The 113,816-nt window shown below is 48.4% G+C and overlaps 5 protein-coding genes across 11 annotated transcripts; 2 read left to right on the forward strand and 3 right to left on the reverse strand.

Moving 5' to 3' along the window:
• Positions 1-3,708: 3,708 nt before the first annotated feature.
• Positions 3,709-35,744, reverse strand: MXRA7 (matrix remodeling associated 7). The gene is made up of 4 exons (XM_069483173.1): positions 35,430-35,744; positions 17,479-17,542; positions 13,759-13,852; positions 3,709-7,099 (listed from the first exon to the last, which is right to left on the reverse strand). The coding sequence occupies exons 1-4, from the start codon at positions 35,742-35,744 to the stop codon at positions 6,985-6,987; spliced, it is 588 nt and encodes a 195-aa protein (XP_069339274.1). The 3' UTR covers positions 3,709-6,984.
• A 3,679-nt stretch (positions 35,745-39,423) lies between these two features.
• JMJD6 (jumonji domain containing 6, arginine demethylase and lysine hydroxylase) lies at positions 39,424-47,322 on the reverse strand. Of its 3 annotated transcripts, XM_069482892.1 has the most exons (7): positions 47,050-47,322; positions 46,141-46,529; positions 45,365-45,651; positions 44,402-44,537; positions 42,929-43,067; positions 41,558-41,685; positions 39,424-40,274 (listed from the first exon to the last, which is right to left on the reverse strand). In XM_069482892.1, the coding sequence occupies exons 1-7, from the start codon at positions 47,176-47,178 to the stop codon at positions 40,238-40,240; spliced, it is 1,245 nt and encodes a 414-aa protein (XP_069338993.1). In that variant the 5' UTR covers positions 47,179-47,322; the 3' UTR covers positions 39,424-40,237. The 3 variants fall into 3 exon arrangements, with proteins under 3 accessions (XP_069338993.1, XP_069338995.1, XP_069338996.1); XM_069482894.1 differs by lacking the exon at positions 39,424-40,274 and having other exon boundaries at positions 40,479-41,685; XM_069482895.1 differs by lacking the exons at positions 39,424-40,274; positions 41,558-41,685 and adding an exon at positions 43,862-43,955 and having other exon boundaries at positions 42,980-43,067.
• On the forward strand, positions 46,626-52,978 carry METTL23 (methyltransferase 23, arginine). Of its 3 annotated transcripts, none has more exons than XM_069482898.1 (5): positions 46,626-46,939; positions 49,992-50,096; positions 52,263-52,500; positions 52,580-52,664; positions 52,813-52,978. In XM_069482898.1, the coding sequence occupies exons 2-5, from the start codon at positions 50,013-50,015 to the stop codon at positions 52,976-52,978; spliced, it is 573 nt and encodes a 190-aa protein (XP_069338999.1). In that variant the 5' UTR covers positions 46,626-46,939; positions 49,992-50,012. The 3 variants fall into 3 exon arrangements, with proteins under 3 accessions (XP_069338999.1, XP_069339000.1, XP_069338998.1); XM_069482897.1 differs by lacking the exon at positions 46,626-46,939 and adding an exon at positions 47,815-47,866; XM_069482899.1 differs by lacking the exons at positions 46,626-46,939; positions 49,992-50,096 and adding an exon at positions 47,673-47,866.
• Positions 52,979-54,428: 1,450 nt separating this feature from the next.
• Positions 54,429-56,722, reverse strand: SRSF2 (serine and arginine rich splicing factor 2). Of its 2 annotated transcripts, XR_011234907.1 has the most exons (4): positions 56,178-56,722; positions 55,542-55,852; positions 55,157-55,260; positions 54,429-54,492 (listed from the first exon to the last, which is right to left on the reverse strand). XR_011234907.1 is itself a non-coding variant. In XM_069482896.1 (3 exons), exons 1-2 carry the CDS (start codon positions 56,537-56,539, stop codon positions 55,549-55,551), a joined length of 666 nt encoding a protein of 221 aa, XP_069338997.1. In that variant the 5' UTR covers positions 56,540-56,722; the 3' UTR covers positions 54,430-54,492; positions 55,542-55,548. The 2 variants fall into 2 exon arrangements, 1 of the variants encoding a protein (XP_069338997.1); XM_069482896.1 differs by lacking the exon at positions 55,157-55,260 and having other exon boundaries at positions 54,430-54,492.
• Positions 56,723-56,974: 252 nt separating this feature from the next.
• Positions 56,975-86,114, forward strand: MFSD11 (major facilitator superfamily domain containing 11). Of its 2 annotated transcripts, XM_069481742.1 has the most exons (13): positions 56,977-57,828; positions 58,349-58,404; positions 60,050-60,157; positions 60,732-60,811; positions 60,940-61,036; positions 62,161-62,219; positions 62,924-63,068; positions 71,298-71,338; positions 77,492-77,557; positions 79,406-79,531; positions 83,444-83,618; positions 84,550-84,685; positions 85,234-86,113. In XM_069481742.1, exons 1-13 carry the CDS (start codon positions 57,733-57,735, stop codon positions 85,396-85,398), a joined length of 1,350 nt encoding a protein of 449 aa, XP_069337843.1. In that variant the 5' UTR covers positions 56,977-57,732; the 3' UTR covers positions 85,399-86,113. The 2 variants fall into 2 exon arrangements, with proteins under 2 accessions (XP_069337844.1, XP_069337843.1); XM_069481743.1 differs by lacking the exons at positions 60,940-61,036; positions 62,161-62,219 and having other exon boundaries at positions 56,975-57,828; positions 85,234-86,114.
• The last annotated feature ends 27,702 nt before the right edge of the window (positions 86,115-113,816 follow it).

Here is a 113,816-nt window from a genome sequence, read left to right on the forward strand (position 1 = left end):
AGGCGCTAAATGTCTGACAGCCTGTCAGTGTACCCTGTCTGCTTCTGGAGAATTCCATGGAAAGCAATTAAAGTACTTAAAGGAGTGAGAAAAAGATTTTCAAAAACCCTGATTGCAGACTGAGTTATTTAACACAGTTCAGTAACCCTGGTCTGAGAGCTTCACTAGTAGAGGACCCAGGCCACCATTAGGCCCAAAGATTCCAGGTTGGTGGGGTCCCCAGGGGTGGGGAGCTTCCCGGAGGCCAGATCTGGGTGGGGAAACGCAAACAATAGAATCACAAAGGCCAAGTGAGGAGTCCAACTTGATTTCACACTTACTCAGAGGTGCTGTGGCAAACCCCACCCAGCTGGAGTGCCTGGGGCATAAAGTGAAAGGGCAAACACAGGTAAGGGAAGGTGTGACGCCTCCTGTTCTGCTTTGCACCTTCTCCAAGGTCAGCCCAACACCAAAGACTCCAGGGTGAGAAAATGAGTGTGTGCGGGATCTGCTACACTTTACCTTAGGACTGGGAATGTGAAACACAAGTGGGGTGTGTGTGTGTTTCGGATTCAGCTGCTGGACAGTGGTCTTAGACCCCAGGCCACCCTGAGTCCGCTCTAAGGCAGGCCTGGGGGGCGTTAGGGGGAGGAAGGTGGGGACAGCCAGTGGTGTCCTGGAGGGCAGGGCTCTAATTCGTCTTTGCATGCCGGGGCCCAGTACGGCGCTCTGTGGAGCTCGCGAGATGCTCCCCCAGACCCTCCCTGTGAAAGCGGGCCCCCGGGGCCGTGTCCCGGACCGACATCAGGAGCCGGCCTCGTACAAGGACAGCGCGTCCGGCCACATCCGACACGGCCGGGAATCGCTAAGGAGGCGAATCTCTCGGCTTGAGCCGAGGAGAGGCGGCCGGGGCCCGTCCATTAGGGCTCGGCTTGGCTCGGCTCAGGACCCGACGCAGCCCCGAGAGCGCGCCCCTGGCCGTAACCCGGTAACAGCCCGACCCAACGCCGGCGGCTTCTGCCGCAGCTTGGCCACAAACACCCAGCAACCTTTGCGGCGAGGCGGACGGCGTACAACTGGAGCGTGCGCGCCGGAACGGACCGCGCTCCTTATTGGATAACGGCCAATGTCAGTCACCGAGGAAAGGAGCCCTTGGGCGTGACCAGACATCCGGGGTTTTCCACCCTAGGAGCGAGGCGGGCTCAGGCGGTGATGGAAGGACAAAATACCCAATGGCAATCGAGGTCTTTGCCTTCGCAGCAGATTGGCAGGCACGCGAACCACTGATGCGCTGCGGAGGGACGGGCGCCTTGACGGTGATTGGCCCAATTAGCTGGTGTGTTTTTTTGTTTGTTTTTGTTTTTTTTCCCCTGTGCATGATACCTCATGGTGTATGAAATGGGCAGTGGATTGAAGTGTACCTGACCTGTGCTGTCGGTGAGGTCTTGGGAATTTTTTTAAGTTAGTATTTTGGCTTTCATTAAAGGTCTTGATTTTAGTAGGATTTTCCTGGAATTACCCAGGTTCTCTGGACCCCTTAATTACGGCACCTTCGGCCCCTGCACGATGAGGTTGGAGAACGACGGACGCTGACACCAAATTACCTCCAGGGTCATCGGAAATGTGCGCTGCTTGGTGAGCTAAGGTTAAATGGATGGTAGTCCATAGAAAACGGGACAAGACATGAACGGACAGGTTACAAGGAAAAAAAAATTCAGGGGTCTTCCAAACATTTAAATGGGTGCTCTCACCCTTTTTCATAAGAAGAATGCAAATAAAAGCGTCACCTAGATGGCATTTCCGATTGATCCGTCAGATTGACAAAAATCCAAAAGTTTGACGGTGCTGTGAGGACTGCGCAGGAACTGGCTCTGTCAGACATTATTGGGGGATTTACCTTTGGCCCGCAATCCACTTCTAGAAATCTACCCTGAAAGTAAACTTCCACCAGTAAGAAACAACATGTGCACAAAGTTTTGTTCATAGCCGTATTATTTGAATTTACAAGATTGGAAACATTGCAGGTATCCATTAGATGGGGAATAGCTGAATAAAATGGGACATCCAAGCACTACAGCCCAGGGGACTCTGTGGCATTAAAATGAATGAGGAAGATGACAGTATTTTCTATGGCGTGATATATCTCCAGAGACATTGTATATAGTGCTACCTTTAACAAAAAGAATTCCATAAACAATAAAACCAAAACTGATACAAATGGTTACTCATAAGGGGTAGAGGTGATGATGGCGGAGAATCTGATGGAAGCCTTAGAGGAAATACAGAATAAAAATAAAGTGACAGTAAAAATAGTAGTAAAAAAAAAAAAAAAAAAATCTGTGGCAATGGGAATTTGCCAGGCTTGCTGTTGTTCTGCTGGGACCCAGCACTAGACCTGGAAAGGTAGGCTTGGCTGAGTAGGCCCAGGTTATTTATAACTGGGGATTGGGCTAAAGGTTTCTGGTGTACTCTGTCCTCTCCCTCCAGGCTGTGAGGAGGGGAGAAAAGAAACAACTTTTATCTGCTTTAATTAAACCTCCCCATTCATCACCTCTGCAGGGAGAAGTGGAGACTAGATGTGGAGCCCACATAGGATAATAGGGACAAAGGGATGATTGTGGGTCTCTGCCATGCCCAGACAACCCTGCAGAGGTGACTCAGACAGAGGCAGAGCCTCTCATTGATGTTCCTCGGCAGAGCCTGACTCCAGGTAAATGATGCTGTTGCCTTCAGAGGGCAGGAGGCCTGGCCATGTCTACAGTTGAAGTCTGATCGTGTGCTCTTCTTTTAGGCCCAGAGAACTGCCCAGAAGATAAACTTGGGCTCTGTCAAACTGTAAGTACAGGGAGGTCCTTCGGACAAATGGATTTTCTTATTATCAAACTGGAAAGAACAAAACAATCTCAAAGTGATCTGGTCTTAGGAAAATTCTGTTACATTTACAGATTTAAAAAAATTGAAAACCAGTAACAAATCATCCAATGACAGTTCACAGAAAATCTCCCCTCAGTTTTAGGTTATTCCTAAAGCAGCTTAGAGTGTGTGTTTTCTTCAACGTGGCCGCTGGCAAATGGGATTACTTTCAACACAGAAAGTGAGAAGCCAGCTAATTCTGTCCAGATGGTAGAGTTATGACACTCTGAGGGAAGGAGCCCTGAAAAGTTTCTGGCAAGCAGGGTTTGGTAAATAGAAACGAACTGTCTGTGGACGGGGTTTTTAGCTCAACTGCAAGTGTATGATGAGTGCCAAGCCACTGTTATTTGTGTCACATAGGCAGGCCAGCCTGGGCCAGGCTTCCTGTTGCTGGGCAGAGGCCCTGAGCACCTAAACATTCTCTCAAGCCTTTTGGATTGGTTTCTTTTTTATTTATTTATTTATTTATTTATTTTGAGACAGAGTCTCACTCTGTTGCCCGGGCTAGAGTGAGTGCCGTGGCGTCAGCCTAGCTCACAGCAACCTCAAACTCCTGAGCTCAAGCGATCTTCCTGTCTCAGCCTCCCGAGTAGCTGGGACTACAGGCATGCACCACCATGCCCGGCTAATTTTTTGTATATATATATTTTAGTTGTCCATATAATTTCTTTCTATTTTTAGTAGAGACGGGGTCTCACTCTTGCTCAGGCTGGTCTCAAACTCCTGACCTCGAGCGATCCACCCGCCTCGGCCTCCCAGAGTGCTAGGATTATAGGCGTGAGCCACCGCGCCCGGCCTGGATTGGTTTCTGTAGGCCCCTGTGGCTCTGGCCCCTGGGGGCAGTGAAAAATGTGATGTCCTGCCATGGCTACCGTGCAGATGTCCCTCAGCATTTGCAGTCTCCCACCATGCTGTTTCTTTCTGCCCTAATTCATGCTTTTTAGTGGCCCTAATGGTATTGATTTTTCTTCTTCCTGACATGAGACAAATAGGGGTTTTCTTCTTGGTTTCAGCTTGCAGGGTAGAATGTTTATCATACAGTTTTGTGTTAAGTTCTTGCCATTGACTCAAAGAACCTTTTAAGAATTGGTTCTGAATCTACAGGAACATTTTTTAGAAGGAACTCTGATTTTCCTGACCCATAGTAATACTGAGATCTGGGGGACATACGCATGTCAGTTTGAAATAGGTTAAGTTTTTTGTTGGTTGGTTTGTTTGTTTTTGAGGCAGGGTCTTGGTCTGTTGCCTGGGCTAGAGTGCAGTGGTATGATTATAGCTCACTGCAACCTGAAATTCCTGGGCTCAAGCTATATCCTCCTGCCTCAGCCTCCCGAGTAGCTGGAATTACAGGCGCATACCACCACGCCTAGGTAATTTTTACATTTTTTGTAGAGACAGGCCTAACTGTGTTGCCCAGGCTGGTCTTGAACTCCTGGCCTGAGGAGATCCTCCCACCTCAGCCTCCTGAAGTGCTGGGATTATAGACATGAGCCACCGCACCCAGCTGGTTTAGTTTTAAGAGGACTCTTCGAGCCACAGGTGGAGTGAGGCATTTGCTTAGAGGGGAAGAGCATCATTCACTGAACCGAATCTCAGTATCACAGGTGAGCTGATGAGAGCAATCTCAGGTGAGGTGGCAGAAGTGGTATAAACAGATGCCAGCACTTACTAGGAAGAGATAAGAGGCACCCAGTAGTCACAGCGAGCCAGCAGTGTTTCCATGGAGCATTCAAGGCCTGGAGTGGGGCCTGGGCACAGACCTCCATCATGGAGGAGGATGCTCGGTATTTCAGTCACTGGTTTCTGAGTGCCCACCTGGCCCCCTCCTGGAGCTCACAGTACACTCATAGGCGGTGCAGGTGTCTCCCAAAACCCATCCCTCCCCCCTCTGTCACAGAGCCCTGATGAGGCTCAGTGACCCCTCCTCCCAATGGCTGTGTGTTCAGGGGATGCTAGACCCAGCCCCATGCCCCAAGGGTCTAGGCCAATCACAGTGGGCCCATCTCCTTGCCCGTGATTGGTTGAAGCATGGCATGGGTACATGACATATTCTGGCCAATTGGGACCTGAAGGGAGGTGGGATGGGGACATCTGGACCAGTTCCTTCATGCCTAGAGACACAAACAAGAGATGGCCCTTTTCCTGCTTCTGGGCATGAGCTCTGCAGCTACCTTGCCATCATGAGGACAGCAGGTCTACAACAAAAGCCCACAACTCAAGGGAGACTGAGCTCAAAGAACGGCAGCTTGAGCGCGGACCCTTCTGGGCCTGGAGCCATCCTACCTTTGGACTTCTTAGGTGAGACAGCCTCCTCCTGTCTAAGCCAGCTAAGTTGGAGTTTTCTGATCTTTGCAATGGAACATCTTAGCTTATACAAGTATACAAAGTTCTTTCAGCTTACTTCCCTCACAGCCATGAGGATTTTGAGTCAAGTACGTGAACTGTTCTGGTTTCATCTAGTCAGAAGGAGCCCGGGAACGGGACGGGGAAAGGGAGGTAAAGCTGGCAGCAGAGCGCACGTGTTGCGGCCCAGCCTGGGAGGGATGAGGAAACCCAAGTGCCTGCTGACATGCATTTAGAGGCCAGGGAGATAAGACGGAGTAAGGGGTCCCTGTGACCTGAGCAAGGGAACAAACAATTCTTAAATCATAACATTTTGAAATGCTTTTGACAAAACAGATGAAAATAATTTTTGAAAAGGAAAAAAGCATTGACAGCAAAAATAAAGATAATTGGAAAAAGAAAAAGCACTGGCATTTGGGTAAGACAACAGACGCAGAGAGAAATTGTCAGCAAAGAAGCCAAAGGGATTACATAACAAATGGGAGGGGTTCCTGAAGAATTTCTAGCAAACAAGAGATGACAGGAAGTTAACTGTACTCCCCACCGTTACCAATGTGAGGGGGAAATGCCACTGCTTTTTAAATTCAGTGTTTAAGTTTTATTTCAGCAAATAAAAAATATCTCTAAGAATTTTCAAAGGTTTTCTCTTTAGCATGCCCTCCCTAACCTAGTTTGCTTGAGAACTGTGTATTTTCCTGCCAACAGGGTGAGCAGAAACTGGCCTTGTGTGCTTGAAGGACAACTTATAACTTACTCCCATCACCGTGCGTTCACGTGCTCACAAAACAGATGGATCCCTCTGGTGTCCCAGACACTATCCTAGACACCATCTTAGAGCACTTGGGAATTGTATTGACTGCTTTCTGGTGAGGGTCTCCTTCCCTGCACATGGGCTTTTCTTTTCTAAAAGTCTTTGGCCTCCTGAAAGGCAGGACTAGGTCACTTATTTGATTTCTTCTATCTATAGTGTCTAGCAGACTTATTAGGTACATTGTAAGTACTCAAGTAAGTCTTGTTTAATTATATTTAAAGTAAGTCTCCTGCTTAAATGAGAGAAACCCTTGGAAGATCTTACCTCTTATACCATCATTTTGTGCCCGGATGGAAGGGGAGTCTTTGTTAGGCCTTTTTTTTTTTTTTTGAGACAGGGTCTCACTCTGTTGTGCAGGCTGGAATGCAGTGGTATCATCACAGCTCACTGCAATCTCAAACGCCTGTGCTCAAGCTCTATCTTCCTGCTTCAGCCTCCCGAGTAGCTGGGGCTACAGGTGCACGCTGCCACTCCCAGCTAATTTTTGTGTTTTTTGTAGAGTCAGGGTCTTGCTATGTTGCTCAGCCTGGTCTAGAACTCCAGGCCTCAAGTGATCCTCCCATCTCAGCCTCCCAAAGTGCTAGGATTATAGGTGTGAGCCACCACACCCAGCCAAGTGAGACTCCTGGACTGCTGCCTGCCCTGGGTCCGCGCAGAAGGTTGACTTTGGATCAGAGGCCTCAGAGGCTCACCTATACAGCAGTTGGAACCTCACCCACGAGCAGAAGCCAAAGAGGTGAGGGACCTTCTCCTGTGAAGAAAACAATCTTGATGCCTGTCAAATGATATATAAATTGCAAGAACTGAGCAAATCTGTATAGAATGTGTGCCTACGTCTATGATAAAATTAAGCCGACAAGAGTTTGGAAATAAGTGCATGGGTCAAGGGTCAGGACAGAGTCGAGGCACGGCCGCTGAGGGTCTTGCAGGTGACGGGCCTACATGTCGTAGAGCCGGAGCTGCTCCTGCATGTCGCCGTCGGACATCTCGCCGAACGTCTCCTTGTTGTCTTTCATGAGCTTGAAGATGGCAGCCAGCTGCTCCTTCTGAACTCTGTCGGGAAGAAAGGACAAAGAGGAAAAAGGTTCTCCTAACCCAAGGAGGAGAGAGAGAGAGACCCCACGCGAAGCTGGCGGACTTAGGACTCTGCTCTCTCGTTTGTTATCACTTCTGCTCTTCGGAATAAGGACACAAAAATAAAACTCACAACGCAAGAGCTGTTTGGTCTAACACACTCAAGTTGAGGGTTCTAAAAACCAGGAGCCTAGGTTTCAGGTTTACCATGGAGGGTTGGGGACCCCAAGTATTACTTAGGTTCTCTGTGCCTCAGTTTCCCCTTGGGTCTCATTTCAGTGTTGATTGCACATCCCACAGTGAAGCAATGAGGAAGAAGAAAGTTCCATTGAGTGGCTTGAGAGCCCATGAAGAACTAAGTTAGAAACAGCCTTGGTTTAGAGGGATGAGGCAAAGGTGGGGAAGAAAAAACATCACTGGTGGGGAGACGGGCGTGTACAGATGTGGGCACATACAGGTGTGAGCAAGAGGGTGCCTGGCAGAGGGGCAGGGAGGGCAGGCTGAAATCCAGCCCGTGGGGTTACACTGCCCAGAGGAAGGGGTGCCTTTTCTAATTTGCACAAAGACACCCTATGGCAGGGGGCGGCCCTGCCCCTTTCCAGGAAATGGGTGTGGCTGGAGATTGGCCTTGATGTCCGTTGCACATCTGTTTTGTGGCTGGGCACGATGTCCTGTTATCTTTATGAGGCTGGGCCACACCATCTGGCCAGCCCCCAGGACAACTCCCACAGCAAAAACATGAAAGGGCAGGGCCAAACGGCAGCGAAACCCAGCAACTGTATGTTTTTGTTTGTTCCACTCTGGTGCCCTGTGCTGCTCGGCTGGGCTGGGCACTGCATTCCGGCTGTATCTCACTATTCCAGTTTCTTGCTTCTGCGGCCCCTGCCCTCCACGCCACACCACTGGCGTGGCACCTTCAGAGGCTGTCAACCACACTGCAGAGTGGGACCCCTTTTGGCAGCTGGCTCTGCTGTGGGCACATTCCAGGTCCACCATAACACGGGACTTTAGCATAGCTTCCAGGCCACCAGCATCCCCAACACTGCCTGGAGGGGTGGTCTCAACGTCTGGTCTTATACGTTTCCTGCCATATTCTTCCTGCTACAGTGCACCCTCCTCAGCCCTGTATCATCCATCTAGGAAACAGTTCTGTCTAGAGCAGCATCTAGAAGTTGAAATGCTGAAGTCCCAATTCCCAGCCTCCTTTGTCCCCCCAGGGAAGTGATGTCTACAGCCAGTTTCCCTGCCTGGAGAAGGAGGCTATGATTCGTACTTTGTGCCCTGCGGTACGAAGTAAGGGCTACCATGAACAGAACAGGGGCACTGTGTGTTGAGCTCCTTGGACGGAATCGCAATCCGGATGTGTGTGGGGACATCTCCCTGAGTGAACACAAATCATTTTATGTGGTTTCGATGGCTGTGGCGGGTGTATATTTTTAACAGGGTGGACACAGGACTTCCTACTCTGCTGGAGACGGAGAGGCATGAAAAGGAAGGAGGGCTCCCATTTTCATGGGTTCAAGAGAGATTATTTTTAAAAACAAAGCAAACTGAAGAAACACACAGTAATCAAGATCATCTACTCAAAGTTTATTGGACTGAACAAGGCTGATTACAGAGCTCTAAGCCGTCAGGAGTACAGGAGGCTTGGTGCGCACAAGCCACGATCAGGAAGTTCCCAGACGGGCCTAGGTAACTACACTTGGAGGGAGCCACTACCTGACAGGGCATCCCTGTTGCTGTCTGGGGACACAGAGTACATCTCGTCCTCGTCACGTGGCTCTGTGTCACAGGCATTGACTGTGTGGCTGCTGCTTTGCTGCCTGTTCTGCCCTAAGCCCTGAACCTAAGGCATCAGGCCCAGAAGAGACGGCCACCGGGGACGCGTGCCCAGGAGTTGACACCGGACACTTCCCGGCCTTCCATTTTAAATGAAAAAAATTTCTATAAACTTACTCCTTTAAAAAAATGTTTTAACCAATACATCTAAGCAAATTAATTTGATATAGTACAAATATTGTCAAATATAAAATTCCAAGAAGCTAATCTGCGACTGATCTGATTATCTGGTGAAGTTCTAAATAATCTATGAAACCTTCTAGGAAAAAGCGTAGTGAAAAAAATCTATTTTAAGCTACCATCATTATTATTGCTTCCGCCAAAGCAAAGGTGGAGATTTGGCCGAGCTGGTAAGAACATCAGTGAAAAGGCCTCTTAGCAGTAAGAGGGCTGGATCCGAGGACAACGACCCAGTCAACACCTGGCACCGGTTCCTTGCTGCCCAGCAATCGACGCCGCGTCTCACCCCGACAGCCGGGCCAGCTGGGGAGAAAGAGGGACGCGGGGCCCCGAGAGAAAGGGCATGTCCACCATCCCTGACGGAGCTGGTGGGCACAGGTGAGCTCATTTGTCTGTCAGACCTCAAAGTCTGTTGCGGTTTGGCTTCAGTGAGGGGAACAGGAGGGCTGCAATGAAACTACTCTGGTTTTGAAATGTAGAAGCCGCTGAAGTTGGTGGGATCTAAGGGTTGAAGGGTGTGTGAGAGCGAGTCTAAGTGGTAAGAAAAATCAGAGTCTGGGGGCTGAGCTCAAACCCTTAAAACCCTCCAGCGTAAGGAATCGCCCACATAAGCTGGGGTGAGTGACTCCAGACGGGGGAGTCAAGGCCCTTTCAGGACGCTGCTGGCCCAGGGCCACGTCCTGACTGCGGGTCTGTTGCTCAGCAGGTCCACGTAGGCAGGACGCGCCCGGGAGCCTGCCTGGGCTGCTCTCTGGGGGTCTCCATTTTATCTCAAGCTTTTAAGATGCCAAAAGGAAAAGGCTTTTGGGAGGAGGCTAAGGACAACTTCGTTATTCTTCAGTTCTGTAAAGAGAAATAGGGAGAAAAAGATAATTTACTTTACTCGTCGTACCTTACACGTACGGAGGGAGAGGAAAGGGGAAACCGGGATGAGGAAGGAGATGTTTGGAATTGCAGAAGCCGCACTGGGCCCTGGTTTCTCAAACGCCTGGCACTTTGCGTCTCTTCACTTGCAGCAAGATAGTGTGTGCCGCAAAGCCGCCGGGTCCACAGAGCCTGGCAGCTGGGATGGGCACTCGGCCTCTGCGAGGTATCTTAGGGACGCGGGCAGGTGAGTTATGGGGCCTTTCTGATCCTGGCTGTGTGGCTGCAGCGGTGACGGTGGCGATGTTCCTATCGCCCTAGGTCCTTTCACATTCCCACTGGCTGGGTTTTGTCCCCTCTGGGGATGCTGGAGTGCTGACAGCGCTGCCTGCCTGATTCTGTCCCTGCGGTGCCCTCTCGTGGCCGTCGGGGCCAACGTGCGCCTCCAGCCAGAGCACGGGATCCAACGGGCTGGTTTCACAGATGCATCAAGTTTAAGAACCAGAGATCTGTCCCACAGCTGTGCTGCCTCCGCCTCCTCCTCCCCTTCCCGACGCCATGCAAGACACCCTCCTCCAGAGTCGCGTCCATTTCTAGAAGGGTCAGGACGGTCCTGCAGACCTTCACAGGGAGGGGTGTGGGGCCAGGGCCTGACCTGTCAGAGCCAGCCTAGGTTACAACCTGGGGTCTGTGTCCCCTCCGGGACCAGAAGGTGGGAGAACTGATGGAGCGGAACTGACAACTGTGCTTTTCCTTCTTCCTGCCAAGCTGCAAACCAGCCAAGCCCTTGCCAGCGGCACTAGCCTCTTGCCCAGGGAGCTGTCACCAGCCTGCAAGCCGACCACACCTTTAAGCTGGAGGCGGCAGCTCCCAGAGAAGCCGAGGTGGGAACCCAGGGACTCCCCCAGAGGCAGTGCCAATGCTGGTGAAGAGTGTGAACCTCGGGCTGAGGGGAGACCCAGGGAAGCGGTGACGGTGACAGGCAGGGTCTTAAGCGGCAGCTGCCTCTGGATTTACAGACCCGACCACTTTCTGCCCGGCCCCTGCCCCGCAGAAGGAATCTGACTGTGAGCAGTTCCGAGGATGGGGACGCCCCACCAAGCGTGTGGAGGTCTGATGTGGGGCCTCCCGCCTCCAGTCCCACTTCCTCACTGTCACCACGTCCTGAAAGCCTGTGACCGAGGTTTCTGGGGATGCTGGAACAGGCAACCACTGGAGATGCAGGCTCTGGACAGAGATGCTGGTGAGCTAATACACGTAAAGTGAGGGGACACGCAGCGTTTAACTGGGAACTAGCTGGCAGCGTGACTGGGGACCCTGGGTGCCAGGGAAGGGATCGGAGAGCAGCAGGAGTTTGGCAGGGAGGAATCCGACAGGCAGAGAAGAGAGCGCCCTGCCTGCTGGCCTGTGGTTTTAGTGGTTTGACAAGAACATGCATGTTACTGTTCACACTGATCACTCTGGGCGGCTCCCTGGACTCGGCTGGGACCAGAAGGGTCTCCCAGCCGTCGGCTCTCCCAGCCCCCGTGGGACTATCGTGCTGAAGATGAAAAGACGAAGCCAAACTTACCAGCCTCTGCAACCCCAAGCATCCCCATGTGAGGAACAGAAGTGACGCGGTGCCTCGTGGGGGCTGACTACATGCGGGGAAGGGCAGGAGGGAGCACGCAGGTGTCACGGGCATGCCGGAAAGCCACGGGAGCATGCAGGCCAGGGCAGTGATGGGAATGAACATGAACTCCAGCCCCGCCTCATGAAGTCCCCCAGCCCCTCCTTCTCAACTCAGGGCACAAAGTGACAGCTGCAGCGTGCAGAATGAGTCGGGGACTCCCCTCACCCCAGGAGCAGCACCTCGGGCACAGTCTCCATCCCACAGAATAGCCAAGTGTGAACTGGTGGTCCAGAAACCCCCGGAGATCCAGGGGGAGAGGCCCTTTTGGGCAATGGAGAGTCTGCTCTCTGAAAATAACAGAGAAAGCGTTTTCCCCTCCCCATTTCCAAGGTCCCAGCTCTGAACACAGGGCGGCAGTGGCAGTGCCCAGCCTGAGGTCTTTCCGATGCTAATAGTCCCTCCAGACCCACGATTTCCATCATCCTGGGCGGGCAGAGACAGGCCGAGGTCCCCAGGGGCCTCTGAGGGCTGGCAGGTGCGTCAGGCCCTCTCTAGCCGGGGGCTGCAAACTCTGTCTGTAAAGGGCCAGGTAATACTTTAGGATTTGTGGGCTGTGTGGCCCCTGTTGCAGTGACTCACCTCTGCCACTGTAGCACAGACCACAGGAAAATGCATGGGCACAGCTGTGTCCCAGTCACGCTGGACTGACATGGACAGGCAGTGGGCCAGGTGTGGCCCCTGCTGAAGCCTGGCACCCTTGCCCTGATCCTAAAATCCTGCCTGTCCCACAGCTGGGAAGCACAGACTGCTCTCAGGGTGTCTGCTGTGCACTGTCCAATCAATAGCCTCACCTGCGGGGACCTAACAAAGCTACAAGGTGACAGCATCCACATTCTTACAGGCCCTGGGGTCCCAGGGACGACAGCGCCCTCAGCCTCACAAGGGGCACTGGCCCCCAGCCAGCTGGCCCATTGGGCCACCAGGGACCTAACTCAGCCTCCAAGAACCTCTGTCCCGGAAAGGGGCCCTCTCTGCCAGCGAGTCCTCGTGCTCGAGAAGGAGAAGGGCGGGGTGGGAAACGTATTAATCAGTTATGAAGGCGATGGAGGAGGGAGGTCCAGACCACGTCAGTGGTTTTGGGGACACGTTAGCAGACAGTGTGAGGGAAGCACCACTAGTCTAAGAAGTCAATGTCCTTACCAAGAGAATTTGCAAGAATATTTGTGGCTCAGGACCTAAGGAACTTGCTACAGGGAAGTGAGGTCAGAGGTCAGCTCAATCCTGAAATATAAAGGCAGCAAACCCGGTCATGCCAAGAGGCACCAGCCTCAGTGCCGAGGAGTCGGGGGCTCCCACTGGGGTCTTCCTGGTGGCTGTGCTTACAGGGCCCCCCACCCCCGCCCAGGGAAAGAGCCTTCCTGCTGAGGTTTGGAGATGGGGGGCTCTCGTGGGCAGAGCGGCCCCGGTGTCGGAGGGCTGACGGGCGGCCTGGTGGGCAGCCTCGAAGTGGCGGTGGAGTTCTGCGTTCTGAAGTAATGAACCCTAGGCCGCGAGCCTCCGCTCAGCAGTAGGGGGTGAGCCCCACGGGCCCGTCTGGGTTGCCAGGCTCGGAAGATGGCACAGCTGCCATTTAGACTCCACTTTCACCAGTGGACCCCCAGAGCCTCCTCCTTCCCCGGCTGTCCCCGCTGCTCCCAGGGCCCTCCTTCCACCCTGGAGCTGAGAGAAAATGGGGGTGTCCAGATGTGCGGGGAGCCCAGTTCTGAGCAGGAAAAGCCGCAGCTGCACTGCCCGAGAGCCCCCTGGAGCCGGGCAGATAAAAGGCGGCTGCAGGTGGGGCTGGGCGGGGCGGGAGCCAGGCAAGGGATAAGCACTGAGAGGCCCAGGAGCCCTGTCCCAAGTGATGAATTGGTTTTGTCGTGGACTCCACGCATAAGTGAACATCTGGGTCTGCTCCTGGCTCTTTCCTGGCGTCTCACTGTTTTTAGGTGTGGGGCGGGGAGGGGAGAACCGGGCCCTGTGCCCGTCACCCATCACCAGCGGCCCCCTCCCAACCAGTGCCCCAGGGGACCGTCTGCAGGGCGCGAGAGCCTGCCCGGCTAGTGCCAGGGCTGGAGGAGGCCCACCACGGGGCTGCACCTACCTCTGCTCCTCCTCCAGCTCTTCTTTGGTCATCATCTTCTTATACTGGTTTCCCCTTAGCTTCCCAGGGCTGTATTTAAAGGAGAAGGCCTCTCCTGCAGAGAGGGGACAAGGCCAGGCGGTCAGGCCAGGCGGGCCCCACACCAGCCTCTTCCCTTTGTTACCTTTTAAAGGACACCTGGGTGACAGCAGCCCCAGGCTGTCCTCCCAGGCTGCACCTCACCTCACCCCACAGCTTCCCAGGAACTCCTCCCCGAGAGAACACCCCTGCAGCCCATGGCTCTGTCCCCAGTGCCCCCCGCCCCACAGCCGCTGTCTGCGAGGCGCTCTCCCTCACCTTGCGGGGCCCCCAACTGCTGCTGGACACTCGCTGGGCCCGGGCCCCCACCTCCTTCTCCCGGGCTTGGGAGGCAGGCCCTGCAGCCCCGGCGTGTCCTGCCATCCTGCCCTGCCCCCACAGTTATTAGAAATCTGAAAACGATGCAGCAGCCCGCGCTGGGCCGTGCCAGTGATGCGGGAATTGTCACAGCAGTTGGCAGCACAGCGCCACTGCTGACTGGGCCTGGCAGGACTTGCCAGTCCCTGAGGGCAGACCCCACGGCCGCCTGCAGACCAGCCAAAGGCAGCTCTCCAGGCCTGGGGAGGGTGCCCCGGGCTGGGCAGAGGAAAGGTGGGACCTGGGGCCTGGCGTGAACATGGCGCCAGGCGCACAGGCCGGGGCAGGTGAGGGCTGAAGGCAGAACAGAAAAGCCGAGCATCTGCAGGGAGAAGCTGGTCCCCACATCCAGCGGTGTCAGCTGGAGTCCCCGCCAGCCCTGGGGACGGAGGCTGCCTGGCCTGTCTTATCTAACCCCCATGGACTCCAAGGACTGAGCAAGGAAGACTCGGAGATCAGGAAATGTCTCCTTTTTCAGTTGCTATTCTAGAAGCAGCTGTCCCTCCAATGCCACCCCACCTCCTCCAGCTGGCAGCTGTCGCTATGGGACAGGCTGAGGCGGCTCCAGGGGAGGAAAAGGCCTCTCAGATCAGGTTCTTGGGGGGGCAGGGGGGGGGGGAGAAAGAAGGCTCCGGATGTAAACTCAGAGCCCAAACAGTACGTGGCCAGTGTTGTGTTTTCCTCTCATCACAACCTTGCTTAGAAGGAGAAAGCTGGCTGTTCCTGCCCGCTGCCTCACCCCAGCCAACTGCCCAGGGGCTAACACTTTTCGTTAGGGAGCAGCTACGACATCTGCTTGTCATTGAATCCGCAAATATTTAGTGAGCACAATTCTAGGTGCTGAGCTTGTAACCGTGAATAAAACATGCAGGGAGCAAATGGAAGTAATTAACAAATGCAGTCTCAGTTGGTCCTGAGCTCTGCACACAGGGACAGCTGAGGGGGGTAGGGCTGCCGGGAAGGTGACATCAGGTGGCTGGGGAGCGATTTAAGGCTGGTGGCGTCATGGGAAGCTGAGAGGGTGCCTAGGAGGACAGCCCCACCAAGGGCCTGGCCGAGCCTGCCTGGGGGGTCCAAGGAGTGCAAGGTGGCAGTGAGCCAGGGGGCAACATGGTGGGAGGGGACCCCAGGGTCCTGGGGCAGAGAGAGGGGCCATCCTTCCGCCCTCCTCACTGGAACCCCAGCTGCCCCAGGCCGGCTTTCTCCTCCAGCTCAGCTCTGCCCGGGCTGAAGTGCAGCGCCCAGGAAAGTCCCGTTTCCTCTGGGCCTGGGAATCGGGGGCTCTTAGGGCTGCTGGGACCTGGGGCTGCTGTCTGAGCTGCTGCGTTCGTCCTGAAGGAGCTTGGGCCTGGGCCGTGGGTTATCATGGAAGCTCTGAGTATACAGCGCACCCAGACAGCAGCTGAACCACGCCTGGCCCGCAACCAATGCCACCTTTGGAGCTGAGAGAGGCGACTGACAAAGAAAACCGACAGGGCTGCTTGAGACAGTGGGGGCATAGCAAAAAAGTAAAAAGGAAGAAAAGAAAGAAAGAAAAAAAAAACTGACTAACCCCAACATGAGGGTCACTGTGTTGCTATGTTTTAGAAAATTAAACCACAAACAAATCCTGCCAGCTGGGTGGGGACTAGGTTTCAATTTACGGGGAGGTCTGATTAGCTTTACGTTTTCTGAGCCGGATAGAACAAATGACTTTGACTTAATCACATGCGGGTACCAAGTGATACGGACGCATCCAATTTTGCTAGACCAGGAGGGCTCCATCTGAGAGCCCCCTGGGGAGCAGGGAGGCTTCCTCTTCCAGTCTCATGTCACTTAGGGAAGTCATTTTAGCGACACTAATCAATTAGCCTCGGAAGCCGAGCTGCTCACTGCAGAGGGGCTGGGGGTCACGCATGCTTTCTTCTGCCAGCTGAAGCCAGAAGCCTTTCCTCCCTCTGCCTCGTTAGGGATGGCAGGAGGCGGCTGGGGGCTGGGATGTCCAGGGCAGTGGTGCAGATAAGGAGGGGGGGCTGAGGGGGGCCCCAGTGATGGGCACTGTGTTGGGTGGGGCTGTGCCCTCGGGCTGTGCATCGGTGTGACAGGCATGTCTGGGAGAGTGGCCTGCTGAGGCTCTCTCGTCCCTGCCCAGGGGCCCCCAGCCTCGGCTCTGGCCTCCTTTCTGCGTCCCCAAGCCACTAATAGGATCCCCGCATCTCAGCAGCCATCTTGGGCCATGTGGCAGGGACAGATCCCAGGGCCACGGTTGCTATGAGTCCCTACCTCGAAGATGACCCGGGAGAACCAACAGCAGAGAGCGAGGGTCCTCCCTGTCGACGGGCTGACGTCCCCCTGCCTGCTGTCACCTGCTGCCTGGGCCTTGGCCGAGAGTCCAGCCCCTCCCCCGCTCAGAGGCCATCAGGAGGGACCCACCCACGGCCTGTTCCTGCATTCCTGAAACCCTCTCTTTCCACGCTCCTGCCACAGCCGACTTAAAGTCACAGCAACAGTCTTGCATTTTAGAAATTATGAACTATTTCAAACATACACAAAAACACAGAAAGTACTAAGTCCTCCCGTGCTTGCTGTCCAGACGTAACCAATGCTGACATTTTGCTATAATGTCAAACCTCAGCTTTTTTTTAAAGCAAGAAACCATGACAGACCAGCAGGAGCCCCACTCTGTGTTTTGTTCTGTCTCTGTCTGCCGGGGGCAGGCGCCCGCCGTCCTCGCCAGGTGGGAACCCGGCAGTCTCTTCCCGGCCCTCAGTCCCTCCCTTTCTCGTGTCCCAGCCTCTGGCAGTCTGGGGGCCCCGAGGCCTGGCCGTTGGCGGGAGCTGCTCAGAAACCAGGCAGGTCCTCCCTGGGGCCTTCACTCCGAGGCAGGCACGGGTAGCGGCCTTGTGAGCAGCTTCTGACTCAATAAAATAGGTCAGAGATGCTTGGAGAGAAACGTGAAATGCATGACGTGGTCCCAAGCGTTGAGTTGAGAGGCACCGCAGGACAGACGTCAGGGTGCCTAGTGTACTCACGAGACGGGGCCCCTGTGTCTGGAGATGACTCACAGTTGACAGATGGAAAAGCCAACACCAAAAGTGCAAGTGGTGTGGGCGGGGAGGTGAGCAGGGCACTGGCTGGACATCCCGGGGCCAGACTGAACCTCTCAGCCCCCCCCTCAGGCCACTGCCCCGCCCAGCCCATTCCCCTTGTCTTGCACTCAAACCCCAGCTCCGGGGACCCCCAGGTGCGCATGGGCCACCCCAGACACAGTCAAACCCCGTCAGTGAGTGCAGCGTTTCCACTCACCATCCTCTTCCTCAGGCCCTGCTTGGGGTGGGCCCTTCTCTCCATCGGAGTCCTGCTCCTCCTCCTGCAAGACAAGGACAGGGTCAGCGCCCTCTGCAGAGAGTAGGTGACGGCTAACTCTTGGGCACTTTCATTCCGGCATTTCAAGGTTCAGTAGGACCAAAATGACCCCTGGGCCCCCTCTTGGGAGAGATGTGAGCCCAAAGGTGGGGGCTGGGGTGGGAGATGGGGAAGTGGTGGGTGGGCAGAGGGTAGGGGAGAGAGGGGAGGGCCTCGGGGGTCCAGCTGCTCTTCCCTGGAGCAGTGCCTGGCCTGAAGCCTCGGCCAAGCAGCCGGTGGGGGCTGTGATGGCGGCTCAAACACCGCTGGGCCAAGGTGGGAGACTCTGGGCCAAGGAACCACGTTCCTTCACCTGTGCACTGAGAGCCCGTGACCTGGACCTTTCCCAGGTGGGGAAGCATTTGGATGCCATGTTGCTAAGTGAGCCTGGGACTCCCGGCCTCTCACTGCAGAGAGTGGACAAAGGGCCCAGGAGAAAAGCTGGCAGGGCTATCTGCGACGGGGCTGGGCGGCCGGCCATCGCAGGCTCCTTCTCCGCTTCCTCCCACGTCGTTTTCCACCCCTAACGATCTCAGTGTCCACTTTCCCAAAACTGGAGCTCTAGCGCTGCCGCCCAGTTCTCTCCCACGCACAGACACAATAAACAGATGGCCGTGGTGGAAGGAAGGAGTGACTTCAGCTTGCAGGAATGTCAGGGATGACAGGGTGTGCTGATGGGTTCTAGCTCTGTGGGACAGAAGGGCGTCAGGAGGGGACGTGGGACCCCAGGAACTGCGACCTGGAAGCCCTGCCAGCCAACGCAGACACCACTGCAAAAGCACAAATACAAATGAGCTGCCCAGCGTGGAGCAGGCGGCACAGGGACAGGCCGACCCCAGGGTCCAGGCAGTGCTGGCAGCTCGGGCGGAGGCTCCTGAACGAGGAGGCAGGGAGCTGAGCTGGGAGGTGGCCTGGAGCTCCTCAGTGTGACTTTCTCGCCTGCCCGAAATGCTGCCTGAAAGGAGGTGGGCGGGAGACGGCGGCCCCCCACCCGGGCCCCCCACTCGGCAGTTCACACTCAGTGCTGTCTACAAAGTAGACACCCTCAGGTCGGGACGTGGGGCTTGGGTGTCCCACAGCGGAGTATCTTTGTGGCTGAGGGGGTAGCAGCCCCTTCAGGGGGCAGGAAAAGGAGAACCCTCCCCACGCAGCAACCCCCCAGCGAGGGATCTGCTCGACACAGAAAAACGTCTACTGGGATTTTTAAACAATGACTCTGACCGTGTGCAGCAGAAAACAAGACAGAACTGCAAACAACTAAATGTTTATCTGTGGAGTTAAATATGTTATATTAATAGCTAAATATATCTGGTTAACACACGTACCTAAATATTAACCAGTTAAATACACCACAGAGCATGTACCTAAATATTAACCAGTTAAATACACCACAGAGCATGTACCTACATATTAACCAGTTAAATACACCACAGAGCATGTACCTAAATACTGACCAGTTAAATATACCACAGAGCATGTACCTAAATATTAACCAGTTAAATACACCACAGAGCATGTACCTAAATACTGACCAGTTAAATACACCACAGAGCATGTACCTAAATACTGACCAGTTAAATACACCACAGAGCATGTACCTAAATATTAACCAGTTAAATACACCACAGAGCATGTACACCACGCGATGCTGCATTTGAAAGGAGGCATTGATGCCTACTGATATGCAAAGTGCACGATAAATCATCAAGGGGGAAAAGCAGGAGGCAACCCAGTGTGAGGGTCCAATCTTGGTGTAAATGTCAGAATGGAAGTACACAGACATGCTCATATATGCAGAGAAAAAGTTTTCTGGAAGGACCCACCAGAAACTGTTAACAGCTTCTCTTTGGGGAGAAGAGCTTGTTGGGGGGCTTTCCTTTTCATGTTATACATTTCAGGGTTTTTTTGTTTGTTTGTTTTTGAGATAGGGCCTCGCTCTGTTTCTGCGGCTGGAATGCAGTGCTGTCATGATAGCTCACTGCAACCTCACACTCCTGGGCTCAAGCCATCCTCCTGCCTCAGCCTCCCTGGATTTTCTAAGAATATGCATGAATATATATATATATATATATTTTTTTTTGAGACAGAGTCTCACTCTGTTGCCCAGGCTAGAGTGAGTGCCGTGGCGTCAGCCTAGCTCACAGCAACCTCAAACTCCTGAGCTCAAGCGATCCTCCTGTCTCAGCCTCCCGAGTAGCTGGGACTACAGGCATGCGCCACCATGCCCGGCTAATTTTTTCTATATATATTTTTAGCTGTCCATATAATTTCTTTCTATTTTTAGTAGAGGTGGGGTCTCGCTCTTGCTCAGGCTGGTCACGAACTCCTGAGCTCAAACGATCCGCCCACCTCGGCCTCCCAGAGTGCTAGGATTACAGGCGTGAGCCACCGCGCCCGGCCGAATATATTTTTAAAATGCTAACAGGGGTCTTTGGACATTGAGAGTGGGGCTTTTTCAAAATTTTCTTCTATACTCCAAAAAAGAGAGAGGAAAAAGAATGACTGTAACATGATAAACATATATATATTTGGCCTCTGCCCTCGTTCCTGACACAGAGCTTCTAAATCCCTCGGAATTTCCTAAGTGACAGGGGTGGTAGGAGCATCTTTTGTTCTAATATTTGGTCTTTGATCCCAAGTCCCTGGCACAAAGCTCCTAAATCCCTTGGAATTTCCTGGGTGACAGGAGCATTGTTTGTTCTAATGAGGCAACTCTTGGTGGGCCCCTGGCAGGGGCCAGAAGCTTGGAACTTTCAGCTCCATCCCCTGTCCTCCAGGGAGGACAGAGAAGCTGGAGACTCAGTTAATAATGGATCATGCCTACGTGATGAAGCCTCCATAAATGTCCCTACGAAGGGGGTTCTGGGAGCTTCTAGGCTGGCGAACGCCTTCACGTGCGCAGAGTGGCGCAGCCCAGCTCCACGGGGACAGAAGCTCCCCCACTCAGGACCCTTCTGGGCCTCAGCCCGTGTACGTGCCTCCATCTGGCTGTTCACCTGTTCTCATGTCGTTTATAGCCCGTAGAGAGAAGTGTTTCCCCAAACTCTGTTCACTATAATAACAAATTACTGAACTTGAGGAGGGGGTTGTAGAGGCCCCGATTTGTAGCCAAGTAGGACAGAAGTGTGGGTGACCCGCTGACTGTGGTTGGCATCTGAAATGGGGGGTCTTGTGGGACTGAGCCCCTAACCTGTGGGGTCTGCACTGCCTCCGGGTAGTTCGTGTCGGAAGTGGATTGGAGGACGCCCAGTTGGTGTCTGGGCAGTTGGAGAACTGGTTGGTGGGGGGTAAAAACCACATATTTGGTATCAGAAGTGAAGCGTTCATTGTGTGAATGTACAGAAAAACAGTTGGTTTTCCCTTTAATGACAAACAGCCACTGACCTACTCAGGGCTCCGCCGCAGAAATAAGCCCCATATTGAGAATAGAGAGGGAGCTGATTCCCCCATTATGTGCAAGGGACACAGAGATCAAAAAACAACAGCAACCAAAATGAGCACAGTCCCTGCCTTAAGCAGCTCGTGGTCCAGCAGAACAGACACACACGCAAATAACAGCAACCCAGGGAGAGAAATTCAGGAGCCGGGTCAGACCTATTATTCCAAAGGACACGGTGTCAGCTGACCCACCAACGCCCTCCTGAGCAGAGGCTGGTAAACACTGAGATTTTGCACTTGACTTTTGAAGTGTGGCGTTATTTTTAAACTGTGGTCATGACCCACTGACGGGTCTTGAGAGCAATTGAGAGGTTGCTACTAGTATTTTAAGGCAGTGGTCCCCAACCTTTTTGGCACCAGGGACCGGTTTCATGGAAGACAATTTTTCCACGGACTGGTGGGAGGGGGCGCAGGGGATGGTTTCGGGATGCTTCAAGTGCATTGCATTTATTGTGCACTTTATTTCTATTATTATCACATTGTAATATATAATGAAATAATTATACAACTGACCATAACGCAGAATCAGTGGGAGCCCCAGGCTGAGCAGGTGGTGATGCGAGAGATGGGGAGCGGCTGCAAATACACAGGAAGCTTCAGTCGCTCCTGCTCACCTCCTGCTGTGCGGCCCGTTCCTAACAGGCCATGCACCGGTACCAGGGGTTGGGGACCGCCGTTTTAAAGAATAGGTAATCAAAGTCTTGGTACAGTTTAATGCTTTAATAACCTCAGAAGTATAAATGCTATAAACATACCAAAAAATGACATTTGAAAGGTTAGTTGTTTACAATTTAAATATATTGTTGTTTCTTACTCAAATTCATATAATATCACCATCTAGTGCTATACATGGCTCTAGCTGATTTTCAACCTTTGAAAAACCTTTCATTGACTGACGGCCAGCGACTGCACTTGCCAGTCCAGCCTTACCATCTTCCACAGAACTGGATTTGGTTCACAGGTGACTGCGAGGGAGGTCGATCAGGCCACCGAGGCATCCGTGGCAAAGGACTGCTCTGTCCACCCATCAGCCGAGACCCTGGCGCGTGCAGAGAATTAAAATGCAAAATCTAACACTTGGATGTCAAGAAATTAGGTGTAAAAGAAATTTAAATAAGTAAATATTCAACTGATGTGTTCTGTATGTTTGTACATTTATACCTCTGAAGTTATCAAAACTACACTGACAAAGACTCTGGGGACACGCCTGCACCCCAGAATGAAATCGAAGGTAAACAGTGTTTTGTGCATGGTAGAGGTAGATATTGTTTTATAAAACTTCTGGTGCAGTTGTGTGACTACAAGATGTGATTTTATTTTATTTTATTTTTCTTTCTTTTTTTTTTTTTGAGACAGTCTTGCTCTTTTGCCCTGAATAGAGTGCTGTGGCGTCAGCCTAGCTCACAGCAACCTCAAACTTCTGGGCTCAAGCGATCCTCCTGCCTCAGCATCCTGAGTAGCTGGGACTACAGGTGTGCACCACCACGCCCAGCTAATTTTTCTATTTTTTGTAGAGACAGGGTCTTGCTTTTCCTTAGACTGGTCTCCAACTCCTGACCTCAAGCGATCCTCCGACCTCAGCCTCCCAAAGTGCTAGGATTGCAGGCGTGAGCCACTGTGCCAGGCCAGAAGTTGCCCCGTGGATGCTGTGGTTCCAGCCAGATCCCCCAGTTGCGACAGTCAGACCCTCCCCCAGCCCTCCACCTCACCTCAGTGGGCTGAGGCATGGGGACATGATCCACAGGCCTAACTTCTGCTAGGGAGACAAGGGCCCTCTCATCCTGGAGCTGGGAGCTTGGGACCTGGGAGCTGCCTAGGGTGGGCCCTGGGGTGGAGAGTCTGGTTGGAGAGTCCCTGAGGCCATTCCACCCCCGCCTCTCCCCGTATGTGAGCCGCTCAGGTGCCATTCCTGCACGAGCCACCAGAGCTGTGTTTCTGTCACCAGCAACCAGAGCCCTGACCACTGTGTCCACTGTCCACTGACACCCCACCTGCCCACCATGCACCACATTCACCTTCCAAGCCAAGAACCTCTTGAGTTGTACGGGGTGCGGAGGGGGTGAGGGTTGTATAAAAACGGAGAGTTTTTGGAGCGGTTATCAAACTGTGCTCCAAGGAGGCGCCCCAGGGCCTCTCCAGGAGGGCCAGGATCTGGGCTTCTAGCAGAAAGAAGGGCTTTTAGAAGACATCATAATAATAATAGGAAGGATTACATTTTTTAAAAAGTAAAACACCACTGTTGACTGCATTTTGCCCTGATTTTATGAAAATGTATACACAACAGGAAAGTGAGAGTGCTGATGGCCTAAGAAGCGCCAGTTTCAGAAACAGTGCCCTTGAGACAAGGAGGGAAGTCCCCCTGCAAGCGGTGGCCCCTGAGCCTCGGCCCAAGGCTCTCCGGCGTTCCGTTGGTTAGTGGTGCCGCGACGTGAGGAGAGGGCTACAGTGAAGCCTTGTGCGAGGCTCAAGCACGGCGTCGTCTAAGGCTATGTCCAGAAGAGAGCTGGCACTAAGGGTTCACCTGCGGACCTTCCTGACGGCACCTCTCGCTTCTCCTCCTGCCTTGGCACGCTCAGTGTGGCGGCTCTGTTCGCAGGAGGGTGCACAGTGCGGCCTGCAGGACGGGGAGCGCCTCTGAGTCTGAGGGGAGCAGGGAAGGCCCTAGAGGGGACGATAATGCCACGCCGGGTCTGAGACGGGCTTGCCAGGCAGACATGGAGGGACGGGCTCTCGGGGCAGAGAGCACGGCCCTGGTAAAGGCACGTGGCACAGAGCACCACGGCTTTGGCAGTGGCTCCGCGGAGCGGGGTGTGATTGCAGGGAGAGTGTGCAGCGTGAAATGGTCAGAAATGGGGACGGCCACACCGAGCTCAGCCAGGACCGTTCCTGGAGGCGGCACAAACCCAACAGAGCACCCGGCTGTTCTGCAGGTTCACTGTGGGAGTCTTAAAGGAAAGAACAGCGCAGCTGACTGCAAACGTCACACAGGGCCTTCACTGTGGATTTCCTGTCTGTGCCCTTGGCCCAAGAGTGTTGCACGGTACCCATGTGTTAGGAGCCGAACTGTGCACCCCCCCACCCCATTCATATGTTGACGTCCTAACCCCAAGTGCTGACTATTTGGAGACAGGCCCTTTGAAGAGGTGATGAAGTTAAACTGAGGCTATTAGGGTGGGACCTAGTCCAAGGACTGCTGTCCTTACAAGAAGAAATCCGGACACACAGAGACATCAGGTGCATGAGTGCACAGAGGAAAGACCACGTGAGGACACAAGGAGAAGGTGGCCACCCACAAGCCAAGGAGAGAGGCCTTAGGAGAAACCAACCCTGCCAACACCTTGAGTCTGAACTTCTAACCTCTGGATCTATGAGAAATAGATGTCTGCTATTTAAGCCACCCAGTCTGTGGTATTCTGTTACAGCAGCTCTGGCAAACTAATATATCATGCTTCTAATGAAAGGAAATCAATTTCATGGAAATTGTGAATTGGTGATGCCCTGGGAGACAGACGGCTGACGTCATCCTGGCTGGTCCCCAGGGCAGGCCCTGGCTGGGCCAAACCCCAGCCGCCTCGCTGACCAGAGTCTCAGCAATTCATGACTGAACGGAGACCAAGTTTTAATCTCACAAGTTCTGGGATAATTTTCTTTTTTTTTTTTCTTAAATAATTAAAAGAATCTGTAACTGGTTGTGATCAATTAGTTGTAAACACCACTGCACTCGGACCAACCAACCGTGGGATAATTTTCTAACTCAGCTTTTTCCTCCAATGGAGGGAGTGGAGGCGGGAGGGGTAAGGTGACGGGGAAGTGCTTCCCGACAGCCTCCCAGGTGTCAGGAGCCCGTGGCCAGGGTCCCCAAAGGCCAGAGCGGAGGGAGGGGCAGAGGGGACAGCCAGGCTACTGCAGGCTCAGGGAGACTCACAGGGAGGCCTGGTTCATACCCTGCAGGTGGCACACTGCCATTTAGCACGGCAAAATGCTGAAGTAGAGAGAGACAGAGGGAGACAGATTATCTTCCTGCCTGTCTGCTGCCCGAGGAGATGGTTCTGCTGTGGGGTCCTGTACGCAGGACCTGTTGGGGCCCTGCGGCCACCAGAGCTGCCTCCTCCTGTGACTGCACCAAACCCACTGACTGATCCGCAGTGACATCAGAGGACGGCAGCTCCACCGGGCAGGTGATAACAGAGATAGCAGGAAGGCGACAGGGGCCTGCCTGATTTCCCATCCACTTCTCCGCAGCAGCTTGGGTTTCCGAGATGGACACCCCTGAGCATGGGCCAGACCCAGGGGCTGCCTCCTGGGCGCCACCTGACAGTGCTGTCTCCCCTTCCAGAAGGATCCATTAGCCAATCAGTTCGTCTTCTGCAATGACAGGAGCAGCACAGTGAGCAGCAAAGCCGAGCTGGCGCCAGCTCCCAGGGTGCAGTGCCAGGCAGGGAGGGCAGGCTGGGGCAGAGGTCACCAACATTCTCCCCTTCTCTAAATCCGTATTTGCAACCAGATAAGGCATGTCCCACGTGACAGGGAACTTCCGTCCAGAACCTAATAACCTGTCTTGTCTCAAACTGGCCCCTCTCACGCATCCAGAATTCTTGGCGGCCACAGCACCTTTGACACTTCATCATGGCCTAGGAATGCTGATTCCAACCCGACTGTTCCTTCCCGTTCTGACTTCTAAACACCCCCTGCCCCCTCCCTTGCTGTGACAGGTCTCTGGAAGTCACTGCTTTATTCTCCATGCTCCTGCTACAACTTGGCGGCTCCTGTGGCACTGTGTCCCCTTCCTCCACTTCATCCTGCTTTGAGAACATCTTAAAATGCCAACTTAATGATGCTTTTCCTGCTCAAAAACCCATGCCCCCTGCCTATACGGCCTACCGTGTTCAATTCTAATAATCCCTGACCTTCCAAGTTCTCCCACTCCCAGATTCTCCTGCTGTCGGCTTCCGCGAGGTCTCCGCAGTGCTTGCTAAGAACTGCTCTCATCTCCCAGCCACTGGAGGCGCCACTGGGCTGGGCGGTGGGCTGGGACGCAGGGTGCTCCTTGGACCTGGCTGGGGCAAGTGATCCCTCCTTCACCATTCGCCACAACGCACTGCTGGGCCCCTCCTTCTGCCGGGGTAGGGGGTCCCTCAAGGTCCTTTAGCTCAGAGTTTTTATTCTGCCCCAGGTTTGCAGGGACCGCTACAGGGAGGAGGGGCAGAGAAGAGGGCCAGGACCTCCACCCAGAGCGGCTTTGGTTTTGCTCTGTGGACTGGGCTTTCAGATAAGACTGAACAGGCAAAAAGGTACCCGGCACTTTAGAAACTGTTAGCAAACCACTGATCTAGCGTGGCTTCCACCCAAGGCCAGACACTTACCGATAGAACCCTGGATGCACTGCTGGTATCCAGTCTCTGAACACGTCTAGCACTGGGGGCTCACTACCTCGCAGGGCAGTCCACCTCTCTGGGGCACAACACACAGCTCCAGAGCAAGAACTGCAGGCAGGCGCCGTGCAAGGCGCTGGGCTAGCGGCTGGGGCAGGGAGGAAAATAAGATGCCTTCCTGCCATCCAGGGCAGAGATGAGGAGACAGGACCCGTCCTTGGGCAGAAGCTGACAGCGATGTTTCCCTTCTTTTTGTGGCCACTGCAGCTTATTCATTCCACCAGTGCTTCCTGGTGCCTACTCTGTGCTGGGCCTATTGCAGGAGCCGTGGATGTGTCAGCGAACGTGCCGCGCAAGGCCCTGCTCTCAAGAGCACACATTCCACTGCGGCAGACAATGCACACTAAAATAAAAGATGACCTCACGCTGGATTAAGCGCTATGAAGAAAGCCAAACAGGACGATGCGCTGCAGAGAGAGGAAGGAGAGGAAGGAGGGGTGACTTTATATCTGCTCCCGTGGGCAAGGACACGGAGTGTGAGGGCTAAGAGGAGCAGTGTGTGATACCCAGGCCAGGCGGGGTGTACCAGGCAGAGCGACCAGACACCCCAGGGTCCAGATGCGGGTGCAGCAGGCCTGGGGGGTCTGAGCACTGGAAAGGCGGCTGCAGGGGGGAGCAGAGGGGGCAGAGCTGGGAGAGGAAGCCAAGTCGGCCTTAGGGCCCCAGTCAGTGTCTAGAATTTGCTCTGCATGAAGTGGAGGGCTGCAGGCCACGGGATGTGCTTTCTGTCTAGGAGGGTCACGCCGGGGGCTGGGGGAGCCCGTGTGTGGTGGGGGAAGCAGGGAGACGAGCTGCAGCCAGAAAGAATCGAGCAGCGCTGTGCCCGGGATGCACTCTGGATAGAGGGGACTGGACCTGCAGAGGGGACTGCGGGGGAGGGAGGAAGAGAACACAGGGACGCCTGGGCCTCTGGTCTGAGCCGCAGAGGGAGGGATGGTGGAACCCGGAATGAGATGAGGAGTGCTGAGTGGGAAGGGAGCAGAGATCAGAACTCTGATGAGACGTGTTGGCTGGAGGTGCTCATTAGACAACCCAGGGAGAACGTGGAGCAGGCGGCTGGCCAGAGGCAACGGAGCTCAGGGCATGACGGTGGGCGCCACTGGCCATTGATCCCGAGGGGGCTGGCGGCCGTGCGTTCTGGAAGGCAGCCCTGGCGGTTGATATTACAGACATGAGCTTTGCCAGCAGGGACAGGAGCGCTGGGGAAGCCGCTGGCGCACAGAGGCGGGAAGGCGAGGAGGAACTGGCTCACTGCTCTTGCTGCGAGCAGCACAGCCCGGCCCCGCCCAGGGCAGACGGCCGCGTTCAACCGTCCAGCCCAAAAGCACCATCCGGGGTTCCGACCTCACATCCCGATCAAGGGCACATTCGTAAGCCCTGAACAAACTCCCTCTCGCTCAGATGACCCGAGCATGCCAGATTCAATCCTATCAGATTAACAGTTTTTGGCAATGTTCCTACAAAGAGGACTTAGAGGACATCAAAAGCTTCATAAAAAAGAAATAGAAAATGAACAAACAAACCAAAAAACCCTGGGGCAGAAATCCCCAACTCCTACCAGTGATAGAGGTTGAATTCTAGTCTCTACATCTGGGGACACAGAAGCTGGAGGACAGGGAAGAAAACTAAGGGATGGACAAAATCAGATGGAAGAGGATCGGAAAAAACAGCAAAATTCTTTTGGGGGAAATGAGGCTGAACAAGGACCATGAGCAACTTTAAGTATAATAATAGATGCGTGGCCACTTTTTAACATGTCTTGAGGCGGCCTCCCCATGGGAAGAGCATCCAGTTTCGGATGCGGGACTGGGGCGTGGCTGGCTGGACCGCAGAGTGGGTTTACTGCTGATCAGCAGTGCAAGACCCCCGGGGCTGGAGGTATTGTCTTGAGATTTATCTCAGCCTCTGGGTCCTCAGCAAGTCAGAATCTGGCCAGAAGAAAAATGATTAATACTAAGGTCACAGAATTAGGCCCTTGCTGAGAACATGCCCCGGTTCTCTCTACCAGAGGTCAGGTTGGCCAGAGGGTTGTAAACGTGTACACGGAGTTTTCACTTGGAAATGCTGAACGCACACGCACACAGGACACAGAACTGGAGCGGCCGCCTGGAAAGGGGGCGGTCACGGCATGTGAGAACTCTAAGGGTCAGTGACTTCCTCGAGTCCCATGGCTGTTCAGAAGCACAGTTTTCAGATAAACAAGTTCCATGAATTCCTGTAATGAGCTTTCTTAATCTCATGTATTTAGCGACTGCAGCCCTGTGGCCAGAAAACGGCCGAGGTCTCTAACCCTCTGCAGAGGGTGAGGAATGACCGCTGCAGCACCTGGCATGACCCGCTGTGCCACAAAGCTGCAAAGCAGGCCAGGTGGCGGCAGCGCACACCTGTAATCCTAACACTCTGGGAGGCCGAGGTGGGAGGATGGCTAGAGACCAGCCTGGGCCAGAGTGAGGCCCTGTCTCAAAAACCAAAAAAGAAAAAAAGAAAGCTTCTTTTTCTGTTTTTTTTTTTTTTTTTTTTTTTTGAGACAGGGTCTCACTCTGTCACCCTGGCTGAAGTGCAGTGGCATCATCACAGCTCACTGCAACCTCAAACTTCTGGGCTCAAGCCATCTTCCTGCCTCAGCCTCTCGAGTAGCTGGGACTATAGGCCCACACCACCATGCCCAGCTACTTTTCCTGTTTTTAGTAGAGATGGGGTCTTGCTCTTGCTCAGTTGTCTCGAACTCCTGGTCTCATACAATCCTCCCGCGTGGGCCTCCCAGAGTGCTAGGATTACAGGTGTGCGCCACCGCGCCCCGCCCTCTTCAGCTCTCTGATGCAGCGGTGAGCAACGAGTGTGCCAGCAGACAGCTCTGCATCAGCCCCTCACAGGAGGCAGCTTCGGAACCTGATCTATACGTCCTGTTCCATATATCTGTCCTTAACAGTGGCAAACCCAGGGTGGCCAGATGGAGGTTGTGCAAGAGATGCTCTGGCCACCAGGGATCTGACATTTCTCAGGAAGAACGTCCACCAAAGGCCTAAGTTGGCCTCACTCCTCCCACACTGTGGTTTGGGCTGTTTGGGAAAGAGCAGAGCCATAAAAAAGAAACTGTCTAAAACTGAACATGCTCAACATTTTATTTTATTTCTTTTTAGACACAGAGTGTTGCTCTGCCGCCCAGGCTGGAGTGCAGAGGCACCATGATAGCTCACTGTAACCTCCAACTCCTGGGCTCAGGAAATCTTCCCACCTCCCGAGTAGCTGGCACTACAGGAGAACGCTGCCGTGCCCAGCCCCTCATCGCTTTACATCTAACTCTCCAAAGCTGGGTGGCTTTTTTCCCCAAGGCATGTTCTTTAAAGATTTACTATTTTTCACTATGTAAAAAATTCTAACTGATGACTAAATTTTTGGTGTGTAACCAAGACTGTTTCTCTCTGAAAGAAAAACAAAGTTTAGCTATTTGAAAAGCCCCAGGACTTCTTTCTTATATGAAAAAAAAGAGTTCAATTATGAGCTTAAATAACTGTACAAAAAAGTACTCTCTCGAACCTCTGAACGTGAAAGTCCACTTCCGGCCCTCCGAGGCGTCTGCGGCTCGGCTGGCGCGCACGGCGGTCATCACTGTGAACACTGTCACTGTTTCATGTTCTGCTCTCCTCCTTCTCATTTCGTACCAATTTACTAATTAATCCAGTGTCCTAACTAATGAACATTCGGGTTATTCATAGTTTTTCTCCCAGTAAGTCACTAGACCTGTTACGAACTACCTGCTTGTGTCCCCCTCAAATCTGTATGCTGAAGCCCTAACCCCTGGTGTGACAGTATTTGGAGGTGGGGGCCTTTGGGACATGATTAGGTTTGGGGGAGGTCACGAGGATGGCGTCCGCATGATGGGATTATGGCCCTTGCAAGAAGAGGAAGAGACACCCCTCTCTGCCATGCGAGGCTACAGCTAGAAGGTGGCCGTGTGCAGGCCAGAAAGTCCTCATCAAAAATCGAACTTGCCGGGCCGGGCGCGGTGGCTCACGCCTGTAATCCTAGCACTCTGGGAGGCCGAGGCGGGTGGATCGCTCAAGGTCAGGAGTTCGAGACCAGCCTGAGCAAGAGCGAGACCCCGTCTCTACTAAAAATAGAAAGAAATTATATGGACAACTAAAAATATATATATATAGAAAAATTAGCCGGGCATAGTGGCGCATGCCTGTAGTCCCAGCTACTCGGGAGGCTGAGGCAGAAGGATCGCTTGAGCCCAGGAGTTTGAGGTTGCTGTGAGCTAGGCTGATGCCACGGCACTCACTCTAGCCTGGGCAACAGAGTGAGACTCTGTCTCAAAAAAAAAAAAAAAAAAAAAAAAAAAAAGAAAAAATCGAACTTGCCAACACCTTGATTTTTGGATGTCCCAGCCTCCAGGACTCTAAGAAATAAATCTGTTGTTTAAGCCATCCCCTCTATGTTGTTGTATGAGCTCAAGCTGGATAAAGACAAGACCCCCAAGGTGACATGAACAACTGCCAGATGTTTCTATTTAGCCCTCTGCTACCTGGCTTCTGTGCTTTTGGTAAGAACACGGAACCACGCTGGCATCGCCAAGGCCAGGGCAGGTGATGGGGAAGGGGTTCACCTGCTCCTCAACCACTCTGGAAAGGCTAAGGTCTCTGTGGCTTCCAGAGGGCACACCTACGGTGGCAAGGCTGGTGAGGGCAGGGGACACAAGGTGGACCGACAGCAGGATAACTTTAGGCGAACCAGGGTAGAGTTGCACAGCAAGGACAGGCAGATGGAGGTTGTGCTGCCCACTCTGACCAATAGCACCAGAGTGTCTGAAAAACCAAGCCCTTTCCTGAGAAATTTCCTACTGGGTTTCTTTTTTGCAACATTATATTTTGAAAAACTCCAAACCTACAGAAAAGTCAAAAGAATAATACAACAAATACCCATACACCCTTCACCTAGGTTCACCGACGGTTAACATTTCGCCATCTTTGCATTCTCTCTCTTGCCGTACACACCCACGCTGCATGTGCAGGCGCATGTAACTATGGGAATCATGACATGTCATCGCTAAATGTGTCAGCATGCATCTTCCTAAGGACAGGGACAGTTTTACATAGCCATAATGCCAGTATCACACCCAAGAAATTCAGCATTGATTCAACAAAATTAACACACCTACTATTCATTTTTTAAAAGCCCCAATTATGTCCAAAATGCCCTTTATGGTTCCCCACCTCCACCCCTGGTCAAGAATCCACTCAAGGATCAAGATTGTATTTGCTTGTCATATTGCTTTAGTTCCCCAACTCTCAGTTAATCCAGAAGAGTCTCCCAGCTTGCTGTGTTTCAGTGACAGCAGCCAGCTACCCTGGAGAAAGTCCCTACTGTTTCTGAGCAGAGACAGGCCCTAAGCACTGAGATGTCTGATCCCGGCACACACACAGCAACTGAACTCTAGTGCTAGTCAAATGACCCTTGACCTTTTGCCCATGACGTGTGTTTGGAAATCCTACAATACAGATACAGCCTTGCTGGAATCCACATCTGTATTAGGTAAGAGGTCTGGCAATCCTAAAACCCCAACTTACAGATAAGCCCTGAGAAAGCACTGCTTCCTACTTTTATTTTATTTTTTTTTGAGATAGTCCCTTGCTCTGTCGCCCCAGCTAGAGTGCAATGTCATCATTATCGCAACCTCAAACTCCTGGCTCAACCGATCCTCCTGCCTCAGCCTCCCCAGTAGCTGGGACTACAGGTGAGCCACTACCACACCCGGCTGATTTTTTAAATTTTTTGTAGAGATTGGGTGATCCTCCTGCCTCGGCCTCCCAGAGTGCTAGGATTGCAAGCGTGAGCCATTGTGCCAAGCCTGCTTTCTGGTTTTAAAAAGAGCTAGCTCTTGTTCCTGACCCTGTCCCACTGTCCACTCATAATTCTTTGTAAGAGTGCGACGTGCCTGTCATGCTTCCTCCATGGCCCTCCCCCCCATCAATCCCTAGGAGAGCAGGGAAGAGGTCCTAACAATCTAATTCTGCCTCTCCTCGCAGGGACTCCCTGCCACTGGCCTGGGGCTGTGTTGATCTCTCCCCATTTCCTCTGTCTGCTCTCCCAATGTCTGTCCATAAACGGCCCCTCCTCGCCACTTTGTCCTTGGCCACAGAGGGTGCCTAGCACCTCCGTGACACTTCCGCAATGATCCCCAGCAGCAGCTGAAGCCTGCTTCCTGGGCTCGGATCCTCCTCAATAATCAGCTTTGTGAGTCGGAGGCAGCAGCTGCCCTGGCTGGCCCAGGCCTTGCAGGGAGAGAAGAGGATTGGATTAGGAGGGAAGCGGTTAATGGAAAACAAAGAGGGACGGGAGAGGTGAGTGAAGCGCAGCCCAGCTCAGTTCTGGGGCAGTGACTCCCACTAACAGCAGGTGGGGTTGTCCTCCCTCCCAGGGAGAATGAAGGAGGCTGGCAGAGGGCATCACCCCAGCCTCCCAACCCCAACGTGAGTTATTTTCCCCAGGAGGCTTTCTTGCTGTCTGTCCTCCAAGCTCGGGCAGTGTGATCATCAGAAGAAGGCACTGAAAGCTCTTGTAAATGTCGAGGTCTATTTCAAGACAATTTTGAATCACCTTCTTTGGTTAATTCCATCACTGGTGGTGGGGGGATGACAACGGTACCCGTGTTCCCCCACAGCACCTGACTGACATTTGCATGCAGGAGCTGAGGGAGGGCCACCAGCTGGGAAAGGCTGCGGACCTAAGCGCCAAAGGAAGAGACTGATTGAAACTGAATTCTCCCGTTGGGCGCATTCTCCCAGGACAGGCTGCCGTAGGGGAGAAGACACAAGTCTCCAGTCATCCTCCCTGGCAGCGTCATCAGGGCTCCCTGGCACGTGAACTCCCCATAGTGTGCCTTGTCCTTTAAAGCACCCGTTCACCCTCAGAGGATGTGCGTTCACCCAGACGGACGCAAACTACGTGAGGATTCACCACCACTGAACTCATCGTTTTAGATATCATATGTGCTGAGAGCCCAAAAGCCCTGTAGAAAGTTCTTTTAAGTGCTGCACCCCGGAGGATCAAGATATGACTGATCACCACTAAAGGACATTTTGAACTTCAGTCTAGAACCTGCTGCTGGGTGATAAAGGGCCTACGTGCAAACTGATTAAGAGCAAGAGGCGGCCTGAGAGTAGTCCCTGTGCCTGTTCCCATGAGGCCGTGGGGGAGGCAGGAATCCCAAATATGGGAGCAAACATAGCACATCAGCACATGTCCAAACCCCACCTGCCATCGACCCGGGTGAAGTCAGCAAGCCTCCCCGGGCAAGGACAGCAGGCCCCTGGCTCCCCCGGAGCCAAGCCCAGCTTCCCACTAAAAGGGAGTCGTCCTCCCCGGGATAGCGCAGCTGCCCTCTGCAGTGCTGGTTAGAATCCACTCTAATGACACAATTAGTCACCCACTTGTCAAGCAAAGCGCCTGCTCAGAGGGGGTCTGGCACACTTACTCAGCGGAGAGAAATGCCTTCGGCCCCACCCCCCACGGGGCTTAGCTCCAGTGTGAACCACTGTGTGCAGCACAGGACAGAGGGGGCGTCCACAGACACGCTGACCACACGCCACAGCAGCGTGCCCGCGGTTTCTCCCGCCCTGGCTCTCGTCCCTTCCAAGAGGAGCTCAGAAGGGAGAACAAGGCATTACCACCTGACTTGAGCCCCGAGGTGGTGGCCTGGACTAGCCCAGTGGCGAAGTGCTGGGGACACAGGCAAGCAGGCGTCCAGTCTAAAGAGATTCCCAGAAAGAGTGTACGGGGGTGGCGGGATGAGGGGTCACAGACATCCACCTCCTCTCTGGATACCCTGAATCCAGACGGTGTGGTCAGGGTGGTGTGGTCAGGGTGGAGCGGATGGACAGCATGGGTGGCCTGGGGCAGAGGCCAGGAGGGAGGGCAGGTTTGGGGGTGCTCAGCTGGCTCCAAGAGGGCTTTATCCAGCCTCCAAACAGGCCCGGCTTATCTGCAACCCAGGAGCGGGGTGGGTGGCTGGAGATGTGCCAAAGCCATGTGCAGCTTGAAAACGACAATAAAAGTGATCGCCATGATCCGGAGCCTTTTCTTTCTGTCCCATCCTGTGGCTTCACAAAATGCCACAACATTGACTCTGGAATCTGGATTTCAAACTGACTTAACCTAGCACTCTGGGAGGCCGAGGCGGGTGGATTGCTCAAGGTCAGGAGTTCGAGACCAGCCTGAGCGAGACCCCGTCTCTACTAAAAATAGAAAGACATTATATGGACAACTAAAAATCTATATAGAAAAAATTAGCCGGGCATAGTGGCGCATGCCTGTAGTCCCAGCTACTCGGGAGGCTGAGGCAGTAGGATCGCTTAAGCCGAGGAGTCTGAGGTTGCTGTGAGCTAAGCTGACGCCACGGCACTCACTCTAGCCTGGGCAACAAAGTGAGACTCTGTCTCAACAACAACAAAAAAACAAAACAAAAACAAAAAAACAAACAAACAAACAAAAAAAACAAACTGACTTAAAAATAAAAGGCAGCTTTGCTTCCTCCTCCCCTCCAGCCCCCAAAGTGCCTTTTTTTCAATATCAAGGCAACTCTCAATGCAGGCCTTAAAACAAGCCACATGCATGTGGATTTGGGAACCAGTGGGAGGGGTCAGGGGCGAGCGCGGAGCAAAATTCCAAGCCCTGGTCATGAGGCCTGGGAGCCACGCAGCTGTGGAGCATCGCCCGGGGGCCAGGAAGCAGAATAACACCGAACTCCAACAGGCCCGTCTCCGGAGACACTTTCTGGGGGAGGATGGCGAGTTTGCCTGGCTGCGACTTCACACGCCGGGACCTTCATTTCCTGCCGGCCGCGGGCTCTGCCCCTCCCGGGGGCAGCCTGGCCTGGAGGCTCGCGGCCGCGTTCCCGGGCTCCGCGGGGACGACGGGGGCCGGCGCCACCCAGGGAGCCGGAGCGGGATGGGGAGGGCGCGGGAGGGCCCCGGTGCGTACCTGCCTCGCCTCCGTCGGCTGCTCCTCCGCCTCCGCCGGCGCCGCCGCAGGCTCCCCCGGCCCCTCGGGCTCCCCCGGCCCCGCGGGCTCCTCGGGCTCCCCGGGTCCTGCGGGCGCGGCCGCCGACTCCGGAGCGCAGGGGCTGGGCGGCGCTGGGGCCCCGCCGGCCTCGGCCGGGGGCGCGGGCTCCGGGGGCGCGCTGGCGGGGCCCGGGCTCGCGGCCGCCGCTCGCCGCACCAGCAGCCAGGCGAACAGCAGCGCCAGCGCGGTGGCCAGCGCGGGCAGCGCGGCCAGCAGCTCGGCCGGCGCCTCCATCCCGCCGCGGCCGCCGAGTGCCTGCCAGCCCGGACCCCGAGGGAGCCCGCCGCGCCCGCCACCGCGCCCCGCCCCGGGGCGGAGTCCCCGCTGAGCCCCGCCTCGGTGGGGGAGTGACGGGCGGGGCGGCGGGTGGGGACAAGAGCCCTGACCCCTTGGGACGCGCAGGAGGCCGACCCCTGCCTGGCCCGGGCAGGCCTGACGCTTTGGGGCACAATTTATCTGAGCTGAGACTCGGTTTGAAAACCAGTTTGAAACACTAATCACTCAGGCGCCCTTAGGTTGTCATCTCTCCGCATCATTTTAGCCCAGCACTGAAATTCATCTTAGCGCTGTTTGGAAACCATTAGCTGGGGATGCTGAGACAAGTACACCCGAAGGTTCACGGAAACTGCAGCACAGATCGCCTTGCAAGGCAACGAAAACAATTCATAAAGCCCGATTACGTTCGGCCATTGCCATTTCTATAAACAGGTCAATAGCTTTTATTCCTTCCGGTTGCCTTAATGCTTTTTCACAGAGGACATCTCCAGATCCCGCGGGAGGGGGGCGGTGGTGAATGCCCGCTCGGCCTCACTTTATCTGGCTGCCCCCACCCCCAAGACCCAAGTCTGTAATTCAGCTCCAGGCCCTTTGGGTCAACACTATTTCCCCAACTGGCTTTTCTTCTTTGCACAATTATGGAATGCATGCAGGGTGGGAGGGTGGAATATGGGAAAGGCAGGCTACTGTTTCTGTTTCTCCAGATCCTTCCAAGGCTCTGTTGCTGAACTGTGTATGTTTGAGAGAAATACATTGTAACCAAAAGCATATTCCCTAAAACTCCCCACCCGCCTATTCAGTTATTTTAAATAAATACAGGGTGGGCAAAGTTTGTCAGGCACGATGCCAAGCATAGGCCTAAGGCTAAGAAAAACAGGGTTCCAGTTTTTGCTTAGGATGCACTTAATATTTTTTGAGGAAAATTACAGTGCCTGAGCCCATCTCTGATGTCATGCTAGACGGGAGTGCTTCTTTTTAATAACAGGGAGATACACGCAGGCTCTCCTGCTTCCTCATGAGCTCCTTGTGACAATTAGGATTCCCAGCAACAGGAAAAGCTTTAATAACCCTGTTGCATCACATAATAAGTGGGGGTGGGGTCGGGGGGCAACACCTGTCTTTCTGGTGGTGGTTGATGAAAAACGGCCTCAAACTATAAAATGTGGAATAGGGTTTATCTATAGGGTACTGGCTGTTGACCAGCGTGTGACGTTCTGCCAGCATTTGGGCCTTATTTTTGTTCTCATCCCCATTGTTTTAAAAGTACATTTTTAAAAGGTCTTGTTCTGCTGACAAAATACATTCTATTGACTTTCAAATGAACAAGAATGAAAAGAAACAAAGACAAAACCATGCAAAAAACACAACTCCAAATCAAGTTTGCTTTATTTAAAATGAACAAATTTCATCCAAGTGAAAGTTAAAAATACCAATCCAATGGCAGACCCACCCCACAGCTAGACACAGGCAGAATGGACCCAGAACTAGGAGACTGCTCTGAGTTCTATTTGACAACCACAGGAGGCACAAGTGCTCAGAAGACAGTCCCAGTTCCGTCCTGTCCAGTCACCGTGCAGACAGCAGGCTGGGGCCAGTTCTCCTCCAGGGAGATTGAGCGGAGGCTAGATAAGTCAAGTTTTCAACTAACAATGAGACAAAGTTGAGAGCCACCACCTAGGGACACACATTCACCTAGTTTTACCGTAGACAATGTAACATCAACGTCACATCTTGACAAAAGCAAGGGGTGGAGGAGTACAGAACAAACCAGACTCTACCTTGAGCCCATGGGCATTATCAGCACATGTATCAAAACAGCTTATTTGTGGAAATACTACACACAATCTAAAGGAACTAGCTGCAGAGTCCTTACATGCTGCCTCCTAGACAGCACTTTCTACACTTATGCAAAACTCCTGTTCTATCTCATACTGTGTCTAAAGTCCTAAATCTAAGGCTGAGACTCTAGTAAGTTTGTAAAGCACCTGCACCAGCAACTTCCCACTGCTTCTTAAATACCCAAGTCATGTACTAATTTACATACACAGCTAAGTTAATTATGTTCCTTCGTGAAGCTCTAATAAACCTGCAGTTAGTCAGGTCTGTACTTCCCTTTCTGGTTGTGGAAACGCATGTCCCTGGTCACAGTGGCTCTCCCCTCAAGGCGTCACCCCAAACATCCCAGCACTGCAACTGCAGAGGCACCTCGTGCAGCACTCACTCTGCAGGCTGATGGAGGGGCCTCACTGCCAAAGACCCAGGACCCTCCTGATGTCTTGGGTCCCCCACTCACGTCTCTCCCACCCTTCTCCTATCTGAAGTTTCTGGTCTAAGATCCCTTCTCCCAGGACCCAGCTCTTTGGTTTTAGGATTTGCTGTCCTCTTGGAGAATACTACCTGAAGAGTCTGATGCTGTAACCTTCACTTTACCACTTCACCATTGTTGACACCACTCAAAGGAGCAGCTCATGCCAGGCAGGAGGAAGGGTTACCTGCTGGACAGGTGGACCTACCCTCTCCGTTCACCAGGCCACCATCCGCTCCTTCCACTCTTACGGCTTCCCCACCTCCTTCCTGTTTGCTTCCACACGCAGTGCCTGGCTGGCACAGTGACAGCAAGTGTGTGCAGGGGGAGCAGCCAGAACAGATAAGGCATGTTCCACCGTTATTTATGGGGTGGCAGGAGCCAAACAGTAGCGCATTATCTGTCCTGTCCAGACGCTTTGAGGAGAGATGGCTCTGGCCTGTCAGATGGGCTAGATCCCTTACTTCTGGGTACTGTTTATCAAACAGGAATCACGTTTTGCATCTAGAGAAGGAAGAGTGGGTGCCCAACCTTCAAAACTCCAATTTCTCCTCCACTGTTCGGGCCACCGGCAATGTATCCCACCACGCCCCCTGGTGGCAACGAGCCTCTCTGGGCTATTCTCTGTTTTAAACTGAAGTTTAGAGAGGAGCAGCTGGTAGGCAATTAAGAGGAAGGTAAAGGAAAGAGGTCAATGGTAACCGCCCGGTAGCAGTACTGGGAAAAAGGAAACAGCTTTTTGAAGATGGCAAGGAAAGTCTTTTAAAAACAGAAGGAGGAACACCATTCAGGTATTACTAGCAAGAGATTATACAGTACTCACACCAGAATACATACTGGGCCCACCACGGAACCAGAGGGAGCCTGAGGGAGGGAGGAGGGACAGCAGCACCCCCAGGCAGGCAGAGCAAGGGGCGCTGCCCTGAGGAGGCTGCAGAAGTTCTCCCACCAGCCCAGCCACACATTTGGGGTGGCATTTGGGTTGGATGCAGAAAATTGAACTAAGACAAAATAGAGAACCAGCCTCCTAGAGTAAAGCCATACAACCCAGCGCCAGGAAACGATGACCAGTCCGTGTTACTGACACTCCAACCCAGACAGTGCTTTGGACTGGGCGTGGCTGTTGACAATCTCCCCCTTATTTCTTATTTAAATTTAGTTGAATTTAGGGACAGATTAAGGCAAGCAGGTGAATCAAGAAGAGACAGGACCTGCTGGTCAATCCCCAAATATTCATACCAGAATTATTTAGAAGTATCATCAGAGTCTGAAGACTTAAGTGCCATCTCTGAATTTACTCCCTGCGTGTGACACAAGCCCCCCACTTAGCGTCTGCAGGTCAGGCAGGTCAGACAAGCGGGGAATGCCAATCACAAGGTACCTTACGAAGTGAGCGCTGCTTACGGATTGTGCGGTGGGAAGAATGGAGCCAGTCTGCTAGAGCTTGGCCCCGTTCACAATTTAAATTCTGTGGTAGGAACACATTAAACACCTTTCCCGCTCTGTAGGTAAACAAAAAACCTCCAGGATCTCCTCCACCCCCAAATAAACCTCACAAAAATAACCCTGACATTTCGTAGCCTCCTGGATTGTGGGGAGAAGATAAATAACCCCAAGACAGGACTGAGCAGTGGGTGACAGTGCTGGCTCACTGCCACAGAATGCGTTTTTGGACTAAGGGTGACACACAGGAAGGTGGCACTTACAGTGCTTCTGACGCGCCACGGGTTCACACACAGATCAAAGTCCTCTCACCACTCTGCGTCTCCGCTTGTCGCCGGCTCTGTGGGCAGCGGGAGCTCCTTACCAACATCAGCGAGGTAACAGACACAAGATGCTGAAAGGGTCAGACCCTCCAGCCTCGTGGTCCACCAATGGCTTTTAGTGAGACAGCGCGGAACCTTCTTACCCAACATCGCGTTAGCGCCCGTGTTTCACTGAGCTGGCCGGGCTTTCCAACTTCTTGATAATCTATTCTTAGTAAGCAGAAAAACAGCATTTGACCGAAGATAGGAGCTCGGAGCGGGGAAGGAATATCCAAATTCAAGGAAGACAGAGAAGGTGGGAGCAGAAGACGTGAGAACTGAGTTGGGCGGCTGCCACCAGCTTACGCTGAAGCCACCTCAGGGAGAGTCTCTTTATTTGCTCAGGGGTGAGCCCGGCCTCCACAAGTGTCCCTAATCCTGCCAAGGAAAGTACAACTGCCTGTAACGAACATGTCGACAGCATAGCCGGGTGCAAAGCTAGAAGGCAATGTTAAAACAGGACCCCCAGGACCCCCACGCTGAAGTAACGGCAGGGCTTTCTCTAAAAAATTTTTCTTATAAATTACACAGTGACACATCAAGCATAGATACAGGTCTGTAATAATATAAACAACTGAAAAAGGCAAGAAGAGAATTCTACGGATGGCTGTGAAGAGGACAACCAAGGTTTAGAAATGTATATTCTAGTCTGATAAATTCACTTGAATAACACACCTAATTTCCCCATGGAATTCCAGATAGACCACAGAGGACAGAGAAAAGAGGACAGAAAGGAACGTGGGTCCTGGGCTTTCATAACGCATTGAAGAAAACACTCAGCTACTCAGAGATAGAAGAACAGAATAGGAACATCACCTGCAGTAGTTAAGCACTTCAGACACTTACAATCCTATGACTTCAGTATTTCGCTATTTTCCTCCAGCCTCTCCTCTTAACACTTCAACTAGCACATCCGATAAAGACATCTGGGATTCAAAGACCCGAGATGCATGCGCAGAGTAAACAAACTTCATCATGAGCCTGTTACATGCCCAGGATGAGGGCAGGTGCTTGCAAAGAGATCATCTTACTGATTTTTAAGTTTTAACTTCTTTAGATCCAATCTTGCTTCAAAAAGCAAAAACAAAGCAAAACATGGAGACATGATTGAGATTTTACAAAAACGTGTCGATCTTCGCTGTCTGATTTGGCCTGAGCACTCAGAGCAGCAATGGCAAACTGAGAGAAAGAGCAACAGGCCACGCCTCAGCTTCTTCAGAAGATGCCGGGGACTTTCCTAACAGTTTCCCCCCCGTGCTGTTCTACTTCACTGAGGTGCATACACACTGCTGGAGTCACTGCTTCCCCCCAGGCTACCATGGGGAGCAGAGCAGTAAGGGAGGTTCTGGTATTCTCAAAGGAAGAAAATTTCAAAGATAAAATGGATTCAATTTTTATTAAATACCATAAAGGGTTTTCTTGGCACCATTCACATACTCTTGCCTTTATGCATAAAACAAGCCAGGTTTGTCTGCATCGGCAGCAGAGACAGCTACTGGAGCAAACGCTAAGTGAATGGATTCAGGTTCCAAGGGCGTCCTCATTCTCTGGCTTCTGTCAGCCCTCCCCTTGTCTGCAGGAGCCACCGGGCTGCCCTCCCTGGGTCCTGCCCCTGGCTGCAAGCATGTCCTCCTACACAGACAACAGCTGTGCTTGGTCACCTGGAGGAGCTGCGCTCTTTGCTCACACAGTCGTCCTGGGAGGTGGTGTCCCCATTGCCCACCATGCTGCACGTCCTCCTCTTCTTCCTGCGGTGCATTGTCCCGTCACCTTCAGACCCAGACTCACACTGGACACAGGGGAGACAAAGCAAGAATTCAGCCAGGATGCAACCCATTTCCTCGTTAAACAAACCTCTGACCTCATGAGACAGCACAAACATTGTTCACTTTCTCCCAGAAGCAAAGCAGTCATTTATGCCAGTTCCACAATATAGTCTTTTTTTTTTTTTTTTTTTTTGAGACAGAGTCTCACTCTGTTGCCCAGGCTAGCGTGAGTGCCGTGGCGTCAGCTTAGCTCACAGCAACCTCAAACTCCTGGGCTCAAGCAATCCTCCTGCCTCAGCCTCCCGAGTAGCTGGGACTACAGGCATGTGCCACCATGCCCGGCTAATTTTTTCTATATATATATTTAGCTGTCTGTATAATTTCTTTCTATTTTTAGTAGAGATGGGGTCTCGCTCTTGCTCAGGCTGGTCTCGAACTCCTGAGCTCAAACGATCCGCCCACCTCGGCCTCCCAGAGTGCTAGGATTACAGGCGTGAGCCACTGCGCCCGGCCCACAATATAGTCTTAATAGCCACTTCCTTGGATATTTCTGGTTCCCTAAGAATTTCAACTCCCCTCACGTGCCAAGTGTCCCTCCATTATTCTCTAATGGAAAGGTTGTTTGTTTGAAATCAAGACACCCACTGTAAAAATATTTTATAGTTAGCATCCTAAAATTGCATTATGAAATTTCACTCTACCCACACAGAGACTGAAGCATGAAAGTAAATAGGTCCAGCACCGAACATTCATAGAACCCCTCTCCCACTTGAGAAAAGACTAAATCAGTACATCATATGAAGTTAAGAGACAGAAATTTCATCTGCTAAAGGTGCAGGGCCCTCTTCTTGCCAGTGTTAATGCCAGCTTTAAGCAGGTCACTGGATTTACTGAGTTTCCAGGCCTATCATTTACCATCCACAGAGAAAATTCTTCATACGGCTTTGGCTTTGAGGTCAGAGGATGCGAGTCTGAATCCTGACACTGCGGTTGGCTAGCTGTGTGATCTAGGGCTGTTACTTAACTAAATCCTCAAATACCCCTGGATACCGCTCAAGGTTAACAACTCACATACACGTGTGAAGCTATAAAATGGGCAAAATTCGCCACTCAGCAGGAACGGTGGCAACTGTGGTCCTTAGCAGAAAGTGAGAAAATGTTCACATCCCCCTCCTTCCTGGATGGAGAGGAAGAGCCATGGCGGTTCTGACTGGATGACGGGAGCCTGGAGGACCCGTGGGCAAGGAAGAGCAAGCAGGGCCTCACCTCTGAGTCTGAGTCTGACGAGCTGGAGCTGGAGGAGCTGGAGGAGTCGCTGGAGCTGTCGGAGGCGATCCCCGTGGACTCCTGAAGGTCAACCGAGTCTGCCAGGACTGCCAGCTCAGGGTGCTCTTGCTTCAAGATCCTGGGAGGCAAAAAATGTTGTTCTTAGTGAGGTGACAGGCAGCAAGACCCATACATGATGAATAACACACACAAGTGTTTCTAAAAGACCTGTATCTCTTAGAAACACCTAGAATACCAGATGTATCAATTCAGAATGGGTACTGTATAATGGTGAGGACACATAAACCCCAAGCCTGGGCACAAAATCCCTACTATGCTGCCCATATTTTTTTGCAAAGAACACTCTACACTAGCTCCACGCAATGACTACCACCTGCACAGATGAGCCAGCCGACTGCCAACATGTCAGGTAACGGTTCCTCGAGTCAGTCTTAGTCGTTTTCCCCTTGGGAGAAAAGTTTTTCCTTTTCCTTTTCCTAGTTTTGCTCCCCCTGAACCTTTTCTAGCTGATTTAAAAACAAACAAACAAAACCTTTCCTTTCCATAGCACGGCACTAATAATCAGAGTTGGATTTGGTTAGATTCTAACTGTAAGAGTAGAAACGATTAGGTAAGAAATACAAGGTATCAAATAACAGAGACAGTCCCCCTTCATTTGGAACATACAACTGACCTGGACCTTAAGAGCAGCCCTCCCCTTCAGGAACCTAACCTGGCATCCACTGGAACCACTGACAAAAGACCTGCTGAATGGTCATGTCTTGGAGTGACCAAATTAGCACGCAGTGGCCTACAGGGCGGGGTAAGTGGGCCTCAGATGCCCGAGAGTCCAGGGAGAACAGAAGCCACCACCCTTGCTGGCCCTCTCAGCAGGGAGGCTGAGCACTGAACAAGCCAGAATCCCTCTCTTACCCCGAGAGGTGGTCCCTCCAGGTCAGGGTTGGGACACAGTGGCACGGGGTGGCTGAGGGTGGCTTGCACTGCCGCTGCCCGTGCTGTATCTGTTCTGTGGATAAACAGAGGAGCTAAGTCTCCAGGGCAGTCACCTCACTCACAAGAACTGAAGGTAGTAAGTTCAAATGGGAATAATACTTCTGGATAAGAAAAATAACCAAAATAAAACTCAAGAAAATAGCTTCTTTTGCTAGTGCTAGCTTTGAAAAAGAAACAAAAAACAAAACAAAATGAGCAACAATCCCAATTATGACCATATTTTGACTGAGTGGCTTTGATCAAACATGCAGTCTTACCCTGCCACCTCGAGGCTGGCAAACATCCTGAGATCTAGCCCTGACCTTGGACCATCGCTCCTCTACCCATCAGGTTTGGCAGCCCCAGGTTTTCCCAGACCTCTCTAAAATCAGCACAGGGTATTACAGTAGTGGACTCTTTCAATTTTATCTCCGGGGTAGGAACTGAAACAAAGTAAAAGAAAAATAAAAAGGCTCTCACCTATACCATTTCCTTGATAACTTTGGTCTCCCTCTTACCGTCTTGTGCCATACAACAGGGAAGTTGGTGCTACTGGCAAAATTCTGGGTGATGGCAATAGTAGTGTCAAGATTGAGGACAACGTGCCACCAGCCTCCTGAAATGCAACAAATAAACAGTTAAACAAGGTTTGGTCCTATATACAATCAGCGTGTAGCATAAATTCTAGCAATTGGGGATGTCTATCCCTAAGGGTGAGCCTCAGAAAGACATGAATACAGAGCAGTAAAACTTCCTCCTGATCCAGGGGTCGCCAATGACTTGACTGTGTAAGTTTTACTGGAGCACAGCCACGCCCATCCATTTATGTACAGCACAGGGCTGCCTTCCTGCTACAAGGGCAGAGTGAAGTAGTTGTGACAGAGACTGTCTGGATCATGGTGCCTAGGATATTTACTCTGTGGCCTTTTACAGAAAAAGTTCATTGATCCTTGTTAATCCAAAGCTGTGACCAAAATTTAAAGGCAGAAAGCTGTTTAGCTTCTAGGAGGAGGTTTTTATTTACCTACTTTAAATATCCTCACATCCCTATGTTTAACCTACCAGAGCGTGACTGTCTGGTGTTAGGACTGCCTGCCTCCTGGCTCTAAATCAATATTTCCCCATTCAACCCAGCCAGTGCTACGCTGTATCAGAAACCCAATTTATAGAAACATGCAAAGACACTGAGGAATTAGTAGGAATAAAGATAAGTGGGATCTTTACATAAAGTTTATCAATAGTTCTAGTTACATGAGATGTGGACAACAGCTCCCCCAGCACTTGAGGGTACAGCTGCAAACTGCTGTCAGAGGTGGGGACCAGTTAGTTAAATTTACCAGGCAGCATGCAATGGGATTTTTTTGACTCACTCTCTATATAGTTCTGCTCCAAATGACAAAATACTGAAACCAAAGAATGTACTTTCTTCCAGTTCATCTATACCTGGCACAAAGACAGTCTCTCCTGGTTTTTGTAAGATTTCCAGGGGTTTGAATTCAGGTGGCCAGGTTGGAAGCTGTGTCCGGGGATAAATCACGTTAAACCAGGTAATAGCTTCATCCTGCTGGTTCCCTCCTTCGTCCCGTGTCACCTTGATGAGCTCCCTGGGAGTGCTTGTTGGGAACAGGCACCAGCGCTTGTGGCCCTGAACTAAGGCATTCCAGGCACTGGTTCCCAGAGGGTCGATGTGAATCCCAGTTCCAGAGCGTGGTGGCCCCATTACAAACCACCTACAGGATGGAAACATCCAAGATGTGAAGTGCAATCTGGTTATACATACAGATACAACACAAAATAGGAAGTTTTTAATTTTATGTATCATATCATATTTATTCCAGAGACTACACAAATTCTGGTATACAGAAACCCTGAATTATGTATGGACTGATGACTAACAGAAAAAAAAGGTTGCTGATGTGGTTTATTGCCAGACTTTACCTACTGAAACTTCCCTCATAGATCGGTGGTTCAATTTTAGTTGCACAATCAAATTGCCCGGAGAACTTTCAGAAATTCTGACACCCAGGGGGCACCCCAAATCGGTTAAATCAGAGTCTTTCCCATTAGGACCCAGGCAGACATCAGAAGTCCCCTGAGTGAGTTCAATGTGCAGCCAAGGAAGAACCACTCACTGTTTTGAAAAAAGACCAGCTCCCTGAACTCTGTTCACAAATGCCTTGTAGGTAAGATTTTTACTACTTAGCTGCAGGATACTTTACCTGTAAGGGGGTCTGCGTTTCTCCCCTGCATACTGGAAAAGGTCATCAGTAAAAAACTTGGGCACCTTGTAGTCTTCCAAAAGTTTTCTTCTTTTGGGGTGTTCCCCATAGCTGCTGTCAAAGATGTAAAGGGGGCTGTCATCTCGAGTGCTCTCCATGTACTCGATGTAGTATTTCATCTTCATCTTCACTGAGTAGCCATCGTTATCCTCACCACACTTGAACTTCTGGTTCCGGTATTTCCTTTTTAGGCGCTCCAGAGTCCATTTCTCCTGCGCAGACCAGCCCTCCTGGGCATTCAGCAAAACCACGGGCTTGTAAGGCCTTTCATATCGCTCCACAAATTCTTCCACAGACAGCTGTAAAGCATCTGCCCTTTCCACGTTATCCTGAGAAAATCAGAAAAGACCTGACCAGTTAAAAAAAAAAAAAAAAAACGGTGGCAGATAAGGGTGTCCCCCTGGGCCAATTAGCAATGACATACTTAAGGAGCCAGATTCTTGTTCTGGCTCCTCCCGGAGAGGAGGAGCGGGAGGGAAAGCCCTGCGTGGCCGTGGGCACGTCGCACCCTGAGCCACCCTATTAGGGGAGAGAACTTCGCATCTCCCACTCCCGAGCCTTGAGAGTCAGGTCCCCTAGGGCCCCGCCGCCCAAAGGGCTCAGGGGCGATCAGCTTTCTAGTTGAGGGCACCAAAGGCGTGGACTCTAGTCACCCCGGCAGGTGGCGGCTGCAGCAAGGAAAGAAGGGGGCCCGCCCTGGAATCCGCGCCTCGGGGACCCGGAGCTCCGCGCGGTGCAGGTGAGCCTCGCTCGGCGCCGGGATCGGGGACGAAGGCAGCCCCGGGCAAGGTGCGCAGCTGCTGGAGGTGCCGACGCCCGACCCCGCGACCCCCGCCCGGCTCCGCTCACCGCCACGGCCGCCGGGCTCAGCGAGAAGCTCTCGTAGTAGTTGTGCCGCGTCCAGTCCAGAGAGTCCTTGAGCTCCGGCCGCGCACTCCGCTTGGCCTCGCGGATCCGCTTCTTACTCTTGTGGTTCATCCTGCAGGGTCACCAGCTGGTTCCGCGGCGACCTCAGTACAGCTCGCTTCCTGCCACTAACGCGCCCCCTCCCAGGTCCCCTTTGGCGGCTGCGACACCAAAACGCCCTTCGCTCGGGCCTGGCGCCTTTAAAGTCGCCTTCCAGAAAATTCATTCCCCAGCCACCTCCCGAGCCTCGGGTTGGGCATGCGGCGGCTGTCTTCCCCGCCCCCGCGCCTCTCGCGGTCCACCATTGGCCTGAGCGCCTCCGGGGCCCGCCCTCACACTCGCCAGGCCGCCGCCATGTTGGGAAGGTCACGCCTGCCGCCGCGCCGGCCCGGCCCGCCCCGCGCTGCCGGCGTGCTCGCTACTTCCGGCCGCGTGCTGCGTCCGCCGCAGAGCCTGTGTTCAGTGTGTGGCTTTTTCGCTGCTTGGGACTTTCTCTGCTTGTTGCGCTGCCGGCGGAGCAGCGCTTTCTCCTTTTTGCCGTCGGGCGGCGGCGGCGGCTCCCAGCCGGCCCGGGAGTTCCCGCGCGAGCAGTCTGGCAGCTCGGAGCCCTCCACGGCCCCCTGCCCGCCCGGGGCCCACCGACGCCCCTGCGGGCGAGCGTGGCTTCCGAGGGCATGCGGCCGGGGCCCAGCGCTTTCGGTTCTGGGAGGAGCCGGGCCCGGGAGTCCAGGGGGCCGTGCTGGAGGTCCACGTCCCGCAGGTGCGTGCAGCTGCACCCGCCGGGACGCGCCCTTCTGGCCCCCCGGTGCGGAGGCGCCTGAGGGCAGGAGCCCGCCTGGCTGGTGTGGGGATGGCGGGGAGGGACACTCAGCTGCGCCGCTTCCCCCTCTCCCTCCGCTTTAGGGAGGCCCTCGGAGCAAAAAAGTTTGGTATGAAGCCCTTGGGCAGATTAAATGTCTTACAGTAAGAAATTTGGGGACCCTGCCAGATGGGGGGCATCTCCACATCGTCTGTTTCCTGCCAGGAAAGTGGCACCCTGACACCCAATATTTCCTTTGATCCTATTGAAGGGCTTCCTAATTCATCTTTCTCTCCCTTTTGTGTAACTTCTGGGACTAAAGACAGCCACCTCAGTGCCCAAATAACGTTTCTTGGCTTGGCACTTGCTTCTTTCTTTGAACTCCAACAGCTCCCACAAAACTCTCAATAATTGTACCTTACACGGGTTCGGTTTTTCAAGGCACTTTCGTGTTGCAGTGTTTCATTTGATTTTAACAGCAGCCTGTGAGGTAGGTATTAATAATCCCATGCTAAAGATGAAGAAATAGTTTGAGAGAAGTTTAAAGGCTAGAATGGAACCCACGGCTTCATGTTAAAATACCCTGTTGGATTTTTGCCTAAATTTAGGGGGTGAAGATATTCCCTATGAGAATAGAGACCTCTTTACACCCAATTGCACTACTGCATCTTCTGATCAGAAATCCTTCATTGGCTCCCTGTTGTACTGTTGCATAAAATCCAGCAGGGTGGGGTGTTTTGGGCTCTTCTTGCTGTGTCCTTAAAGAACAATGCCTCGCATATTTTAGGCAGTAATAGTTCTGAGTGGATTGAATAAGTTTGGATCTCAAGTTCCTTTATCTTTTTTTTTTTTTTTTTTTTTTTGTTGAGACAGAGTCTCACTTTGTTGCCCAGGCTAGAGTGAGTGCCGTGGCGTCAGCTTAGCTCACAGCAACCTCAGACTCCTCGGCTTAAGCGATCCTACTGCCTCAGCCTCCCGAGTAGCTGGGACTACAGGCATGCGCCACTATGCCCGGCTAATTTTTTCTATATAGATTTTTAGTTGTCCATATAATGTCTTTCTATTTTTAGTAGAGACGGGGTCTCGCTCAGGCTGGTCTCGAACTCCTGACCTCGAGCGATCCACCCGCCTCGGCCTCCCAGAGTGCTAGGATTACAGGCGTGAGCCACCGCGCCCGGCCTCCTTTATCTTTTATACTTTGACCTCTTCAGCCTCCTTTTCTACTACCTCACCCTTTCTACCTACCTGGCACACTCTGCTCCAGAGGACAGAAAGAATTGTACTTTGGCAGTTTAATTGTTAACTTGGGTGCTTTGTGTCTGGCACTACTAAATTGCTTGCATTGAATTTTCCCAATCACCTACTGAGACAGTATTTCACAGTTGAGGAAACCGAAGCACTGTCAAGTAACTTTTGTAAGGTTGCACAGCTAGTAGGTCTAGAAGTTTGAACCCCTGCAGGCTCATTCCAGAGGCATGAGTTATACTACCTTGACCTCCCTAAATACCATGCTTTCATGATTCCAGTCCTTTCCAAAAGCTTTGTATGCTGCCTGCCTTCCTAATTCAGGATTCAGCTGCACTCATACCTCTAGGATGTCTTCCTGGGACCACACTACTTCCCATTAACATATCAAGTCATACTTGTGCTTAAACCCTCCAATATCTTACTAGAGTAAAATCCAAACTTTGTTGTCTGCCTTATCTCTGATGTCTACTTGCACGGCACAAGGATGCCTATGCCTCCAGCTCCCATGCCTGCTTCCCGTCAACCCCCTCCCTGCTCCATGCTCTGGTCCAGCATTTGCTTATTTGTTGCCTCTCTACACGCAGGGTATATGCTCCATGAGAGCTACATCCTCAGTCTAAGAATGGTCCCTGATACTCAGGTATTGGACAATGCTTACTGAATGACTGAATGCTGTGAAGAGTGGTTATCACATGGCTTTGCAGTTTTATATCCCCACAGGTTGTAAACTGGAGAGCAGGACTCTCATTGGCAGTGCCTGACACTCGGTAGTTATATAAACAAATTTTCCAATTTCCAGCAGATACATGACTTATGGCATAGAAAAAATTCTTTTCAGGTCCTGCATCTCCAATATGGAATGTATGTTTGGCCGTGCGCTGTGGTCCTGGCCCAGTACCTGTGGTTCCACAGAAGATCTCTGCCGGGCAAGGCTGTCTTAGAGGTACAAGTGCCCCTGAAGTTTCCAAATTCCTAGGTTTTCAGCTGTTAAGTCTACATGCTTGTCAGCTTTTGTTAAATATTTTTGAATTGGATTGATATGTAAGTTCTGTGAGTTCAAAATGTTTTTTATACTCTTAAACTGGGTTAAAAAAAAAAAAAGTAATCCTAGCATTCTGGGAGGCCCAGGCAGGAGGATTGCTTGAGGCCAGGAATTCGAGACCAACCTGAGCAAGAACGAGACCCCATCTCTACAAAAAAATAGAAAAAATGAGCCGAGCATAGTAGTGCGTGGCTGTAGTCCCAGCTACTCTGGCGGCTGAGGCAGGAGAATTGCTTAAGTTTGAGATTGCAGTGAGCTATGATGACGCCACTGCCCTCTAGCCTGCGTGACAGATCCAGACTCTTGTCTCAAAAAAAAAGTGACAGACCAAAGGTGACCCACAAAGCCTAAAATATTTACTCTCTGGCCCTTTACAATTCACTGACCCCTAGAAATGAGTCCCTTGGACTTTCATAGCCCTGGCAGCAGTCTTTTCTTTTAGAGATAAGAGGTTCTCGCTGTCCCTCAGGCTGGAGTGTAGTGGAGCAATCATAGCTCACCGCAGCCTCAAATTCCTGGGCTCAAGCGATTCTTCTGCCCCAGCCTCTGGAGTATTTGAAAGTACAGATGTGTATCACCACAACCAGCTAATTTTTCCTTATTTTTTGTAGAGGTGAGGTCTCTCTACATTGCCCAGGCTGGTCTTTAACTCTTGGACTCAAGCGATTCTCCCACTTCCTCCTCCCTCCTTCCGAAGTGTTAGGATTGCAGGTGTGAGCCACCACACCCAACCTCCAGGGCCTTTTTGTGAGAGCACTAATCCCATTCATGATGGCTCTGCCCCGTTGATCCAATTGCTTTCCAAAGGCCCTCCCATCATATTGGTGACTGTTGACGTACCCCTACCATATAGCATAGCCTTCTGTTTTGGGAAATGTTATTGACTCAAGACTAAAGGCTTGGAAAAGTAAATTTGGCCACGTTTGCAGAAATGCTCTCGCTATGCTTAGGCCTAAATGCTAAATAGACAAATCAAAAGCTTAAGAATTATCTAACTTTTTTTTTGAGACAGAGTCTCACTCTGTTGCCCAGGCTAGAGTGAGTGCCATGGCGTCATCCTAGCTCACAGCAGCCTCAAACTCCTGGGCTCAAGTGATCCTCCTGCCTCAGCCTCCCGAGCCTGGGACTACAGGCATGTGCCACCATGCCTGGCTAATTTTTTTTTCATATATATTTTTAGCTGTCTATATATTTTCTTTCTATTTTTAGTAGAGACGGGGTCTCGCTCTTGCTCAGGCTGGTCTTGAACTCCTCAGCTCAAACGATCCACCCGCCTCAGCCTCCCAAAGTGCTAGGATTACAGGCGTGAGCCACCGCGCCCGGCCAGAATTACCTAACTCTTGCAAAGCCATTTAAATGAAATGAAGGGTAGGATTTGGCACGCAGCACTCCTGGCCCAAAGTATTCATAATTGCTAGGCATTCAGAAAAGATTATCTCTATGCTCCCCAAACTGAAAGATGGAAAGCTTGTGTTCCGTATTAACATGTATGAAGGCATTCCTTAGTTGGGCCACTTTAAGGCCCAACTGGAAAAATCTCCAATACCCATATTGTAGTCAGTTTGGGCTACAAAAAGCAACTATAGATCATGCTAGATGTAGGGATCGTCCCTAGGCAAGAATTGGCTTGAGCCAATTACAAAAACAAAAAGGGGGGGTATAACTCAGGGAGGATCCCTACACACTAGTAAACTGAAAACCATGGCAGAGGAAACATCCTAGAACGACTCCCTGTGCATAGCAATGAAACTGCCTTAGGTACACTCAATTTGGAAGCAATACACTTAAGTCAGTTGCAAAATATAGGACTCTTTAATATAGAAATGGTAGTTTAACTGGTATAACCTGTTAATATTTACCGTTTGTCCCAGTAATCAGAGGTATCACAAGGAATTCACTTGTCAAATTCAAAGCATATGCTTCTCATGGTAATGTTTAATTGTGGCACACGTTTTACAGACAAGCCCCCAAATCTTAAGATTTGTATTAAAAAAATGGAAGGATGAAATGTGAAATTCTCCTTGCAGTTTTAAGCATAATTTTGAAATACCATCTTTTAAACTTTAGATTGGAGCTGGAGTGAGCCTTCCGGGAATTTTGGCTGCAAAATGTGGTGCAAAAGTAATACTGTCAGACAGCTCAGAACTGCCTCATTGTCTGGAAATCTGCCGGCAAAGCTGCCAAATGAATAACCTGCCACAGGTGCATGTTGTAGGACTAACGTGGGGTCATGTATCTTGCAGTCTTCTGACTCTACCACCACAAGATATTATTCTTGCATCTGATGTGTTCTTTGAACCAGAAGGTAAACTTTTTTGGCTCAATGGTAAATTTGGCCAAAGCTGCATTGTAGAAAAGTCTATTAAGAAGTCCTTTCTCCTCAGATTTTGAAGACATTTTAACCACAGTGTACTTTTTGATGCAGAAGAACCCCAAGGTCCAATTGTGGTCTACTTACCAGGTTAGAAGGTAAGTGAATAGTGGTGGTTTACTCTCAATCTTATTAAAGGTCACTTAAGCCTTACTACCCATGCAATACCTAACTTAAGAATAAAGTTAAAATATCTGAAGCAAAACAGAAAAGGCATCATTTAAAAAAAAGATTTATTTTTTTAAGTGCTGACTGGTCACTTGAAGCTTTGCTCTACAAATGGGATATGAAATGTGTCCATATTCCTCTGGAGTCTTTTGATGCTGACAAGGAAGATATAGCAGAATCTGCCCTTCCAGGAAGACATACTGTTGAAATGCTGGTCATCTCCTTTGCAAAGGACAGTCTCTGAATTATACCTACAAGCTGTTCTGGGACAATGTCAATACCGATTAGCAACCTGGCACATATATTAGGATCACACTCACTTCGTATTCTTGAGAAAATGCAGTGTTTAAAGATGGTCAAATCTGTTGGCCTTATATTGTGATATATCACCTTGAGAACACTGGCAGGTAACGTAACTATGTAAACAAATTAAAACACCTATGAAGAAAAAGGACTTGGATTGTTCTTTTAGTCATTAAAATAGGACATAAATTAGGTTGAGAAGGGAGTATACTCAACCTCAAGAAAGTGCTACCTTAAAGCATTAATTTTAGGTGCTGAACTGGCATCTCCACTTCTTTTTAACTTAGGAAAAGTCAGGTACTAAACATTTCACTTTCATACTATACAGTCAATAACATTCACAAAATATTTGCATAGGTCTTTCAAATAAATGGGGAGAAAAAAGACCAAGACATATTCTGAGAAAAGCTAACACCAAGAAAACATTTTAATTAAACTACAGAAACAACGGTTATAGTACAGAATATTCATAATAAGCAAAAAGATACACCATGTTATATGTACTTACAAAGTTACAAACCATTTGCTTCCTTGACATTTTCCATGTTTTTAAGTTCATACATGTAGATATGATCAGATATACCATTTTGGGAGGAAGGGGAGAAAAAAGGTGTATTTATCATCAGCTAGATGTGCTCACTGTATGCTCCGTTATTTATATGCAAGGCCCGGGTGACTGGAAGTGCAGTTGTCAGGCATTTTAATAAACTGGACAGCCATTTGTTTCTGCACGACAAGGCATCTTTACACAGGAGCAATCAGGAGAAAACAGGAAACAGCCAAGCACTCTGCACTGCAACACGCCACCTTAACAGCTAACCAGCATTACTCAACTGCTACACAACTGCGCCTAGTGCACAAAAATACATAAGAGAAGAGATTAGAATTGTGTTTGATAAACAATCCTCTCAAAAAAATCAAGTCTTTTCACCTGAAAAGTCTTTATACAAATTTGGGTTCAGATTACCATTTAGATTTGAAGGTAAATAACATATACAAACAAATTTACACCAACTTTTGTAGGTTTTTAATTTTAAGGAATGAAGGCAATGCTGAGTCAATCTCTTGACAGCTTTAGGCTGTGTGTAATGGCTGCACACGTTTCCTTAAAAGTCAGGAGGCCACAAATTAGGTTACCAATCTGTTTAATTTCAAACAAAAAAAGTCAGCACTATGTAACAAAAATGAAATTTTACCTCAAATATCCAAATCCAATAATGAAATCTGAAGTCGTTCACCTCACTAAATTACAAGAAATTTGAATAACAGCAACAAAATGGCACATAAAATGAAGTTTGCCACCTGAGGCAAAGCTTAAAACAAGTAAAAAGTTAGACAAATGTTACAAAATAACCTTTTCAATAGCCAGTTGCTTGTTCCAAGGACTCTTCTTCGATGGACTGAGTATGTGGTCCTTTTCCCCCAAGTCTGCCATCACGTTGCTTGCCGATACATCTAGGTTTGAAAAGAAACAAGTTCAGTTTACCTTCCATTGCTGTGAAGAGGATACGAAAGTGCACAAGGTTTCAGTTTCAGGCATGTACTTACTAAGGCTCTGGTGAAACGAGAAGGGGAGAAGGGTACGGTAAGGTTCCACCAGCCATTATCAATTTTTTTTTTAAAGGCCCAATTAGGAAATTTTCACAAAGGCTACCATCAGCATATTCAAGTTTGAATTTATGTAATTCTTGGCCAAATAACCAAGGTGAAAAAAGGTAAGGTAAGGGGGAGGAAAAAAAAAAAAAGGAAAAAATAAAAAAAGGGCTGTATCCAAACAAAACAACTTGAAATCAGAATTAGCCTATATTTAAGACAAATTATTTTCAAATGAAATATTTGGCAACTGAGAATAGCTAATGCTTTAATATCTGTGCTACTTAGGGCCCTTTCCTTTTTTAAAAAATAGGACCAAACAATTTGAGAGTTAAAGACACACTATCCTTTCCCCACCCAGTGCAATACCTGTTAGCTTTCTTTTGGGGTTCCAAAAGTTCACTGCTTCTTATTGCAATTCGTTTGCCACATCCATTAGAATATGAAGTCCCAGTCAGTACAACAATAGTTGAACTGATTGTTTTTCTCTAAGAGGATAGTGCATCTTTAACATTTAAAGACAAACCTGCTCCAATACACGCCCACAGAAACTGGTCCCTGGAGGATCAGCCAAATCAGTTAAAATCTGCAATACTGGCCAATATTCTTTTATCAAACAGGAGACCGCAGCTTTAAAGGGGGAAAATGCAGACGTTGGATAAAAACAGCAAGAAATAGTCATTTTCAATAATAGGTCTCAAACAGTTTATGAAACAGCCATTATTATCTAAGCTTCATACACATCCTTTCTGCAGACCCCTCTCTTCAGTATTACTCCCAAAGCTGAGTAACCTCAGAGCAGCACTCCTAACGTTAGGAGTCACTTTTATATTAGTACGGCTCAAAATCTACTCCAAACCCCATTTACATATTAATTAGGGTTATGTATCTTGGATCCCCTTAGACATTACCTTGTTCTTAAGAGGACACCGCTCCCTCCTCTTCAGGTGACTTGGGGGGACTCTTGGATCGCGACCTGGACTTGGATTCCCTCTTGGACACCGGGGGAGGACTCCTGGACCGGGACCGGGACCGGGACCGCGAGCGAGACCTGGACACCGACGAAGACTTGGACTTGGACCTTCGCGCGGATCTGGACTTGGAAGTCGAGCGAGAGCGGGAGCGAGTGCGGGACCGAGACTTCGAGCGGCTGTAGCGCGATCGGCTGCGGGACCTGGAACGACTCCGACTCCGGGATCGGCTGCGACGACGCCGTCTAGGGCTGCAGCGAGAAGCAGCACGTCAGGGTTAACTCGCGGCAGCCGGGCGGCCCCGCCCGCGCGCTCCCGCCCCGGCCGCCATTATCTCGCTGCCAGACGCCCAGACGCCATTTGCCGGTCGTGCGGCGGGAGCCCCTCGCCCCGGCCCCGCGCGCCCCCGCCCAGCAGCCGTCAGGTGGCCGAGAGAACCCGCGGGCCGGCCGGCCGGCCAGGTCGGGGTGCGGCGAGCGCCCCTGCCCCGCGCGGCCCGCACCACGTGCTCCCCCGCGGACCTTTGTGAGGCAGCCCCGGCCTCCGCGCCGCCCCGCCTCCCGCGGCCCCGCTTACCTGCGGCTGCGGCGTCCGTAGCCGCCGCCCCCGTACCTGCGGGGTGGCGGGCCCCGGCGGCTATGGTGCGAGTCCGGGGGGCGGCCGTAGCGCGCCATCTGCACCCGCAGCTCGCGGCCGTCCAGCACGGCCCCGTCCATGGCGTCCATGGCGTCCTCGGCGTCGCGCTTGTCGTGGAAGCGGACGAAGGCGAAGCCGCGGGACTCCTTGGTGTAGCGGTCCCGCGGGATGTACACGTCGCCGACACGCCCGTACTTCTCGAAGACGCGCCTCAGCGTGTCGGGCGAGGTGCGGTAGGTCAGGTTGTCCACCTTGAGGGAGGTCATGCCCTCCACATCGGGAGGGGGGCGGCCGTAGCTCATGGCTCTGAGTGGTGGCACGGGGCCCCGCGAACTGGCGCCGGTTGCCTCAGCTTTGGGCGGTGCGACGCCGCGCCTCTTCTCTGGCAGTTGCCTTCCGCGTGGGAACGCTAGGGAAGGCCGGGCGGGGAAAGAGACCGTGCAAACTCGGAGACTGAGCGCACCTGGGCAACAACTGGGCGGGCGGCTGGCACCAGCGCCCGTTTATAGCCCTTCTCACAAAATGGCGCCCGCGCCACCCGGAAATGAATCCCCTGATTGGCTTGCCGCGCCCCGCCCCGCAGCGTCCCTGCCGCGCGCCCCGCCCCCGCCCGATGCGCCTGCGCAGAACCCAACGGGCGGGCCGAAAAGCGCGAAGTCACTGCCGGCGGGAGGGGGAGCGGAACCTGCGGGCTGTTGGAAAGCCCGCGAAACGCTCTTTCCGCCTGCAAAGCAGGGCGAGAGCGCTCCGATAGGAGGAAGAGGAGGCGCTCCCGATCTGGGCGCCGCCTTATTTTCGTGCCAATATCTCAGCTCCACGCAGCTTTTCTGCTCGGCCCTCAGCCCCGCCTCTGTCAGAGGGGTGTTCGTACCTCCATCTCCCTTTCCGTGTCCTCGGCCTCCCCAAATCCTGCTAAGTCTTCCCTAGGCCCCTCCACTAGTTCCCGACTGCTCTTCGCCAGGCTCCACTCCCCAACCCTCTTCGCCAGAGCTCGTGGCCCCAGGCTGCTCCCCTTCCCGGGGCTGGGGAGCCCTCGCGGTGCGCCTGCGCGTCCCGGGCCGCCCGGGACTCGGTTTCCCAGCCGGCCGAGCGGCCGGCGCCGCGGCGGCGATCAGGTGACCGGTCGCCTGACTTGCAGTGAGTCAGGGCCCGGAGGGCGGGGCCGCGCGGGCAGCTGCAGCTCGCCCTTGGCCCCTTAATCCCCCTCGCGGGCCCCTCAACCTGGAGCATCTATGTTTCTGGCGCGTCTCCGAGTGTTGGGCTCTTCCCTACTCGGATCGCATCGTAGGAATGTCCTAACTGTGCCGGTGGGGAGAGCTTCACCCTAAGCCCGGGATTCTGATCCAAGAACTGGAAGTTGACAGCTCGGCTGCCTTGCTTCTGCATCTGCCGTCTCTCACCGTCTCATTTCCTTCCCCAGGATTGTCAGTGGGTTCGCCCCGAGGAGAGCTGACTGCCCTGGGCTGTTGCTGACCTCCGGCAGAGCTGAGCCAAAATGTCCCCGGAATCTAAAAAGCTTTTCAACATCATTATTTTAGGAGTTGCCTTTATGTTTATGTTCACCGCCTTTCAAACTTGTGGAAATGTGGCGGTGAGTTGGAATCTGTTCTCCCTCCTTTGAAGTGCGTATCATGATTCCAAAAATGATAATAAACGTTAATTATATCTAATAGCGTGCTTAAATTGCATCTTTTATTTTCCCACCTAGCGTTCTTCGTTTCTTATGATTAGGTTTGATTTCTTGTGTCAGACATTCTCCTGTATGGGATGTTAAACATTACCGTTTATTTATCCGATTCGATTTGGGGTTTTGGACATTGACCTAGTTATTTTTTGTCTGTATTAAGCTCTTCGTTAGTACTTGGATGGCTAAGGAAATAAAACCTAGGGAATACTTCCAGCGGGCTGCCTTTCCTCCTTCTGTGTCTGTCATTGCTTTGCCTTCTCCAGTTCTGTTGTCCTTTTTCTTTTCTCATAGTATACTTTCAGTATTAAGTATTAAGCATTGTGAATTTTCACTTTATTGTCTTTCTAAGTACTTGGGGTGAAACTTTCCAAGGGGGAGGGAGATTGCAAAACGTTTTCCTTGATTAGTTTTATTTTCCACACAGCAAACTGTCATCAGAAGCTTAAATAGCACAGATTTTCATGGCAGTGGATATACCAGGTATTGTACTGTATGATTGATATTACTTTACATTTAACAGTAGTTGCTTAAAACCCCTCAGAATCACCAGCAGTAAAATACTGTGGTTGATTTAGTGGTGATTACTTTTTTTTTCTTCTCAGTATCTAGAATATTGGGAGAACATAATAGAATAAATGCAATGAGTTTAGTTTTTCTGTGGAAAACTAAACACTGGGTTTGAAATCCTGGCTGTACAACTTGATTCGCTTTATCTTAGGCGAGTTACTTCCATGAGCCCAGTTTCCTTGCTCAGACAATCCATGTTAAAGCACTTGGCGCAGTGCGTGGCATTGAATAAGTACTTAAGTATTGTCACAATTACATTTTCCCAATCCTGAACAGAAGATGTTTTATGTGATTCTTGAAACATTTGTGTTCCTGTTTTTATAATTTCATGGGAATATACTTTTATTAGAAGTCTTTAGATTTTTGTTAAGTCCCAATTTTACAGATGGGAGAAATGAAAAGACTTTCACAAGTCACTAGAATCTTGTGATGGAGCTGGGAATATAATATATACATGCATACAAATATAAACAGGTTTCTCTTTTTTTAATTTATTTTTTAATTGACAAATAAAAATTGCATGTATTTATTGTGTACAACATGTTGTTTTGAAGTATTTTACATTTTTGAATGGCAAAATTGAGCTATACAAAGAGGTTTCTTAATTTCTCTATAGTTAGATATTCGATTGTGGGACCCCCTCATCCCACAACTTTCATTTGTTTTTTGGTTACCTGTCTTAAGCCTTGTATATTTGAGAATGAAGGGATGTTAATGTCCACTTTTCTAATTGATTAATAATAATACCAGAACTTTTTATAGTGTTTTGTCTTCATGCATATTCTGAAGAACAGAGGAAAAAACACATTTGATATTTGAGAGATTCATAAAAGCCAAAGAATTTACTTTAGATTTATGAACAGTGGCTAGTAAATGAATTCAGGACTCATGAAATGATTTTAGTCACACTTTGTACAAAATGTACATATATACCTATGTACTAGGACAGGGTCAATAGTAACTGAATAAAGTTTAAGTGAGACCATTAGGTTGAGTTAAATAAATTCTGGTTTAAGCAAGTTATAACTCAGTGTTTGTTATTTATAGCAGGCCAATGTCATGCAGTTGCCAGGAGTTGTAAGCTAAGTTTGTAGAACAGACTGGTTGACTAGGGCCTCTGGAGTCATGGGGTCCTGACTTAAAGTCACAGCCAGACTTCTGGCAAGTTACTTAACTGCACAGTATTTCAGTTTTCTTTTCTCTAAATTGAGGATAATAGCAATACCTCTTCCTAGAGCTGTTAGGATTAAAAGAGAAAATATGTATAACAAAGTACTTGGCACAGTGCCTGTTATGTTAGCTGTTGTTATGATTTACCAGTACATTAAAAATGTATTGTCATAGGTAAACTGATTCAAAGACACATCTCATGGGACTTCAATATTTTGTACAAATGAAAACTTTAATATGGTATTCAGTTTAGTGACATAAATTGTGACTAAAGAGTATGAATGTTTATTGCAAAATCTATAGACTCTAAATAGATTTAAAAGTGAACTTTTAAGACATTACCTGAGGGTTTTGTTCTTTTTTTCCCATTTGTGTGTTACGTGTGCAGCATGGCAATTATTTATGGAGTGTTCTCTGCTTCAAATTTGATCACACCGTCAGTGGTTGCCATTGTAGGACCTCAACTCTCTATGTTTGCCAGTGGTTTATTTTACAGGTGAGTAGTATAATCTTCTTTCACTTACTCAATTAGAATACTTTCAGCATCTTTCAAGCACATGGTAAACTTTAACAAGAACTTGGATTGAATAAAATACAGGTGGCATTTTAGGGATCTGGCTCTCTACTTGTTGCTCAGGGATACCATACTGCTCTAATGTGATGGAATGTGTGTATATCTGCTTTGATTTTACTATTAAGAAAAACAGTATTAATCTCTTTCCATGAGGGTTGAAAAGAATATCCCATGAAATAATCTTATTTTCTATCAAGTTGACTAATGGGGATTCAAATAAAATAACTGAATGTTTCTCTGGGCTCTAGAACTACAGTTTCATCATATGCTCAGATTTGGCAAGGGCCTTTGCAAACCTGTAAAATGTCTGATTTTACAAATTCAAAATGGTAAATTAAGAAGCAAGTATGTTGCATTTGTCCCTTTTTCAAAACTGGAGAGGTCCTTTACAGGTTGAATTTAAAGAAGAGACCCTCAGAACTGATTCCTAGAAGGCATATTGGCATTCTATTTCAGGTACTGTTTGACTGTAATGCCTTGACCTGTTATATTTTAGCATGTACATTGCCGTTTTTATCCAGCCTTTCCCATGGTCCTTCTACACAGCCTCTGTTTTCATTGGAATCGCAGCTGCTGGTAAGCATTTTGATTTTTATCTTCTCTGTCTTCTTTTCTGGGGCCTATCTCAGGGTATCATTTATGTGTTTAGTATGTTAAACTAAGTGATTTCATTTCCTTGATAAACTTTTGAATTTGAATTTTAGTGCTTTGGACAGCACAAGGAAACTGCTTGACAATAAATTCAGACGAGCACACTATTGGGAGAAACAGTGGAATTTTCTGGGCACTCCTACAGTCTAGGTAATAATTCCTTTTGAAGCTCAATCATTCCTTTGATTATTTTTTTTTGTCACCCATATTTTAGGTCTTTGTTGAAAATTCAGATCTTCCATGTTTCATGACTTAAGTTCTAGCTGAATGTGATACAGATTCAAAATTTTATAGAATTACTTGTAATATATGGACTTGCCTCATTGGAACTTTTGATTAGCAAATAGAAAATAATACTAACCTCCATGTATTTAGCATTTGCTATATTTCAGGGACTGTTGAATTCTTTACTTAATTTTACATAATCTTCTTATAACCTCATGAGATGGAAAGGTATTATTTCCATCCTACCAATAAAACGGAGACTTAAAAATTATTTATCTGATTTAAATCATTGTTATCTGGACTCCTTCCCACAGAACTATGCTACCTGATAGCTTTCAACAAGTATACTAATTCAAAAGTTAAACTAATTATACCAATACTGAACAATAGAGCGTGTTACATATTTCTTAAGAAAAAAACAAAAGCAGGCATAGGGGAGAGGGGGGAGTTAAAAAAAAATAGAAGAAGAAAGCAAAAGCAGTCATTCTGCTTCTGACTGTTAGATTTCAGGAACGTGTCCTAAGTAGTTACCCTAATGAGTCTTGCCTAAAATTTTGGTCATAACAACGCTTAACAAATGCAAATGTTTAGTTTTAAGGGTTGTATATTAAGAAACAGGAGTGTAAATGAACAATCCTTCTCTAGGAAAGTATGCCAAATAAAGTATCTGATTAGATTCAGATAACTAAATCATGGATTTTTTTGGTCATAGATTTTTGTTTTAATTTAGAATTTTTTAAAGTAGCATAAGCTTGTTTCTAAGGAGGCATTTCCAGAGTTGTAATAAATCACGTTTCATTGTGAGTCAAATCTTCTCTGAAGTGAGGCTCTGAATCAGGTTACTGTCACATGGAAGGTGACTGATTCCATCTGGGTCAGTTAAGTTTTCAGAGTCAGGGTGGAGTTGATAACTTTTTAATGACCTGGGACAGGTAGACACTTTAAAAATTGTGTTTCTCTTTTTTAACAAATAATGACAATAATTATTTTTAAAAACCATAAATGTTAAAATAATGTCTCAACATCTTTTCCTCCTTTTTCTCCCCCAGCTTGTTCTTTGGAAATCTGTACATATATTTTGCCTGGCAAGGAAAAACTCAAATATCAGGTTTGTTTCATTTGCTTTGCTTTATTTGGATATGTTGTCAGAACATAATAGCAGTTCTACAGAAATACCCATTATTGCTTTATTCAAACATTGTTCTGATGAGCTTTGGTACCTCAAGGCCTCTCATATTTTAGCTTTTGGTAAGCCTTGTCCTTGGATCATTATTATTAAACTATAGTAGTATAGTTTATGCCCATGCTTCTGGTGGCATCTCAGGGTGTAGGAGAGGTCGTGCTCTGTGCAAATGTGCTAGTCAATCATCAGAAGACTTCTGAACGCTTGATTAATTTGTCTGTATGCTTCTTTGATTAAAAGAACATGATTAAACTCTTGTGCTATTTTTCTTTTGGCTTATTAGTATTTTTCTTTTTTTTTATTTATTTTTTATTTTTTTTTAAGACTAGTCAAGTGCAGTAGTGAGGAGGGGGGAAAGTAGTAGAACAAGGAGTTCAATCTGTAACTGACTGTGAACAATCAAGTGAGATAACTCACTACCTTCGGACCAGCCGGCTTATTAGTATTTTTCTAACTGAAAGACAAAGATGGAGATGTCCTATTTATCTCCTTGTCCTAAGTTTTTACTGATGCATTAAAGTAAAAATTAAATGAAGAAGTGTTTTGATGATTATAAGCAACCCTGGACATAGTACTAGCTGTGGAATTGTTTGGTCAATGTTATCTAGTTCCTTCTTCTTTCTCCTTAGAGAGTGACCGGAGAACAGTGTTTATTGCCCTAACAGTGATTAGCCTTGTGGGGACAGTTCTGTTCTTTCTCATTCGGAAACCAGATTCTGAAAATGTCCTAGGAGAAGACGAATCTTCTGATGACCAGGACCTGGAAGTCAACGAGTAAGACATTGGTTAAACATTCCTTTTTATTTTAAAGTAGATTTTGAGTAGATCTAGCCTAGAGATTACCAACCTGTTTAGCCCGAGCTGATATCTGATACTCTCTGTAGGTTACCAGAGTTAGACCTGGGGGGAACGTGTTAAGCAAGTAAGAGAAAGAAGATGCTAAGGGGGGAGCTGTGAGAGGGAAAGAAAGAAAAGGCCAGCAGAGCAAGGGAGGTGGTAAAAAGGTGCACAGGGAATTTAAGTCTGTTCCCAGCTTTGCCACTGACATGAGTGCGGCCCTGGCCGGCGGTGGTAACCCCCTTCATGTCTCTGGGCCTCAGTGTTTTCATTCAATTAAACAGATGTCTCCAGCGTTTTTATGTGCAAGGACATGGGCTTGTAAAGTAGAATAGAAAACAGTCTTTGCCTTCAGTTTTTGTGATCCAGCTCTAAAGTTTTCCAATTGCTGTGGGGTGACTGAGTGGCAAGGCCACCGGTTGTCACTGATGAACCTTGGTTATAACCGAGCTCTTGCTCACAGTAACCGGCTCTTGCACTGACCTGTGCAGGTGGTTTTCCCGAGTGGTCCAAATGGGGAAGCGAGTATATGGCCCTCTGTTTTTGTAAAAATGGTAGATTACCGAGCACATTTCAATTATAAGTGATATGATTTAAAACATTTTCTCTGCAGTATCATCTAGATTTGAGGAAGGGGAAATGAGAAATTAATCTTTGCCACCCTCATTTTGCTTTGTGACTTGATAAATTGGGAAGATTGCCTTATAGCATTTCATTTATCATTAATACTTTTGCATTGAGCATTCTGTGCTGCCTTTTTAATCGAATAAAGGGCCTAAAATTGTCTAATGATCAGAGCATTAAGTGTTCAGAACTTGCTCTAAGTTTGTTTAAAGCAAAGGGATGCGGTAGTTTGGTTTGGATGGACCAGCTCACCTTGTTTTATTGTTCTTCACTTTATCATGGGGTGCAGATATTGTGCTCTTTACAAATTAAAGGTTTGTGGCAACCCTGCATCTCGCAAGTCTATTAGCACCATTTTTTGAACAGCGTTTGCTCGCTTTGTTTCTCACATTTTGGTGATTCTCACAATATTTTAAACTTTTTCATTATTATTGTATTTGTTAGGGTGATCTGTGATTAGTAATCTTGGATGTTACTGTGGTAATCGTTTTGGAATATCACGAACCTTGTCCATATGAGATGGTGAACCTAATTGATAAATGTTGTATGTGTTCTGACCACTCCATTAACTGCTGCATCCCTGTTCTCTAAGACACAACAATACGGAAAATAGGCCAATTAATAACCCTACGATGGCCTCTAAGTGTTCAAGTGAAAGGAAGAGTCACATGTCTCCCATGTTAAATCAAAAGCTAGAATTGATTAAGCTTAATGAAGAAGGCATGTTCAAAGCTGAGATAGGCTGAAAGCTAGGCCTCTTGTGCCAAAAAGTTAGCCAAGTTGTGAATGCAAAGGAAATTAAAAGTGCTACTACTCCAGTGAACACATGAATGAGAAGAAAGTGAAACAGACTTATTGCTGATATGGAGAAATTTGAGTGATCAGGAGAGCTCAAACCAGCCACAACATTCTCTTAAGCCAAAGCATAATCCAGGGCCCCAACTCTCTTCAATTCTGTAGAGGCTGAGAGAGGTGAGGAAGCTGCAGAAAAGTTTGAAGCGAGCAGAGGTTGGGTGAGGTTTAAGGAAAGAAGCCATCTCTGTAGCATAAAAGTGTAAGGCGGAGCAGCAAGTGCTAACGTAGAAGCTGCAGCAAGTTATCCAGAAGATCTAGCTATGATCATTGATGCAGGTGGCTACATTAAACAACAAATTTTTGATGTAGATGAAACAGGCTTATATTAGAAGATGCCATCTAGGACTTTCATAGCTAGAGAGGAAAAGTCAGTGCTTGACTTCAGAGCTTCAAAGGACGGGCTGACTGTCTTATTAGGGGGAATGCAGCTGGTGACGTTAAGTTGAAGCCTTTGTTCATTTACCGCTTTGAAAATCCTAGGGCTCTTAAGAATTATGCTAAATCTGCCTATTCTCTATAAATGGAACAACAAAGCCTGGATGACGGCACATCTGTTTACAGCACAGTTTACTGAATATTTTGAGCCCACTGTTGAGACCTACTGCTCAGAAAAAAGATTCCTTTCAAAATATTACTACTCATTGACAATGCACCTGCACCTAGTCACCCCGAGAGTTCTGATGAAGATGTACAAGACGGTGAATGTTGTTTTCGTGCCTGCTAACACAGCATTCATTCTGCTGCCCATGGATCAATGAATCATTTTGACTTTCAAGTCTTATTTTTTTAAAAACACAGTAGGTAGTCATTCCTTTGATGGAACTGGGCCGAGTAAATTGAAAACTACCTGGAAGGGATTCTATTTTTTTCCTGCTCTCCCCCACCAATTCATCATTCTAGATACCGTAAAGAACATTTGTGATTCGTGGGAGAAGGTCAAAATACCAACATGAACAGGAGTTTGGAAGAAGTTGATTCCAACCCTTGTGGGTAACTTTGAGGGGTTCAAGACTTCAGTGGAGGAAGTCACAGCAGATATGGTAGAAACAGAAAGAGAACTAAAATTAGAAGTGGAGTCTAAAGATGTGATTGAATTCCTGCATCTCATGATCAAACTTATACAGATGAAGAGTTGGTTCTTATCAATGAGCAAAGAGGATTTCTTGATGAAATCTATTCCTGGTAAAGATGCTGTGAACATTGTTGAAATGACAACAAAAGATTTAGAATATTACATAAACTTAGTTGATGAAACAACAGTTAAATGATAAAACAGTTAATGATAAAACAAAAGTTAAAGTACGTACATATTTTTAGACATAATGCTATTGCACAGTTAATATATCACAGTATAGTGTAAGCATAACTTTTTTATGCACTGTGAATCTGGGCATGGTGGTACGTGCCGTAGTCCCAGCTATTTGGGAGCCTGAGACGGGAGAATCATTTGAGGCCAGGAGTCCAAGGCTGTCATACGCTATGGTCACATCTGTGAATAGCCACTTCACTCTAGCCTGGGCAACATAGCGAGACTCTCTATCTAAAATAAATAAATACATGCTTGCTTTGGCAGCACATATACTAAGATTGGAACACTACATGGAGGATTAGCAAAATTATTTAAAATTAGAAAATAATAAATATATATATTTACATACAGGCAGGCAGTCCCCAAGTTACAGACGAGGTAATGTCTGAGAAGATCTTTAGGTTGGATTTGTATGTAGCTCAGACCCCTAATGAATAGCGCATATACAGTGATAATAACAATACTATAATGGCTCATGTGGTAATAATACAGTGTCCTACTGTAGTAATAATACACCTGTACTGTAATAATGAGTTACAGAATCTGTTGTGCTCTTTCTTCTAGTTCAAACAAACAGAACATAAAATCAGACTCATACAAAAGGTTAGATAGGAAATAGGAGAAATTTCAAAAAAGAATATTCAAGGTTAACACTCACCTAATGTTGCATCAATGTCTTGCTTACTGGAAGGGGCACTTTTGAGGCAAGAAGGTAGCTGACATTAATCGGAAGATGATGATGGAGATGGTGCCCGAGAGGATGGAGTGGGAGTTGGAGCATCATCATTTGATTCTGTTGCTGGGGGAGGGGAGCTCACCACTGAAGTCAGTTTCTTAAAAACCATCTAGGGTTGTTCGCACAGCCCTTTTCTTCTTTTCATCGTAAATGGCCTGGTAGCAGCTGATGTTCTCACTAACTGCATGGTTGACCTTTGTATACTGTGCAATGTTAGAATCTTGCTCTTCAAGCTTAGCAAATCCTGCTTTAGTAAGACAAGTGGCTTCAGCTCATTCTTTTGTTGTAAACGTTCTTGGCTCTGGATCTTCTGATTCTTTGTGTTTCTATCAGCTGCTCCTCTATCTGGGAGACTGGCTGGTAGCGTAAAGATGCTGTTATGCCAAGGAACCGCTTACGCCATGTGGGTTTGTTTACATGTGCAGGAGAAATTAGTTTTCAAATTATTGTTTTAATTATTTAATTATAAATTATCCTCAGGGGGAGCCTTGGGAGCCTGTTCGTAAGTATGGAATGCCGCAAATCGGGTCATCTGTAACCCAGGGACTGCCTATATATATTAAATATATATGTGTATCTATATATGTATGTATTTTTTATTTATATATATAAATGCATGTACCGGGAGACCCAAAAACTTACACGACTCACTTTATTGTGGTAATCTGGAACCAAACACACCATATCTCTGAGGTATGCCTGTATACCTGGATATATGTGTGTGTGTTTGTATATGTATATATTGCATTTGTTTTTAAGCACTAACCAATAGATACTGGAGAAGCGGTCTGTAAAGATGAATAGCACAAAGTCAGCAGTAATTAACCACGTGTTCATTCAGCCAGTGTTAGGTGTTGGTCCTATGAAAACATATACAACCCATCCTGTTTTCAAGGAACTTGGCTGCTGAGTGGAGGAGGTAGACAAGTAATTATGTCACTGTGATAAAGTGTAGTTTTTAGGAATATCGCTTAGCCTTTTTAGCATTCTCTCTTCCTGAATTGTCTCCCAAACTTGGAGCTCTGTGTCTTTGCTCTACAAATAGCACCAACTTGTGCCAGCCCTCTTCTACACTTGAGGAATATGCGTGAACAAGACAGATTAGTCCCTGTTTTTACAGGACTTAGTTTTAGAGCGGGTGGTAGACAGACAATACACATGTAAGGAAATAGTAAAGTACGTGAAAGAGAGGGAGGTGCTGAAGAGCTGGGTGGCTCCCTGAAACCAGAGGTGTAAAGGTCAGCTGAAGCTCAGCTGGTGGCCTTTCCCAGGCCAGGGGCAGGGAAGGATGTGGTGGGCCCCAGCCTGCAAGGAGCGGAAGCAGGAGTGTCTGCAGCAGGCATTGTGTAAGGCTGGGTAAGGAGTTTGAATTTATTCTTGGTGTGATTAGAAGCTATTCAATGTATAAGTAGGATATGATTTTAAAGGATCCCACTTAAAGGCCTTACAGAAAAAGATTTGAAGAAGCAAAAAGGCAGCTAAATATGGCTTCTATCTCAAGTGCTTAATTTGCATCTTCAAGACTTTGTTAGCTAGGTGATCTCTAGGCATTTCTTATTGGCAATTGCCTCTATCCTCCTTCCCTCCCTCCCTCTCTCCATCCTTTCCTTCCCTCCCCTCCCTCCTGCCTTCCTTATGTCAACAGAAAAGAAGACAAACTCTGTAAAATAATTTAAGGAGGTTTATTCTGAGCCAAATTTGAGGACCATGGCCCAGAGCAACACCCAAGAAGCCCTGAGCAAGTGGACTTGCTGTGGCTGGGTTACAGTTTGGTTTTATATATTTCAGGGGGACAGGGATTATAGATAAAGTGATAAATCAGTACATGGAAGGCATACATTGGTTTGGCCCAAAATGGTGGGACATCTCAAGGTAGGGGCTTATACATCATAGATGGGCTTAGTGATTAAGGCAGGACAACTTGAAGCGGGGACTTAAAAGTCATAGGTGTTAGACCCTGTATCAGAGCAAAATTAAAAGAATAAAGAATAAAAAAAGAAAAGAAAATTTAAAAAAAAGTCATAGGTGAATTTAGGGATTCTTTAGTTGACAACTGGCTGAAAGAGTTAGGCTTTGTCTCAAAGACTAGGAATCAGCAGAAAGGAATGCTTGAGTTAAGATGAGGGTCTTCTAGCTTTTGTGTGGTGCTATACCAGAATCAGGTTGGGAAGTAAACCACATCATCAAAACCTGTTTACTGAAATTTTATCATTTGTAGGCGCGACTCACCAGTCCGCCTTGGAAAGGAATTTTGGGGGCAAAGAAAACGATCAGAGTTCATTCCTCACTTCCCTCCCTCCCTTCTTTCCTCCTTCCTTCTCCCTATATTTGAGTGTCTCGGATACTCTAGTCATCGTTTGGAGGACACTGTGTTGAACAAAACAGATAGAAGTTCATGCATTCATATACTTTCTAGTAGGGGACAGACAGAAAAGAAACTGGGAGGTTTGTTTTTTTTTTAACAGCTTTATTGAGCTATAACTCATATACCGTATAATTCACTATTTAAAGTGTACAATTCAGTGCTTTTTAGTATATTCATGGGGTTGTGCATCTGTCATCACAACGAATTTTAGAACATTTTTATTACCCCCAAAAGGAACCCTGTGCCCCTTCGCCATCTGGTGTCTTAAATAGGACAAATACAAAACAGAGAAGCAGTATAGCAGTGTGGGGGTGGGGGGTTGCAATTATAGATAGAGTTATCAGGGAAGGCTGAGAAGGTAACGTTCAAGTCAATACCTGAAAGAGGTAAGCTAGTCCTGGCATTTACCTGGGGGAGATGGGTTTGGGAGAGGATCGACAATGATCTAACTTAATGCTAAGCATATCACTGAATTAAATTGGAAGTGATTTGCAGCAGAATTGATTATATTTTAATAGTCTGTAGAGTATAAATCAGTTCTTATTTGGAGCATGAAGTGTAAAATATTAGAATCCTACATCAGATTCTATCCAAGTACAAGATGAGGGTACTACCAATTAATGGAGTCTAAATAGTATTTGTTTCTGGGGAAGGCATGAGTTTTATGGTGAGGAAAACAGTTTTCTTGGTTAGAACATACTGCCTTTTTTTTGTATCAGTAATTTATTTCTTTCTGAAGTTAACTGGATCTCTATTAGATTCCTTTTTTTTTTTTTTTTTTTTTTTGTAAATGTCATTTAAAGCATGAAAATTGATCATAGGAGTTGAGTCGTTCTTGTCATACCCAAATAAAACGGAGTTGAGGGGCCAGGGGGAAAAGCACTCAAGGTACATAATGTTGCTCTAAAAATATCATCCTTGGCCTGGCACAGTGGCTTATGCCTATAATCCTAGCACTCTGGGAGGCCAAGGTGGGAGAATCGCTTGAGCTCAGGAATTCCAAACCAGCCTGAGCAAGAGTGAGACCCCATCTCTACTAAAAATAGAAAAAAATTAGCCGGTCGAAGTGGTGCATACCTGTAGTCTCAGGTCCTCGGGAGGCTGAGGCAGGAGCATTGCATGAGCCCAGGAGTTTGAGGTGGTTGTGAGCTAGGCTGACACCACAGCACTTTACCCAGGCAACAGAGCGAGACTCTGTCTCCAAAAAAAATAAAAATAAAAATATTCTCTGCAAGTCCTAACCTGGTTTCAGGTTACAAGAGCTAAAACTGCTTCTTGTAACCTGAAACCAGTTTTATCTATAGCTGCTGAAGTAACTTGCTGCAACTTGAGACTCATTTTGCCCACCATCATTGCCCACCACTTGGAGCTGGCCAGTTCTCCAGGGCTTTGCTAATACCAGTGAACTTTTTCTGAGGACCACAGGTAACATTCCTCTTTTTTATAAAACCCCAAACCTTCTCTTTGTTCTTTGGATACACCAGAGACCACCTGGTCTATGTGTATTCCCCAAATTGCAATTCTTTCTTCCCAAATAAAACATTAAATTTAAGGATTCATCTCTATATTTTTGTTTTGACTTCGAAAACAGATACAGAAGAAATAGACTTGGCTGGTAGGATAAGAAAACTTTCTCACCATGATCTTATTAACAATTATACTTGAATGACATTATTTCATTTAATTCCCAGAGGTAAGTGACAGTGTCCCTAATTTACAAATGAGGAAATAAAACTTAGAGAAATGAAGGCACTTGTCTAAAAGCAAATGACTAATAAGTGGCAAAGCCAGGACCTGACTCCAAAGCCTGTGTTTGTAACCAGTAGATTATTCTGCATCTCAGCCATGTCACAGAGGGTATTAATGGCTTTGAGGAGTTATAATGCTGAAGAACTTACTTTTTCATAGTTGGGGTGATGGAAAATCAAGTACTCAACAGATTATTTTTATAGTTCGAAAATGGCAGAATAGAGGGTATTTCTGTGCTGCCTGAAGATCATTTCTGAAAAAGACATGCATGGATATATACAATAAATTTAATGTGAAAGAATTATCTTCTATTGGTAAGAATAAAGATTGGCACTTTAAACACATTACCTGCAGCAGCGACATGGCCATGAAGGGACATCGTGGAGCCAGGAGCATGGAGGGGCATTGGAGATGGCAGCCAGACCACATAGAGGACTGGGTTTTTAGAAACTTAAGTGAAAATGTAATCGTATTTTTACTCTCTTTAATTTTCAAGGGAAAAATCTTTTTTAAATTTTATTTTCTCAGGTCTGCCCAGAACAATATGACAAAGGCAGTGGATGCATTTAGTAAGTATTTTCTGTATCTGAAATGCAAGAACTGGTCAGGAACAACTTCAGCATTTGCCTTTCCCCTTTTCCCTGGTAATTTTGGATTGGCGATACCCCAGGGTTTGCATTTTTCCAGGTATGCTGCTCTGAAATGTACTAGTCTTCTTCATAGACCTCTGTCTAACATGGGGATGTGTGAGGGATGGATGATAATATGAGTCCCTACCTAAGCAGGTGTGTGAGGGAGGCGGGGAGAGGCTGCAGGGCACTCAGGTTCTCTCTGGTGTTGGGAGTCCACTGGGAGTTAACCCAGGGAAGTAAGAGCGGATCGCTGGCCACTCCTCGGAGCAGAGGAGCCCCAGTGACTCGGTAGCTGGTAAGAGCAATCGAGCTTCATCCATGGAGAGTTCTTCCTGGCGAAGGACTCTGTTCTATCAGTGTTCTATATGTACTTATCCTTATCTCAATTTTACAGAAAAGAAAACTGAGGCTTAGAGAAATTAACTAATTTACCCAAGGTCAACCAGCTAAGTAGGTGGCTGAGCTGGGGTTTGAGCCAGTGATTCTCAAAATGGAAATCTGTGGTTCCTTCAGAAACAGGCAGCTGTGGTTTTGATCCCAGCCAGTGCCCTCTGCTTCTCCTGGGCTCTCTCAGCTGCCTTGTCTCCTGAAGAGGGAATCTGCTGGAGGCAGTTACTCTCCAGTGGGAGGCAGCCTTTGGGGGCCACATGCTTTCAGTAAGTCCATTGTAGGCCACGGGGCCTTAACGGTGTCATGGCCTTTAAGTACTTAGGATTAGCCGGTAGGTTGCTTTGGGCTGGAGAGCTGCTCTAATCAGCTGTGGCCTAGCCCAGATGACACAAAGCCATTGCCAATTCTTGGCCAGGAATTCCCTGTAGCCTCTTTTTTTAGAAAGGGCCCGTGGATGTGGGAGTCTCAGTTTTCCATACATAGTATATGGTTTCAGGAATACATTTATAATTATAAATTGGGCTACACATCATAATTAAAAGGGCTATAGACTGACTCTCCTAGCAAGATGGGACACTGTCAAAGGTCTGGCTTTCAGCTCTGCAGGTCTGGAAACTTGTCGGTCAGAGGATCCATTATTGATCACATGGGCCAGAGGGGAAAAGGACTCAAGCTAAACTCATAGAAATTGCAATTTATTTTATTATTATTATTATTAATTAATTTAGTTTTTGAGACAGGGTCTCATTCTTGCTCAATCTGGTCTTGAACTCCTGAGCTCAAGCTATCCTCCCGCCTCGGCCTCCCAGAGTGCTAGGATTATAGGCGTGAGCCACCGCGCCCGGCCAGAAATTGCAATTTAACAGTTTAGGCTGGCACTTCATATTTTTAGTGAGCCCTTGCAAGGATATTCCCTACTTGTTAATCAGGGGCCTAGAAAGCCAAGTTAGCTTAGCTGGGGAGCTTGGTGAGCAAAGGGAGAGAGGAAGAATGATGAGGCTTAGAGCAAGTGTTTTGTTTATTAATCGTGACCTTCCTTCAGTTGGTCCTATGATAGTGTTATACAGAGAAGGTTCCTATTTACTATCTAAAAGCACTTAATTCCTGAACTGAATGTGTAAGTTTCATGTGATTCTAGAACACGCCAGTGAAATTTTTAAACATTTTTTTTATACTGACAAAATGATGCTGAAGTTCATCTGCTAGGATAAATTACTGCAAATATCCAAGGGAATTTTTAAAATATAATTTTTAATTTTTTGTAGAGACAGGGTCTCGCTGTGTTGCCCAGGCTGGTCTTGAATTCCCGGGCTCAAGCGACCCTCCCATCTCGACCTCCCAAAGTGCTGGGGTTAGAGGCTGAGCCACTGTGCCCAGCCAAGAGAATTTTTTGAAAGGAGGCGAGGGACTTATCCTAGTAAACATGAAAACCTATTATGAATTCATTCTCAAACATCAGACTAGCAAGACCAGTGGAACAAAGTCTTGAATCAGGTCGTTGCCCGTAAAGGAATGTAGAATGTAATGGAAGTGAGTCGTAAGGTTAGATAGGTGACTGCGTAGAAAAAGATATAGATCCATACTTTATACTAAAATCCCAGGTAGATTAAAGATTAATTGTAAAAATGAAACCATAAAAGTAATTGAAGAAAATAACTGGGTAGAGAAAGGCCTTGCAAGAAAGTCAGTCAAACAATACAGGAAAAGACTGCTTTTTGGTCAACTAAAATATAAAACTTCAGCCTGTCAATACAACCTAACAAAATTAAAATGGGGAAATATTTCTGGGGAAAATATTTGCAGTATGTGAGGAAGAGCTGTTACGAACTGATAAGAAAAATATATACACTCCAGTAGAAAACAGGCATTTTACAAACATAGAAAACATTATTGTAACTTAAGTGGAGTTGACCTTTGAACAACACGGGGTTATAAGCATGGACGCCCCCTCTCCGCCTGTACCACTGAAAATCCGAGTATAACTTTTGACTCCCCAAAAACTTAACTAAGCCTACTGTTGACTGGAAGCCTTACCAATAACAAACAATTAATACGTATTTTGTGTTATATATTGTATTCTTACAATAAAGTAAGCTAAAGAAAATATTAAGAAAAATAATAAGGAAGAAAAAAAATTATATGTATTTATGGTATACAATGTTTTGATATATGTATACACTGGGAAATGATTATAATCAAGCTAATTAACATATCCATCACTTAACATAGTTATCATTTTTTGTATATGTAATGAGAACATTTAAGATCTACTTTCTCAGCAAATTTCGAGTATACAATAGAGTGTTATTAACTATAGTCACCAAGCTGTACATTAGATCTACAGAATTATTCATCCTGCCTAACTAAAACTTTGTACTCTTTAACCATCATCTCCCCATTTCCGCCACCCCTCAACCCCTGGCAACCACCATCCTATCCTCTGCTTCTATAAATTCGAATTTTTAGGTTCTATATATAATTAAGACCAAGGAGTATTTGTCTTTTTTAAAGTCTGAATAATGGTCTATTTTATAAGTGTACATAACACACACTCTTTTTATTTGAGACAGGGTCTCACTCTGTTGCTCAGGCTAGAGTGCGGTCAACTGCAACCTCGAACTCCTGGGCTCCAGTGATCCTCCCACCTCAGCCTCCCGAGTAGCTGGGACTACCAGTGTACACCACCACACCTAGCTAATTTTTCTATTTTTATAGAGACAGGGTATCACTGTGTTGCTCAGGCTGGTCTCGAACTCCTGGCCTCAAGTGATCTTCCTCCCTCAACCTCCCAAAGTGATAGAATTACAGGTGTGAGCCACCATGCCTGGCCCTACATTTTCTTTCTTTATCTATTGAAGGACATTTAGTTGTTTCCGTACCTTAGCTATTGTGAATAATGCTGTAATAAAGATGGGAGTGCAGATGTCATTTCGAGATACTGATTCCATTTCCTTCCTATGCCCAGAAGTGAGATTGCTCAATCGTAATATAGTTCTGTTTTTAAGTTTTTTGAGGACTCTCCACACCGTTTTCCATGTTGGCTGTACCAACCGACATTCTCACTAACAGTGTACAGGGCTTCCCTTTTCTCCACATCCTTGCCAACTCTTGTTATCTTTTGTCTTTTTGGTAATAGCTGTGTGGTTTGGGTAAAGGTTTTCAATCTTGATGAAGTGGATTTATCTGTTTTTTTTGTTGTGTCCTAAGTTTTTGCCTCACTCTAGGTCCCAAAAATATACTCCTATATTTTATGTTTTAACTTCAAAATATTAAGGGGATACAAATGTTTTTGTTACATGGATGGATACCTTGTGTAATGTTTAAGTCGGGGCATTTAGTGTGCCTGTCACCAGAATAGTGTTTATTGTACCCAATAGGTAAGTTTTTATCCTTCCCCTCCCCCTTCTAGGTTTCCAATGTCCTTTATATCTCTTTGTGCCCACGTGTACCCCTCGTTTAGTTCCCACTTATTAGTGAGAACATGTGGTATTTGGTTTCCATTCCTGAGAAACTTCTCTTAGGATAATGGTCTCCAGTTCCATCCAGGAATTTTCTTCTAAGAATTTTATAGTTTTAGCTCTATAATTATGGTCTGTGATTCCTTTTGAGTTAATGTCTGTGTATAGTGTGAGGTAGGGAGTCCAGCTTCATTCTTTTGCATGTGAATATCCAGTTGTCCTGGCACCATTTGCTGAAAAGTCCATCCTTTCCCCCACTGAACTGTGTCCTTGCCCTTGTCGAAAATCAATTGATCATAAACGTAAGGGTGTATTTCTAAGTGTGTATATATATTCTTATGCCAGTACCATGCTGTGTTGATTACTGTGTGTCTTGAAATCGGAAAGTGTGAGTCCTCCAACTTTGTTCTTTTTCAAAATTATTTTGGCTATTGTGGGTCTCTTGAATTCCTATATGACTTTTAGGATCGATCTGTCAGTTTCTACAAATAGATTGTTGTTTTTTTTAAATAGACTTTATTTTTTAGAGCAATTTTATGTTCATAGCAAAACTGAGCAGAAAATACAGAGAGTTCCTCCTGTATACCCCCGACCCCCACACATGCACAGCTTCCCCCCAATATCAGTGTCCCCCCACCCACCCCCGCCAGAGTACATTTGTTACAACCAGTGAACTTACATTGGCACATCATTATCACCCAAAGATCATTTTTACATTAGGATTCACTCTTGGTCTTGTATATTTTATGGGTTTCGATAAATGTATAATGATGTGTTCACCATTATAGTATCATACTAGATTATGTTTTAGAGTTTATTTTTGTTAGCTCAGTCTTCTGATTATTCTAAAATGAACATGCTTTGTCAGTGTAATTTTTTAAAATTAAAAGTATTGTTTTAAATTTTGTATTGATTATATAGTTTTTCCTGGAAATATTTAAAAGTGATCAGTAAAAATATCTTATTGCATTTGTTCTCACTATATTTCAGAGACATTAGAGAAATAAGTATCTTCTTTTACATATGGAGAGATTCAGCACAGTGTTTGTGACTTATGTAAGTTTTGTGGTCAGCAGTTGAATAAAAGCTAACATCTGGACCCACTATTAGTTTTGTATAGTAGATTAGTGGTCCTTAAATTATGAAATGTGAGCAGGTTCAAAAAAGGCAGTTAAATTAAAACATAGAGCTTTTATTATTATGATTTATTTTTATTTTTGAGACAGGATCTCGCTCTGTTGCCTGGGCTAGAGTGAAATGGCATCATCATAGCTCACTGCAACCTCAAACTCCTGGGCTCAAGTGATCCTCCTGCCTCAGCCTCCCGAGTAGCTGGGACTACAGGTGTGCCTGGCCAAACTGTAGAGTTTCTAGAAATGCATTTTCCATTTTGTAGATTTCAACTAAATTAAACAGTGTGAAAACAAACATTAAAGTGATTGAAGGCCAGGCATGGTGGCTCACACCCAGCACTTTGCGAGGCCAAGGTGGGAGGATTGCTTGGGGCCAGGAGTTTGAGACCGGTCTGGGCAATAGTGAGACCCTGTCTGAATAAAATTTTTTTTTTTAAATTAGCCCGGCATGTAGTCCCAGCTACTTGGGAAGCTGAGGCACGAGGATCACTTGAACCCAGAAGTTTGAAGTTGCGGTGACCTATGATGATACCACTGCACTGTAGCCTGGGCAACAGAATGAGACCTTGTCTCATTCAGTCAATCAATCAATAAACAAACAAATGTGCACAACTAAAGTGCCAGTCCTCAGATCTAGAGTCAGAATCTTGGGGAGTGGTACTCCAGCTTCTGTGTGGTCAAAAAGCTCCCTGGTTGATTGTGACTTTGAGTCCAGTCTTAAAGCTGCTCTGTGAGAATTCTTTAGGAAAGTCAGTGCTTGGCCAATTGGTGACTCCTTTAATCACCTGATGTTTAATCATGTCTGTTGAAGTATTGTGTTGTCTTGTTTGATTTTTTGTTTGTTTTCCTCCTTTTCATGTTATTTTTGTTGTAAGAGCTAGAAAATATGTTGAAGAAAATGAACTCAAGGATATATTTAAGCACTTGAAATAAGCTTTTGTTTTGTAGCACAGATTTAATTCATACCTTACCCATTTTAACCTAAAACTTTAACTTCTATCCCAAAGCATTTACTGGCATTAACAAGGGGTGTTTTGGTTGAATGAATGTTTTAGAATTTTTGTTTAATTAAAACCTAGTTAAGTATTCCTAAATTTTTTTCTTTACAGAAAAGTCTTTTAAGTTATGTGCCACCAAAGAGATGCTCCTTCTTAGTATTACAACTGCTTATACAGGTAATGGAATTGCTGTTTTGGTTTTCTGTTGCTGCATGATGACAATAAGGGCTGGAAACAATAGTCATGTTATTATTTTTCACAATTCTGCACATTGGCACAGCTGAATGGTTCTTACTTTTTTAAATCTGTAGAAATGTATGGGGTACAAGTGCAAATTTGTTACATGTATAGATTACATAGTGGTCAAATCAAGATTTTTAAGGTATCCATCACCCGAATAATGTACATCGTACCCATTAAGTAATTTTTCATCATCTACCCCCCTCCCTGGGTGGTTCTTCTGATTCAATTACTTGGAGTCTCTTGTGGCTTCTGTCAGAGGGTGGCTGGCGCTGGAACTTGCAAGACAGTTTTATTCACATGTCTGGTACCTTGACCATGGTCAGATATAGATCTGGGTCTCTCTCTGCGTGTAGTCTCAGGGCCTCTGTCCACCTGTGTGACCCCCTCCACAAGATCTCCTCCTGACCAGGCCGCATAGCCAGACGTCTTTGTTAATGGCTAAAGGCTGCACAGAGGGCAACAGGAAAAACTACCAGACCTTCTTAAAGCTCAGGCCTGCCTCTAGCCCAGCATCCCTTGCACTACATTCTCTTGGTGACAACAGGTCACAGGGCCAGCCCAAATCCACTGTGGGAAGAAAACCAGGACACATGGCTCATCGGGACCCATGATTTAAGGCCAAGACAGAGTGCTGCAGAAAATAACCGTGAATAAATCTCTGTAACTTTACATGGATTAAGATAATTTCTAATGAAATAGAAGGGCATGATCATGTGCGATGTGACAATAGGTGGAGCACCCTTGGGTCTTAAGAATGATGAGGGAATTCATTTCCTTTTAGATAATGCCCTAATGTGCCAGTTACTACTGTGCATGTATGTGCCTCACAGGTACAAACTCTTCTTCTTAGGAGAAATAGAATAAACATTAAACATCTTTAAAATTCACAATTAAGATATTGTAGCATTAAGGAATCAAGGTCCTCTACTGATTTACTCTAACTTTTTATTCTAATCTTAGTAATTTTCTTTTCCTAGGAAACAGGGTTTAATTAAAACATTATTGTGTCTTTGAGCAACAGTGGATGGCATGTATTGGTTTTCCAGTACAGTAACAGTACAATCCAGCAGGAGTAGGAATGTTCCTGTTTCCTTGGAAAGCTATTCATAAGGAAAATGAGTACTTTAGTATTCACTGGTATTTAGTATTCAAAGTTATGTTAATTATATCCTCTGCCTATACCCTGCCTGCACTCAGAGTGATAGGTTTTGACATGAGGATGTCTGTTTATTTGAGTTGTATACTTTTATCTGAAATACGTGGCAAATGCCATCTCATGGTATCTTAGTTTTAGCTGCTATAACAAATTGCCATAGACGTGCTGACTTAGACAGCTATTAAGATTAGAGTGCCAGCATGGTCGGGTTCTGGCGAGGGCTCTTCCTGGTGTGTAGACAGCTGCCTTCTTGCTGCGTCCTCACAAGGCAGAGAGCAGACAGGACATCAGCTCTCTGGTGTCTCTTTATAATCCACCCTCATGACCGTATTACCCTGCAAAGGCCTCATCTCCAGATACCCTCATGCTTTGAGGATTAGCATTTCAACATATGGATTTTAGGATGGCCACAAATATTTAGTTCATGGCATGTGGCTAATTCCATTTTATCCGTTATATAGCATCAGTTTATGCTCTGCTTGGGGATTAATACTTTATTCTCTGTGAGTTTTGTTTTCCCTGTGTGTTTTATGTGTATGTACCTCAAATACTAGTAGACCTGAAGAAAATCAGGAAAAGGAAAATGTGAATGTATAGTTAAATTAAATCTGATATTTTTTCTAAAGGTCTGGAATTGACTTTCTTCTCTGGTGTATATGGAACCTGTATTGGTGCTATAAATAAATTTGGAACAGAAGAGAAAAGCCTTATTGGACTTTCTGGCATTTTCATCGGCATTGGAGAAATTCTAGGTTGGTTTAAAAAAAAAAAATCTTTGCATTAAAAATACCAGTTTGTTATAGTTAAAATAGAAATTTTAAGGTATTTCACCTCTCTGTCCTTGAATTTCTGGTTTTTCTACTTATTTTTACCCAAATGGGTATGTTTTTGTTTTTCTATTGTCACTACTATAAATTATAAAACATTTGTCAAATAATTCACAGATAGAAACCATAAATAAGTAGACACATGGTCTCTCCCAACTTTTCCTCTTAAGATACTTAGTGTCAGCCTGGAGTGGTGGCTCACGCCTGTAATCCTAGCACTCTGGGAGGCCGAGGTGGGAGGATTGCTTGAGCTCAGGAGTTCGAGTCCAGCCTGAGCAAGGGCGAGACCCCGTCTCTACTAAAAATAGAAAGAAATTAGCTCGACAACTAACAATATATATAGAAAAAAAAAATAAGCTGGACATTGTGGCGCATGCCTGTAGTCCCAGCTACTCAGGAGGCTGAGGCAGAAGGATTGCTTGAGCCCAGGGGGTTGAGGTTACTGTGAGCTAGGCTGATGCCAACGGCACTCTAGCCTGGGCAACAGAGTGAGACTCTGTCTTTAAAAAAAAAAAAAAAAAAAAAATATTTAGTGTCTTGGAATTCTTGACTTTCTGGTTTTCTTTCTTTCTTTTTTGAGACAGAGTCTCACTCCATTGCCCCAAGTAGAGTGCCATGGCATCAGCCTAGCTCACAGCAACCTCAAACTCCTGCGCTCAAGCAATCTTCCTGCCTCAGCCTCCTGAGTAGCTGGGATTACAGGTGTGCACCACCACGCCCAGATAATTTTTTCTATTTGTAGTAGAGATGGGATCTTGCTCTTGCTCAGACTGGTCTCGAACTCCTGAGCTTAAGTGATCCTCCCGCCTCAGCCTCCCAGAGTGCTGGGATCACAGGAGTCTGCTCTACATCCTGCTCCTGAGTAGGTGCTTACAGGCAGCCTCCCTGCCTCGAGGTTGGCTGTGCCCCTAGGAAGGAGCCACCGTACCAGGCCTTCTATTGGAGTCTTTTTGCCCATTTTTCTAGAAGATTTTTAATCTGTTTTTCCTCAGTTTTAAATTTGCCTTATAAAATTAGGGATGTTAGCTCTTTTTTTCTGTGTGGTATATTGTGAATATTTCCCCCAGTGTATTATATGTCTTCTGACTTTGATTATGGTGCTTTTTGCCATATATTTGTTTTTATTTTTATGTAGTCAAATTTACCAATGTTTTATTGTTATTGCCTCTGGATTTTGAATCATAGTTAGAATAGTCTTCCCTATACTGAGGTGAAAGATTTGCCCACATTTTCTTCTGTTATATAATTTATTTATTTATTATTTTTTTTTGAGACACAGTCTCACTCTGTTGCTGGGGCTAGAGTGCCATGGCGTCAGCCTAGCTCACAGCAACCTCAAACTCCTGGGCTCAAGCGATCCTCCTGCTTCAGCCTGCCAAGTAGCTGGGACTACAAGCATGTGTCACCATGCCCAGCTAATTTTTTCTATATATTTTTTAGTTGTCCAGCTAATTTTCTTTCTATTTTTAGTAGAGACGGGGGTCTCGCTCTTGCTCAGGCTGGTCTCGAACTCCTGACCTCGAGCCATCCACCCGCCTCGGCTTCCCAGAGTGCTAGGATTACAGGCGTGAGCCACCATGCCCAACCAGTATTAATTATTTTAATGTCTTGCTCATTCCTAACATCTGCAACAGTCCTGGGGTAGTTTTGTTTCTTTCTTTTCTTTCTTTTCCTAACAGTTTTATTGAGATAAAGCTCACAGGCCCCCAAATTCACCCATTTAAAATGTACGGGTCAGTGTAGCAGTACTTCGTTCCTCTTTATTGCCAAATAACATTTAACTGTATGCATATACCACATTTTATTTATCCACTCATCACTTAATGGACATTTGGGTTGTTTCCACTTTTTGGCCCTTATGAGTAACGCTGCTGTGAACATTTGTGTACGAGTTTTTGTGCAGACATATGTTTTCGTTTCTCTTGGGCACATCCCCAGGAGTGGAATTGCTCAGTTATGTGGTAATTCTACACTTGATTGCTTTTTCTCCTCATTGTAGGTCCTACTTTCCTGCTTCTTTGCATGCCTGGTGATATTTTATTGTGCATACCAGACATTGTGACTTTTACTTTGTTGGGTACTAGATTTCTTTTATTCCTGTAAATATCATTGAGCTTTGTTCTTAGATGTAATTCATTTAATTATAAACAGCATGATTCTTTCAGGTCCTGCTTTTAAGATTCATTGGGTGGGACGGGAGCAGCACTCACTCAGTCTAGGGCTAATTATTCCCTTCTCCTGGGGGAAGACCCCTCTGTGTGCTCCACCCAGTGCCCTGTGAATTGTAAGTTTTCCCGTCTGGCTGGTGGGACCAGACACTGATCCCAGCCCAGGGCACTAATACGGCCAATCCTGTTGGCTGGTTCTTTCCCAGGCCTCTGCTCACTTACTCACATAATGTGCTGATCAGTCCTCGGCTGAAGGCTCGGGGGGACCCTGTGAAGACCTCTGGAATTGTTTCTCTGTGCAACTGTCCTTTCTGATACCCTTGTCTGTGAACTCTGGCCACGCTGATATCCCTAGACTCACAGGCCTGTCTCTTCAACTCGGGAAGACTGTGGGACTCCGCCTGGGTTCCCTCTCCCTGTGCTGCAGCCTGCTTTATTTATTGATTTATTTTTTTTGAGACAGGGTCTGGTCTCACTATCACCCAGGCTAGAGTGCAGTGGTGTGATAATAGCTCAATGCAGCCTCAGATGCCTGGGCTCGAGCAATCTTCCTGCCTCAGCTTCTCGAGCAGCTGGGACTACAGGCATGTGCCACCACGCCTGGCTAATTTTTTTATTTTTTCTAGAGGTAGAATCTTGCTCTTGTTCAGGCTGGTCTCAAACTCCTGGCCTCAAGTGATCCTCCCCGCCTGGCCTCCCGAAGTGCTGGGATTACAGGCGTGAGCCATTGCACTGGGCCTGCAGCCTGCCTTTGAGAGGAGCTGCTAGGCTGTTTCCCAGAGGGGCTGTACCAGCAATGCATGAGTGATTCTGTTTTTCTGAGTCCTCGCCAGCATTCAGTGTTCTGATTATTTTTTGATTTTAGTCATTCTGATAGATATGTAGTGATATTTCATTGTGATTTTAATTTCCATTTCTTTAATGGGCAACAATGTTGAGCATCTTTTATGTGTTTACCCATGTATATTCTCTTTGGTGAAACATGTCTGTATCTTTTGCCCATTTTCTAGATAGGTTTTTTTTTTTTTTTTTTTTTTAAGTGTTAACCTTCACTTTTGATTTATGGGTTTGCTGGGATAGATTTCTAGGGTAGAACTCACTTAAGAACCATAAAGGCAATGCCCCATTGTCTCTTACCATTAGGTTAGAAAGGTCTTCTCTTCTTGTTGTTAAGGATTCTCCCTTCGCCGTGGAGACGTTCTAAGCTGTTCTCATTGCTGAGCCTCCATAAGCTTTTCTTTCCCCTCTTTGGAGCTCACACGTAATTCTGAAATTGCACAATGCTTGCTTTTCAGTGTGTCACCTGGGCTCATTCGGCTATGGTTACAACAAAACTTGGTAGTAGAGATAAGTTGTATCCTTTTTATTAATTCTGATTTAAGCGATAGATCAAAGGGGGATAGTTTTGTGGGTATAATAATTCATAGAGAAGAAATGCAAGAATGTTTCTGGATATAAATGTAAGTAATTTTGATGTCTAATTTTTTGGTATAATAGTTGATGCTTGGTCATCATTAGCATTGTCTGCAAGCCCCGAGTTGTTGGATTTTTTGAAGATATTGAATGTTTGATAACGTTCAGTTACAACTTGCCTCCTTGATTATAACTCAAGACTAGCTGTGTAATGTTGTGGCAGTCCTGGTGATGTTTCTATCATCTTGATTTATAGGTGGAAGCCTCTTTGGCCTGCTGAGCAAGAATAATCGCTTTGGTAGAAACCCGGTTGTGCTGTTGGGCATCCTGGTGCACTTTATAGCTTTTTATTTAATATTTCTCAACATGCCTGGAGATGCTCCCATTGCTCCTGTTGAGGGAACTAACAACACTGCTTACATCAAACCCAGGTACAGTGACTGCCATTCCTATAATTCGAGGGGGGGGGTGTCAGATGGCAAGATGTTATATTAAGTGGAGCGGTTAATTCTCTTCAGAGTCTGTTGTCTTCACAAGGTCGTCTGTCAAGTGTCAATAGAGTCAGAATGAGTTTAAATAGGAATCCATAGAGAATCCCAAGTTCTTTTTGTAATAGTTGGTTTTAACCTTTTTCCCCGCTAAATCTTTTTCTTCATCCTTGAAGGAGCACGTAAGTACCTGATCTGAATTTTCTGTCTCTGCGTTTCGAGCAGTGAGTTAGGGAGGAGCAGAACGGAGAGGAGCAAGGGGAGCTCTGGCAGCCGGGGAGCCCCCTCAGTCCTTTCAGAGAGGCTTATATGAGTTTTGAGGATATTGGTTTGTTGCACTCCACTCTGAAATTCATTATAATGTAGACATTTCTGTCTAGATCCACAAATCCAAGGGGAGCCCAGCCCAAAAATCAGTACAGGCTGAGCATCCCTAATCTGAAAGTCTGAAATCGGAAATGCTCCAAAATCTGAAACTTTTTGAGTGCCAACATGATGCTCAAACGAGATGCTCATTGGAGCATTTAGATTTTGGATTTTTGGATTAGGGATGCTTAACTAGTAAGTATAATGCAGATATTCCAAAATCTGAAAAAATCTGAAATTTGGAACACTTCTGGTCCCAAGTATTTTGGATAAGGGATATTCAACCTGCATTTTGCTTCCCAGTTAGTTAATAGACCAGAGCTTGTTACAATATAAAGAGTATAAATTCTTACTGTGTAAATTCTAATATTTGTTCTTATTTCATAGTATAATAAATACTTAAAGCTTGAAGGTAAAATGCTTTTGTTGGGTGGGTTGCATTTACATTTTAAATGGCTCTAGTAAATTTTGGCAATATTCATACTAAGTTAATTTTTGTTTTCTTTAGCAAAGAAATTGCCATTCTCTGCAGTTTTCTGTTGGGTCTTGGGGACAGCTGCTTCAACACCCAACTGCTTAGTATTTTAGGCTTTCTCTATTCCGAAGACAGCGCGCCAGCTTTTGCCGTCTTCAAGTTTGTTCAGGTAACCTCTTCAGATTGCGTTTAAAGTAGGGTCCTTTTCCTTTGTGTATTACTTTGTTTTTGGTTACTAGTATTGTGGTTTTTAAATGAAAGTTGGGGGTATCCTGTAAAAGGAATTGTGAGTAGAATTAGGAAGCAGTGGGCAGTATGATTTTTTCCCCCTCGTTTGTGTAAGAGATTTTACATTCTGGTCTCCAAGGCTCAGGAGATTTCCTTCCTTAGGTACCAGAATTCCATTCATTTGTAATACAGACAAGTGTATTTTTCACTCTATACATTATTTCCACAAAATGCTATTTTAAATAGCAGAGCTTGTAGCTTGCTCATTACCTGCCGTCAGTGGGAATTCACCGTGCGTGTCTGCGCATTAGTGACCAGTGAGGGGGGCTGGAAAGCGCGTTAGTGACCAGTGAGGGCGTATCTAGATGCAGGGGGGCTGGAAAGTGCCTCCGGTCCCAGCAGTGCTTTGGGCTGGATAGTAGCAGGGCTGATTGCGGTGTTGTGCGGCACCCCTGCGTGCACGTTGTGATTTGTTTTATTTGTTCTTAGTCTATTTGTGCAGCCATGGCATTTTTCTACAGCAACTACCTTCTCCTTCACTGGCAACTCCTGGTCATGGTGATATTTGGGTTTTTTGGAACTATTTCATTCTTCGCTGTGGAGTGGGAAGCCGCCGCCATCGTTGCCCGGGGCTCTGACTACCGAAGCATCTGAGCAGGTGGCAGCAAGGGGAGGCGCCTCCTCGGGGACACGGCTGGATGCGGCGCGCGGTGGAGGAAGCCGCCTTTCGTTTTCACCGTGTGTGGATCACGTTCAGTGTGGAAAATAAAAGAGTAAGACTGTTAAGTCAGCGAGAGTTGGCATTCAAGTTTACAGATAGGAGCTATTTAAAACAAGTGGAATAAGGGAAAGCTGTTGTCACTACAGTTGTTCAAAGATACTGTTTTTTAATTCATTTACTCAAGTCCCTTATAATCATGATAGTACACAGATATTTTCTTCTCCCTCCTGTTCTTGTTGAAAAATCCTGCCTTGATTCAAAATTCTGGGCCATAAGTCATGTCAAGGTTTTTTTCTGGGTATGGAGTATGTGTGTGTAACCGTCGGAGGCGTGTGCCACTCTCCACGTGCGTCGGGGGTGGCATTGGAATAAATAGCGGGATGTGGAAATGAGATCTTGCCTTTGAAAAGATTTCTTCCCCTTAAATGTTTTGTTGTTACATTTTCTTACCTTGTAGTTCATAGCAAGGAGTGGCCAATTAAGTATTATGAAATGAGGTACAAATTGTCTTAAAAACAGGAATCTAACATTCCTGTTTTTGTAAACAAACAAAAACACATTTAAAAAGACAAACACCTTGGCCGGGCGCGGTGGCTCACGCCTGTAATCTTAGCACTCTGGGAGGCCGAGGTGGGCGGATCGTTTGAGCTCAGGAGTTCGAGACCAGCCTGAGCAAGAGCGAGACCCCCGTCTCTACTAAAAATAGAAAGAAATTATATGGACAGCTAAAAATATATATAGAAAAAATTAGCCGGGCATGGTGGTGCATGCCTGTAGTCCCAGCTACTCGGGAGGCTGAGGCAGGAGGATCGCTTGAGCCCAGGAGTTTGAGGTTGCTGTGAGCTAGGCTGACGTCACGGCACTCACTCTAGCCAGGGCAACAGAACAAGACTCTGTCTCAAAAAAAAAAAAGACAAACACCTTTACTGGGGGTGGACTTTTGCTAGTAATTTTCCTGGAAGATACAATACAAAAACCCCACAAACCAACCTGTAGTGAGATCTGAGCTGTGGTGGCAGGCCACTGTCATGTTGTCATTTGTGTATGTCATATGCCTGGGAATGGAATGTCACTAGTTGGGGAGATGTTTAAATGGACGAGTTAGCTTTCCTCCATAAGAGCTCACTTAAATTTTTAATTGAAATAAAATTCAGAAACCATGAAATTCACCAGTTGAAAGTATACACTCACAAGATAGTATAACCATCACCATTATTTAATTCCAAAACACTTTTATCGCTCCAAAAGCAACCCCCTGCCTGTTGGCAGTCATTCCCCCTTCTCTGGCCTGGCAACTACGACTCTACTTTATGTCTCTATAGGTTTGCCTATTCCGGACATTTCATGTAAATAAGAGAGCTCACTTTTAAGTATGATATTTAACTGTACAAATGAGTTCTTTGGCAAAGTAAAGTCAGCCAAGAGGACAAACATATATACCTTGTTGTCCATTATTTGTTTTAAAACTTGCTAGAAATTTAGAAATTTTATAGTTGACTTGCAAATCTGAAGAAACACAATAGAGCGTGGTTTTCAGATATTTGATGACAAGTGCAGGGAGTCAGAGAACCCTGTAGTTAGCTAGAATCCTTAGAGCAATCGCACGGGTGCGGAGCGCTGAACTCTCCTCTTCCGGGTGGTGAAGTTCTGGCTTGCTTTCTCGGAGTTGAGATCACCTCAGTTGACTTAGTTGACCCTGTACGAATAATTTGTAAATGCTGCTTCAGACTTAAGACAAATGATTTATTATCTCTTTAAGCATGTTATTATTTACTGAGATGTATTAATTTTCTAATGTGGCATAAAAAATTACCCCAAAACTTAGCCGCTTATAATAGCACACATCTATTATGTCCCAGTTTCTGTGGGTCAGGAATCCGGGTGTGGCTGAGCTGGGTCCCGGGCTCAGGGTCTCATAAAGCTGTGGTCAAGGTGTTTTCTGGGCTCTGCTGGGACAGAACCTGCTTCTCAGCGCACGCGTGAGGTCACTGGCAGGAGTCAGTTCCTCACAGGCTGTTGTGCTAAGGGTCTTAGTTTCTTACGGCTGTCGGCCAGAGACCACCCTGTGTTGTCACACGGAGCTGTCCTCAGGGCAGCTTACAACATGGCAGCTGCTCTCATCAAAGGAGGCAAGCAAAGCGGAAGAGAGAGTGAGAGCAAGACAGAAGTCACAGTCTGTCATAACTTCATCTCAAAGGGGACATCGCATCACCTCTCCTGCATTCTTTTTGCTAGATGCAAGTGACAGCCTCCCTTGGGGACGGGATTACCCAGGGTGGGAGCACCAGGAGGGGGTCACTGGGGACCGTTTTACAAGGCCACTGTCACACCCAGGCTTACACGGAAGGTGAGAGCTGCGTCCTGCATTCCCAGTCCCCACGTTCCCCTGAGCTCTTGCTCTGTTGGCTCGTGACGGATCTACACAGCGAGGCTGGCAGGAGGAGGTTAAGTGTCCTTTGATAATGACACCAAGTATTTTAACCCAAGGAAGCCGTGGCATCTCATCACCTGTAGGATTCGTGGTGATTATCATCGCCAGGGAAATGAAATGGAGTGACGTGCTCTATTGAGTACGTCAGAAACCCAGCTTCTGGGCTGCCTCCCGCTTGCTACACACTGTTATTCGTTTTAAGTTCTTTAGTTGCATTTTTTTTTTTAATTTTACTTTGTTTTTATTCACTTTTTGTGTCTGTAAATAGTGTTCATCTTGGTGGGCTCATTAGATGACTGGATAACATTAAGGTCATCTTTTACATTCTCAGCATTAATTGAGTTAAAAATGAAATGTGGACTGGTGGGGGAGGGGAGCACAGGGGCGGAAAAAAATGAAATGTGACAATGAAATAAAGAGTTTAATTTTTATGCTTGTCTTATATACTCTATCAAAGCATTTTATCTTTATACTTTAGCTAAGTAAACGCCTCAGCTTGGTCTCACATGAGTGTGTGTGTGTGTGTGTGTGTGTGTGTGATGTTGGGTGTGGTGCTCTTTTATTGCAGGTTTCATATTGTGTACATTGAAATGTGGCTTAGACCTGGAGCAAGCTTTATGGCACCGCAGATGTCTTTCTCCGTGAGTGTGAAGGTGCTCTGCCTTCCCCTTCTGAGTTTTCCTTCCCCAAAGACTTGAAAAACTTTCAACCTGGGCTTGGGCTGTTCATACACAGGGTGTTTGTTGACTAAAATACACTAAGTACCTTAGTTTTTAAGTTCTAAAAATACGTTAACATTAATAGTTTAAAAAGGCTGAATGTGGTGGCTCATGCCTGTAATCCTAGCACTCTGGGAGGCTGAGGAGGGAGGATCGCTTGAACTCAGGAGTTCAAGACCAGCCTGAGCAACAGGGAGACCACGTCTCTACTAAAAATAGGAAAATTAGCCAGGCATGGTGGCGCATGCCCGTAGTCTCAGCTGCTCGGGAGGCTGAGGCAGGAGGATTGCTTGAGCCTAGGACTTTGAAGCTGTGGTGAGCTATGATGAGGCCACTGCACTCTACTCGGGGTGACAGAGGGAAACTCTGTCTCAAAATAAAAAAAAAAAAAGAAAAAAGAAAGAAAATATTCTTTGCAATATGGCCTAATGTCCAGTTCTGCTACTTTTGGTCCCCTAAGAATATAGAAGACTTGCTCAAATTGGATCAAATTCTGGCCAAATATTGGGGTAGCAATACCACTGTGGGCCTTTGTTATATAATCCACAGTGAAATGATTATGAGTGTGGGTTATGTATATTGATTAAGAGATAAAGTTTGAAAAGTTAACGTCTCATTAAAATGTGACAAAACTACTTTGGCTTGTTTGGGTTCTTTTGGTCAGGTTTCCAGCGTGTGAAATAGACAACTCTTTTCTTTACAACTCATATTTCTTAAGAAATATGGAAACATATTCTATAGAAATACTCCCACTCTTGACATTTTGTGTGATTTCTTTTTTTTGATCCATAATATACTAAATTTTAATACTAGGATGTATATTTGTGTTAATCCAGTAGACCAAGAAACTGTAATGTTTCAGTGCCTCTCAAACCTGACATTCTTTTCAGCTTTGTGTACAAATAGTCTGAATATGCCATGAGCACCTCCCTGGGGTATCTGGTTGTGATTGTTGGTTTTCTGAGCTGCTATTAAATCTGGAAGGTTTGATGTTCTTATCAAGAGCAGTTCTGCCCTCATTTTCTGTTAACTGAGACAGATAATCTAAAGAAAAAGCTCATTGCAGTTCTAATCCAGAGGAGGTTCATTTGAGCATTTCTTTTTTATTTCATTTCAATTCATAGGCCTTCTTTTTTTCCTTCCTTAAAATATCAAAATTTCCAATTCTTCAAACTTGATTGTTTATGTTCTAAGCCTGTTTGATTTTTTTTAATTGGTTTAGTTCTCTCAGTTTTACGCTTTAAAAGGAATCTTTTGGGATAATTGTCACCGAACTGAAAGCAAAGTCTTGATGACTCATATTGTAGACACTGCAAGAGAACGTGTTGAGGGAAAGACAGATGTTTTTCTCCCTACTTCTTTGTTTGTGGTTCCAACCATTCAAGCATTCAAGTGCAAGAGGAGCACGTAAGTGTTTGTGGTTGCACGTTGGGTGAGTCTGCTGAGTGGATGGTCTGGCGGAGGGAGCCACTCGGGGTGTCTGGGCTGGCTCTCCTGCTGCAGGTGGCTGTACCCAGAGCTATACTGTGTGCTCCATTCTGTGGGGAATGATGTGTTTTGCAGCCAGAGCTTGCTTTAGACTGAAGGACGTTGCCTTGGCACTGGCAAACCCTTTGATTCAGGAACCCTTCTGGCTGTCCCATTATTTTGCAGGATGAAGTGTCTTGTATTTGGTATACAGTTTGGCTTTTTCCTGAAAGATCAGCTCTTTCAGTTTATTCTTTTTCTGGATCAGCATAATCCCTGAAACTAGTGAAAGGTGAATAGCCCAAAGCAGGGCATGATTATTCACATCTACGCATGTTAAACCCTTAGCATACTAGTCAGGCCGAGCACATTGCACATGACACCATCATGCCCTCCAAGGCCTGACTTTCCAAGGCTCATTTTCTTTGTCTGCAGACCTCACTAATATATGCGGGCTTGCCCATATACCAGGGCACTATTTTAAGCACTTTACAAGTAATTATAAACTAGATACCATTATTATACCCATTTTATAGATGAGAAGACCAAGGCACAACAAGATCAAGTAACAAGCTCAAGATGACAAAGCTGGTAAGTGATAGGGCTGAACTGAACTCCAGATGGTGTCTCAGGACTGAGACAAAGCTGAACTGCAGCTGTGTACCACAGGTGCCTGTCACCGCAGGATGCCAGGATTGTCGCAGCCAGGGCAATATGAAGCCAGCTTGTTTTCCAGTTATGAGGGGGAGTGTGCTGGGCAGAATAAGGACCCCCTAAATGTATCCACAGTCTAATCATTGGAACCTGTGAATATATTAGTTACATGGCCAGGGGGAGTTAAGTTTGCAGATGGAATTAAGGCTGCTAATTAGCTGACCGAGATGGGGAGATTATCCTGGATTATCTGAATAGGCCCAATATAATCCCGGGGTCCTTACAAGTCAAAGGTGGTGGCAGGAGTGTGAGGGTCAGAGTCAAAGTGATCCGGTGGGAGAAAGACTCCATGTGCTGTGGCTGACTCTGAAGGTGGAGGAGGGGCCCCAGCCATGGACTCTGGGTGGCCGCCAGGAGGTGGAAATGGCAAGGGAACAGATTCTCCCCGGCAGCCTCCCGAAGGAACACAGCCCTGCCCACACGTTAATTTTGGCCCCTTGAGACCCATTTTGGACTTCTGACCTCCACAAGTATAATAAATTTGTGTTTTAAGCCACTGAATATGACAATTTGCTACAGCGACAATAGGAAAGTAACACAGGGAGAGATGAGTTTTTAAATATCCCATCTGATGAAAGCGTCCTCTCAACTACAGCTGGCCCGCCATACCTGTGGGCTCGGCCACCGTGGATTCAAACAGCCACAGAGCAAAAATATTTGAAAAAAATTGCGTCTGTACTAAACGTGTACAGACTTTTTTCTTTGTCATTAGTCCCTAAACAAGAGTTTAACAACCGGGCCGGGCGCGGTGGCTCACGCCTGTTATCCTAGCACTCTGGGAGGCCGAGGCGGTGAGTCGCTCGAGGTCAGGAGTTCGAGACCAGCCTGAGCAAGAGCGAGACCTTGTCTCTACTAAAAATAGAAAGAAATTATCTGGCCAACTAAAAATATATATAGAAAAAAATTAGCAAGGCATGGTGGCACATGCCTGTAGTCCCAGCTACCCAGGAGGCTGAGGCGGTAGGATCGCTTGAGCCCAGGAGTTTGAGGTTGCTGTGAGCTAGGCTGACGCCACGGCACTCACTCTAGCCCGGGCAACAGAGTGACACTCTGTCTCAAAAAAAAAAAAAAAAAAAGAGTTTAACAACCATCGACAGCATTTACATTGTATTAGGTATTATAACAACTTGGAGATGATTTCAAGTATGCAGGAGGATGTGCATAGGTTATATGCAAATATTGTGCCATTTTATATCAGTGACTTGAGCATCCTTGGGTTTTGATCCTAGAACCAGCCACCCACGGATACCAAGGTTGGTTGACAATAAAGGGAAGATGAAAGATGTAATTTTTATTAAATTTCTCCATTCAGAAAATACTGGTTGTTCTAACTTCCTACCAGATGAAGCCCACACTTCTTAGCCAGTCATTGAGCAACTCCTAAAACTTGGTCCGCCCTTATCCTAACACTGCAGAACCACGCCTGCTTCATGCCAAACCCAAACCTCAAGACTGCAAAACCATGCTAGTCTCCAAAACATACCCTTTTATGTAGACAAGTTTATTGGAATGTTGCTTCATGAATATATTCTGCTCCAGCATCTCTGCCTTTGCTCATAGTATTTCCTTGTGGAATGGCTGCTCTTCACCCTTCTCTCTCCAGATCCTAGCTCTGAGGGCCTGGCGCAAGTCCCGACTCCCCGTGAAGCCCTTCCAGGCCACAGCAGGCCCCGGGTGTGGATGAAGTTCCTGCAGCTGCGTCACGTCTTGTCTTGGAGCTTCCTTTCTCCCGTGCATTTTTCTTGTTCCCACAACTAGATTAACTCGTGGGGGCAGGACCATCGTTCCACCCGTGCCTTCCACATTGACTGGCCCGGTGATCTTTTTGCCCTCAGTGCCTCTGATACCCTGTGTGTGGGGTTTTCCCCCTGCACCCACCAGTCCCCAACACCAGCTGGCTGTGCCACAATTCAGTTCGATTCCGACACTGCCCAGAGTCAGCAGAGACCTCACAGGTTAAGTGAAAGCTTAGTCCCACGAGACGGCCCCCACCTCTGGCCAGTCATAGATCCCGACCTTCCGAACTTCTGACCAACTGGCTCTAAAGTTGGGGGGTTCCTACCTCCCACCTCACATTTGGTAATTTGTTAAAACGGCTCATAGAACTCAGGAAAACAATTTACTTACTAAGACCAGTTTATTTTATTTTTTTATTTTTTTGAGACAGAGTCTCACTTTGTTGCCCAGGCTAGAGTGTGTGCCGTGGCGTCAGCCTAGCTCACAGCAACCTCAAACTCCTGGGCTCAAGCGATCCTCCTGCCTCAGCCTCCCGAGTAGCTGGGACTACAGGCATGCGCCACTATGCCCGGCTAATTTTTCTCTATATATATTTTTTTAGTTGTCCATATAATTTCTTTCTATTTTTAGTAGAGACGGGGTCTCGCTCTTGCTCAGGCTGGTCTTGAACTCCAAGACCAGTTTATTACAGAGGCTACAACTGAGAAAGTGCCAAATGGAGGAGAGAGGCAGGACAAGGCTGGGGTGGGGCCGCGGAGCCTCCCTGCCACCTCTGGGTGCGCCACCCTCCCAGCACCTCCACCTGTCCGCCACCCAGAAAGCTCATCAGATCCCCTTGTTTAAGAGTTTTTATACAGCTTCGTGTCCAGCCTCCTTCCTTCCCTTCTAGGAGCAGGGGAAGGGTGGCTGAAGTGCCAACCCTCTAATCACAAGGTCTTTCTGTGACCTGCCCCACCCCGAGGCTGTCTAGGAGCCCCACCCTGTGTTGCTGCATTAGCATAAACTCAGGTGTGATCATAGGAGCTCATAGTAATAAAAGACACTCCTATCTCAGGAAATGCCAAGAGTTATAGGAGCTCTGTGCCACCTGGGACAAAGACTGAAGACATTTCTTAGTATATCACAACTAGGAGGGGGTTGGCAACTGATAAGCTGTTGTTCTGAGATGATTTTGCAAATACGTGAACGTAGGCCGGGTGAGGTGCTTCACGCCTGTAATCCTAGAGCTCTGAACATAGGCTGGGTGAGGTGCTTCACGCCTGTAATCCTAGAGCTCTGAACATAGGCCGGGTGAGGTGCTTCACGCCTGTAATCCTAGAGCTCTGGGAGGCTGAGGCAGGAGGATCGCCTGAGCCCAGGAGTTCGAGGTTGCCGTGAGCTGTGATGACACCACTGCATTCTACCTGGGACAACAGAGCAAGACTCTATACCAAAAAGCAAATGAAAAGGAAAGGAAATATGGGAATGTAATAGATTCAGATCAGCAGCCTCAGAGTCATAAGGTGCAGGCTTGGAGACCATTTAAAATTTAGGCCACTCTTTCAGAATGTTAAAGTTTTCATAGTTCCTAACCACTGCACAGAGCCACACCTCTGTGTCCCAAACCTTGGTGCCAGGCATTTTCCTTCTCCTACCTTCTCCCCACCCCCAACCCTACCCAAAGCTTAAAAGTCACCAAATCCTCTGTTGGGGAACAAAACCCCAGCTCGATTCGTTATTATCTAGTCAGATGCATCATCTCACACCGCCACTCCCCGTGGTTCCTCCTGCTGTTCCTTCTTGCTGTTCCAGCCACTCCTGTAGCCTCCAGTGTTCTTATTTTCTCTCTTTTTTCTTTTTCTTTTTTTTTTTTTGAGACAGAGTCTTGCTCTGTTGCCTGGGCTAGAGTGCCATGGCGTCAGTCTAGCTCACAGCAACCTCAAACTCCTGGGCTTCAGCGATCCTACTGCCTCAGCCTCCCGAGTAGCTGGGACTACAGGCATGCGCCGCCATGCCCAGCGAATTTTTTCTATATATATTTTTAGCTGTCCAGATCATTTCTTTCTATTTTTAGTGGAGACGGGGGTCTTGCTCTTGCTCAGGCTGGTCTCGAACTCCAGCCCTTGAGGGATTCTCCCACCTGGGCCTCCCAGAGTGCTAGGATTACAGGCATGAGCCACCACGCCTGGCCTTATTTTCTCTTTTTATAAATATCTGACTAAAAGAGTTTTCTTGGAGCTAAAGTATCAAAGTGGTATCCTTAAAGGAGGTAAAAAGTCGAAAAGCTGGCCTAAGTTTCCAGTAAGAAATCACTTAATTCTGGCATGGAGCGGGAAGACAGCCTTCTCCTTTGTGCGGTGGTCTCTGTTGGCTGGGCCATTCATCTGTTGGTAACGGCCAACTTGAAATGCATTGTTGCTGCTATTAATCTCTTTTTAAGAAAGAAAATGACACATATAATAACCTGTTTGACAAAGCCCCTTAGTGGCCCATCATTTGTTTCTGGCTGCAGAGCAATGAGTGCTGTGTGTAGCTGTCCACGCGCTTTTCTTGCTGCTACAGAACTGGTTGACTGCGGCGAAATAACCCACGATGTGTTTCCATGTTTCAGTGTAGAAGGTATACTTGGAATTTCCTGTATTTGTCTCCATCAATACCAGACCCTTCTTAAATGTCCGGTAGGTGGTGGCCACGGTAATGACTCTGCAGAGACCAACGAGCGTTGTGGGTTTAAATGTTGTGGCGAGCAAGAAGCAATAAGTAAATTTTGCAACTCTCAGCATCACATACTTTCAATATTAATGAAAGTTAACCTCAAAAGGAGAAGGAGGATTAATTAGACAATTTAGGTGAAATGGACAAATTCCTAGAAAGGCGTTAAAACTGACTCAAGAAGAAATAGGAACTTTAACGAGACCTATAACAAGAAATTTAAATAGTAACTGAAAATATTCCACCAAGGAAACTCCAGGCCCAGATGGCTTCACTGGCGAAGGTTACCAAATGCTTAAGGAAGGAATAATACTTATCCTTCTCATACTCTTTCAGAAAACAGAGCAGGAAGGGAACACTTTCCAGCTCATCACATGAGACCAGGGTGACCCCAACACCAAAGCCAAAGACATCATAAGGAAAGAAAACTACAGACAGACATCCCTGGTGAACATAGAGGCCAAGGTTTCAGCAAACTTAACCCAGAGAAAACGATCATATAGAAAGGATGATACACCATGACCTAATGGACCTTATCCCAGGAATGCAGATTGGTTAACCGTCCACAAACGGATGCAGTTGCATCATTTTCCAGTACCAATAATTCTCCAACACCAGCTGGGTGTCCTCCAGTTCAGTTCTGACACTACCCAGCGTTGGCACAGGCCCCACGAGTTAAAGGCTCAGTCAGACGAGACTGCCCCCACTTCAGATTCCAGTCATAAGCCTGGCAAGTTTGATAATTTTTTAGAACAACTCACAGACCTCGGGAAAGTGCTGTGCTTACTGTTGTCGAAACTGCAAGGGGGTTTCAGTCTGGATACAGTTGCTCGTGGCACAAAGACCCAATTATTGAGACAAAACAAGGATTGCCAAGGAAGAAAGGAATTTTTTTAACACTTTAGGCGTCTTGCTGGGAGAACAGGAGAAGCTGCCTCAACTCTCTCTTCGACAAATGGAGATCACTGGGCCTTCAAAGGAGGGAACTGGGGCCTCAGGGCAGGTCCTGGTGTGTCTTGTCAGGGGACAGGCATTGGGGGCAGGTTGTGGGGAAGGTGAGTCCTCAGGAACTCTGCCCAGGGGCCCTCAGAATCTCAGCTCCTTTGTCTTGCAGAAAATCCACCATTTCTGGAAAACAACTCAAAAGGTCAGGTAGTTAAGGGAGAGGATTATGTAGGGGTCATTGCAATTTGTTCAGTGGGGGGGCTGGTTCCACCCTTACAGTTAAAAGGATGCAGCTCAGGAACAGCCACCTGGAAGAGATGCGTGGAAGGGCAAGGTCAGGGTGGGAGGGCTGGAGCCTGAACCTCATTGTTCGAGAGCTTTTATTGTGTAGGCGTAATTAAATTGCTGGACATTGGTGATTGGACTCAATCTCCTGCCTCTTTCCCATCCTGGAAGAGGAAGGGGTGAGGTTGAAGTTCAACGCTGCAATCATGTCGTTGGTTCGGCTGGGCAACTTAGATAGCCCGCACCTGGAAGCTACCAAGAGTCACCTCTTTAACACACGATCAATCTGAAAATGAAATGAATACAAATACATTCACAATAGCACCAAAAAGAAGAAAATATTTAGTAATGAATGTAACAGAGAGTGCAATTCTTGTATGCTAAAAATTGCAGAACCTTGCTGAGAGAAATTAAAGATCTAAATAAAAGTTCCCTGTTCATGGATTGGATGATTCAGTATTGTCAAAATGGCAGTTCTCACCACATTGATGCGTAAATTCAAGGCAATCTCTATCAAAATCCCAGCAGGGATATTTTTTGGAGAAATTGACAAGTCGACCTTAAAAGTCACAGGGAAATACCGAGGAACTGAAATAGGCAAAACAATTCTGCTGGCCAGGCCTGGCTCACTGCAGCCTCCAACCCCTGGGCTCAAGCGATCCTCCTGCCTCAGCCTCCTGAGTAGCTGGGACTACAAGCACTTGCTCCCACACCTGGCTAATTTTTCTATGTTTTGTAGAGATGGGGTCTTGCTGTGATGCCCAGGCTGGTCTCAAACTCCTGGCCTCAAGTGATCCTCCCACCTCTGCCTCGCAAAGTGCTGGGATTGCAAGGGTGAACCACTGCACCCAGCCAAGGAGCATTATTTATAACAGCCAAAACCTAGAAACAGTTGACATGCCATCAACATGCAGATGGATAAACAAAACGTGGTGTATCCACACAGTGGAATGCCAGTCGGGACTAGAAAGGAATGAGCTGATACATGCTGCAACCTCAAAATGTAAAGGAAGCCAGAAACAAAATACTACAGATTTGATGATCCCATTTATATAAAATATCCGGAGAAGGCAAATTTATAGAGACAGAAAGCAGATTAATAGTTGCCTGGGAGTGGGAGCAGGGACTAACTCAAAAGGGTACAAGGGAACTTCTTGGGGTGATAAAAATGTCTTCAAAATGGATTGTGGAGATGGCTGCACAGCTCTGTGAGTCTACTAAGGAGTCACTGAATTGTACATGCACAGAGAGTGAACGGCGTATCAATTTCTTTTCTTTCTTTTAAGGCAGGGTCTCGCTCTGTTGTCCAGGCTAGAGTGCCGTGGCATCATCATAGCTCACTGCAGCCTCGAACTCCTGGCTCAAGCGATCCTCCTGCCTCAGCCTCCAAAATGGCTGGGACTATAGGTGTATGCCACCAGACTTGGCTAATTTTTTTTTTTTTTTTTTTTTTTTTGGTAGAGAAGGAGTCTCCCTATGTTGCTCAGGCTGGTCTCCAACTCCTGAGCTCAAATGATCCTCCCACTTCAGCCTGCCAAAGTGCTGGGATTACAGGAGTGAGCCACCACCCAGCTGGTTTATCAATTTTTTTTAAATGGAGGAGTTGTTAGGTACTTTAGATACTTTATGACAGCCTCTGATAGATGGTTCTACACATCTGTCCTTTCTGTTACAGTGATTACGGAAACGGAATTGAGTGCAGCTGAGAGGAGATCTATTCCACAGAACACAGCGGGGGGCCAACGCACACTGCTCCGTATTGATGGAACTCACGGGCCATTAAGTATTTATCTGTGAGTGCAAGTGTGAGTTGTTTTCAAGAATTGGGCCTCTCCTGCCTTTGCTTGTATCTCCAGGCGTGTTTTCCTTTCTTAGGTCATTTTAAACCCAGGCCTGTAAACACGCATCAGCTCCTGGCCAAACCCAGGGAAAATTTGAGTTTTGTCCCTGACTTCTCGTTGCGCTGATCTTGGTAATGAAGTGATCCCAAGGCAGCACTGACGTTCCCAATGTTTGCGTCACACACTCAGGGCAGGGGAAGCAGGCCCTGGGTTCTGACTAGGTAAGATACGTGGTGCTTCATGCTTGCTGAAACACCTTGCCCCCAAGGCAAGGAGCAAATCTATCCCTTTATCAGGAGAAGGAGAGATACCGAGAGTGAGTCAGCAAAACTGCAGTGAGCTCTCAAACCAGCTGGGTCAAGTTTGGGCCACATCCTGTCTCTCCCTGGAATTCTGCTGGTCAGGCCCTGAGGCCATTTGTCTTGCCTGTGCCTTGGAGCGAAAATAATCCTGCAGCCTTGCCAGTAGAATAAAACTTAACGCTAACACAACCTGAGTTTTCAGAGCCCTTTCAGGTGTGTCCTTACTTGACCTCCAAGCACTGAGCACAGAGGGTGGCACACAGGTCGGTACCCTCTCCCCGTGGCTGAGGAACGGAGCTCAGAGACAGGGGACTTGCCCAGGAGGGCAGGCAGCTGGCCCGGCCAGCCCCAGAACGGCTTCTTTGCACCGCGCTCGCTCCAGCTGCCTCTCGACAGCCTTTTTGCCTAGGTGCTCCCTAAATATTCAGATTAACTAGAATTTTAGAAGTTAAAGTCAGCATATGGCATCTTTTTCCCTTTGATCCCGTCCAAGAGAATGTTGCCACGGAAGCACATGGCCGGGGCCTGCTGAAACGTTGCCGTCTCAGGAAAGTGTGTCCCCGTTTTGAGGCATGTTTTGTTGAAGGTCCTGTAGAGTTTGGGTCCACGTTAACCAATGGAAAGAGTGGGTCAGGATGATGTGGGAAGCATCGAGGAGGAAGTAAATTGTTTAAATTTCCCAGGTGCACCCGACATAAAGCGAGAGGCTGAGGGCGAGGGGGTAGAGTGTGCCTGCGGGGCCTGGCATTTGCTGACTCAGGCTGCTCCGTCTCTGCCTCCAAAATTATGCTCTTCTGTGCAGATTTTTTTTTACCACTTGTCTCTCTGTGTTATTGAGAACGGCAAGGTATCCGCCGGAAAAGCCAATTTAAACTCAGCCAAGCCTGCGAGCATTAACACTTGTGCTTGGAAATGGGAAAAATGACGGAGCCTGCAGGACGGTCTCAGTGCTCTCTTTACGGTGTCGCTGGGAGTGAAGAGGTGGAAAACGACCTTGGGGGCGCTGCAGAGTGCATTTCATCTCATGCAAAGAAAAACGAGATTAAAAATATTTTAAGGCAATAAAGCACCTTCAAGTGCCTGCGCTGCGCAAATAAACCAGCAGTCACAGGAGTCACGGGGGAGCCATTGAGGGAGCAGGGTGCGTGCGAAGCCCCCGCGGGGACCCCCGTGCCCGCCAGCCGCCGTAGCTGCCTGAGAAGCGGGTGTGGGAGCTGCGGAGGGATTCTCTGTGTCTCCTGGGTCAGGGCGTAGCCTCTGGGAGCTGCTGTCCCTGTCCCTGTGGTTTTCAGCCTGCTGGGTGATCTGAAGGCACATCCTTTTTATTCCACGGGTGCAGTGGGACTCCCCTTTCTCGCATCCCTCTCTAGACTCCAGAGCAGCGTTGCTCAGCCGGCCCCTTTGACACTTGAGGCCCATCGTTCTTTGTGGTTGGCGAAGGAGCTCAGGAGGTTTCCCCCCAAAATAGGACTCCTTGGTATAAAGAGTGTTTTGAATTAAAGGCCCCAAGAGATCATCAGGCCTCGGCAGGGGCTTTCCCTCTATCTGCACAAACCAGACAAAGGCTGGATAAAAAGAGCGGTTGACTTCCCTTCCCCTCCCTGTTATCTCAGCGCATTTCGGTTCCTCCCTCACCCCCACGCTGGCCGGGGGTGTCCTGCACACTGAGCAGCACCCTGGCCGCCACCCACTAGATGACAAGAGCACCCCCTGCCACAGTTATGACAATCAAAAACATCTCCAGATACTGCGAAATGTCTCCTGGGGCACAAAATTGTCTCCCCTTTTGTTGAGAACCATCGTTTTAGGAGGTGGTGAGGATTAGCTGAGTTTGGAGACTTCGTTGTGAACATAGGGAACACGGCTCTTGCCCACTGAGGTTCGCTGAAAAGTCACTGACTTGAAGCAGATTGATTAATGGGAGAACAGGATACGAATTTATTTAGGGTGTATACATGGGAGGCTTCGGAATGGAGACCCAACTCCCCGGCAGGGCTTAGAGGCGTATATGCCGTTGGTAAAATGGGTTACGGGAGTGGGGAGAGAAGAATGGCTAGGGAGGATGGGTGGTTGGGAGTGGAGATTAACTGGTAAATAGTAAATAGTTGTCTTTGGAATACAAATGAATGAGAGAAAGGACATCTCCTTCTTTTTTTTTTTTTTTTGAGACAGAGTCTCACTTTGTTGCCCAGGCTAGAGTGAGTGCCGTGGCGTCAGCCTAGCTCACAGCAACCTCAAACTCCTGGGCTCAAGGGATCCTCCTGCCTCAGCCTCCCGAGTAGCTGGGACTACAGGCATGCACCACTATGCCCGGCTAATTTTTCTATATACATATTTTTAGTTGTCCATATAATTTTTTTCTATTTTTAGTAGAGACGGGGGTCTCGCTCTTGCTCAGGCTGGTCTCGAACTCCTGAGCTCAAACGATCCACCCGCCTCGGCCTCCCAGAGTGCTAGGATTACAGGCGTGAGCCACCGTGCCCGGCCAACATCTCCTTCTTAAACAGTCTGTTCAAGTGTGGTCACATTCCTGGTCTTATAGGAGGGGAAGAAAAGAATAGTTGTCTCCTTGGTGGGTCTGGATCTTAGGAAGATGAAGAAAGTTCAACTGTTCTGGGAGAGCTGATAGCGGGAGGGCGAGGTGGGGGAAGGTCAGAGAGACCTCGAGGCTTCTTCAGTCAGTCCCACGGGTCAAAATGCCATATTTGGGGTACTGGTTTCTGAGCCAACAGGAAGACAATGGCTTGGAATTGAAAAGGGGCTGTAATAGTTTAGAATGGGCCAAATTTATCTCTTTGAGTATAATCGTCTCCATGTAATTTAACACTTAATGGTTTGGTGGATATTGTAGACAGAGTGATGGGTGCCCGAAGATGTCCGTGTCCTAATACCCAGAACCTGTGAGTATATTACCTTATATGGCAAAGGGATTTTGCAGCTGCCATTAAATTAAGAATTGTCAGAAGGGGCAACTACCTTGGATTTGGGGTTAGGGTGGGCACAATGTAATCACAGGGTCCTGATAAGAGGGAGGCAGGAGGGTCAGAATCAGAGAAAGAGACATGGTGTCAGAAGCAGAGGTGGGAGGGGGAGGGGAGGGGGAGGGGAGGGGGAGGGGAGGGGGAGGGGGAGGGAGAAGGGAGGGGAGGGGGAGGGGAGGGGGAGGGAGAAGGGAGGGGAGGGGGAGGGGGAGGGAGGAGAGAGGGGAGGAGGAGGGGGAGGGAGAAGGGAGGGGAGGGGGAGCGGGCTGCTGGCTTTGCAGATGCAGGAAGGGACTGCCAGCCAAGTGCAGGTGGCCTTTAGAAGCTGGAAAGCCAAGGGGAGTGGAGTCTCCCCTCAGCCTGCAGAAGGAGCAAAGCTCTGCTGACATCTTGATTTTAGCTCAGTGAGACCCACTGTGGACTTCTGACCTCCAGAGCGGTAAGGTAATAAATTTATATTGTTTTAAGCCACTTAGTTTGTGGTAATTCGTTACAGCAGTTGAAGGATATTAGAAATATTTTACCCCCAAACACGGCATTTTGACATTCTGGGCTGACTGAAGAAGGCTCAGGTTCTCTCTGAACTACCCCCCCTCCCAACCACCACCCATTCTCCTAAAATTGTGCCAGATCCAGAGCCACCCAGGAGAACACTCGTTCTTTTCTTCCCCTCCCTGCAAGACCAGGGCTGCACCTGAGCACACTGGTTAGGAAGATAATGTCCTGTCTCAGACCCATTCCACAGATTCCAGAGAGAACTATCTACCAGTCAGGCTCTGCTCTCCATCCACTCATCCTCCCTAGCAATCCTGCACTGCCCCAGCAGAATTCCTCTCCCCCCATAACCCATCTTATACGAAAGGCATATAAGCTTCTAAACCCCATGGGGGAGTGGAAGGATGGCCTTGCTAATTAGCTAACAGGGAAAAATAAATTATCTAACCTGCAGTCTCTAAGTAACAGCAGGTACCTTAATTCCTGTCTCCAAAAATTGACTTCAGGGACATTAACCTTAAACTCACTGTTCCTGAGATTAATCACCTGTCTTTAAGATTAACTAACTAATCGTCTGCTGAGAATGTTTTCATAGCATCTGAAAAGAGCTGAGCAAACAGAAAAAAAGTGTAAATCCTTTCCAGACCAGCCCGACCGCATTCCAGAGATGAGTCTCCAGGAGCAGGAAAAAATGGGAGAGACAGAGAGACGACACCCTGACATCTCACAGCCACCCCCTGCTAATTAGTCCACAGCCACTGAGATCAGCTGACAGCCGTAACTGTCTTTTCTCCCTTTCTCTTTGTCCCCATAAAAACCATGAGCCACTTCTTTGTCCCCATAAAAACCATGAGCCACTTCTGCTTGTGGCCCGGCACTTTCCTTTCTTCCTTTCGTGTGTCGTGCCCTCTACCCTGCTCTCTCTCTCTCTCTCTCAGAGAAAGTATAATAAACCTTTTACGTCTCCATATCCTATCTGTGTTGAGAATTCTTTCTTCACCCGAGCCATGAGCTCCTCATCATAACTTCACCCTAATGGGGAGCTGAATCCTCATACACTTGAAATAAATTTGATAACTTTTCTCCTATTAATCTGCTTTATTGTGAGTTGGTTTTTAGCAAATCTGAGGGCGAAGGGGCAGTTTTGCCTTCGCCCCCCACACGGGCACAGCAAACGCACACAGTGGGTGCTCACTGTCTCTCCTCAGCTAGACCCAGGGCTTCTGACAGTGGGGACAAACAGCCCCCCTTTTGCGCATTTCCTAGTACTTTTCTCGGCAAGGGTAGCAAGGTCCTGCTGTAGGCAGTGTTGTCCACAAACGCGAAGATGAAGGTGAGGCCTCCCCTTTTCTGGAGAGGCCCAGCTAAAGCCGATGGGCCTGGACGCCGAGGCAGCCGCTGACCTGCCAGGTCTGTGTGCCGTGCTGACGTCCCGCTGCCGAGTGACGCGGCCCTCCCGCCTGTGCCCCGTGGGTCTCCGGTTGCACCGTCCTCCGTGGTTCCTCAGCCTGACACATCCCTGAGCCAGTGTCTTTTCCAGAGTTGACACTGTAGGGGGTCAGTCAAGTGCATCTCGCACAGTGTAAATTTGGGGGTCCTTTCCCCGTTTACCATGGGAATTGGGTTGTACAAAAACTTACTGTTCCTGAATTCAAGTTTCACTTAAAAAAAAAATTAAGAGACTCTATTCTTTAGAGCTGTTTTAGGTTCACAGAAAAACTGAGCAGAAAATGTAGATGCCCACGTACCCCCAGTCCCTCCTCCCCACCCCCGGCCTCCCCTACTAGCAGCGTCCCGCCAGAGGGGTTAGAATCGACGACCCAAAGTCCATGGTTCATGTTAGGGTTACTCTTGGTGTTGTACATTCTAGGGTTTTGACAAATGGACGTGACGTGTGTCTACCACCATAGCATCACACAGCCGTCTCGCTGAAGTCTCGCTTTGATTGCAGACTGTGCACAGGTGACGCTTTGCACGGCGGGGTCAGCTCACGCGGGAGGCATCCCAGGTAATTCCCGTGTGGCCTCACCCAGCACCGATGGCTTTGGCCGGTTACCTACCGAGTGTTATTTGTTACAGGGAGGAGCAGGCGAGAGGGGCCAGGGTGAAATCATCCCAGCTGTGTGAAAACTGTTTCAGGTGTGCTTGCTTACGGGGATAAATTCTGCCAATCCCAAGCACCTGCCGTATGCTGGGGGAGGGATGCAACAGGCAGCGAAGGCCAGAGAGCTGCGCCCTCCTAACGCACAGCCGGACACAGCGTCGAAGAGGGCGTTAGCAAATGTTGAATACAGATGCTGTTGTGTACATCCGGAGCGAGCCAGGATTCGCCAGATAACAGCAGAATAGAGCTGGGCTTGCGGGTCCCAGCAAAGTCCTACATCAAACAAGGCCAGGCCGAGCTCCAAGACGCCAGACCCCAGGTAGGTTTTCTCTCCTGAGGTTTCTTCCTTCCTCCTGGCGTTGTTGTGTGCCCTTACGGGGGAGGATGAGGAATAATGACAACAGAGAACCCGGATTCTGGTCTCAGCTGGTCACCTGTTGGCAGGGAGGGCATGGACTCTCTAGGACTGAATCTCCTCATCTGAAAACGAGGGTTCAGACACAATGGCTTCTAGGATTTCTATTCATCGGGAAATACTCCGATTCTTACCCAGGTGGAGACCCTGCAGGATCCGTGCCCACCACTGTTTGTTTCTATGTCCTTGGTCAACCAAACACCACTGACCCTTAGCTAGTAGCTTCGGCAGAATTCCAAATCCCTGGGCAAAAATTCTAGCCATGGCTCTCCGGCCCCCTGCGTTATTTGCAAAATTAACAAGTTCCAGGCAGACCTGGTCTCTTTCCAGGCACGGGGTGTATAGGAATTTACCGTGCTGGTTTTGGAGTCCTGCATGAAAGAAACCTTGGGGAGCAGAGACCGGGCTCATGTCCCTCCGCGCCCTGCAGAGGGCGACCTGCTCTTGCAGTCAGTGTGTCCGCGTCAGGAGGTGGCCGCTGTGAAGTGCGCCTCCTTCCTGTGTGGCCAGCGCCCGGCCTGGGGTGGAACGGGAACTGGACCGGCACAGCCAATTAAAATGCAATTTAAACTTCAATCCAGCCTTTCAGATGAAGCCGCGCCGCTCTGTCCTGACCCCCACTCTCTCAATTCTTCTCTGGGGCGGTGTGGACGTGTCTGATGTTCTCGCTGAAACCCTGGAGTTCCTAAATTGTCCTCATCGCTCTTTTCCTCTTTAAAAGGCACCGAGAGCTTGATTTGTGGAAAATTGAAAATCTTTCCAGATATTACTCTTTTGAAAGTGGTTTTGCCTACAACGTAACGACAAGTGAGCTCTGGGAAGAGTGAGGCTCTTTTGCATCCTGCTTGCCCTTGACGGGAGGAGAGAAAACAATACAGGAAGCTGGAAAGTCACGGGTGAAACAAATACATGAATTCCTTTTGAACCGAGAGTCTCCAGGCACTAGAATCCCTAGAGTATCATAGGTGTATATGTATTTTCCCTCAGAACCATTTACTGCTGCGGCAAGTTGCTAAGAGGCTGGAGAGCTGGAAGTCGGGTGCATGGGAGGGGCCTTAATCCATTGTCACTGGTGCCTTTGCAGCATCCTCATTATGGAGGAGCCTTAGTTCTAGCAGTGATTCAGTGACGTTTTCCCTCAGCCCTTGGTGACCTCTGTGGTCCTCTTTTCTTTCTTTCTTTCTTTCTTTCTTTATTTTTTTGAGACAGTCTCGCTCTGTCACCTGAGCTTGAGTGCCGTGGCATCAGCCTAGTTCACAGCAAACTCAAAGTCCTGGGCTCAAGTGATCCTCCTGCCTGAGCCTCCCAAGTGGCTGGGACTACGGTGCACACCACCACGCCTGGCTAATTTTTCTATTTTTTGTAAAGATGGGGTCTCACTGTTGTTCAGGCTGGTCTTGAACTGCTGAGCTCAACTGATCCTCCCGCCTCGGCCTCCCAGAGTGCTAGGATTACAGGGGTACGCCACCACACCTGGCTAATTTTTCTATTTTTTGTAGAGACAGGGTCTTGCTTTTGCTCAGGCTGGTCTCAAACTCCTAAGCTCACGCGATCCTCCCGCATCGGCCTCCCAGAGTGCTGGGATCACAGGTGTGAGCCACCGTGCCTGGCCCCCTTTACTTTTCCACATGAACGTTGCATGGGGATCCTCAGGCCAGGCTGGCCTGGCAGTTGTGCATCCCTTGCCTGCAGCCGAGAACGTGTCCTCTGTTCCTCAACACTTGTCATCAGAGAGAGGCGGCTGCCATCCACCACAGGCTGCCCGTGCGGGAACTTAGATGAATTTCCCTGTTCTCGTTTCAGGATGTATCAGTCACCCTTCTGTAGTGGGTTGAATAGTATCCCCCAGAAAGATATATCCAAGCCCTAACCATCAGTACCTGTGAGAGTGAAAGTGGCCTTATTTGGAAATAGGGTCTTTGCAGATGTAATCTCATGTCTGTAATCTCAGCACTTTGGGAGGCCAAGGCAGGAGGATCCCTTGAGGCCAGGATATGAGACGAGCCTGGGCAACATAGCAAGACCCTGTCTCTACAAAAAAAATTTAAAAAATTAGCCAGGCATGGTGGTGCACACCTGTCATTCCAGCTACTGGGGAGGCTGAGGCAGGAGGATCACTTGAGCCCAGGAGTTCGAGATTACAGTTTGCTATGATGACGCCACTGCACTCTAGCCTGGATGACAGAGCAAGATACTATCTCCCAAAAAATAAAAAAAGCTGATGATCTTGAGATGAGACCATCCTTGATTCACAGTACCTGCTAAATCCAACGACTGGTGTCCTGAGAAAAGAGAGAGAGATTGGAGACACAGAGGGAAAGGTGATATTGTCAGGTTTCAGTCTGAAAATGTCAGTTCTTAGTGCACTCACGGCCAAAGAATGACCAGACACACCAAAGTAAGGAAGCACGAAAATGGTTTATTGAGGAGAGAAAGGTAAGATTATAGGGCAAGAGCAAGACAGGTTTACCGAGCGTGGTCCGTACGCCACAGCTGACGGCAGGACCCATTGTCTCAGCAAAGGGAGAGCAAAAGGAAGGGCGCAGAAAGGGCCTGGTTATGGCCTGTGTCTTGTTTTACAGTGGCCAGGTTGGGACCTCCCTCGTGGCTCAGACGTCACCACGAAACCACTTTGATTGGACATTTGGGAGCTGCATGGCCTGAGTCTTACTGCACATGCGGATCTCCCGTGAGCCTCTCTGAAAGCCCATGTTGGGGGTGAATCTCAGCCGCACCCATTTTCGTCCCTAGGAGACCCGGAATCCCGCGCCATCCACCTAGCAATATGAAGGTGAAGGCAGAGACTGGACAGATGCAGCTACCAGCCCAGGAGCGCCAAGGACGGCTGGGAGAGAGACCCGGCCCAGATTCTGTCCCCAGCCTCAGAAGGAACCAGCCCAGATACTGTGAGACAGTAAGTTTCTGTTGTTTGAAGCCACCCAGTTTGTGCTAATTCATTAGAGTAATCCTAGGAAATTAACGCACCTTCTCTCCAAGTCCTTAAAATTTTGGCAAGGACGTGCACTGGCTCTCTATTTTTTGACTTTCAAGGAAACAATCCTACGTTTTTGAATAATTTAGTTTCTAGGACTTCCGTGGTTACACGCATCCCTTCCGCGCGCCTCTCCCTGGGCGTGGCAGACTTGCCGCGGCACAAATGCTCCTCCCGGCCCTGTGACCGCCGGTGGGGCTTGAGGCCCCGCTCTCCTCTCGCCGTCCCTGGGGTGGGCTGCCACGTCCTGAGGTCCAATCGCGTGCGTCAGGAGCTGAAAGGTGGCCCAGAAGGCTACTGTTGTTTTCTCCTGCCTGTGGTTAGTTTGCTGTTGATTTCCTGAAAATAGGCTTTACCTGTTAGTAACTTCTCAGCTTGCTATCACTGCTTGGTCCAGTACTGTGGGATAGACAGAGAGGCCAGGAGCCCCACGGCTGCTGTGAGTCCTCGCAGGGCAGGGTCTGTAGGGAAGGGCGTCCCAGAGGGCCCAGGTGAGCCCCACGCTGACAGGAGAGACTTTGATCCCCTCTGCTCTAACCTGGGACTGAGCTCTGAGTGCGCAGGAGTCCCTTCTGCTCTGAGCTGCCTCCTCTGAGCGGGAAACAAAAGGCCTGCAGGAGGCGGCCTAAGGCAGACGCTGGCCGGCCTGGCAGGGGGAGTGCTGTGTTGCTGAGGAGTGGGAGGCCTCCATGCTCTGCCAGCAGGAAGCCTTGGCAGCCTGGGGCTCCCTGCACTGTCGCACCGGGATGGATAGATTCCTGGCGGGCGGGGAAGTTACTTTCTTCCTCTTAGCGGCTTGAGAGGTGATTACTGGAACCACTTAATCCCTTAACAAGATCGAGTTTCTGTCCAAGGTTGGCAAAGGGGGCGGGCAGTGCATAAGGGAACCGTCTTTGCCGTCTCAACTCTCCTTACCCAGAATCTAAGATTAACTCTCCCCTTGGATAGGGTCTCTCTCTGTTTCTAGCTGAGTCAGACTGGGATTTGATCCAATTAAGGTAGAGGTAGGGCAGGTCCTTGCCCCGCGGCAGTGGGAGCACAAAGGGAAGGAAACCCACACAGGGGAGCAGGTGAGCAGTCAGCAACTCGGGTCCATGTGGCACCTGCCCCGGGGCTGCCTCTCCCGCAGAAACCACTCTGCCCTTCACCTCCGGCGCCCTGCCGAGGAGGTCGCCATTCCTGGGGCGTCTGCTGCTGCCGGGAGCCAGCAGGTAACGGCCGCTCCTCCAGGGGCGAAGATGATAGTCCTCTCCCTGTGCCACCGTGGTGGTAGAGGTAGAGCGGACTTGGGGACAGGAAAACCCAGGTTCGCATTACATTCTTCCACTTCTGTCTTCCTGGACAAAAGATTTAATTTTCTAGGCCTCAGTTTCATCTGCGACTCTGGAGAAATGGTTACTTTGTGGGGTTTTTGTGCCTGTCATTTGAGGGGTTCTTAAACTGTCCTTCAGTGAGGCTTAAATAAGACGCGACGCCACTTTGCATAGAGGAGAGCCTCGACGAACTCAGTGAGTTGGAAATATTACACCCGTCTGCCCCTCCCGGGAGGAGCACGTTGCCAGTGCCCACCACGAGGGAAATGCTGTGACCTTTTCCTATGAGACAGTGGGTCTCGCCACTGTATCCCCAGGTGGGGTCGGGGAGGGCTGCGGCAGGGTGGGGAAGGTGGTGGGGTTCGGCCCTGGCTGCGGCAGTGAGGCCCCAAAGCTCCGGATCCAGCAGCTTAAGGTGTGGGAGGCTCTGCTCCTGTCCTGGCGCGGGGCCTATTTTCTGGGCCTAGGGACAGCTGGCCTCCCCCGCTCAGCATCACTTTACAGTGACATTCGACCCCCCGGTCTTCAAGGCACTGCATCACTGTGCCACCATGCGACATTCTGTTAGAGCCACACAGGATCTGCACAGTCATCCGGTTCAGCCTCCTCTTCTCTGCAGCTGGAAACACGGGTGCTGGGCTGAGGTCACCTGCACGGGCTGCCCAGCCGGGCCTGGGGTCCCTGAAGGAGGCCAGCTCGGGGGTGGAGAGTGTGGGGCCACCTGGGCCGGCTGTGCTCCCCCTTGCATATTAGGACAAGGTGGAAGGCAGAGGAGGCTGGTATTGGGAAGTGTCGGGAAGCTTCCAGAAACCTGGAATTCCCACCCTCCGTGGTGTGCCTTAAGGGCTTCCTGGGACATTTATATCTCCACCTAGTGGGTCTGATGAACTCTGAGTGCCATTTGCACCCGTAGCCCTGTGCTGCCTAGACCCTGGAGGTGGCTTCCCTGTGGGAGCTCCCGGGGCTGCTGGTCAGAGTAAATTTCAGGGTCAAATACTCTACGCCCTTGGGTGGCCTAAAACAGCAGGTATGTGTTTTCCCCCAGTTCTGGAAGGCAGACCTCCATGAAGGCATTAGAGAGCTGCCTTCCCTCTGGTCCATCCCTGTCTCTTCCAGCTTCTGGTGGCTCCAGGCACCCTGGAGTTGTGGCCTGGTCTCTGCCTCCACCTTCCCCGACCTCCTTCTCCTCCCTGCCCTCTCCCTCTGCCTTTCTCTCATAAGGACTCTTGCCACTGGATTTAAGCTCAGCGGGATAATCCAGGCTGATACCATCTCTAGACCCTTAATTTAATTACATCCGGGAAAAATCTTTTTCCAAATAACGTCTCGTTCACAGATTCTGGAATGTGGATGTGGCTTTTTGGGGCCACCATTCAGTCCACTGCCGAGGTGGCGAGTGAGCCCTGGGGGCAGCTACGGGCCGTGTTCCTGGCTGGCTGCCCTCCGTGGGCTCTCACAGGTGGGGAACCATCCGCCCCACCTGTGTCCACGTCCTCCTCCTCCAACGCCCTTTCCTCGCCTCGTTATACGAACCCCTTCCCATCTGGAACACAACACAAACTAAAGACCATTTTTCTTGAGACCATGTCGCTTGAACTTCGTTCATCTGATATTCCTTAGCCCCCGGACTGCCCAGAAGAGCAGCCCACAGCCCTGTGTCACCCCCATGGGCCCCTCCTTGCTCCAAGCCTTCTGCGGCTTTCCTAAGGGCACCCTCAGCCACCCAGTTGTGGGGGAGCCTCTCTGCATTCCCGGCACCCTCCGTGCTGTGTGCAGCGGAGCCTCCCTCCTCTGCCTGGTGACAGCTCCCCGTGGAGAACCCGTGGGCCCATGGGCAGCCCTGCGGGCTCAGTTCGCCCCCCACTAGCCCTGCGAAGGCTTTGCTCGAGGCGCCTGTCTGGGTCCTGGTATGCTTAGCTGCACCGCGCAGGGCGTCACACAACCGAGGAGGCTTGGACAGGACGGAGCAGCGGCAGGTGGCTGTGAGCTGCAGGGGAGCGCCGGGGCAGAGGGGCCCTTTCTCTTTCGCCCCACCCAGGACTCGGGCCGGTGAGCGTGGGTGTGACTCTTCCGTGGCAAGGGTGGGCTGCCCTTCCCTCCCCCACTCTGCTTCGAGGGTGAGATGGGGCTGGAGACGAGGCCTGACCACTTTCCAAGCCCCAGGACTCCTTGCTGGGTGCAGGCCTCATGGTTTCCGTGTGGGTTGAGGTTTCTTTTTGTGACGTCTCTTTGAGCAGCCGCGACAGGGCCAGGCCGTCAGAGCCCGGGTAATGAGGCGCCGAGCCTGCTGCTTGCCGGCTGGCGGCTGGCGGGGTGGAGCATGACTGTCGCTGACATTCTGCGTGCATGGGTTACAGCGGGGAAAGCGTTTCTCCTGAATTATTTACCAGCTTCCAGGAGGCCAAACAATCATTGCAGCTGTGTCTCCTCTCCTCTCGTTACTGGTGCGCCCAGCCTCTCCTTGGTGGGGGCAGGGAAGGCGCTCCGAGGGCTGGGGCTGGCGGGGAGAAGCCCATCAGGGAATTGGAAATGCCCTTCTCGGGGAAGTCAGCAGGAGAAGGCTTTAGAAAGTTCTCCCACAGAGAAGCGGGAGCCTGGTCTTCCTTTCCTTTCTGCCCTGCCGAGGGCCCCCATCCTGCAGGAGCCCAGGGAGACTCAGCCTGTCCCAGCCCTGCTCCGGGCAGCAGCCTGTCCATGCCCCACGGCAGGGCTGGGGTGCACGCAGGGGCCTGGGTGTCTCAGGGGTGTCGTGGGCTGTTCCATGTGTCTGGCTGTGGAGTGTCGGAGCGTTTGGTGTGTCTGCCTGTCCTCTGTGTGGGTGTGTGGGTGCTTCTCCGCATGGCGCACAAGGGAGCCTCCGTGACGGGGCAGAACAAGCCTCCCGCAATGATCCCGTCCAGTTTTGGTCACTCATGGTGGTGGAAAGGCCCAAGGGTGCTGGTCTGAGTCTTCACGATGACTCTTCAGTCCCCTCCCCACAAAGGAACCTTGTGATCAGCCCCCTCAGACAGTTTTCTCTTGGGCCACCACTGCTGCCGTGCCATCCTGTCTCTCCCTCAAGGCCTCAGGGCCACCCTGCCCCAGGCCCAGCGTCATCTTCCTCACTCTCCTACCCTCGGGCCAACGTCCAAGCTGCCCCTGAGATTCGCGCTCAGCCACGGTGAGTCCAGGTGCATACGTCTGAGCGTGCACCCCAGCAGACCTTTCCTGGGTGTAGAGTTCTTTTTAAGACAGACTTCTTTTAAAAAAAATAATGACTTTCAGGATGAAGGACACTCATTTGTATCCTGCAGAGAGAGGACAGATCAGTAGGACGCACCAGGGGAGGGCAGCTGACCCTTAAAGCCTGCAGGCCCTGGTGCAGGGGCATCACACGGGGTCTGGGTAGAGCCAGTGAGCCCACAGCCCCCTCTGGTGTGGACACCTGCAGCCCCCTGGCAAGGGGAGGCCGGCAGCGCGCAGGGCGAGTGGGCTCGGATCTGAGCTTATGGAGGAGTCTGTTTTGTGGACAGATTCTTCTCACGCATTTAAGATATTCAAATTAAAATTATTCTTAATAGCTTGAATTAGAAATAGAAGTCATGTCCCATAGTAAGCAGGGTAGATGCCGCTTAGGCTGGCACTTAAAGTTCTCCCAGACGGGCTGATTTTCACGTAGAAGCGGGAGCGAGTCATCACAGGTAAATCAGACAAGCCGCGTTTCTCAGCTCAGAAACCTGAAAGCAAAAGTGATCTGTGCCCTGCCCCCTTCCTCCTGCCTCAGGCTGGGCGGATTCCTCTGATTTGGGAAGAATTCGTAAGGTTTGACTATGAAAACAACAATAAGACAACAAGCAACCCTGAAGGCTTGATGTAGAAATCTGTGCTCATGTTTTTGTGAATGTCCATCTGGCTTGTCACTGTATGTGTAAGAATAGGTCCACGTCGCGTGCATGTGTCTGTGTGTTAGCTACTGCTGTGTAACAAATGACCCAAGACTTAGATGCTTAGAGCAACAAACACGTATCATCTTGCGGTTTCTGTGGGTCGGGAATTTGGGCACAGCTCAGTGGGATGCTCTGCCTCAAGGCTTTTCATGAAGTCTGCAGCCAGGGAGCTGGCTGGGGCTGCGTTCTCATCAGGTGGCTCCACTCAGGAATGACCTAATTCTACGTTCTCACAGATGGCTGTTGGCAGAATTCAGTTCTTTGCTGGCTGTTGGTCAGGGGCTGCCCTCCGTTTCCTGCCACGGGAGCCTCTTTGTACAGAGGCTTAAAGCTCGGTAGCTAGCTTCCCTCAGAGCCAGCCAGAGGGCCAGAGAGGGGCGAGCAGGACAGAAGCCACAGGTTTTTGGGTAACCTAACCTTGGAAATGACATCTGATCACTTTTGTGTATTGTATTTGTTAGAAGCAGGTCCAGCCCACACTGGAGGGAAGGAGATGCCCAAGGGCGTGGATACCAGGAGGTGAGGACCATCTGGGAGGCTGCCTACCTGGCTTCTCTTCCCAGGGCAGTGTCTATGTGTTGGGCGGGGTATGCGATTTTGGTTTTGCAGGAGCTGCTTAGCATCCAAAGATTTATAGATCAGGAGCATGCTCTTTCTGGCTAGCTGGGAGGGAGAGCCCCGTTTAACGGTCCATTAGTTTATTTGACTTGTATATTTTGCATACAACTTGCTTCTGCCTACGATAGAGCATCCCCTGCAATACGCAGACTACAGCTCCGTGGAACAGCAGGCAGCAGCGTATATGTGAAAACGCCAGCCATAAAACGTGAGCAGGAAAAGATGTTTTTGCTTATGGTTGTCGGCTCGCAGATGGGGGCTCTGCCTGAAAGGTCGGGGAGACTTTGTCCTCCAGGGCAGCTGGGCCAGATCTGCACTAATGAGTCCACAGCTTGCACTTGCCCCGGAGACATGGAGGTCTCTAGACAGCGAGCT

Source organism: Eulemur rufifrons, chromosome 9, assembly GCF_041146395.1.
Source record: "Eulemur rufifrons isolate Redbay chromosome 9, OSU_ERuf_1, whole genome shotgun sequence".
NCBI lineage: Eukaryota > Metazoa > Chordata > Mammalia > Primates > Lemuridae > Eulemur > Eulemur rufifrons.

What these genes read in the sequence shown, in the direction of transcription:
- MFSD11 (XM_069481742.1), top strand. Translation starts at nt 57,733, where the DNA reads ATGTCCCCGGAATCTAAAAAGCTTTTCAACATCATTATTTTAGGAGTT. An exon ending in AAACTTGTGGAAATGTGGCG is followed by an intron (nt 57,829 to 58,348) that starts GTGAGTTGGAAT and finishes TTTTCCACACAG; the next exon opens with CAAACTGTCATCAGAAGCTT. An exon ending in GCCAGTGGTTTATTTTACAG is followed by an intron (nt 60,158 to 60,731) that starts GTGAGTAGTATA and finishes GTTATATTTTAG; the next exon opens with CATGTACATTGCCGTTTTTA.
- JMJD6 (XM_069482892.1), bottom strand. Translation starts at nt 47,178, where the DNA reads ATGAACCACAAGAGTAAGAAGCGGATCCGCGAGGCCAAGCGGAGTGCG. An exon ending in AGAGACTGTCTTTGTGCCAG is followed by an intron (nt 44,538 to 45,364) that starts GTATAGATGAAC and finishes GTTGCATTTCAG; the next exon opens with GAGGCTGGTGGCACGTTGTC. An exon ending in TTATCAAGGAAATGGTATAG is followed by an intron (nt 43,068 to 44,401) that starts GTGAGAGCCTTT and finishes TTTGCCTCCCAG; the next exon opens with GATCTTGAAGCAAGAGCACC.
- SRSF2 (XM_069482896.1), bottom strand. Translation starts at nt 56,539, where the DNA reads ATGAGCTACGGCCGCCCCCCTCCCGATGTGGAGGGCATGACCTCCCTC. An exon ending in TACGGACGCCGCAGCCGCAG is followed by an intron (nt 55,853 to 56,177) that starts GTAAGCGGGGCC and finishes TTCTCGCTGCAG; the next exon opens with CCCTAGACGGCGTCGTCGCA.
- MXRA7 (XM_069483173.1), bottom strand. Translation starts at nt 35,744, where the DNA reads ATGGAGGCGCCGGCCGAGCTGCTGGCCGCGCTGCCCGCGCTGGCCACC. An exon ending in AGCCGACGGAGGCGAGGCAG is followed by an intron (nt 17,543 to 35,429) that starts GTACGCACCGGG and finishes CTTGTCTTGCAG; the next exon opens with GAGGAGGAGCAGGACTCCGA. An exon ending in GAGCTGGAGGAGGAGCAGAG is followed by an intron (nt 7,100 to 13,758) that starts GTAGGTGCAGCC and finishes TCTTCCCGACAG; the next exon opens with AGTTCAGAAGGAGCAGCTGG.
- METTL23 (XM_069482898.1), top strand. Translation starts at nt 50,013, where the DNA reads ATGTATGTTTGGCCGTGCGCTGTGGTCCTGGCCCAGTACCTGTGGTTC. An exon ending in CGGGCAAGGCTGTCTTAGAG is followed by an intron (nt 50,097 to 52,262) that starts GTACAAGTGCCC and finishes TTTAAACTTTAG; the next exon opens with ATTGGAGCTGGAGTGAGCCT. An exon ending in TGTGTTCTTTGAACCAGAAG is followed by an intron (nt 52,501 to 52,579) that starts GTAAACTTTTTT and finishes CTTTCTCCTCAG; the next exon opens with ATTTTGAAGACATTTTAACC.